The following is a 144179-nucleotide window of genomic DNA, read 5'->3' on the forward strand; positions in this document are numbered from 1 at the left end:
AACCTGAGCATGAAGTGAGAACCTATCTGAAAAGCACCCAAAGCAAAAAGGGCTGGAGGTGTTGTAGAGCACCTACCTAGCATGTGAGAGGCCCTGAGTTCAACTCCCAGTACTGCCCCCATATAAATATATATACATATATATGTATATATACCATGATGAAATCTACTTATCTTCAAAAGACTTGAACTTGTTAACCACAATATGAACTTAAAACTATCACTATCCATATCATGGAACCTAGGATACTATCAGGTGTTTCTGTAATAATATTAGTTTAAAACAAATTTTAACAATTATAAAATCTTCAATGGATTTTTTATTTTAGAATTCAGAAAGTATAAATATATCTCTTAGCAAACTATTCCTAATAATGAACTACTATGGGTTAGAGAGTTGTATGTTTTTAATACTCGTGTTCATATTAAATGGGTTTGTTACACATAGCATATTATAGCCTTCCAAAGGATTAGGTACACTTCTAAAATGTACACTTACTAAGAATTTTACTGGCAATAGAAAGAGTCATGGTGCAAGTGAAAAAGTAGAATATAAAGTGGTATATATGTTGCTATTTTGAAATTGTAAGGATACCTAGACAAAAAGATGACAGAAAATATGTCAAACATTTTAAACAACTGATTTAGGGTGGTGGAAGTAAATTTGAATTTGTTCTGTTTATTCTTTTCTCTTTCCTAACATGCATAGATTCTTTTATAATACTAAGACAGTGATTCGTTAATGTATCACAAAAGTGGCAAACTGGGTAGCAAAATGCAATGGAGATGATTTAATAGACCACACTAATTTTTACACACACTTGAAAAGTGTGTTGGAAAGAATGAGCACCCAGAAACAAGAGTTACAGTACACGGGGCAATAAGGAGCCCAAGTTCTTCAGGCTGTTGCTCTATTTACCAAAGTTTGTGACATGCATATGTATCATATATATATGTGATATGTCCAGAACTTTCTGAGGGCCTTTACCCTTATGAAGTCAAAATGAATCATATATTTAACACCCTGATTGTAATGATTTTTTTAAAATTTTAACATGAGAAAGAAAGAAGAAATAAGGTTGTAAATATGTTTCTTAGAGAATGGTTTCTTACTAGCATGTTTTAGCCTCTTTGGTGATTGCTATGTAACAAATATCCAAAGACTTCTGTAGTAGAGAGGCCATCTGTTCCATATAATCAATGCTCCTCTATGTGAGCACTAGGTAATTGCCTTTGGTTAACTACCTTGCATTTCTAATAGTCTGAAGGGGAGAGCTCCAGAGTCTGGGAATCAGACAGTTTAACCACTGTGCCTCATGCAGAGAGCAGACAGCATGTCTTCTACATGGGAGACAGTTTCCTTAAACTACCCATTAGGGGTACCACCACTGACCATCACACGCAGCCGTCCAAGCTCTCAAAACAGAGGCAGAGGCAGAGTAAACATACACAATGCAAGCACCTTGGTCTCTTAGCACTCAGTATGTCATTAGCCCACCATAGAACTGTTTTGATTGAAAGTTTTATTGGTTTTAGGTTTTAGGATCTAGTATTTCTTATTTCAAACAGTAACTTTCCCCCCAAATTAGTACATAAGACCACAGTGCATTTAACTAATTTTATGAAGCTTAGTTTCTTATGTTAAGTTTTAAGAGGAGAAAAGCCTCTCTGAAACAAATCATTGTTAGGACAGGTAAGTAGAGGCCTGCTGGGCAGCAATGCTGACGAGCAAGGCTGGTGTCATCACACATGCTCCAACTAGTCAAAAACCCAATTCTTTAAGAATAATAACTACTGCTATTTTGGGTAAAATCTGAGTTTTTCATTAGAGTAAAACCAGGCTTGACATTTCATAAAGCTTAAATGCAAATAAAAATGATTAATCATATTCATATATATGCGAATTCATACTCAAACCATAATATTAAAAAGGTGTATTATATTTGAGACAAACCAGAGAGTTTTTTTAATTGCCAGAAATTTCATAGAGTAAATTTGTTTATTCAGTAATGCAATTACAAAATAGGAATATTACATTCATAGACGTAAGAGCATAAAATATGGTTTTAAAACAGGGAAACAATGGCATCATTTTTAAGAGCTTCACAGAAATCTTTTAATTTACAGTACTGCTCTTTCAACACTAATAGGATTAATGTGTGGTTTTTCCATGATTAAAAAAAATCACAGTACCTGAGTAGTACATACCTTCAGTGCATATGATAGACATTATTATAAACATTACTTAAGATAATCAGTTACTTAAGCAATTATTTTAGCTCATCTAATACATTTTTCTAAATGCTTTAAGACATAAAAAGCAAATAATTACATATACTTAAGGACAAGATTTTCTGGTATTCAATTATCCAAATACATATTTACCCATTAAATTAGAACTAACTGCTTAATATGTAAAACAAGTTTAAAATCATGGCTCTTGATTAAATACAATCTCCAACCCTCTCATGAGACTTCTAGGTTTCAAAAGTGACTTGAAAAACCTAGCTTGGGGGTGAATCACTAATATACTCTGAAACACAGGACAAAACAAAGAGTTTGCCTCTTTGTTCAAAATTTAAGACATAAATGATATTAACAATATGCATGCATAAGGCCTAATAAAAATGGCATTTCAGGGAAATTATTGCTTAACCTAGAGGGAAAATGTTACTGCTGGATTCCTGCCTGGGGCATAAATCGTGGTCCTGCATTAATAAGTAGGTTTTTGGATTCCCTGGCTTTCAGTGGAATGTCGGAACCTTTTGTGATTCTCACATAGATAATTCAGACAAGCTCTAAAATTTGAGAGGACACTTAACAAAATAAAATTCCCTACTGGATGGTAAATATATTAATTCTACTATCATATAAATAGAACAAATCTGATTTATTTATTGGGCAAGCGCTACCTTTGGACCCATCCAACTTAAATTAAATTCAGCTCTGTGGCAAACAATTCATTTTCTCATTAGGCAATCAATGTTCCCTTCAATAAGGCAATTCCCACTTAGCCTTTGGCCATGGCAGTCATCTTTAACACAAAGTTCCAGCCCTGCCGATCAGGTAGAAGGTATGATTTCCTTAGACAGTGGTTTAAGGAAATCTGCAATACAGATGCATATTAAAGAGAACATAAGTCCTTAAGAAATCTCATGTAATTAATGGAGCCCTCCCCAACAGTGATCCTAGAAACAGACATTTAAATGGAAAAATGAATCTGAGAAGGTATAAAATTCTGCAATGTTTCTCAGATTCTTCATTCTTATTTCCTGAAAGGAAAGGACTCAGAGAAAAAAATAACATTACTGTTTTTTTAAGAAAAGTGGATTGAAAAGTGTTTACATTTTTTAAACTCTTTAAAAAATGTTGATTAATGCTGACCAATAAATAGTAAGACCAATGTATTCTTTTCCTTATGCAAATTAAGAAAGTCAATAAAAGTGCACAGTATATATTATCAGTAAACCAACGAGTGAAGCAGAATATAACACAAAAGAAAAGGACTATTACTTGATCTATGCAGGTTAGTAAAACATTTTTAGTAAGAAAATCTATCATTTTCATTAAAAGTTTTCCATTGTAGACATTCTTATTGAACAAACATATTTAAAATATTATCAGCAATGCCTTCATAATCTCGAGTGCCAGCCACTGCATTTTCTTCACTAGAAATCCTCCTTTCAGTCATCTTTTTTGTCCGAGGGACTCTCTTCATGGTTTTCTGGACTAACTTTATTACTTGCAATAGGAGTTGGCTGGACTTCATCTGGCAATGAAAATACATGGCATGTCTGCAGGTCTAGGTACGTTGTAAATACCTTAGCATATTCTGGATGCTTCAGGGCAAAACTTTTGAATTCCTCTAGGAAAAGAGAAAAATGTTGAGTAAATTGGTATGAATCTTCTTGTTTGCTATGATGCGGATTAACAAATGACCTTAAACATAAAATGACTGCAAAATTCTATTACTCAACTCAAACATTACTGGTGGGAATAGAAATTCTAAGACTTCTTTGGAAGATGGGTTTTCTATTAGCTAGTCAAGTTGAAGATAAGAAATTCCATGACTGATTAATACTATTCTGAGGTGCACAATTTTGAGAAATTTGTGCATATTGTGTTCTGGGAGACATGAATGAGACTGTTCATAGCAACATTATTCATAAAAGGTAAAAAAATGAAAAGAATTCAGATGTTTATCAATGGTAGAGATGGATAGATCAATGACAGCATCTTCATGGAACATAATGCACATTACACAGCAATGACAATCAACAGCCATGTGACAATGATATGCATGAATCTTAAAACCATAACATAGAATGAAAAAAACCCAGATACAAAAGAAAACAGACTCTAAGAGTCTATTTATATAAAGTTCAAAAACTTAGACAAAACTAAAATACAATATTTAAAGATACATAGTTTCGTGGTGAAGTGGTAAGGTAAAAATAAAGCCAAGATTCCTTAAAGAGTGAGGAACGGGCTATGGCTGAGAAGGGTACACAGGGGCTTTGGAGGTTCTAGAAGGGCTCCATTGCTTGGCTTGAATGGTAGCTACACAGGTGTTCACCATATAAAAACTTCAGCATGTCTAGATTTATGTCTTATTCCATTTTCTGTACTTTTGTTAATTTTGGCAATAATTTTTTAAAAATTCTGTTACCCAGGACTGTCTATTGCTGACTTTTAAAATTATTTTAGTCCTTAACTGTGGTAGAGAAAGCTGTAGTCTTAAAATGCTGAGCCCAAGCTTATAATCAATAATGGTTAGGATAGTATATGTAATAGAGGGGTGAACTTCAAAGTACACTGAATTCATCTGTGGCATTATCACAATGAAAATCCCTGTGCTATTAATGTATGCTAACAAACTAATACAAAATAAAGATAATCCATATGACCTCTGAGTAGTGGACTCTTAGATTTAGGATCTGAGACATGTATAGAATGCTTACTAAGTTCACTATCAGAATTTTAATTAATTTATTTTAAGGGCACTGGGGTTTGAACTTAGGGCCTACACCTTGAGCCACTTTACCAGCCCTTTTTCTCGAGATACAGTGTCACGAACTATTTGCCTGGGCTGGCTCTGAACCACAATCCTCCTGATAGCTCTCTCCTGAGTAGCTAGGATTTAGAGGCCTGGGCCACAGGCACCCAGAAAACTATCAGAATTTTAGCCTCAAGCCTCCAGTAAGCTGGAGTTTCTAATCTCCAATGCTGCACTCAATTCTGAAACTTCCCTTCTCTCCTGGGTGAGTGTCTTTCCACATGGAGAAGAGGACGCAGTGATTTCTAAAATAAACTAAGCATGCGAGGTCATTTCCTGAGACGAAGAACTTTAATCTCAAGACTTATATTTTGTTCAAAAGATAAAGATCCTCTGTTGTGATGTCAGTTACATTAAAATGAGTAACTCATTTTGAGGAAGGCTGTAAATAGATTTGAGGCATTCATTTGACAAATTGAAAACCAAGAATGAAAACAATTTAAAGAATGACATTCTTGACACACATCAACACCCACTTTTAAAATAAAATTACACTTAAATACTCAAACATTCCTTTAAACATTGAACTTGTGTAATATCAGGGAACAAGAGACACTCTGAGCAAAAGGTTGAATTTAAAAAACAAAAAAGCAAACTCTCCTAAAACTTGATTACATGGACAGGAAAAATTACGGCCACCTTAGTATTATCTTCATTGAAATAGTTACTACAATTAGTTTTTCAAAAACTGATACTTCAGAGTAATAGAGAATATTACTTATAAGAGGAAAATGGTCACAGCAGAATTAGCACACGTGAATTTATAGATTTATATATCAGTACATATACTTCCCTATTCTATCCTTTCTATATTTAATTAATTCAATAGATTAATAGCCCTAGGTACTTAATTACCTAGAAGAGACTATGGGACAGCCAAAATGAAAGTAATTAAAGACAGAGCAGAAGAAGTATGTGATCTGCTTTCCCCATCCCATAAAGTTAACAGGATGAAACTCTTTGAACACCATAAGGGAAAAGTAATTAAGTAATTAAGGAATGTCCCTCCAGCTTGAGGGGAAAGATGGAAGATAAGTCAGCTAGACTTCTGAGACAACATCAAAGCTAAGGCAGGAAGCAATCACCCACTGCAGGTGTTTCTCAGTGGTACACTGTGAAATACAGGGAAACTAATTCACCATCCTTCAGCCACCATCCAGCAGCTTGTCTTTCTGTGGGGACTGAGCCTTCAGGAGAAAGGACAGTAACTAAAGGATGGATCTGTGACTTTCCCACAGAAGGTCTCTCCTTCCCAAGGTTTGCTATTGGGATGGCATGAGACAATGACGGCCTCTTACACAAACTGCTATGGTGAACAGCAACAAATGGTTTAGTTATTCTTGTTGGTCCCTTGTTCCATCTTCTTCTACTGTAGCTACAACTCAGCTTAACTAACTTGCTCTATGTGCCTAGCCACACCGGCAGCAAGTATAGGAGGCACTAAGGTACAGAGTCAACAGTGCTGGCTCTAAGTCAAACTATCTTGGATTTTTTTTTTTTTTTTTTTTGAGGCAGGGTCTTGCTATGTAGCCCAGGCTGGGATTATAGACATATACCACCAAGCCTAGCGTCTATCTTAGATTTTGAATCCTGGCTTTGACATTCTTTAGCTGGATGATCTTAGGAAAGTTGCTTAAATTCTTTGTATTTAATCCAATAAGAATAATTACAATTATTGCTTTAAAAAAGGAATACAGATTAATAGGCTTGATGTAAAGATTAAATGAGTTTAAGTATGCAAAATATTTAGAAGAGTGCACACCATGTAAGTCCTCAGACTACCGTAACAATAATGCTGTGGACGCCATGACCAGCGTTACTTTTATTCATGTAATTATTTAAGGCAAACACTCCTGTGAGCCTCAGTTCATAGTACAGAGGCTCTCCTTACAAACCAGAAGGCCAAACTGCCCACTCACCATAGGAAATAGAGTCCCCTTGGGCAATTTCCTTGAAGAGAACAGAAACATCAAGGTCAGGCACTCCAAGAGAAGCCTGGAGAATGGTGGAAAACTCTTCTTCTGTTATGTAGCCATCCTCATCGACATCAAAGAGCTGGAGGAAAAATAATAAAACATAAGCGTTCCCTCAGAGCACCAGTGGAACTGAATCATCTTGGAAAATGAACTCTTTCATCATTCAAACGTTTATTGTGCCAGAGGCTAAGAGAGGTGTGTGTGTGCATGTCTGCGTGAGCGTGCAGAAAGATGGTTTCTGCTACTCTCACAACACTCACAGGCGTAGCAGTAGAGAGAGAATTAAAATAGGGCTACACCAATAGAAGTTCAAAGGAACATGGGAGCCCAGTGTGGAATCCTACACAAAGAAGTGCAAGAAGGATTTTCAGAGGAGTCAATATTCGAATTGGGTCTTGGAACATGAAGAGGTGTTTCCAGAACATATAGGGAGTGGCTTGGGACTCAAGTCATGGTGGATACATAAAACCTCACCTATTCCTGTGAGATGGTGATGGAGGGGACAAGAAATGTGAACTGAAGGAGGTATTTGAAGCAGAGTGTGGAGGACTGTTGGGGGCAGGAGACTGATAAGAAAAACCAATTAAATCTGGGATAGATATGGAGGACAGTTAGGAAGGGACAGAATTTATAAGCAGCAAAGATAGAACTTGCACAAGAGGTTGTAGTGATGGGAAGGAAGGAGCCAAAGATGGCCAGTGATGGTTAGTACATTAACCAAGAGAGGAAAAACAGTCAGAAGAACAAATGTCAAATGAGATCAAGAGTTGGACCTGGATAAGTTAAATTTAAATTAGAGGAGCCAGAAGTAAGCAAGAGATTCAGATATCAGCTTAGGGGACTGATGAGGCTTGAAGTGTGAATTCAGGTAAGGACTGACACCATGGGTGCATCCAAGCTTATCTGTGGAAAATGTCCAAAGAAGGTAAAACCTGAGCAGCCCCAGTTGAGATGAGTGTAGGGAAGAGGAGCTGATGGACAACTTAAGAACCAGTCAGACAGGAGAACAGGAAGAAGATGTGTTGTGGAGGCTAAGGGAGGGTTTTCATGTTTTACTTGAAACAGGGGAAGAGGGAAGGTACAGACATATAATGGAGGAGGTGTTCACAGTATAGTTCATCAAAACAGAGAATTCACAATGAAACACCCTTGTATTACTATTGCATGCTAATTCAAAAATAAAATTTAAAAAGTTGGGGAATACATGTTACAAAAGAAAGAAAAAAAACCTCCTGGTAATGCAAAAAATAAAATGAAATGAAAAACAGAGAAAAACAGGCATTGGGTAGGGTATGCTACTCAAGGAATGAATAATAAGCAACTATTGGATAGTGTTTTAACTGTTCTTGTGAGTGGGAGGGAAAAAACCCTAACTTAAAGTTGGGGTACAATGCCCCAGCTGAGAGCACAGCTTTAGTCTCTATTCCATTACTTAGCTCCAGCTGGGATCAGAGACCGCCAGTGAGAAGCGAGGGAGCATCTGCTTTCACACACCAGGCTTTGTGTATACCTTGGACTTCACAGCAACCGCCAGGAGTCAGCCACACCTCTCTCTTCACAGCTCCAACCTTTCTTCTAAGGCCTTCCACTCTGAAGATTGTAGTCCACAGTCCTGCCTCCTGGGGTTTTGGTGGCTTCACTTCTGCCTAAGTCCCCCCCCCACAGTACTTCCTCTACATATGCCCTTTGCCACAGCCTCCCTAGATCCTCCCTTCGTGAAACTCTTCAATTTCCCACTAACTCATCATTCCCAAGAGTTTCCTGGCTACCCAGTCCCTAGATTTCTGGTAAACCCCATGGTCTGGGCTCTGGTACAAAGCTTGACACCCCAGTTTCCTTTGGGGAAATGGTATCTCCCCACTGTGCAGAATACTGCAGAGTCCTAATAAAAACAGCCCGTCTTTCCCAACAAGTATATGGTCCAAACCAAATGGACCCTCCTGGAATGTGAATTATGAACTGAGTTGGAGTTTGCTCATGTTAGCTATAGAACTCAAGGGCAGGCATAGGGCAGGTCCTGTAGCCAGAACCTCTGGACCCACCTGGTTCTGAGTTCTCTCCTGAGCCCACTCCTTGGCCTTACAACTGATTCCACTTTGGTGGCAGTCTGTCTTTGGCTTGCAACTGAGAAAAGTCTGACTAATATTCTACCTCTAGAGGTCACTGTTAAGGTGAAATAAAAGATGGAAAGTTAACTATACGAAGTGCTATCCAAAGAGAAGGATGTGAAAGATCCTATGTAATATAAGAGGTTACTACTAAATGATACTAAATATATATAAAAATATTTCCAAAGTATAGAACATGCCTGAAAAGGAAGGTTAAAAAATACCAATGCAGGCTCACTGTGGTGGTGCACACCTGTAATCCCAGCACTTAGGAGCCAAAAGGCAGGAGAATTATGAGTTTGAGGACACCCTGAGCTACATAGTGAGACCCTGCCTCAAAAACCAAAATAAATAAACAAAAAATAATGAATGTAAAGCATGACCCTTCTCTTATTGAAGAAAGAGTTAACTACAGTTTAAATTCCTCCTTTCTAGCCCTGTCCCATTCTATCCATCCCCAGACCAAGGTCTAGGCTAGATAAAATTCTCACGACTTCTTTGAAAACGGTAATTACTGTGATTAAGAACCAAATTTTCTACCAAGTCTTTCATTGGTAAACCAAAAGTGACTATTTGCTTGACTAACCTTATAATTACACATACAATCCCAAAACAGAAACACAAATATCTGAACTGGAGGAAGTTAGTTATGTGTGTAATTTTAGGCTTTATGATGAGTAAGTCTGTAAAAGCTCAAGGTTTTAAACTTCTGAAAAATTTCTGGCCTTTGCCTTATGACCATCTGCTAAGCATCAAATACTTAGGTTCTTTATCGGCCTAGTTAGCTCAGTTTAAACCAGTGTGAAATAGAAAGGAAACACAGGGATTCTTATGTCACTGAGAGAAGACATGAAAATTCCTGAGGCCATCTCCGGTGGCCTCTAAGACATGGGAAGAAATCTTGGAGGAAGAGGCTTTATACTAGAGGGAAAGAAAGACTTGGTGAAGTCACAGTGGGATGTTTTCAGAGAAAGTCAGGAAGAGATAACTCCTTCCCTGTTTCCAGGGAAGGAGTTCTCATCTCCAGCTGCATGGAGCAAAGGGACCAGGTGGAGGCATGGGCCTCGCTGTACGCAGCTTGGAAAGAGAAGTAGGAAGGTCCAGATTCTGCTTTACTTAGAGAGATGACCCTCCCCCCGTCAGCTAAGAACTCAAAGGAAACATATTAAAGTAATAGATGTGGCACCTTCATTCCCAGAATTAAGCATGCCTTGGAATGTATTCCCTCTTCTTTTGCACCCGTAGGTAGTCAGTGGAGTCGGGGTCTCCACAATTCAAACTTTTAACAAGCTCTTTTCGGGACAGGGATATGGGTTTTACTCATCTGCTCCCAATTTAGGTCCCCGTATTGCTGCAAAAAATACATGGGATACTATGGAAGATGTGCAGGATAGAAACTTGGGTAAATTATATGTGTTGCCCTGACGCCCCCAAGACAAAATAAATTACATCAGCAAAATGCCACTTAAAATTCCTCTGACATAAGCCAGGTGCAGTATTACTTGTGCCTGTAATCCTAGCTACTCAGCAGGCAGAGATGGGGAGGATCGTTGTTTGAGACCAGACTAGGCAAAAAGTTCCCGAGACCCTCATCTCTATCAATAAAAAGTTGGGCATGGCGTCAAACCCCTGTCATTCCAGTTACACAGGAGGCATAAATAAGAGGATTGCGGTCCAGGCTAGTCCCAGAATGAAAACAAGACCATATTTGGAAAATATCTAAAGCACAAAGGGCTGGAGGTGTGGCTCATGTGGTAGAGCACCTGGCTAGCAAGCCTGAGACCCCAATCCAAGCCCGGTACCACTAAAAAATAATTTTAAAAAATATCTCAGACATACAATGAGAAGATAAAGACAGAACAGACCTTCCCAGATAGTGAGTTAGGCTGACTAGCCCCAAGTGTTTATTTCTAAATCTTACTTCAGGGCTTCAAAACAGGGAGGCTGAGAAGACATAACTTTAAGTGAATTTGTTAAATCACCTGCTCTTCCATCTTGATGCTGTTACCTAGGCTGTTTCCATTTTGGCTTAAATGGATGCTTGTGTTTTCTGTCTCTCAGTGGCAATTGACATAATCAGATTATCCTCCTTACACGTACATCACAGGAGACCTATAAACTCGTGTAACACATCTATTGACTTTTCAAATAATGCACTTACAGTCAACACTTGTTTACAGGGCTGACCAAGATGCTGTCAGATGGGTTGACAGTACCTTAAATGCCACCTGGATGATGTCCTCTGTGTTGGCAGGGTTGCACAGGACTGCCAGGCCAATCACATACTCCCGGAAGTCGATGCTGCCATCATGGTTCTGTGGAAGGACAGGAGAAATCAATTAGGAAGTCAATAGTTGGATTATGGCTAATCACACCTCAAGGTGGAATGCAGGCATCCACACTGCTCAGCAGCACGGTCACTGAGCCACCTGCAGAAAAGTTCTAACTGGCCTGAAGCAAGCAGGCAAGGGGCCCACTCAGCCCCAGTTCAAAAGGAAGAAAAGTCTCTTCTGTTTAGAAACAATGATAAACATGTTATCACCGAGGCCACTTATATAGCAGGTACTCCTCCAGCCCCTTTTTCTTTTAGGTTATTTTTAAAAATAGGGTCTTGTGTTTTTGCCCAGAGTCTGGGACCATAGAGAGTTGCTACCATGCCTGGCATATTCCTTGAGGTGGGGTTTCACTAACTTTTGCTGGGATAGCCTCAAACTGTGATCCTCTCACCTCTGAGATTACAGGTGTGAGCCACCATGCCTAAAATCCTCCACTTCTAAGCCAACAAAAATGAAACATGGTAAGAGTATACATGATAGGAGGTACTTCAAGATGGAGATAAAGGAAAGAATTGGTGTTCTAATCCAGACTGACTGAACATAGTTTCCCTACACATTCACTACTCACCTAAACAGGAATCCAGACAGGAGGAAGATGAAGAGGATGAGAGAGCTTGAGACAGTAGAGAAGACAGAAAGTGAGCGAGAAGTGAAGGAAGAGACAACTGAAAAGAGGGAGAGGAGAGAAAAGGAAAATTGAGATACAGAATCAGAGGGAAGAAAGGTGGAGAGAGGGAGGAAGAGGAGGAGAGGGAGACAGAAGGGCAACTGTAAAACAAGCCCTGTGATTAGACTCCAGGTTTTAAAGCAAATCTTCAAGTGATGAATTCCCAGATAAAGTATGAGCTAGTGACAACAAAGCTATTGCAACACAGCCTGACAGACGGACACATAATACTTGGCACCATCAAGAGTGTGGTCTTAAGATTAACTCAAAATGGATCAAGGATCTTGATATCAGACCCCAAACTCTTAAGTTGATACAAGAAAGAGTAGGAAATACTCTGGAGTTAGTAGGTATAGGTAAGAACTTTCTCAGTGGAACCCCAGCAGCACAGCAACTAAGAGATAGCATAGATAAATGGGACCTCATAAAACTAAAAAGCTTCTGTTCATCAAGAGAAATGGTCTCTAAACTGAAGAGAACACCCACAGAGTGGGAGAAAATATTTGCCAACTATACATCAGACAAAGGACTGATAACCAGAATATACAGGGAACTTAAAAAACTAAATTCTCCCAAAACTAATGAACCAATAAAGAAATGGGCACATGAACTAAACAGAAATTTTTCAAAAGAAGAAATTCAAATGGCCAGAAAACACATGAAAAAATGCTCACCATCTCTAGCAATAAAGGAAATGCAAATTAAAACCACGCTAAGATTCCACCTCACCCCTGTTAGAATAGCCATCATCAGCAACACCACCAACAACAGGTGTTGGCGAGGATGCGGGGAAAAAGGAACCCTCTTACACTGTTGGTGGGAATGTAGACTAGTACAACCACTCTGGAAAAAAATTTGGAGCCTACTTAAAAAGCTGGACATCGATCTACTATTTGATCCAGCAATACCACTCTTGGGGATATACCCAAAAGACTGTTACTCCAGAGGCACCTGCACATCCATGTTTATTGCGGCACTATTCACAATAGCCAAGTTATGGAAACAGCCAAGATGCCCCAGCACTGACGAATGGATTAAGAAAATGTGGTATCTATACACAATGGAATTTTATGCAGCCATGAAGAAGAACGAAATGTTATCATTCGCTGGTAAATGGATGGAATTGGAGAACATCATTCTGAGTGAGGTTAGCCTGGCTCAAAAAACCAAAAATTGTATGTTCTCCCTCATATGTGGACATTAGATCAAGGGCAAACACAACAAGGGGATTGGACTATGAGCACATGATAAAAGCGAGAGCACACAAGGGAGGGGTGAGGATAGGTAAGACACCTAAAAAACTAGCTAGCATTTGTTGCCCTTAACGCAGAGAAACTAAAGCAGATACCTTAAAGCAACTGAGGCCAATAGGAAAAGGGGACCAGGAACTAGAGAAAAGGTGAGATCAAAAAGAATTAACCTAGAAGGTAACACCCACGCACAGGAAATCAATGTGAGTCAATGCCCTGTATAGCTATCCTTATCTCAACCAGCAAAAACCCTTGTTCCTTCCTATTATTGCTTATACTCTCTCTACAACAAAATTAGAAATAAGGGCAAAATAGTTTCTGCTGGGTATTGAGGAGGGGAGAGGGAGGGGGCGGAGTGGGTGGTAAGGGAGGGGGTGGGGGCAGGGGGGAGAAATGAACCAAGCCTTGTATGCACATATGAATAATAAAAGAAAAATGAAAAAAAAAAAAGAGTGTGGTCTTCAACTGTGAACAAGGGGCTCCACTTCAGTCACCAAGGTTCCTTAGAGGTAAGGATTGTTTTCTTTGCATTGCAGTGTGTAACCTAGTTGCCTAGCACCTAGATGACTGCTAAAGTACATACTGCCCTTTTCTCATCTGCCCTTACTCACCTGTCTGGGCTCTTAGAAAAATACTTTAAACTTCACTTTAAAACACTATAACAAGGCTGGGCATGGTGGCTCATGTCTATAATCCTAGGTACAGAAGCAGAGATAGAGAATATTGTGGTTTGAGGCCTGCTTGGTCAAAAAATTAGTGAGATTTCATCTCAACCAACAAGCTGGGAGTAGTGTACAAACCTGTTATCCCAGCAATGTTGAGGCATAGTTAGGAGGATCACAGTCTGAGGCCAGCTTTGGCAAACACATGAGACCCTATCTGAAAAATAACTAAGGGAAAAAAGGACTAGGGGCATGGATCAAGAGGTGGAGCACCTGCCCAGCAAGTCTTGAGTTCAAACTCCAGTACTGTGCTCCGGTATTGTGCTCTACCTCTTGAGTCACTCCGTCAGCCCCGTGTGTACATTTTTAAGGGAAAAGCTTTCATCAGCTTCTCAAATAACCAAGACTCAAAAAAAATTGAGAATCACTTTCACCATATTACTTTATCTTCCTGCAGGGAGGAAACGGAGAGGAATAATAATTTAATTTCCTTTTCCCACCAAGAAGGTAGAAACAGAGGTTTTAAGATTTCCCTAAAGTAACAGGGTTTATTCTCAAGACAAAAACTCAGGTCATCTGATTCCGTATCTGTCTGGAAACCAGCCTGTAAGAGGGCATTTTTCTCTCCATCACTCACTTTACTGTGGTATCATTGACATTCAACAGGATGCATGCATGCCATGTGTGTCTGACTGACAAATGGACACACCAAAGGAGCCCACGATCAGTAGCTACCTTTCGTCTCTCCAGAAGTTTCAGAGAAGACAGGCCACCACACTTAATCATTATTTACTATAGACAACCTTACAGGTTGAGGATTTATTGAATCATAGCTGTATTGTTCAACACAATATAAATTTCTTCTGCAGTTGACTTGTTTTTTTTTTTTGGCAGTACCAGGGTTTGAATTCAGGGCCTTGTGCTTGCGGGGCAGGTAGCTCTTACAACTTGAATTGTGCCCCCAGTCCTTATTGTTTTAGTCAGTTTTCAGGTAGACTGTACCTTTCTGCATGATCTGCAGTCTTCTCACCTACAACTCCCATATAGCTAGGATTACAGGTGTGAACAACTACACCCAACTTGTTTCGAGATAGGATCTTGCTAACATTTTTGCCCAGGCTGGCCTCAAACCAATGATCTTCCTAGTTCTGCTTTCCAAGTAGCTGGGATTTGGAGGCATGAGCTACCATTTGGTTTTTTCCACTAAGCAGTTTTGCATTTGGCTTTTTCCACTAAGCAGTTCAGAAGTTTTGAGTAGAAGTTCTGAAAAAGTGGATCTAAAATTATGCATGAGCACTAAAGTTACAATCATAGATTGTCTGTATGATTGGAAACATTCCTTTGAATTTATGTTGTATCTTCCTTGTGAGACATGCAATTTTTACCTATACCACCAACCCTATGTGTAACAGGTCAAGCATCATAACTCAATTTGCAGGTGCAGAAATGGAGAATGGATCCTTATACTATCACCACTAGTCACAGACTAAGGTAACATTCTAGAGCCCTAATTTTCATGAAATATCAGTGGTTTGACTGACATAATTATGGTAAAGCAGACCCTTGATTCAATCACACAAGAATCTGTATTAAGTTTCATTCCAGTAAAGTAAAGGGGAAGACATAGCACAAAGTTATTCTGAGAGATTATCTCATTGGATTAATAAAGTAATACACTGCTAAACTTCCAAATTCAGAATAATCAAAGTTAGAAGGAATCTCAGAAACCATCAGTGTGATTCCTTTGTTTTCTCTGATGAAAAACTAAGATCTACGTTTCATTTCAGGTTCATCAAATTCACTGCTGCCATAACTGCAAATTTAGGTAGTCTGACTGCCAATCACTCAAATCAAAACAAAAAGCTTGATAAAGTCTACTCAAAAACAGATAAAAAATTGTATAGCAGCATATACTCCTTTAGTTTTTATATTTTGAATCATTTTCATGATAAAAACTTATCCTACAAATCTGTGGCTCTTCCCTTTGAGAAACGACTGACTTCCCAGGAAGAATTATGAATTTAATAAAAAACATCTGGACTTGAAATATTTCAGGGCCACATTTCAAAGGAAAGAGACAAGGTGTTTGAAGGACGTCCCTATCCCACTGTTAGCTGTCCCAACCTGGAACTTGGGAACAACCAAGAGCTAGAACCATGGAGTGTCGCTGAGTCACTGCCAAGAGAAAAGGGCCATGTCCCATTCCTGGGGGTCAGAAAGATCACAGAAGAATGGATGTATGGGTCACGGTGAGCCCTCAAACACCACCACACTGGCTTCCAGGGCCAGTGGCAAATTCCAGGCCATTTGTTCATATGCTGTCCACTTAAAATTTCAGGAGGTTTTTCTCAGGCATCAGTTCTCCAAGGATATCTTGAATACATTTTGCAATGTTAACCTCCCAAGAAAAGGGAATATATATATGTATTTTTTTTTTCCTTTTTCTTGTTTGGTGGCACTCAAGGTCTCAATGCTTGCTAGGCAGGCATTCTTACTGCTAAGCCACTCTGCCAGCCCTTTTTTGTGTTGGTTTTTTTTCAAGATAGGGTTTTTGGAACTATTTGCCTGGGCTGGCTTTGAACTATGATCCTCCTGATCTTTGCCTCCTGAGTAGCTAGGATTACAGGCATGGGCCACCGGCACCCATTGGGACTAAATTCTTTTATTAAAATTGATATATATCATCTCTATAAATAAGAGATAACAAATAATTTTTAAACTGTTTACATACAACAGAATTTACTTGTCAGCAACCAACCACAAAATCCTCTTCATCTCTGAAGACACTCTATAAATCCAAAGGAATGTTATTACTAAAATATAGTAAATTCTCCATTATCCAAAAGAGCCAGGGAAGAGGTGGTTTGTTTACTTGGGCATTCTGATTAAGAGTATATTTCTACACACATAAATAAGAATAGTAGCAATTTTCTTGGTATTAAATTGTTCTTAAAATACTTGGTATCAAGTAAGCTTAGTTATTTACTTATTGGCGCTGCTGGGGCTTGAACTCAGGGCCTTGCACTTGCTAGGCAAGCACTCTACCATTTGACTCAGACCCTCCCAGCAAGTAAACACTAGAAAAGGAGTTTTGAAAGTTCTTCAAGATCAACAGACATCAATTCTCAGTACCCTGCATGTGCCTCTACAAGTATTTTTAAGTATCCCAATTTGGAAAGTTATGTAATATTACTGATAAGGTTTTGTAATGTGGCTGCTATGTAAGCCAACTTTTAAAAACACATTTGCTGCTACTCAGAAATCTTTTAAAAGTGATCTTTAAGGTGGCATACAAATTTTGAATATTTTTGGAAGTTTGCTGCTCTTAGAAACAAAGGATACATTTTATTTTCCTGCTTTTACATGTTATAGAATTTAGTGGATTAGGTCAAGATAAAGTTATTTGTAAAAATCATATAGTTTGAAATATAAAAATGTGGATGGTATAGTTTCTCATAGTTTTCCCTTTAATTTACTGCATTGATTATATTATTTAGTGTTAGAAATTGAACAATAATGGGGTGAACGAATCAAAGAACTTCATCCAAAGCTATAGATTTTTACATAGAATTGGATAAATTTTTAAAGTTGTAAATTCATATTTCCACTAGCATTGAAAATGTGCTTTTAAAACATCAAAACTGATGATATTTTAAAACTAAGAAATTGAATCATGTGGTTAGGCTATAGCTTCTACATAAAGCCACAGATTTGTTTTCTTGGAGAAATCTAGAGTGTGGACTGAATTTCCTAGTCTCCATGGGTGACCAAGGTTATTTATACAAACTCAAAAGAGGACAGAGGAGAAACTTGGGTCACTGCAGTATGCTTTTTCATGTGTGTGCTGGAAGAGTCATAAAAGCAGGTCTTCCCTCACCTTGAGGACCAAGGGAAATACTACCTGTCACTCCTAGAGTGACAGGATTATCGTTAACTATTACAAAATACTTACAATGAAGTGTGGAAGCAAATGCAGCCACACACCATCTTTTCCACAACCATAATGTGGAAAGTTACATCACAAAGCTAACATTCTGAATCTTGAAAAGATATCCTGGCAGCTTTCTTGCTGTCCTGGCTGTTCTCCTACACACACCCAATGCCTGACTTATTCTGGGCTTATTCTAAAATATGGAGACTGATATTAATGTGTGTTTGCTGGCTGCAGCTGGTGCTTATGTAACCACACCTGGTCTAAGCAGCTTACCAGAGCAAGTTAAAATATAAGACTCTTGAGAAAAGTGGATGTGATCCTTGTGCGTGGCTCAGGTGAGAATTATATGTGTGTGGTGTTTCAGAAATGTTATAGGATGGTGCTGATGGGGAACAGAGGTCAAATGCCAACCTCCCCCAGTTTCACTAGGGATTTTTAATAGGCATTCGGGGGCTCATAACAGGCCAGTTCTATAGTTACAACTTTCTCCTAAATCAGTCAAAAGAGGAAAGAAGAATTAATCTTTGAACTCAGAAGGACCCTTCAAAATAGCCTGAGAAAGAGTCAGCAGAAGGGAGGGAGCCAGTTAAACAGGCATCAGGTGAACTGAGCACTTGTCAATGCGGCCTCTCTTAATGAGCCTCCTCACACAAGGACCCTGGGTTCTGCCTGCTCAGCCACCCCGACCAAGGGCTATACACAAGAAGGCATGACTACCCCATCATGGGTGGCAGACTCAGGACTCCTCTCCTCTGGCCTCAGTTCTGGCTGAGACTGAGTTTTGTGGAGAAGGCCACAATGAAAAGCAGTGAGGCTGTCACTTTGGCTGCTCCTTAGAATGACCCAGGCAACTTTAGGAATATTCCTCTCTGGGTCCCCCATTTCTAAAGAGGCTTATCCAACTCATTTGGAGTGGGACTAGGGTGCTAGCTGTCCTAAGGGATCCTCCCTGTGATGTTAAATTGCAGTCAGGGCTGAGAGCCACAGCAAGAAGAATCAGCAATATTTGTCACCTTATATTTCACTTAGCTGATTGCTATTCAAGTGCTTTTTAAAAATCTGTTTGCTTTTCCCTGGCCTGCAGTGTCCAAAGATAAGCCAAAGAATTTTCCTTGCTGTAAGCAAGGGCAAGACACAACACGAGCTGGCTAACGTCAGCTGGCACACCTGTGTGGTATGAAGTAAAGGTAGGAGTGACTGTTTTGATTCACTAAGAAGGTCAGAGAGCTTTCTGGACTATGGGTACACCTTTTAGTCCTCCATGCCTGTTGCCTCTTTATAAGCACACCAAAACAAAACAGAACCACTCTAGAACTAAACAAAAACAGAACTAAAGGATTCTAGAATTTTAGACGGTTGCTCTATTATTTAGAAAGAATGCTACCCTCACTTAAAATTGCTTAATTTTACATTTCTGAACCTGTTTCTATATAGTAAATAAGGCTTTCTAGAAAGCACTTTTCTTGTTTTTATGTAAAGACCAGATGTGAAATTATGGGAAAAACAGATTTTGAACTTCCTTCTCACCTTTGCAAAGGAAACAAAAATCTCCTGAGTGCTTTCTTGATTTATCCCAGGATTTAAAAAAATTGATTATTAACAACAGACAACAATAATAAACTTCCACCTCCTTGGAATTCATTCACCAAGAAATACCAACCTTGTGAAGCTGGCTCCATTTGAACCTCCCACATAGAAGTCTACGTAGATCTGGGGTTTCAAAACACTGACATACAAACCACGCAGAACAGTTTTTACAAAAGCTTTGTTTTAATTAAGCAGTGAAGCCTAGCACACAATCAGAAATACACAGGGCCATGGAATTGCTTCTGTGGGGTGGGGCAGGAGCTCCTGTGGCCATCAGGGCAGGGCACTCGGGAGGCTGACCTCCAGGGATGGTCTTGGTCTCCCAGTGCCACTTCAGGAATACATGGTCAGCTGCAGCCATTCTCGGATAGACACTTGAATCAGGCCATCTGCATCTCTATCCAGAGCCTTGAAGGCACGGAACATGGCATCCAGGTGGACCAGGCAGCTGATGAAGTTGTTGAAATCCACACTTCCGTCCTCGTCAGCATACCGGCGGATGATCATTTGGTAAAGTTGTTCATTTAGCTGGAAGCCTGCTGCCTGCAGAGCATCCCGCAGCTGGGAACTTCCCAGGGAGCCAGAATGGTCCCTGTTGTACTGCTTATAAATGCACTGCCACTTCTTGATGTTGTTCCACAGATACTTGAATTCTTCAAAGCCCAGTTTCCCGGTCGTGTCACTGTCCATGACAGATACGATGCTCCGGCAGGTGTCAAGACTGAAGCCATCTGTCTTCAGGTCTTTGTGCTTAGAGAGAACTTTGTTGAGAATATTCATCAGGTCAGTGGCACCCACCTCCATGTCTGGTCCAGCCAGCTGTGCAAATTGTTGTCTAAATCGCCTAACCTCCTCACTTTCTGAGGCCTCCACATTGGTGAAATGCTGGGGAGTGGGAGGTGGTTCTGGGGTGTACTGAGCTGCGGCAGCCTCGCTGATAAGATTAACAAGTCCTCCTACTATCCCTCCAATATTTCCTCCTGCTCTTCCTCCTCTTCTTTGACCTCCTCCTCCAAGAAGGCCTCCGAGGGCTTCTCCAAGGCCTCGATCTGCCCCTTCCAAGATAGCCTTGGCAAGGAACATGCTTTCACTTCTACAGGCAAGGGTGAAAGCTGCCGAAATCTTGCAGATGGTCTGAAGATTGCTGAGATGGAGTCCCAGTAACTCACGTGTGTGGAAGAACTGGCTTTGCTGAACCTGCTCCCACGGCACCACACCCACTGCGTGATGTTTCATCTCCAAGTGAATTTGTCTGAATTCCACTAGGTCCTAGCACCTGTCATCTTTGAGGGCCTCCATGAAACTAGTTTCCACTCCTCTAGACAAATACTCATAAAGTATAATATTAGGACACATTAGAATAATATCTCAAATAGAAAATACGGAACTACACATTTCTATGTGTCATTTCTTTCTTAGCACCTGAAAGACAGTGTGCTTTTTCTGAATGAAAGGAAAGTGACTCAAAGAAATCACGTTTCTTTTCTTTCTTTTTTTTTTTATTTTGGTGATACTTGGGTTTAAACTCAGTATCTTGAGTCACTCCATCATCCTTGTTTCTTTCTGATGGTTTTTTTTGAGATAGGTTCTCTTAAACTATTTGTCCAGGTTGGCTTCCATTTGAGATCCTCCTGATCTCTGCCTCCTGAGTAGCTAAGATTACAGGCGTGAGCCACAGGTGCCGGGCATGTTTCTTTTCTAAAGAATATTTATTGTTGAGGGTAGAACCGAAGAAGTCTTGGGCATTGAAGGATAGTCCCCTGCCTTTAGCAAAGATACTCAAAACCTGATGCTCCCCCCAAAAAAAACTCGGAAGGGGGATTTTTAAGACGTAAGGTCCCCAGACCTCTCCCTTACATGGTCTGATTCTAGAGATCAGCTGTGTGGTCAGTGATCAACATTTTTTTAATCTTTTTGGTAGTGAAACAAAAAATATACAAATTGATAATGCATAGCTCAAAGAATTTCATAAATAGTACAAGAAACAAGAAACTTCACTAGTACCCAGAAGTTTCTCTTCAGCTACTCCCTTCTCCTGAGGGCAACTGATGTAATGCCACACATTCATACAGGACGTACTTTTTTTTTTTACTTAAAAATTTAAAAAAGCATTTAAAACTTGTGATAAAATATATATAACACATTTTACTATCTTAATCATTTAAAGACTACAGTTCTGTAACATTAAATATACTTACGTTGCTGGGCAGCCATTACCACCATCCCTCTTCAGAACTTTTTTTTCATTTCCTCAAATTGAAATTGTGCCATTAAGCTATAACTCCCATTCTCTCCTCCTGAATTAGACTATTTTATGTACCTTATATAAGTGGAGTCACATGGTATTTGTCCTTTTGTGCCTGGTTAGTTCACTTAATACAATGTCTTCCATGTTTAGCCATGTTGCAGCACGTCTCATAACTTCTCTCCTTTCTAAGGGTGAGTAATATTCCAATCGTATTATTAGGCCATGTTCTGTTTTTCCTTTCATCCATCAGCGGACACTTGTGTTGTTTCCCCTTTTGGCTATGGTAGACAACGCTGCTGCAAACATGGACAGACGTTTGTTTAAATCCTTGATTTCAATTCTTTTGGAGTGTACATAGAGGTTGAATTGCTGGATCATATCATAATTCTATCTTACAACTGAGAGAAACTGCTGTACTGTTTTCCACACTGACTGCACCACTTTACATTCCCACAAGGCTCTTGATTATTCCACATCCTCACCAATGCCTGTTATTTTTCTCACAGATACAATGCTCTGGCAGGTTTTTGTGTTTGTTGTTTAATAGCCATCCTAATGGGTGTAAGTGGTATTTCAATGTGGTTTTGGCTTATATTTTTCCAACAGTTGGTAAGATGGAACATCTTTCATGTGCTTACTGGCCACTGGTAGATCTGCTTAGGAAAAATGTTTATTCAAATTCCTTGATCATTTTTTTAACAATTTTAAAAATCAGGCCGGGCACTGATGGTTCACACCTATTATCTTAGGAGCATCGTGGTTCAAAGCCAGCCCCCAGGCAAATGGTTCATGAGACCCTAACACGAAAAAACTTATGACTAAAAAAGGGCTGGCGAAGTGGTTCAAGTGTTAAGAGCACCTGCCAGACAAGTGAGAGGTTGAATTCAACCCCAGTGCTGCTTTCTTCTTTTGGCTGTTGAATTGTAGACATTCCTTGAATATTCTAATCCTTTATCATATACATGATTTCTCCCATAATATGGATTACATTTCCACTTTGTTGTTAGTGTCCTTTAATGCACAAAAGTTTTAAATTTTGATGTAGTCTGATTTATCTTATTTCTCTTTTGTTGCCTGTGCCTTTGGTATTGTATCTAAAAAAACTTGTTAAGAAATCCAGTATGATTCACAATAGTCAAGCTCTGGAATGCCCCACAACTGATGAATGGATCATGAAATTATGGTATACATATACAATGGAGTATTACTCAGCCACAAGGAACAATGACATGGGATCTGAAGGTAACTGGATGTAATTGGAAGACATAATATTAAGTTTAGTTAGCCAGGATCAGAAACACAAAAGATGCATGTTTTCTTTCATATGTAGACGATAGATCCAAAGATAGACATATACACAAAAACAAGCATGATCACATACAAACTCAGTGTACTTTATGGAACTCAGGGAAAGAAAGAAAGGGAAAAAGAATGACAGGGCATCAGTAATATTACATAACATAAGATGTGAAGGTAGAGGATATAAGGATGAATATTGAAAACTTTTGAAAAATGGAGAGTGGTAGGTAAAGGGGTAAGGGAGAATAATGGAAGTGGTTGAACTGACAAAGTAAAGCACATCCACAGTGGTTGTACATTGAGACACCCCTTTGAACATCAACTTAAATATTAATCGTGAAAACCAGGAGAGGAAAACAGGCACAGTGTGTGTGTGTTGAGGGGGGGCACTAGTGTAAGAGGAAGGATGAAGGAAGGAGATTAAGTGACAGTATATGGTTGATGGACTTCATAAACCTATATGAAACAGAACTAAAAAAAACTCTTGCAATTACTTTAAGTGGGGTAGGAAGGGGGCTGAGGGGGAGAGATGATAGGGGAAATGTAAATAATATTCAAGTCTAATTGGAATTGTCACTACAAATCCCCCATATAATGAATATATCCTAACAAAAATTATAATTAAAAAAAAGAAATCCAGTAGCATTTCTCATATGCGTTCATCTAACGGATTGTTAGTGTCCGCACAATGCTTAGTTAGGTCTGTGATCCAGTCTGAGTTAATGAGTTTGGAGTAAGGTAAGGACCCGGCTTCCTTCTTTTGCAGATGAATGTAATTTCCCAGTACCACGTTTTGCAGAGACTGTCCTTTCCTCACTGATTAGTTTTTGCATCCTTGTTTAAAAGCACATGACTATACACAGAAGCGTTTATTTCTGGGCTCTCTATTCCATTCCATTGGTTTATATATCTGTCCTTATGCCAGTACCACATTATTTTGGTTATCATAGATTTTTAATCAGTTTTGAAATAAGGAAATGTGAGACCTCCAACTTTGTTCTTTTCAAGATTGTCTGGCTTATTCAGGGTTTCTTAAGATTGATTTTTCTATTTCTGTAAAAAATACTGTTGGGATCTTGATAAGGACTGCATTGAATTTGTAGAACATTTTTGGTAGTATGTACATCTTAGTAATATTGTCTGCTAATCTTCTAATTCATATGCATATTTATTTTTATTGCCTAACTGTTCTGGCTAGGACTTCCAATACTCTGTTGAACCAAAATGGGGAACGCACACGTTAATCCTGTTCTTTATCTTAGAGGAAAGGCTTTCAGTCTCCTATCATCAACTATGATGTTAGCTGAGGGCTCTTCATATATGCTTATTATGTTGAGGCACATGCTTTTATTGAAATGATATTGAATTTTGTCAAATGATTTTTCTGCATCGTTTGAGATGATAGTATATTTTCCCTTCCTCTTGGTAATAGCACATTGATTTTCATATATCAAACTATCCTTGTACTCCAAGAATAAATCTTATTTTGATCATGGTGAATAATCTTTTTGATGTGTGCTATTGACTTCTGTTTGCCAGTATTTTGTTGAGGGCTTTTATATCAATATTCATATGGCATAATGGTCTGTAGATTTCTTTTCTTGTAGTATCTTTATCTGACTATAGTATTAGTATAGTATTAGTATAGTATTAGGGTAAAGTTGGCCACATAGAATGAGTTAGGAAGTGTTCCGTATTTTGAAGGAATTTGAGAAGGATTGGTGTTAAGTGTTTGAATGTTTGATAGAATTCACAAGTAAAGCCATCTGGTCCTGGGCTTGTCTTTGCTGCAAAGTTTTTGACTACAGATTCAATCTGTTTTGTAGAGATGATCTTTTCAAATTTTCTATTTCTTCAAGATTGAGTTGTGGCAGCTTTGTGTTTCTAGGAGTTTGTCCATTTCAACTAGGCTATCCAATTTGATAGCATAAAGTTGTTCATAGTACTCACTTATAATTCTGTTTCTAAAGTTGGTCATTATGCCTCCTCTTCCATTTCTGATTTTTTGTCTGGCTTCTATGTCTGGCTTTTTGCCTCAACATTACATTTGTGAGATTTGATTTTATACTTTAAATAAGCATCTTCAGAAGTTGGTCAAAGGCAGTCACCAACAGCACATGACAAATCATACCTTCGATACTAGGTAGAGTTAGAGTTCAAGTCCTCCAGGGGGGTCTTTGGAAGTTCTGTTAGTGAGCTCAGGGAAAGGTGGACAGGACTTCATGACTTAGTTATTATGTCACTTAGTGTTTGTGGGAGTCCCAATTTCAAATCTAAAAAATGCTGATATAGTATCTCTCCTGACTTCTTCAAAATGTTGCAATGTGATTTATTATGTATCAGGATGGACTTAGCTCTGAGCTGAAAATATAAAGGTAAATAGAATAGGATTGCTGTGTACAAGGATAAAGTATATACACAGTAAAATATCAGTAATTATAAGCTGATGTCTGTGTTCACACTTCTACTACTCACTTGTATATAATATGCTTTGGTATCTAGGTTTTATAAAACTCCTCTGAAAGACACAAAAGTATTCCAGATAAGAAACAACAAGTTAAGTTACTTATTTAAGATCATGCAGTTAATACATTGTATTGTATTATAAAACTAGTATGGCTGCCAAAATGGGAGCAATGCATTCTGCTGAAGCAAAGGAAAGGAGAACATTTACCTGCATAAGAGAGAATGTATAGGCCTTACTACAGGCTGAGTCAGACTGAGAGCTAAAGGAAATTAGATATTCAAAAGATAGTGAAAAGTATGATGTGATGAGAGTCTATTTATGGGAGTGATAGCAAATAAAAAGAGATTAATAAAACAGAATGGAATTGGAAAGGGCTTTGAACTGCCACAAAACAGTCTAACTTCTCAGGTTATAGCAGAACTACTGACAGCTCACATATAAAGTCAAAAGAAGATTAGATGAGAAATTAATTTGGAAACTGTTGAATTCTAGAATTGACTAATGAATGTTCTAGCTATTATTTGTGTGAGTACAGTAACTAGGGAACATTGCTCTCTTTAGGATATGGAAGAATGTCCTATCTCCTTTTGCCACATCTTATGGTTTGCATGAAACTCTCCAATGACTGGCTTTCTATCTCATGGGCACAATGAAATGGCTTCTGTGAATACCAAAGGATGAATGTCTTCCTAATCCACATAGAAGAAGTACTACCAAAGGGCTGCCTTCCTTTTAGAATGGCAAGGAGCCATCTAGCCTCAGACAGAGTTAAACCCGTTCACATAAACTTTTCTAAGAGGAAGTCACATGGGCTCAGTTTTTATAATATTGCAAATTAATTTGATAGCATTCACTACCATAGCCAAGGTGCCTCCTTATGGACATCTGAAATGGTCTTTTACTACAGCTTAAGTCAACTCCTCTCATTTATTTTCTGTAATGAAGGAGGACATTTGGCTAGCAGTTTCTCATAAGCCATCACAGAATAAAAGACTGTTATTGGATTAACAAGTCTTTTCTTCTCTGGTCTATTTAATCCCTGATGGTTACTTGTAAACTCATTGATAGTAAACTTAGCTGTTGTCTGGGTGGGAACTCTATTGTCTAGACCTGGAATAAAAAGGGTAAGAGAAGAGGCCGCACTTCCTAAATGTAAAATTTAACCCGAATGTAAAAAATAACCCGAAGAGTTATTGAACTTGAAAAGTAAATAATGACACATAAATATTACTAGCAATATTACTCATAGCAGTCCAAAGTGAAAGCAACCAACCTATGAATGGAAAACAAAGTGTGATATATCCATATGAAGAAATATCATTTCAGCCACAAAGAAGGAATTACTGATATATGCCACATGGATGAACTTCAAAACATTATCTAAGTGAAAGAAGCCAGACATAAGAAACCATATGTTATAATATTCCATTTATAGGAAATGTCCAGAAAAGAAAAGTTTATAGTGACAGAAAGTAAATTAGTATTTGTCCAGAGCTGGAAGATAGTAGGTGACAGAAACATGCAGTTAATGATCCAAAGAATCACACTGGGTTGATAGAAATAATCTAAAACCGATGGATAGTGAAGGTCGCACAGCTCGGTAAGTTCATCAGAAAAAAAAAAATCACTGAATTGCATACTTGAAATGAGTGAGTTATATGAAGGTAAAATATGCCTCAAAAAGTTATTTTTTTTTAACAAGTCATCAATGACAGTTCATAGTAAAAGAACATCAAGCTAAGAATTTTAGCCCTAGTCCTGCAATAAATCAGCCATGTGGCTATGGACAGTAGCCCCTTTCTGGGGCTAGCAGCCTTCTGCAAATGAAGAGGACTGGCATTTAATATGAAAGTCCTTTTAATTTTACATTCGGAGGTCTAGATTTTCATGTGCCATGAAACAGTGAGAGCAGTATCATTCTTTTACATTGAGTTCAGTTTCTTTCTGGTGCCTTAGCTTCTCTATGCTATATATTAATTTAATTACCTAGATCTTAAGTCTGACTCCATAAAATTTAAAGATATGCTTATTTACCTTTATCCCACTTGTACATATTGTCTAGTGTTCAAAAGTATTCCTGATTGCAGCCTATCAGGTATATTTCTCCTCCAAATGGAATTCCATGTGGGGGGTGAACCTGGTCAAGCCTAACACAGAAGGACTCACAACTCCTACTGTGGGCAAAGCCTTTCTGTCAAGCGGCTTTCACATAACTGAAACATGATTTGGACCAGACCTTCCTAATTTGTTGATAAGAATGTCATGTTGGATGAAATCGAAAGCCTTTCTAAAGTCCACAAAGATAAATATCTATTTTTTCCTTATCATTTTGGACTGTCACTGTCACGGGGGAAATTAAATTGGTCTGACACAATTTGTTCCTTACAAAGCTCAGTGCTTTACTTCCTCTTGCTCTTGGAGATGGCCAGTCATTGTTCACTTCCTCTAGTAAAAAAGTCAAGTTTGAATTGTTGCAGTCTCCTTTCTCTGTCCTCTATTTACCTGTAAGGTGTACATGCATTGAGAAACCAAAAGTCAAGCACAGAATTCCCATGTCTAAACAGATATTTCTAGTGTGATAACACTTAGACAGAGAAATGCTGTGGTGGACTACCTTGAAGAGCTAAATCAACCAGAGAACTGAAGAGAAAAAGGCTCAGCTACCAAGCTTTCAGGTCAACCGAACAGAAACGTTCATCTGTACCACCTAGAAAGTTCCAGCCTTTTGGCTGATGGAATGGCTCAAGTGGTAAGAGTGCTTGCCTAATAAGCATGAGGCCCTGAGTTCAAACACCTGTACCGCCAAAAAGAAAGAGAAAGTTCCAGCCTTTTTCTGCAAATAGTATCACACAAATTATAGAATGAATTTCACATAGCAAATCCTGGCTAACAGGGATTAGAATCAACATCAATTCTTTTCACATGGACTATGAAATACTGTGTTACTTATCACAATTGAACTTGAAACTTACAAGGACAAAAGATTTTACAGTTTATTACTAATCACTTCAGCCACCAAAGTGTCCTGTCCTAATTTTCAGTATGAGCAAAAATCTGCACAGATAGCACCCTATCTCCTCAACAGGAAAGGGCAGGCAGGGATGCTTGTTATTATTGGCACTCAAGACTTACACTTGAGCTAACACCAAGAACAGGGCAGACAGGAAGAACCTGGGGTAAAGAAACGCATTCATTTCACATGATGAAACAGTAATGAAAGATCTACAGAAACTGACAATAGCCAAAAAGGCTGGGGTGCCAAAGTGCTAAAGTACACACAAACCTTTCCTGTGTAATATTTAAACAAAGGACATAGTATTACCAGAAGAACTCAGTACTAGATAGCAAAAGTAGAAAAAATAACGCTTGTCAAGATTTTTTTAACAGAATGGAACTACCTAAATTTTACTATGCAATGGTCTATTATAGATAGTATTGGTACAAAGAAGAGACACAGAGTTTGTGCCACACTAGAACTGTGGAATTAGAATTTAATCTCCCTCATTCTTTTCCTCTCATCTGCAAAGACAGATGGCACCACTACTTAGAAATGTGGGAGGGTATTAGCAAGAGGTAGACAAACTAGTCAAAATTAAAGATTCACAGTGACCAGATGTGGAGTAGCCTACAAATTAGTGATTGCCCCTCTCAGCACTGACTGACATCTTCAATCCAGTCCTTAAACCTCCCAGCATGTTTTGCTTTCATCAGTTTAGGACACAGAGGGATCAGCAAGCAACAGCTAGTAGGCCAAATCCAGAATGGTGCCTGTTCTGTAAATAAAGTTTTAATGCAGTCAGCCATGTCCATTCATCTATAGATTGTCTATGGTTGCTTTAGACCTACAATGGTAGAGATGAATGTTTGCAACAGGGATCAAATGGTCTGCAGAGTTTAAAAAAAAAAATATATATATATATATTGAACCTGACCCTTCATGGAAAAACTTGGCTTACTCTGGAATCCATATTGTTGTGGTAACAATGTCAGATGGTCACATTAAGCTGGATGTATCATGAGATGCAGTGTGGAAGAGATAAAGATGTAGGAAGACCCACTAGTAATAAGAGAGAAAAGGCAACCAACATTGTATGTTGGAACACTAACCATAAAAACTAGGTGATTGCTGGAATACTTGAGGACTGTCTCTTAGCTACGTAGAATTCTGCTGTACAGACACCATATGAGTCTGCTCAACAACACATGCTTGAGGAGGATGAAATGGGGAGGGACATTGTTACAGACACTGCAAAGCATTGCTGTAACTGTAAAATGACTGCCTGGTAATTATTTCTGATTTAGCCAGTACTATTGCTTAATCTCATTAAATGCCTTTAAATTCCTTCAAATGTGCTAGCAAAAAATCCAGTACTTAATTTGAGTTATGAATATAAAAAATACTGAGAAGTCACTGTCTTAAGCCATTGTTTCAGCTTTTAACTCAAATGTATCTGGACATTGGACATTGAGCTAATCCCCAATTAACCTCTAATCTGGAGAATTCAGTACATATTCATGAAAAAGAAGCTAAGTTAAGCCCAAAGCCAAAACTGACTCTCTCATTTCTCTCTCAGAGATGGGAACCTTCCCAAAGGAAATCATTACAAACTAGTATACGATGACATACTTTAGGTCACGAATGCCATATTTTGGTTGAACTTTCAAATTGTCTGCCACCAAATATCTACAATCTAAAGAACACACTACAGGGAAATAACAGCATATTTTTAGGACAATTTGAGGCAAAAATGATTATGCAGCTTTTGGAGAACAGTCAAAAATGTAGCTAGGAAAAAAGAGTAAGGGAATGGTAGATAGATACTCAGGTCTTATCTTCATCCTCAAAATTCTAACAATGGTCTTGGACTTGGGGAAAGACTTGGAAGGGGAAAGGGAGTTCTACACTACAAGAATTTGTAGCTACTGAAAGAGTACAAGAACATCCTGTCCTTTCTCTTTCCCACCCTTCCTTCCACACCTCCACCCTCACTAACAACTGAATTTACCAAGATAGGAGGGAAACAAACTGTGGAGTCCTGGTGAGCTTCCTCCCATCAAGCACTCCCCAGCTAAATCACTTAACTAGACTGAGAAAACAGGCCTGACATGGAAGTGGGTATGTGCGTGAGGTGTGGCCAAAATGGCATAATGCAGCTTTTCAAAACGAAGAAAATGTTCACAGGCACAGACATGCAGGTGTGTTAACAAAAGAGAGGGAGGGAGGGAGGGGTGATAGGAGGGAGGGGAGAAGGGAAAGGGAAAGAGAGAGAGATAGACACAGAGAAACAGTGAGATATCAAATGCATTAGTCATTAATTTTCCAGACGATTTTTTTCGATCTTCCAATATGTCAAAGATCAAAAGAAATGCACTTTATAGATGAGCTTATGGTTTCTATCTAAAGCTAAGTCACATCCTTCAAAGAAGTGAGGAAAACCCCCAGTTACAAATGCTATGTGAGCCTGCTGGCTGGAGCAGTCAATCCATGGAGAAATGCGATTGACACAACAGGCCACAGCTCCCAGCCTCCCAGCTGCCTGGGGCTAACTGTCTCCTCCAGTTCCCAGTGAGTCAACCTGGCTACCATGGGCTATTTTAATCCTTGCTTTACGCTCCCTTCCCCACTCCCAAATCTTCCTTATTGAAAAGTGCCATAGAAACTTTGGGGCTGTTGGTAGTTATCATCAATCATCAAAAGACAGAACTGTGTCCTAACAATTCTATAATGGCTAGCTATGACAGTTTGGCACCTGACAGGCAGGGCAACTGCTCTAGATGCTATTCTTCATTTTGATTTTAAAATCCTGGTGAATATTATCTAAGTTGTGCTATAAATTTCCCTCTTTGTTCCTGTTTCATGTTTCTTTAAGTTCCCCATCTCCTGTCCTTATTTGTTTGTCCCACCCATGTTCTTTCTGTATTGGTTTTAGATACAGAGAAATTTTACTTAAAATTAGTTGGAAGGCTTCTTGAGCCATGGTGAAATTTGTTGTAGAAATCTCACAGAAAGGCTAATAATTATAAGAGTGAAAAGGTCCCTCTAATTTTCCAACTCGCACAGTTATATCCAATAATTTATTTCTCCCTCTCCTTAAATCTTTATTACACTTTATAGTAATACCATGACACTGACACATTATTATTTCATGTAGGAGGATAAATTATTTCTATGCTGTAAAGCCAGCCCACAAGAGAGGCCCAGGCACAGCACATAGAAGAAGGTTGCTTAACTATATCATGCTAAAGAATGGTTCATCAGAATCATTCTTTAGGAACAACAGTGTACTCCAGCAAAAAAGAATAAAAGCTCTGCCTTGCCTGTCATTAAGCTATAACCTCTTTGCAAAATATCTTTTCCTGGTTGTCACAGAGAACTGGACTTCCTGCCACCAGCCAAGAGGGAATAAGCCCAGTTTAGCCTATCTCTCCCAACACAACTGAACACACATCTTAGAACAAAATACAAAAAGCAACTACCTCTGGACAAAATTCTCTGTAGATCTGAAGATGGTAGGACATCCTTAAATTGTTAAAAGAATAGACAAATCTGAATTTATATGCAACAAAAATATTCCTCAGGAATAAATGTTAAATATTTTACTATTATATCTTTAGATAAAGTAATCTTTAGATAAGGAAAAACACAGAGATCACACTCAGAAGTATTTTCTCTAAATTAAATTAAAGATTACATTTACACAAAAAACTATACATGAATGCTTATGTTACAACTATATTCACATTGGACACAAATCAAATGCTTCTTAACTGAGGAATAGATAAATTAATGATGGTACATCCATACACTGGAATCCTACTCAGTAATAAAAGGGAAAAAATTATTGATACAAACACCACAAGTGAATCTCAAAATCCATTATGCTATGTGAAAGAAACCAGAATCAAGACTATAATACTACATGATTCCATCTATAAGGCATCTGGAAAATGCAAAACTACAGGGATGGAGAACAGATGAGTGACTGCCAGGGACTAGCGCTGGGGGAAGGGCTTGGCTACAAAAGGGTAGCTAGCGATAGAGATCTATTTTCTTCACAATTGCTGTCTTGAATGTCATGATAGCTGCACACCCCCATGCATTTGCTAGAACTCACAGAACTATAGCCAAAAGGGTGCATTTTCCTAGTAATTCCATACACTGAAAAATAAATTTAAAAAGGAACTTGAAATCTTGATACATTTTTCTTAAGGAAACATTTTGATAATTCACTTATTTAATTATATATACTTACGTATTCACAAGCAGCAAAGAGTTTAAAAAGTACAACATTTGAAAATAAAATCTCTTTAGTCTTCACACATTTGTGGGAAGGCCAGAAACCTTCAGAATAGAATGCTACCACTCATGTCATCAAGCCACACACACTTTAAAATTCTTGCCAATTATGTAAACATTTCCAATTCCATGTTACAGATGTGGCTATGTGGTCACAACATGTATTAGTTCCTAGTTAAAATAAATGGACACTATCATTAATGTAGCAACACATAGGCAATTATTATTAACATCATACTAGGGTGAAAAGTATTTCAAATGTCTGCTACACTGATTTATGCTCTGTAGGCACTGACAGAGTGAAATGTTAAAGATTAAATTTTAACATACCCTGTCAAAGAGTGCAAAGAGCTGTCTCAAGACATCTGAAACAGGTAACTTTAAGTACTCTGCAAATTCTTCGATTCCAATTCTTCCTCCTTTTGAAGAACTTGCAATTGATGCATATTCATCCAAATGCTTACGAATACCATCCCAATCTAATCTAAACAGAGAATTATAAATATACGTTATTAGCTCTTTCCAATTCACACGGATGTTTGATGAACATTGTTATATTTAACTTGTCTCAGAGGAATTTATTTTATATATCTGAAAAGGAGATGAAAATGAGGACTTAAAGTACATATTGAACGTGTGTGCAAGCATTTAATTTTAAAAGCACATTAATATAACTGATGAATACCCCAACTATCTGACAGAAAGAAAGTGACCAAGAAGAAGAGCAATGTGACAGAATAATGAATGACTCATGAGAAAAAAATGAGAAAGCAAATTTAACCTAAACATTATTTAGTAAGTCAATATTCCTTATCAACTTGTTACAAAAGAAACTATAAATCTTGCTTTCAAAGAGCTTTTCAGCTGATAATTCATATTTCACAACATGTTGTAATAGAGATATTAGACCATACACACTTCCTCTAATATTAGTTATAAAAAATCAAGATGATAGAATGCTGGAAGGTTTACTGCAGCTTACATCATCTCCTGTCTTTGCCTTACAGTATTAAACCAGTGATCTAACTCCCTTCTATAGCCAATTTCAGTGACTAGCTACACTTTTCAAATCTGTGGAATACTGTAGATAGAATACTAAAACAAAAGCAAAACATTTTTGTCATCAAGAAGATACAAATAATATTTCTATACCATCTATCAAAATAATATATTTTAGCATTGAATGTTAATCCAGTAACCCATTCTTCCTAGGGAGAAAGGTCTGTTAAATCAACAAATTCTGCAAATTCCTCAAAGGGATGAGAACAGAAAACCCAGGAGGCGGGGGAGCGAGTGTGAGTGTTACAGTTTTTATACATATAAGGTAGCTGAAAGGGAATGTTGGAAATGGCTTAAACTAGATCATAAAAACACAAAGGGGAGTTTTTGTCTTTGGGAAAAAAAATTAAAAAGGTACCGGAAAAAAAGTAGACATAGGGCAAGTATTTAAAGCTCAGTGATGGTCAGAATGGCTACCCTACAAATTTTTTACACGTGAAGTTCTGACCATCAGTATCATGTAATTATGCTAACCCTCTTGTAAAAAGGTGGCAGGCCTGGCCAACGACTCTGAGCCATTTTCGAGTAAGAAGGGCATCTGTGCGGATCATGTCGACCACCCCTTGTGACCAACGCATGCACTGATCTCTGAGTTAACTGCTCTCAAAAAATGAAACTAGATGAATAAAATGGAAGATAAATTCACATCCTGGCTGTCCTAAAAAACACCCTACAGTCCTAGAGCTAAGCACTAATACAGCAAGAGAACATAAGAGATTCTTTTGACACCTTTATGAAAGTGTAGTAACTTGAAAATACACTTACTTCAATTTCCGGCTAATTTTAGTAAATTCCACCAACCCAGCTTCCATAGGCAATGTTAGCTGGCCTGCTGAAATCATCAGTCTGCAATCCTCATAGGTGTGGTCTGTTACTGGGATTCCTAGAGCTCTGCAAAGAGTTAAGAAGAAAAAAATTCAATTCTTGACAAAAAGTAATGATTTTTCATCAGGCCTGAACTGGTCAACAAATAACAGAACAGAAACCTACCTCGCTACTTCTTCCCAGACTTACTATGATCCAAGTGAAATTCCTTCTGTGCTTTAACTAGAACAACAGTAACAATTTAACTTGAGTTTCATAGAAAGTAACCAGAAGCAGGTCCATGACTTAGGGGAGTCAGTCACCAGCCGAGGGCCTGACGGTGCAGGAACCTAAGCGTCACTCTTACCAGCACATAGGAAGAGTTTCCTCACAGGGTGTTGGAAGGGCAAATAAGAATGGCCTGGGGAAGTACCATTTAAACAGGTAAACGTCATTTGCACGCACTGTGAGCGAACCTTCCACCCAAACCACTGCCATCTGCGTTTTTAAAAAAATGTTTAAAATCTTTTATGACTAGAGTCTTCTTCTTGCTATACAGTAATTCTCTAAAACTACTGAACCAAATTGATACTAAGCCAACATTTCTTCCAACTTAATACCCTCTACCTTCAAAGTTCAGCATTACTCCTACTATCTACTTCTCTACTGCTCAGAAATTGAATTCTGGTGAACTAGATTTGGAAAAAATATATTTTAATAGGAAATGAAAAAAAAACCATGCTAAGTACCAAAAAGAAAGCTATGTAACACATGAAATGATTTCCTAAAGATTCTTCTTCACAAAATGTTATTAACAAGTATTCCGAGGAAATCATAAATTTATGTCCTCAACTATACTTGACTTTGTTGAATTATTGCTATGGACCCTGGATTTTTTCTGCATAAAACATCTGAGCTGTTTTGGATTGATATTTTAGTGTAAGCATATTTAAGATGGACAACAAACCTTGAAGATATTTCAGGAATTATAATAATAAATGGGACAGCATAACAGTTACAAGTTTGGGTTTTGCAGCAGGAAGTGTGTGATGTGAGTAACAGTGAGGTCACTACCAAGTATGGTTTGGGGCCCCTGAGTTACTTTCTGACCAACTTCTTGTTTTGTTTGGTTTTCGTGGCACTGGGGTTTGAACTCAGGTCCTCCCCCTTGGCAGACAGGCACTCTACCACTTAAGCCACTGTGCCAGCCCTCTGCGTCCTTTCTTACCTCACAGAGTGGCTGTGAGGATGGCGTCAGCACAAGAACAGGGCCTGACATTACTTGGTTAGCATTTATTAGTAGCACCACCATTACCTTACTTCTCCTTTGCTCTTTAGCATTTTCGAATGCCTTGCTTATATACTTTCTACTTGAGTCCCTCAGTAATCAAAACTACAAGAAAGGCAAGGCAGTAACTTTAATTCCCATCTCACATGTGAGGAGAAGGAGCTGTGGAGGGAACTTGTTCAAGTCTGTGCAGCTAACTAAGGTTTTTCTTACTCTTTATGCAAGACCATTATTACCCCTTCCCCAGTTCTGAGAGGGGCTGCCTAAACAAATCCCTTCTCTATTATTAACCACATTTTGGGAAGTCAAAACATCAAATATAAATTCTCTTAGTTCCTAATATGAATTTCATAACTTTTGGACATAAGGTGACACAGACCTACAAAATCTGCTTTAACATTATGAAAGAAACAATATAAAGCCCATTTTGTAGCTAGTCTAGAAACCAGGTAAATAAGCACACCTAAAGAACACTTAGTAGTAAAGTTTTGGTTGATAAACATTTATTCTACTTTTTGAAAATAAATTTATTCTGCTGTGAATTAAGATATATATGTGTATGTACATATGTATGTCAGAATTACATATGTAATTTACAACTATATTATATAATTATACTATATATAATTACATATTATATATAATTCATTGTAATGACTATAATTATGTAATATATAATTATATAATATTAATGTATAGCATATAATTATTATGTATAATTATATTATCCATGATCTCACATGTATTATATAATTACAATTATACAATATATATCATTTCATATATATATGCACATATATATGAAAACTAGCTATATGACCAAATTAAAGTATGAAGAGAAATTCAGAGTTCCTGCTGAAATTTTGCTGAGAAGAGAAAGCACTCAGGCCCATTAGCTCCAAAGCTGCTCTCAGGGATGACAGGGAGGTGGTGCCTGGAGAGTGGGTACACATCTGGACAGCCCTGAGACTGCCTGGGCGGTGGCACAGTATAACACATTCTTTCACTGCAAGACAGGGGTGATTTATCTGGCTAGAATATTGGCCAGTTAAAACTCCCTTAAGTGCAGGAAATATATGCCTTATGTCTTGTAGTTTTTAAATACTAAATCTACAGCCATTCCTTCAGAGAGGGAACTTTCCCCTTTTCTGTACATCTTTTCCCCCTGCACACTTTTTCCTTCTTGGTGCCAGAATCATTAATGCCTATGAAGCATCATTGTTGGGCAGCTATGTGGAGGCTGAAGAGAGCATGACAAGGCTTTGTGTGACAGTGACAGGTGCCACCTGTGGAAGGCACCAACTGGTCTCCTCTGGTTATCATACCCTACACCATCTTTCTGGTCAAAATGCATTTATTATGTTAGTTTGGAGTTGCAGCTGGGAAAATATTTATGGATTATTTTATTCATTGTGTCCTGGGCACATTATTTTACTTAACAAAACAGGCTGGGGAATGAGGCACTCAGGAAAAGAAAAAAAATGTAGACTTAAAGTTATGTTAAGTGATATTTACCAAGAATTTTCAAGTTACTTATTGGTTATAATCTCATACAGACACTTACTCTGCCATTAAGTTCCGGACTCTACTGGCGAAAAGGACAGGGTCATGTTTTTCTTCATCATTTGGCACTTGCACAGGCATGAACTGAAAGACAAACAGAACCATCAACAGCAATCCCTAGTCCTCAGACATTAAATCTAAATAAATTAATCTGTGAATGGTCTATCACTACATCCAGTCCTTTGCCTTTCTAGAGCATGGGTTACATGACGGAATGAAGAGAAAGAACCCTGGGTGTGAGCTCGGAGGTTGGAACCCAAGTCCTGGGTCTGCCTGTTAACTTTGTGGAACTGTCGTGTCTCCTCACCTCTATCGGGAGGGCACTGGTCACCCATGTCCTGCTGCTGTGGTGTTGAGATGGGCTGACATCTGGGATTCTGGAAGTTGTAAAGCTGTGGCATCAACATTGTCTTCTCACAGCTGAATTTCCCCACTTCTACCCCCATGTGGAAAGTGTGCCTTCCTTTCTTTGTCTTTTATCTTCCCTATCCACTCCAATGCCAACCATATTTTGGCAATTTGAACTTTATGTTTTGTACTTCTGCTTTAAAAAAGCCTTCAGTACTAGCTTTCAAGCTTTTTGCTTTGTTACTTTTAGTTTCATTTTAGTCTCCACCTGCTATTCTGTGATGCCACATTTGTACTGTTCTTGCTTGTTTTGTTTTGGTTTCACCAGGCTGGCCTTGATCCCCCGGCTTCCATCTCCCAAGTACTAGGATTACTGGAGAGCCCCACCATACCTGCTCTATTCTTTTTATTCATGGTTTTCTAAGATTGACAAAGTTTTGGTGCCATATTCAAGTTTTTGCATATTTTGAGCACTTGCTATATTCTAGGCAGGATTAATAGGACCCCCTGCTCTAAAGATCCACATTTTAATAGGATAAACCAATACATCAATAACTCACTAAGTATCATTACCTCTACTATTTCAATTATAGGTAGGACTTAAAGGCTTAATTCACTTACCCAATATCGTACAAGTCACATGACACAGATTTAGCCCAAGGTTATTGTCCCCACTAAGCCATTCCTTCTGGAGTGGGAGAGTGAGAAGTACAAGATGACTTATTTTTGCCAGGGGAAAGCAAATGAAGCCAAAGCAGGAGGTGATGCCTGTGATACCTGAGGAAATGGCACCCACAGAGGAATGAATTTTGTAGAGGGTGCTTTACAGAAGAGCCAGTATTGACTGTGGCTTTTTAAGGACAAGTGTGATTTTGCCGATAGTTACTGTTTATTGAATTATAACCATGTAGCATGTGCCAAGTACCCTGCTAGGTGTTTTATATGCATCATTTCATTTAATTAATTATCTCTCTACTTTTTATTATAAAGAATTATGGTTCACGGGTCCAGGCATGGTGGTACCGGTACATGCTCATAACCCCAGCTAACTCAGGAGGTGGAAATCATGAGGAAAGCAGTTCTATTGCAAAAAGTTAGCAATACTCCCATCTCAACAAACAAGCCAGCAATAGGGGTGTATGTCTATAATTACAGCTATGAAGGAGGTGTAGGTAAGAGGACTGAGGTCCAAAGCTGGCAAAATATGAGACCTCATCTGAAAAATAACCAAAACAAAAAGGGGCTGGGGGTGTGGCTCAACCCTGTAATGGTCCCATGAGAGACCCTGAGAGCTAGAATTGGAGCAAGGATGCAGGGCACAGCTGGGATGAAAGAGGCATCTTTAAGGTAAAATGTTTCAAACTTGTCATGTGTCATTCCACTTTTCCCAATTATTTCATTAACTTCTCCAAGGAGCAGTAGCACACTGCAGAAAGAGCACTCGACCTGGGCTCACTGTGTGACTCCAGGAAAGTCATCGTGCCTTCATGAGTCTCCTGTTTAGCAGGTCCTTCTCCTGACAACTGAAAACCCCACTAGAAGACCCTCTCACCCTCCCAGTTGGAATTCCATGGCAACTCTATTAGCATCTTTATTCTTAATGCTGGAAAAATAAGGTAGGCCACCAGAGGTCCCCACATCACTTCAGTATCCAGAACACACTGTAAATATGTCTTCCTAAAAGTTCCCTGCATCCTGCGATAGTAAAATTCCTTGTTTGCATAGCACGAAACTCAAGGAAAGAAGCAGTATGTTGAAATCAATGTCCATAAAATCTCTAACAAACATTTTAAGAAAGTAAGGCTTTAAATTGCCAAATAATTCATTAAAAAAAAGCCAATGACTATTTAAAATACATTTGATTTATAGGTCATAAAAGCACATACTGAAAACTCTGAAAATTAAATTGCTGCTACACTGCTAACCAAACAGAATACAATGAACCACAGGTTTAGTTTCAATTAGTGCAGGTGATATTTCCCATAAAATGACTTTCAATAACTCATATTGGTGAATAAGATGCCTCTTATTTTTGAGGAAATAAATTCCACTGAGCATATAAAATAATTAAAAGCCCACATTTGACTCCCTTGGGCCTCCTGAGGAGCAACTTAGTGTGAATTTGAACAATCCCCTCTCCTAGGATAGGACATGGCCTCTACAATACGTTTCCTTTCTGTACAGTCACCCAAGGCTCACAGAATGAACACAGCCTTTATCTGGAAAGGAAAACCAATCAAAGAGAGGGAACATGACCATCATTATCTATGGTGGTCTCAACACACATTTAAATGCCCCTGGGACTTCAGGACCATTTTTCTTTCCATCTTTACAGTCTCTCCTTGTCCTTCACACTCACACAGATGGCCCGTATGCCATCTTGATTTCCCAGTCCCTTCAACTGGCCACAGACACTGTTCTCAATGCCACCTCAGCATGGAAACCAATGTGTGATGTTAACCTCTTCCTCTGACAAATTCTCCAGTCACTTTTTCCTCGTTGTGCAGGAGGGTTTACATCTCCTCTAATCTGCTCTAGCATAGGCTATGACAATTCAACAGCCATGCCACGTAGAAACCGACTCATTCCTCTTTATCCGCTCCCTCTGACAACATCTGCCTGCCCATCTACACTTGAGCAGACTATATGGCTTTTCTGTCAACTAGAATCTCTCACTTCTGCCACACCCACGGCATGGCGGGATGCTAAAGGCAGTTACACCTGCTCCATGCTTTCAAGTTGCAATTCTTCATTTACCTCTTTCCACCTGGCCCAAAGGTACATCACTTTCAACTTCAGAAAACAGCTTGTGGGAACTACTGTTCCCTTCCCACTGCTCCTGAGGCTGGTCCCACAGCTGCATCCCTTCCCCATCTCAAATGCTCTCCACACCCTCATCATACCCTGCAACCCTGTCCCAGGCAAGGACATTTTCCCCAACTAGCATCTCATTTGTGCTTTTGTTCAGTTCCCCACCTCTTCTTGGTCTTACCCTGACACAAGATAGTCAAAACTCCTCAATCTGCCACTTAACCAGAGCTAGTCCTCTCCATCAACACTCAGCACCACTGAAACTAGGCTGCTCACTGTTTCTTTGCACTCAATAATGAGGAGGAGGAGGAAGACTGATGAGTGAGGATGTTCTCGTTTATCTTTTCTTTTTTCTCATAATAGAAATTTTAAATCAGTCTTAACAAATGTCCAGTTCTAGTTGTTCCTATGGTTCTTCATTTCAACCTTCATAGAGAGAAAATGCAAAAGAAGGAAGAGATTTATGGACATTTGCTGCTTCCTTCCCAGAAGAAGAGAAGCATCCAGGTGAAGCAGGAAGTCAAAGCTAATGTTTAAATTAGGCATTACTTTTCTCATTTGCCAAAGAGAACTCAGGCTTAGAAGGGCTTAAGTAATTTCCTTAAAGAAATACTCTTTTAATAATAATCCATTTCTCTACTAGTACTTAAAATTCCAAAAGAAATTAGCTTTGTTAGAGCAAGTATGAATATGGTGTGTGTGTGTGTGTGTGTGTGTGTGTGTGTAGTCATGAGAGGCAGGATTTCTAAATGACCTGTTTTGAATTCAAAACTACAATTTTAATGTGTTTTGATATTTAAATAAATTATGTAAGTGCATAGCTATGTGCCACGTAACAATGTTTTGATCAATGATGGATCACATGTTCAATGGTGGTTCCAGAAAACTATCTGAGAATTTCCTGTTGCCTACAAAGTGTTCATATTTCAAACTAAGAATTATATTACAAGAGTCAAAAAATTACTGCAATCTAAGGTTCATTTATCACTAAAGAAATAAGTGTATTTTTTATAAATTGAATGTGACATAAGTGCAGAGTGTTCATGAATGTCACAGGAGCACATGGTCCTGTGTGAAGCTTCATGTCCCTGCCACTCACTCACTGGTCACACAGGGCAGCTGCAACTGGCACACAGGATTCATGGCATCTTCATGTACAGGTAACCATTTGTCATCTTTTATACTTAAATTTTACTGTATCTTTTCTATGCTTGCATAATTTCCACACACAAATATTTACCATTGTGTTATAAATGCCTGTAGTACTCAGTTACAGTAACATGCTGTACAGCCTAGCGGGTAGCAAGCTAGACCATCTTGGTTTGTGTAAGTACACTCTATGGTGTTTGCTAATGACAGAATTGCCTAACGAGGCCTTCTCTGAACACATCCCCATTAAGCAAGGCATGGCTATACTTGAGCCTTCCCTAAGTAACTGACTTTTTGAAGACTCGTTACTCGTTACCATTACAATTCTTTCCTAAATCAGATGTTCTTTCTAAGTTAGAAAAAAATCCATTTATATTACTGAAGGCAAACTGACCACCATAAACTATCTTAGGTTTAATGCTAACCACTATAAAAATCACTGTAAGTTTATGAAGGAGCTTCCTAAAGAAATATATACCTATCTGCCTATAGATGAATCATTTTTCTGTATCTACAATGTGCTAGATGGCGTCTAAAGTCAACATGCATTGAATACACACTGATACACAGCTTATGAAGAAGGATAGTGACCCAGTAGTCAGTGTGAAGGTCTATTTCCTTTCAAACACGAGTCTCTGCCCACATGGTGTTGTCTGTCTGATTTACCAATTGTTCTGTCATGAAATACATATTCTGTGATATTTCTTACTAGCTGTCTTATACCCTAAATTATATCCTTATATCCTATACCCTAAATTATATGCTTATAAGGACACACTCATGAAGAGCTGACTGATAAATGTGATGACAAGAAGACACTTTAGAAACATCCATTGTACCACATCATGACTTAAAGAATAATTTTCAGTAGAACCACTCTGTAGGCAAACATGTCTCCACCACTGTTCAAGGATACCAGGAACCAATTCCATAGGGCATGAAAGATGGAACTTACATTTTGAAAAATCTGAGTCACCAAGGTTTTGGTGATTAAAGAGTTTGGTAATCATTCCTGATGGAGAATTGTAAAACTAAAAGCTATAGCAGTTGGATACTGAGATGTCCTGTGACCCCATAACTAAGAGTACCTAAAAGGGCACTTGAACAATCCACTCAAAGCTCACTTCAAACACAGTAGGGTTTATACCATATTCTTGGATAAAACATCTTGAATTAGGCTTACCCAGTATTCAAGAAGTTCTAAGAACATGTTTACAATAACCACAAGGATGCCCATCAATTTTAAAGTAAAAGAAGAAAAGAGGGGTGTCTCAGAGACAAGACCCAGAATTTTGGATTCTGAACCAGGGTATGGATATACATGTTTTAGTTACATTCAAATAGTGGAGAATTAAAATATTCAAATTCATAAAGCAGTTAGAACTGGACATGGTGGCAGACACCTGCAATCTCAGCTACTTGGGAGGCCAGGGGAGGAGGATTGCAAGTTTGAGGTCAGTGTGAGTAACTTAGTGAGACACTATCTTAAAATATAGTAAAAAGGGCTGCGGGTGTAGATCAGTGGTAGAGTAATTATCTATCATGTGTGAGGCCTGGGTTCAATCCCCAGTGCTGCAAAAATTAAAATAAATAAAATAAAATGGGAGTTGCATGGATGAAAGACAGCATCATAAATCTAAAATAAGAATACTAAATTTAAAGTCCATACATTCCACTGTCTAACTCTGCACCACAATTCTAATAAACCAAATCCCCACTGATTTTTTAAACAGACTGAGAACCATTCTGTTTGTGAAGTTGTAGAACAAAGAATACATTCTTTTCCTTGCCAGAAAGTATTATTCAAAGAGGTCTCAGAACCAGCTGGAAAAATGCAAATACTCTAAGTTCGAAAATAAAAAAAGAAAGCAAGCAAGCCATGACACAGGAAGGAAAGGTGGTGATAGCAGTAATGCACAGAGTGAGGTACTTACACACCACACCTCTGTTGTAATGGAGTTTGACCACAGAAACATGGGCTAAGCAAAAAGGTACAGAGCTGTATGCACGCCACATCTGTGGCTTGATCTAGTTTTAGCTGAAAAGGAGTCAATCTAGAGGAAAGGATAGTGTGTGTGTGTGTGATAGCGTCCAAATTTTCAGAGGAGAGACAATATGGCTGTTTTAAGTATGGGTTTTGTTGGGGGTTTTTTGTTTGGTTTTGTTTTTTTAGAAGAGGAAGACAGGGCTAGACTATCTGCGTAGCCATTAAAGAAGGAAAAACAGCGCTCAGGGTACTTAGGAATAACGCGATACAGGACTTCCTAATATTTAATCTACAGAAAAATCTTCCAGGAGCCATACAGAGACAACAGAGTTTAATTCATAATCCTAGCTACACAGGAGGATCACAATTTGGGGCCACCATGGACAAAGGTTAGTGAGACCCTATCTCAAAAACAAGCTGGGTATGATAGTTCTCAGCTACTTGAGAGGCAGAGGTAGAAAGATCTTGGTCTGAGACTGCCCATACAAAAGCATGAGACCCTATCTGAAAAACAAACTTAAAGCAAAAGGGACAGGGGTGCTAGGAACCAGTGCCTCACACCTGTAATCTTAGTTACTTGGAAGGCTGAGATTGGGAGGACTGAGGTTCGAGACCAGCTTAGGCAAATAGTTCATGAGATCCTATCTTCAAAATAACCAAAGCAAAATGGACGCTCAAGTGAAGAGTGCATGTTTGCAAAGTACAAAAAACAAAAAAACAAAACAAAAAAACCCCTCAAGAGTTCAAACTTCAGTTCTGCCAAAAAAAACCCCAAAAGGCTAGGGCTGTGGCTCAAGTGGCAGAGCACTTGCCTAGCAAGCACAAGGCCCCAAGTTCAATCCCCAGTACCACCAGGAAAAATAGGAAATCTGATTCATCGGATTGACTTTGTTCACCCTGGCACTTCCTGAACTTGTAGAATGCAGATTAGTTTGTTTTTTTGTGTATGCCTATAAGTATATCCCAAGAGCTAGTGTTGTGCTGTGTCTTATGGTCATGCTGATAGATGCCATGCTGGTTTTAAAAGTGGGCGTAGAATAAAACCAACAGATATGTTCAAGGCAGGCTGGCAACATGCCAATCTCAAGAAAATGTTCACTGAATTGAAACCCATTTTAAAATCTAACTTACTCTCCTGTATCACTCAATACTGTTGACAACCTCTAAATAGCTGAACAGCTAAGCTACCTGAGAAAGCAAAAGAGTATTCATGTGACTTTAACTACAGAGCCCTGCCATTTAGAGACCAGGCCCCATCCTGAACTCTGCATTACACATGACATTTTGAGATTGTCATTACATAATCTATAGATGCAACTAGAACATCCAGGCAAAAGTCTTGGGACCCAGTATTCTAACCTTAATTCTACAGTCACTACCTGCGGCTATCACTTGGTATCAGGAACCAACTTCAGAGTCTTAAAAAATCTGACCCAAATTTTCAAAATGTTCTAATTACTCCCTCCCTCCCACCTGCCACTGTGACTCAAACAGAAAGACTCCATTCTGTGAACAACGATATGAACTACCCCCAGGCACAACTTTCTCAGCTCCCCCTGTGCACAGTGAGTCCCTAAGTGAGTGCTTTGACCTCTGTGTCTCTCCCCAGAGCCCTCGTGGTCACCTCTCAGCTGTCACAGAAGCTAGTCTTGAAGGAACTGTGGGGCTCCGCGGGCTACCTCCAGCTCCTTTAGTTAGGGTATGAACATGTATCATTCAGCTTAGCAGAGGTCAGCATCATGGATGGGAACACAGGATACAAATCCGGCCAGCTGGGGTGGCTACATGTTGGAAGTTCCCAGAAGCTACAGGCATTTGCTAATGTGATTCCAAGGACTTAATTTGACAGCATGGATTTAGACAATGTATAAAAGATCGGGACTCATATTAAAGATAGTGGACCCTCTACACTAGAAATTCAGGGCTGGCAGAGCGGCTCAAGTGGTACAGCACTTGCCTACCTCAGTTCTATCAAAATAAATAAATAAAATATAAACTAGAAATTCAAAATTAAAGGAAAACCCAAATCTCAAGTCCCAAGGCTACATGGGAATGACTTACCTCAACTTCTACCTTTGTGAAGGGCTGGCAGAAAGTAAGTGCACAGAGCTGGAGGCTGAAAGGAAAAAAGAGAGGCTGTTCTTACCTGGTAATACCAGCATTGCTACCATTACTCCACAAGCCTCTCTTTGCACATAGGCATCCCTACACCACACTTCACATATATTTTGCATTTATAAATGAGACACCACAACTGTAACACTTCAGTGACTTAGACAACTATTCCTGCTATTCCAAAATTAATGAAGACCAAGCATGGTGGCTTATGTCTGCAATCCTAGCTACTTGGGAGGCAGAGATCAGGAGGATCGAGATTCAGGGCAAAAAGTTAGCCATCTCAACCAATGGCTAGTATGAATCTGTCATCCCACCTGTGAGGGTAAGAACAAGTAGCAGGATCACGTTCCAGGCCAGCGTGGCATAAAGCACGATCCTACCTCAAAAATAACCAAAGCAGAAAGGGCTGAGGGCATGGCTGAATTGACAGAGTAAGCACAAGTCCCTGAGTTCAAACCCCACTACTGCAAAATAAATAGATAAGTGAAATCACTGAACGCAACACCAAAGTGCATCGCACTTGTGAGTCATAGCCACAACTCAATGAACGAAACCCTGTATTTGTAGTTTCCTTGACAACACACACTCACTTACAAGCCTATGTCCCTAGAGAAACTGACCCGAAGGCTGTTTTAAGGTACATAAATGTGTTGATAGGAAAAATCCTGAGTAGAACACCATAAGAATTTTTTTAAAAATCAGTGGGCCTCTCCTTAAAAGTAGAAACTTTATCAAAAGTGTCTCATATTAATATTTTTGTTGTAGGGAAATGTTCTGAAAAGTTCAAATGCTAATGTACAGCTTTTTAGAAGGTAGTTAGTTGACCCTCTAAGATAGGTTTTGAAATAGATGTTCCTACTTGCAGCTTTCAGCATGTATGCAGACTGTCAGGATAGGATTTCTGTAGGATTGTCAGTTTAGCCTCATTAGACAGTTGACCCAGAAATCAGGCAGAGTGGATTAGACCATATGTTTAAGAACAAACCTGGCAATCTTTTAAAATTCTTTTTTGCTATTAAGAAATTAAAATGTGGTTTTCTGTAAAAATTACCTGAAAGGATTTGCTAAAGGAAGTTAGGAGTTTAAATAAAGAATTTAGTTAAAAGAAGGTATTTAGGAAGTAGAGTTAGCACTTCTACAATTAATTATAACTTGTTACTGTGATCATTCTGAAGCCTTCCATATAAAAGGGAAAAAATATTTTCCTATCTACAAACTCCAAACCATATAAATCCACATTACCTACTACAAAGTAAAATTTTTAATTATTTAAATGGAGCTTTAGAATTCTAGTATTTGAATGAATACACATTCTGTTAAATAATATGAAAAGTAAAATCATCCAAAAGATCTCATAAAACTTGTTCACCCTACAGGCAAACCAAACACCTCCTACACAGATTAGAAAACAGTTTTCCCACAGCTTCCCCTTCTCTAAACTTATTCCCTGAGTCTCTTCTTCCTTAGGATATCTGCTTTGGAGTAACATCTCTTTCCTAAATCTGTACCTAAAGTAGCACTTGGAGCAAGGACAACTGGGAAACCATTGATTTTGCATAGACATAGTGCTGACGATAGCCTTATCAGAAGACAAAGTTAGAAGTGAGATTGGCCACAGGTAAGTGTGAGGTGGGCACATGGACCAAACAAAACCGTGCCTTTCAAAGACTTTGTGTTTGTTTATAAGTCCTAGGAAATCTCTGAATCTTGAAATGGTTCTTTTTTTCCTTTCATTATTAAATTCACTCTCCAATTTTCTTTTCCTGTTTATCACACTTTCCAGGCTAGAAGGCTAGATTAGCAAATTACTCTATTTTCTACCCCTGATCCTCCTTCCAGAAAGCTTTCTTTTATTTGAGCTTCACAGCCACCAGGACTGTTGCATAACCAAAAACAAAGCTATACTGATCACACAATAAACCTGTCACCATCTCTACAGGGAACTTGGTCTGTAAGGGCCGGAAGGATGACACATATCAGGAAATACAAATATGTACCCGCCCAAGTTTTAGGTACTTCTCTTTCTAAAATCTTTCATACTACTTGTTTCTCCCACTACTTTCTTGTATAAAAGCTGAAAACCAGCAATTCAAAAGCAGTAGTGGCATGAAACGTATTCTAGTCTGATAAACAACTTGACTTTTAAAGAGTTAAAGATAACGTATTATCTATATACCTTTGCAATTTGTTCTTTATTTCTGGTGTTCTTTGGTTAACTTCAACTACCAAGAACTAAAGCACAATAGAAACGAATGTTCTATACATGTACATGTCTATTCCCCAGGCCCATAAGTATCTACTTTGATTTAAATTTATTATTTCAAAGCAATTTATACACACACCCAAAAAAGGAGAACTGTGAAATCCTTGTTTTTCTTGAGTTGGTGAGATCATGTGCAATTATGCAAAGAACCCCATGGTGTGCTTGAAGCAAATGATGATTTCCTTTCAAGTGTTTCCAGGTAGTTGTCACCTATCCATCAGCAATGGGATTTGAACTCTGTGCTTAAGAGTATGAACACTGGACAAGCCCCTGTGGAAAGTCCTCAAAGCCAGGGGCTTCATTTGGTTCTCATAGGCTCAAGCTTTTCTAGGGGGAACTAAACAAAAGATCCTGAAATACATAGTCTACGTGTTCTGTTTCCTTTAAAGGCCATTGCACTTTAGCTTGTTCGAAAGTGAAACTGTATTCCTCTTCTCCTAAGGGCTTATAGAAACTGCTGATCTCTAGACTTTTGAAATCCAAGAACAGAACTGAAATCTTGGTTAGCTATTTTCTCAACACATGTCAGACATATCTCAACTATTTCAGGCCATAAAACTAAATGTGTCTGAACTGTTTAAACCAGTGTCATAAAGTACATCAGCTAATGCTAAATCTGCCATGGAAATGAACGTGCAAAATTCAAGTTAGGTATGATGCAGGCTAGGTCTCTGGAATGCTTCTTACACACTGGTACACAAAAATCATTTCAACATGATAGCTAACTAGAACTGCCCAAGTGGGAGTCACCTGGGGTTAGTATGCAATACAGTGACACTCTATAGAGATTCAGTCACAAGATTTAAGGCTCTGATTGGAACCTCCACTGTTACAAAATAAGAAGAAACAAATAGCCTTTCTTTTTGTTCACTACAATAAAATTAGCATAAACTAAAATAGACATAAATGACTTACAATGTATATCCTTGCCATGTCCAGGTCACAGTGTCCTTCAATAAGAAAAGTATTTAAACTATTAGAGGGAAAATATTAAATACAACAATAACCTTATTTTAATGATAGAATTCTGTGCATTTTTTCTGAAATTAGAAGGAATACATTGAAAAAGTGAAATAAGCACATTATTATCAAAGTATTGTGAACTGATCTATGACTTCCTGGATTATATAACTACACAGCAAAGATTCATCTTTCTACATCACTATCTTTCTGTGGAACAAGTTGTTCTGAGGTTTTAAAGAACTCTTGTATATGCTCAGATGCTTTTCTTCCAGTATGAACAAATCTGGAAAATTAATGTGCTTACAAAAAATAACTAAACAGAATTCAGGACTGGGGATGGAGATGCATGGCTGTAATCTCACTATTTGGGAGGTGGAGACAAGAGGATTGTGGTTTGAGGCCATCCTGGGTAAAGTTAGTGGGAGACTAACCCTATCTGGGAAACAAACTAAAAGGGGTGTGGGAGTTGATTCAAGTGTTAAATCACCTCATCAGTGACATCAAAAAAAATTTTTTAAAGAAAAATAAACAATTCACCAGTTCTCAAAAAAAAGGTTATTTGAGAGAAGATTAAGGTAGTAAATAATGAAAGAATTTGAATACTTAAATTCAAACCTATAGGCAGAAGTATGAGAAAAAGTTTAATAGATATTAATTCATTTCTAACTAGATATCAAAGGTTGAGAAATCAGCCACTGAATAGAAAGTTGAACTGATCAGGAACACTTAATTATTTTAAAATAACATAAATATTTAATAATTTTATCCTGCCTTTTATATAAATTCTCTTGTAAAGAAAGTCTACCCAGAATCAAACTATCTCCCCAAAAAATCTTTCTTTGGGGGAAATGGTGGTTATATCCAATGTCCAGAGGTCAAGAGTGCCCAGCTTAAGCAGAAGAGGACTATTTCGTGTGCTGACTCTGGACTTGATCTAGGATGCTAAGTTCTTTCAGGTATTTTCTTACTTAGTTTAGCTTCTGGCCAAGGGTCACACAGTAAGTACTAAGCCAGTAATTAAAGTTCAAGCCTCTCTCAAGTTGATCCTGCTATTTCAATCCTTCTCTAGCTCTGAATCAGAAAATGTGTCCTTCCAGGCTTAATGAAAATCGTTGAGTACTACCATGCAGTATAATCAGACCCAAATAAAAAAAAGATAGTAAAGGCTAGTCCTGAGGCTTAATAACAAACAGTATCTAAAATTGGTATCACAAATATGTGCTTATCTTGAAACATTTTAAAAACTAGACAACAAGCAGAACGAATCTGCCCAACTACCACCTTTTACCTAGTCATACCCTTATTCAAACATTAGAAGGAGTCCTAATGAATGTGTGCTATTTGGAATATTTAAATTCCCCCCATAGTGAAATCCTGTGCTCACCAGTGTGTTGGGGTATCTGAGGAGGATAGGCTGCACTGGTACTCCTGGAATGAAAGCTCCTAGACCATTTCAGAACAAGAATAATTAAGAAAAATTAATTATAAATAGTATAGTATGAATATAATTATAGTTTAAGAATACATAACAGAGACTATTTGCGTGAGGTATTTAGCAAAATGAGAAACTTACTAAATTAAGATTTAAGCAAAATATTAAATACTGTGCCTAAGCCACTTAAACATTTTTATCTACTTGTTTTCATTTCCAAATATCTATTGTTCAATAAGATTTTTTAACCTAAGGGCAAAATCAATACAAAGAGAAAGTCAGCCTATTGAGATGAAACCAAATGCTTGAAGCAAAACTACCACACTTGCTAGAGTGAGTGGTAACTTCAGCCTTGAGCACTCTAGCAGCCAATCCACAACCATCTTGAGGTACTATAAGTTATGATGAATGCTGCATTCAGAATTTCTTTCCTAACCTTAAAAGGGGAGAGAAACTTTGGAAGGTATTTGAAGACATTATAAATGATAATGAAATAGGGTTTCTACTTCATGACACAGACTCCCCAGCCCCTGTGAGGTTTCCTTGGAGGAAAAGAAAAATGTTGGTGGTTTCTGCTCAAACACACACACACACACACACACACACACACACACACACAGAGAGAGAGAGAGAGAGAGAGAGAGAGAGAGAGAGAGAGAGAGAATACTACAAAGTACAAAGGAGATATTACACCAAAAAAAGAAAGCAAAGGAATTAAGTTTTGTGGAATCACAACATTAAAAACTTTTATCAGAATAGAAATGTTCAGAGCAAACTAGTTATTTTGTGTGTTGCTAGCTAATCATTTGAGAAATCTTCCATATTACTTTGTTACAATACTTAATTTAATTTGTCTCACCTGGTTTAAAAGTAATCAAACAGGAACGATTAGTACAAGTACCTTCTGGGAAAACTAGTATCTTGGGAGAAAAGGAATAGATTTAATATTTCAGTCTAATTAATTGATTACCTCTTTATTCACTTTCTTATGACTTCAACAAACAGCTATAAGGCTTAAAAAACAAAAATGAAATAAAAGGATAACACTTGATTGTAATGAAAGTTAGGATTAGATTATTCAATTTTTCTTCAGAAGTACAGTTTGACCATTAAGATAATTAGAAAATAGAGTTAAGCTTTGAATAGACAATATACTTCATTTACAAAATATGTTACATTTGTTTCTTAATGATATTTTAACTAATGATATGAATAAATTTAAAAGAAGACATAGAGTAGTATAAGTCATGATCAAGGTATACATTAGGTACACTGTATTGAATTCCTCCTGCTGCTATACATCAATTTTTGCATTAATTGATACTTACTCCTATAACTTATGGTTCAGAGATGTCTTGAGGACAAAGAAGGAAGTGTGACAATGTGCTTTAAGCTCACCTCAACTGACACATGGATACAACTTAATATCTTGGGATTTCTGATTGATTGATTGGTTGGAGGAAGTGTTTTAGTTTTTAATGCACTGCTTCATGTTTTCTACCTGAAGCATATGCAGTATGGTTAGTTTCTCCACTAACTAAATAAGATGGGTAACAGCTTGGTTTTCTGACGCTTTTAAAATTTAGTCACGAATAAGTTACTAAGCACATAAAATAAAAACAAAGGTCCTGCACTCACAGCAGTCAGCAATGTATTTTACAATTATAGGGGAAACATTATTGGGTGAAATTGTTATAATTACAGGTTATTTGTAAAATACAAATTATGAATAGGTGTTAATTCCATCTGCCAATTTAAAATATGGGTTTCTGATGACAACCAATACAATAGCAAATGTGTTTTATTTAGCAGAAATCCTATAGCTACTTAATAACATGGAATAAGTAGAGTGAATCATAAAATCTCAGAGATGAAAGTGGCATTAAAAGTGATGTACAAACTCTCATGTTTGAATTCTTTCTCCAATATCCCCACCAACTAGTTGCTCAATTAATGTCTGAAAATTCTAGGAAAGGATTCTAAATCAGACCTATAAATCTCTGAACAGACAGAAAGTTATTCTACAAGATAAGTAAAATGATGTGAAATCTACCTGTTATGTCTCACTTACTAATCCTAGATACATTTCTTGAATCCCAAAAGTCAAACCCTTATTCCAAATGCCTCCTCTTTGTAACCATTTTTTAAGTCATTCCTCTCATATCTTGATTTCTAAAACCTCCTGGTCCTTTTATCCCTCTTGGTACTTTAACATCTACAGTGGTCAGATCACTGTAGAACCCTTCGTTTGCTGGACAGCACTTGTCTTCATGGGTGACGAGGGAGAGACACTTGTTAGAATTATGCCTGGCTTATCATGCAATAAATATTTCCCTCCTTTTCCCTGAACAGGCTCTCCAGGCAAGTGGATGGTGAGATGGTAAAGTTGGATTTTGACATGTCTCTGAACTGAAAAGCTTTAATAAATATACTTTGCAAAAGATTAAAGACCTTAATCACTTTTTCAGCAAACTCATCGTATAGTTGAGGACAGTTGAACTTTAGAGTCTCATATTATATGATATATTCATATTATTTAATGGTAATTAAAAACAGAGGTATAGAATCACTTTTTATAGTACAAAGTAAAACTTGGTTCAAAGAGTCTGATGAATAAAAACAAACGACACCTTTCAATCCATGGACTATCTTGTGGGGAAGAGGATTTCTTAATACTCACTAGTTCATTAATCCACTGTGCTAAAGACACTTAGTATAGGTATCTGCAGATGTTGCTCTTTGTGAATCTGCATGAGTAAGTCTACAGAAGTATAATAACTGTCATATATACAAACGACCATCTGCTGTGTTTTACCTGGGGCCATTCCCCTCCTGAGGTTGCTCGCCTTATGATTTCATTTATTGTGTTTTTTCGGGAATCTGGATCTACACGAGACACCAGCACTGGTTGCACAGCCCGTAACAGTCCTTTAAAACAAAAAGTCAAAACCAAGTCACTTTTTGGCTACCATGGCAATAATACAAGGTAAATTAAAATGATAGCAAGTCAAAGAGAGTAAGTTAAAACACATTCCAAATCAAAGTTTACTAGAATTTAGATTTTAACTTCAGAAGGATATTACCCCATATATGGATATTTACCCCTAAAATCATTACATTGATTTAACAGAAATAAACAGCAAGAATATGAAAAGAAGCATTTACAAGTTTCTCCCAAAGGTCTTCTTCCTTGATTGACATTAACCCTTTGGAATATACTACAAGATTATCTTGCTTGATTTTAGGAATACCTTGAAAATTGATTATATGAATTCATATTACACATTAGTAGGGAACAATTATTACTCAATTTAGTAAACATTTTTAGTGCAACAGCCTTCTAAATAGATAGCTTTGTAGTACATGCAAAATAAACCTCAATTTACCAAAAATCTGTCGCTACACAATTTTTCAGGAAAAAGTCCCATTACACCAAGCAGTGTAGTTACACCTTGAAGAAAGAGAAGTGTCTTAGTTGAATGACAAAGCTGCAAGAACTGCTATTATTTCTCCAGAGCAGCCATGCAACATCCAGCAACTTTCACACTCACACTCTCATCACCTGATGTTTGTGATAGCCTTGGGACGACGGGAGCAGTTACTTGGAGACTGACTCCTTAGGGAGGCACCGAAGCATCTGGTAGGAAAAACATTTCCTTTGCTTCAGTATTTTTATGGCAGGAAGCATTGACTGTTTCACATCGTAATTTTCAAAGACTTACACACAGGTCCCTCATGGAGATTTGGGGGCAAAAGTGAAGAAAACAGAGTAAGGAGAGAAGACTCAGGACATCTATCAGACTAATATCCTGAAAAGAAACTCTTCAAATAGCATGTAACCTGTGTTTTCACAGACTCTTTGGTTAAATTCTCTCAAAAAAAGAAAGAACAGGAAAAATCAATTGTGTTGAACATATGCAAACTAGCCACACATAAGGACAGAAAGGGATGATGGTATGGTGACAAGTTTTAAGTACAATGATGAGGCCACAGATAAGGGGAAGTGTCTAATTTTTTTCATAAATTCATTTTTTCCATATAGTAGCTCATTACAATACAAGGAAATGTGTTTAAAATGTTTTAAGAATGTTTATCAAAACACCATACACGATTCTTTTAATTTAAAACATGCACACAAGCGTATTTTAAATGCTGCAAGTACTTACTGCCAATCAGAGGCGCCTGGGCGTTCTCATTTCGGGACACCAGAGAAGGTAACCCAGCTATCACACAGGCAATTCCATCAAAGAATGTTGAATGAGGAGCAACAACAAAAATTGGCGCTTCCAAAGGACTTGCGACCTTTCCTTTCATGGTAACTAGAAATCCCATCGAAAAGAACATGGCTTGACCCAGAAACTTCAAAGCTGGTTGAGTAATTTTCCTTTAAAAATAAATATACAAAAGACATAATTAGCTTTGCTAATCGAAGCTAGCAGCAGGGCTTTGCGCTACAATGCAGCAAGAAAAACAAAACATGTCAATTTCCTTTTAAAATATAAACTAAGGAGAATGATAGCTAACACATGGAGTTCTTTCTGCTAGACACTAGGTACTATTTTAACTGCTTTACACACATTATTGGCTGAATCCTCAGCCTAATCTTAAGAAGTAGGTATGATTTATTATATCCTCATTTTGCAGATGAGAACACTGAGGCACAGAGAGGTAATTTGCCCACGGATGTGTGGATAATAAATGGTTCCATTACTATGTGACACTAGAGTGATGAAAGTGAATTCTCAACACACATCCTACACTGAGACCAGCCAAGTCAGCATGGTCATCAGTCATGCTGAAATCTACATCTGTGTAATGAACACGCTGCTCTCTCCCCCAACACGTTTAGAAGGCTGTGCTGAATTATCTTAGGATTAATTTTTAGAAGTCTTATGTATATTGCTACAGTTCTCAGGCATTATCAAAACTCCTCAGCAGTAAACTTGTCATCTCACTTCCATGGAACAGAGCTGTACTTAAGCAATTCCAGAAATGTAGTTGTTTACTTTTTTAAAAAGATTTTAACAGATTCAGTACTGGGAGGGGTGACTCAAGTGGTAGAGCACCTGCCCTGAGTTCAAACCCCAGTCCGGTAAAAAAAAAAAAAAAAAAAGAAAGAAAAGCATAGATTCTATCAGTAAAGATTAATTAATTAATCGAGCTGTACCAGGAACTGTGCAGGAAATGTTATTAAAAAAAAAAAGTAAGCCAGACACTGGTGGCTCATGCCTGTAATTCTCACTACTTGGGAGGTTGAGATTGGGAGGGTCAGAGTTCAAGGCTAGCCCAGGTAGATGGTTCAAGAAACCCTCATCTCCAAAGTGAGAAGCAAAATGAACTGGAGGCATGGCTTAAGTACTAGAGCACCTGCTTTGCAAGCACAAAGTCCTGATTTCAAACCCCAGTCCCACCAAAAAAAAAAAAAAAAAAAAAAAGTAAGGAAAATCCAGCAGTCTCTGACTTTATAAGCTCAAAACCCAAATGATAGGGAAACAGAAAACATAATCCTAGCTATTTAGACTCCTCAACTGGATATCTCAGTATGTGAATAAACACACAGTTATTCAGGAAAAGGAAAATAAAATGTGTGCAGCCATTTGCCAGTGTCTGTGGGGAATTGGTTCCAGAAACTCTGGCAGGTAAATCTCGGATACTCAAGTCTTCATATATCATGAGGCAGCATTTGCACATAACCTATGTGTATTTTCTTACAGGCTTGCAATCATCTAGATTACACACGCTACCTAAAACACTGTAAATGCTATGTAAATAGGTGTTATATGTATTTTTTAGGGAATAAGAACAAAGAAATGTCTGTCCATGTTCAATTCAGATGTAATTTTTCTGAATATCTTTGATCTACAGTAGGTTGAATCTGTGTATCCTGCGCTGTGGAGAGCTGGCTCTATATCACCCACTAGGTACCTCAGAAGAGCTTAAAAAATGGGCTCCCCCAGGTTCACAAAGACAAATGTCACATGTTTTCTCTCAAATGCAGAATCTAGATTTAAAAATTAAAAAAAAAAAGACATGAAAGTAGAGGGGGATTGTTTAGGAAGAGGAAGGGAACCATCAAGAAGGTGAGGGAAGACAAGAGAGGGGAAGGGGGGTGGATAAATCAAAGTACATTACAAACATATATGAAAATGTCATAATGAAACCCATTGTTTTGTACAATTTATATATGCTAATAAAAATTTTTAAATCCAGTTTTAAAATGGGCTTCCTATCTCATTCTCTCAACATTCTTGTAATAATATGTGTTATTAGCAGCTGGCCTCCGAGGAACTTTCACAAGAAGGAGAAGTGAGACGTAGTAGACCAAAGCACTTTCTCAGAGGGCTCAGGGAAGTGACTGTGCCCTTTAGTTTAGAGTTGAGATCTCTCTTCTTATAGAAATACAGAATGCACTCTTTCACACAGTTCTACACCTCTTATTTTTGATCAGCAGTGATGCAGCTTCTCATAAGTACATTTCAAAGTACCCCATATTCAGAGCCATAAGCATTTCTATTTAAATGTTTTAAAAATTGCCTAAAAGTCTGCTGCCACATAATGGCTTCAACACTACCTGCTTGAAAGAAGACAGAGGTACTGGTTTAATTGACAAAAGCAAAACTTTCTTTCCTCAACCAAAAACAATAAAAATACAAAAAAGAAAACTGTCTTTTCTAACATTTATTATATTCATTTTCTGAATTCTTAGGCTATTCCTCCCATCATCCTAAGCCACTAATAACGGAATATTTTATACAAATATTTTGTACAAAGAAATGCAAGCCCATGAAAAACATCCCTTGAAGTGTTGTTTTATACCACACAACCTTGAGTTACAAAGCAGAAGTATGGTTTGCAAGGACTGCTTTCTCTGGGGCATTGCCAGCATTGGGTTCATTTCCACTTCAAACCAGCCTCATGTTTGATATGGACATTTGTTCCCTAGAACATGAACTGAGCAGCAAACTGCATTTTTCCTTAAAAGTTTCTAGAACAGTGTTTCTCAAAAAATTTGGAGGACATATCCATATTTGAGATTTAGATGAAAGCAGCACAACTTGCATACAGAAAAAAATAACAGCATGATTTCAGTGGAATCTGTGTGGAATCCACAGAGGACACACTAAACCTTACTACCAAGACAGACAGACAGCAACAATTTGATTCTGCCCAACAGGAATGACTTCTATCAGTAGTTCTGTTCACTCTTGACCATTCTGATTGATACCACTATGACTGGATAGTGGTTGAGAAGCCTTAGTGCTAACATTTGAGAGCACTAGGCTATAATGATTAAAAATTACATTGTAGGTCAAGTGGGAGAGCACTTGCCTAGAGCAAGTATGAGGCCCTGAGTTCAATACCCAGTACCACCAAAAAAAAAAAAAATCACTAAAGCAATTAACAAAAATAATATAATTGATCCACTTCATTATAACACTGCAGAAAACAAAAGGTTACTTTTGGGGCACAAAAGCCAATGTGAAAGCCAAGGAAAAGCAAAAGAAACCAAAGTATTTGGTAACTGCAAATCTTTCAGAACCAGGGTGTATCATTTTGCTGCAATGAACTCAGAAATCCTTTAACATTAGGAAATTATAACTAAAACAGAAGATTATCAGAATGTACTCATGCAGTAATTTCTACATAAATTAAGACCTGTTTCATCTGACCAAAAAAAATTAAAATTGAGTAGGGAGCAGCTAAAGCTACTGCTCACTGATGAAATCATGGTAAAATACTTTCAAAATCTTGATTTACCTAATATTTGGACACAATCATTTCTTACCTCCTCCAGTCGCTTATTGGGTGGGTCAGCTTTTCAGGGCAGCATGCAGTGGAAAGGGCAGCAAATGGCCATGCCAGTAATAAAATCAGTGCAACCAATAACACACGAATTGGGAGCAGGATAATTCCAAGAAGGAAAATCTGGAAGTCAAAGTTAATAAAATGGGTAAATGGATGTCATTTTAATATGTCACTATCAAGCAGAAACATGTAACTTTCTCTTGGGAAGTTATATGCTATTCATGCATCACAAGGATGAGTTGGGATACCTTGTACCAGAAAAGGGTTTAAACACAAAGAAAAAAATAAGGCATGACCTCTGACCTCACAAAGCCTACTACATGCAAAAGAAACAGTAAAGAAAACCACAGGACTACCTGATCTGTACATCAATGAGAGGAACAGAAGATGCTGGGGGAACAAGAAAAAGGCTTGCCTGGCTTTTTAGCCAGGAAAAGCTTCCTGGAGGAGTTGTGGCCAGAATGGTCTTGCAAAATAAGCAGGTGCCGTCAGGGAAAGAGGGGCAATTGCTTTATGAGAGATAGAGGTAGAAACAAGAGCGTGAACGAAGATATTTGAGTGTGCGAAAGTAAGTGCCTGCTTTATCTACCTTCCAGCCCTCTGTAACTAATGAGATGGAAGAGGAAACAAAAAACAAATCAGAATGAAAAGCACATAAGTAAGAACAACAAATAATTTATGAGTGCTTACTATGTACCAGGCTCTGTAAGCATGCGGCATGCAGTGGTTCACTTGGTTATTACAATCTTAAATTATTTTACAAAAATAAAGAGTGGCACAGACAGATAAACTAAGTTCCTTAATATGATCACATAGTTAGTAAGGGTCAGAACCAAAACCTGAACCCAGTTTGATTATACAGTCTTAGGTCTTAATCTTTATTCAATACTGCCTTTAAGTGAAATAAGCAGCCCTATGTCTAGTAAGTTTTCTTTTTTCTATAAACCAATTATACTATTCAAAGAGTGCCATCCTTCCTCTGCCTCTACTGAACATCAAAATAACTAAAAAAATGCCAAAATGTTCTAGTTATCTTATCTCAGCCACTATCTTAATTACTGTTGTTTTAAAAAACAAAAACAAAAACAAAAAACCTTGAAATCTGGTAGTGCATATCTTCTTTTTCTTCTTTAACATTTTTGAAGATTATTTTAGATCCTTTGTATTTCCATATAAATTTTAGACTTAATTTGTCAGTTTCAACACACACACATAAGCCTATTGAGATTTTATTGCAATTTCTATGAAACTTTAGTCAATTTAGAAAGAATTACAATACTAATAATATTGATCCTTCCAAATATGGTAAGCCTTTATTTCTAGAAGCAATATTTTGTTATTTCCAGTGAGGTGGGTTTACACACTTTTGATTAAAATATATTCCTAAGTATTGATATCATTTTATTGCTACTGTGCATAGAATTATTTCATTTCACTTTGCAATTATTTGCTACTAGGATATACTTAAAATTGATCTTGTTTTGATCTTGTAACCTGTGACCTAGGCAAGTTCACTTCCTAGTTCTAGTAGTTAATTGTTTTGTAAATTCCTTAGGAAGTTCTTCATATACAATCATATACAGTCACCTATGAATGAAAACAGGTATACTTTTTTCTTTCTAATCTAAAGCCTTTAATTTCTTTTTCTTATCAAAGTGCATTGTCTGGCTCTCCCAATACAATGTTAAGTAGATGTGGTGAACAAGAATTTTGCCTTGCTCCCAACATTTGGGAAAGCAGTTTCAATATTTTACCGTTAAGTTAACTCAAGTATGTCATAGTTGCCCTGTATCAGATTGAGAGTTCTCTTTCATGCTTGTTTTACTGAAAAACCTTTTTTTTTATCATTAGTGAGTGTTAAATTTTGTTAAGTGAGTTAACTAAATTACTGAGATGATCATATACTTTTTACCATTGGTTTTGCTAAAGTGGTGAATTACATTGAAATTGAAATCTGTGTATGTTAAATCAACCTTGTATTTCTGGCATAAACCAAACTTGGATGAGATACATTATCCTTTCCATATGTTACTGTATTGACCTGGTGGTTTTTGATAAGGGTTTTTACATCAACGATCATGAGGGACATTGGTCAATAACTTTCTTGAAATGTCTTTTTCAGATTTTAATGTCAAGGTAATGTTAGTCACATAAAACTAGTTGGAAATTTAACCATTTTTCTTTACTTTTTGAAAGACATTGTGTGTGTTTATCGTATTACTAAAAGTTTGACAATTTACAAGTGAAATAATCTTGGCAAGAAGTTTTTTTTTTAATATGTGTATCTGAAAGATGTGTGATGTGTGTGTGTTTGTGTAAGGGTGTGACGTGTATTAAAATTTTAAATTCTATTATAATAGTCTGTTCATATTTTCTAGCTCTTGTACTGATTTTGATACATTTGATGCATTCCCATATGTTAATAATACTCTCTTATTAGCCATTTATGTAATATGTGCTCTTTTGTTCCTGAAACTAGTAATTTGTACTTTCTTGTTGTATTGGTCTTTGTAGGAATTTATTAATTTTGCTAATCTATTTCTACTCTATTAATTTATCAACCAAATGTTTGACTTTATTGATTTTTCTGTGATTTGTTTTCTATTTGGTTGATTATTGCTCTTAGACTTGTTTCCTTTTTTTACACTTACTTTGTGTTTAATTTGTTACTCTTCTAGCTTTTGAAGGTAAAAGCTCAAATTGTTAGTTTAAAATCTTTTCTTTTAAAGTATTTAAAAGTATTAATTTACCTCTAAGCATTGCTTTAATTGTATCCCACAATTTTGATATGGTGCAGTTTCATTTTACATTTACTTCAAAACATTTTTTAAATTTCACTTTGGAGTTCCTGTGTGACCCATGGACTTTTCTGGGCTTTTTTGTGTATGGTGGGAGGGTGAGGCAGTTCTGGAGATTGAACTCAAGGCCTTGAACATGGTAGGGAAAAACTCTACCACTTGAGACACAACTCCAGCCCTTTTGTTTTTATTTTAAGATAGGGACTCTAACTTTTGCCCAGGCTGGTCTTGAACTCACAATCCTCTTGCCTCTACCTCCCAAGTAGCTGGAATTATAGGCATGTACCACCATGCCCAGCTTACCTAGGAACTATTTTGAAGTATATAGTTTGATTTCTAAATATGTGGGATTTTTTTTCAGTTATCTTTCTGTTATTGATTCCTAATATAATGTATTGAAGTCAGAAACATACTCTGTAGAATTTCAATGTTTCAAAATTCATTGAGATTTCTTTACAGCCTAGCATTTGATTTATTTTGGTAAGCATACTATGTGTACTTGAAAAGAAAGTATTCAGCAGTTGCTGGGGAAAGTGTTCTACAAATGCCAGTTCAAGCAAGGTGGCTACCCGTGTTGTTCAAATTTTCTATCCACTTTAATATTAATCTTTGGTCAAATTGTCCTGTCTTACTATGAAAGGAGTGTTATTATCCTCAATTATCCTTATTTAATGCTCTCAATTTTGCTTCATATTTTCAAAGTTGTGACACCAGGTACATAAACATTAAGTGTTGTTAAGTTTTTCTATTCCACTGGTCCTTTTATTTTATGAAATGTCCCTTTTTATACCTGATATTACAATGTCTTGAATTTCACTTTATCTGCTATGAATAGTCATATCAGCATTTTACACTTAACTATTTTCCTGATGTATCTTCTTCCTTCTTATCTGAGTATTTGTATTGAAAGTGCTGGGTCTTAATTCTTTTGTCCATCTGATAATCCTGCCTTTAAATTAAGAGTGGTTAGTTTTTATATACTTAATGAAATTATTGATGTATTTGGGTATAGGCTTTCAGTTATACTATTTCTTTTCTTCAAGACATCAGTTTTATAATTCTCTGTTTCTCCTTCTCTGCTTTCTTTGGGGTTAATGTTTTTTCTTTTTCTTTCTTTTTTTTTTTTTGGTGGTACTTGGGGTTGAACTTAGGGCTTCATGCTTACTACACAAGTGCTCTTACTTGAGCCACACTTGCCAGCCATTTTTGTGTTGGGTATTTCTGAGATAGGGGCTTGTGAACTATTTGCCCGGACTGGTCTCAAACAGCAATCCTCCTGATCTCTGCCTCCCAAGTAGCTAGGTTACAGGCATGAGCTACCCATGCCTAGCTGGGTTCATGTTTTCTTTCCTTCTTTTTTTTTTTTTTTTGAGACAAGGTCTTGCTATATAGCCTAAACTATCCTTGAATTTGCTATGTAGCCTAGGCTGGCCTCAAACTCACAATCTTCCTGCCACACCCTTCCAAGTACTGGGGTAGGCATCACCATGCCTGGCGTGTTTTCTTTAGTGTTTCATTTAAATTCCTGTAATGGCTCTTTATCTATATCTTCTTGTAATTTCAGTCAGCAGTTGCTCTAGGGTTACAAAATGTGTATTTGACATATGATGACCTGCTAAGAACTAATGCTGTATCACTTCACACACAGTATAAGAAAAACAGCACAATCCCCCCTCCCTTCTTTCAGTACTGACATCATGCTTTACATCTACATATATGTAAACTCAAGAAAATGTACTATTTTTGTACTAAATGGTTATATTTTAATCCTTTGCTTACACTAAGATGAAGGAAAAGGATTTTTTTCATGTTTCCCGTCTCCAGTGTTCTTCATTCCTTCCTGTGTACTCAAGCCTCAATCTAATGTCATTTTCCTATAACTTGAAAGTTTTTCTATCTTTATCATTTCTTATTTGTATTTGTCTGACAAAAAATTCTCTCCATTTTTTTCTTACATGAAAATATCTTCATTTTCTTTTAATTTCTGAAGAATATTAACACTGGATATAGAATTCTGAATGGATAGTTAGCTTGGATTGTCTTCATAAACCTGCAAATATTGTTCCCATTCTGCATGTTATCCTTTCAATTTCTTGATAGCATATTTGAAACACAAAGCTCTTAATTTTGATATAGTACCGTTTATCTGTTTTCATTTTGGTTGCTTATAGTTTTGTTGCATATGTAGGAAACCACTGCCTATTCCAAGGTCAGGAAGATTTATACCATTCTTCTCTCCAAGAATTTTTTAATTTTATAAAATATAAATTATGTAATTTATAATTATGCAATTTATAATTTTAACCCTTATATTTAGAACTTTCACTAACTGTGGTACTTTTTACATATTGTGCCAGGGGAAGACCCAATGTCAATGTCTTGCATATGTCAATCCATTCATCCCTAACCATCTGTTGAAATGACAAGCCTTTCCCCACTGAGTTGCCTGGTGCCCTTGTGGAAAATCAGTGGCCATAATGGATGGGTTTACTGGACCCAGTTCTAGTCCACTGGTCTATATACTTAGTGACTTTCATGAACTAATTCTGTGAAGTTTGTATTTTTTGTCATGTGTGGCTACTAAGGCATCTGATCAGTTAGCTTAGTAGTCAGTTAATGAAGAGATTTCCTTAAATGCTTGGAACCAATAAGTTTCCCAGTGCTTGCAAAGAGTTTTTATGCACATGTGCAGCATACCTTCAATATTCAGCCAGTGGAGTTCACAATTCTGTCTTAGCCCTAGATTCTTAAATCTTATCAGAGCATGCATACAGCCCTATGCATGCCAGTGGCCTTCTGGATCTCCAGGGATATGTGAATGCTTTTCAAAGTCCCTATGGATATCTCCTCCCCTGATTCTTTCTTTAAGATTTTGGGTTGGCTTGCTGCTTTTCTCTTACTTACTGTCTTAGGAGCTGAGATGTTAAGCTACAGTCAGATGCTTCTGACTGTTTTTAAAAACACCCTTGAGAAAAGGCTGCCTGTACTGCTTGAGCTCCAGTGCAGGTCCAATAAAGACAGCCTTTCAAGTGCAATCCTCCAGGCAGCCACTAGAGAGGTCAAATAATGGCATTTCTCTTTGAAAGCATCCCAACCCCATTCTTCCTCTTCTAGTAGCTGCCTTGTTGCTGGTTTTCACTATAACCACAAACTGTTGGTTTTTAAGGTCACCTCAGAGCTGAAGAGGAAGAAGGAGAAAAAGTTAAGTCAACTTGTCAAAAAAAACTTACCATTCTTACCAAGAGTGGACACTTTTTCTTGAACAGGTACTCCCTGACTGAATCTTTGGTTAATTTTCACAGCTGTAGCAACATTGATTCTATTATTTTTATAATTTTTGCCATGGTCTTCATTGCTTTTGGGAGATAATTTTCAGAAGCCCTTACTCCACTATTTTTGTTGATGCTCATCTCAGCTGTCTTCTATTCTGTTTTTTAGACTGAATAATTTCTGGAGATCTATCTTCAAGTTCACCAATCCTTTCCTCTACCATCTGTTGGGAGTTATTAAGCCCACAAGCGAATTTTTCATTCTAGATACACTTTCAGTGTTAGAATGCCATGCAATTCTCCTTCATAGTCTCTATTTCTCTGAAGATCTTCCTACAACCATTTACTTATTATGACCCTTTCAGTCCTTCAGCATGTTTTCAAGTGCTACTTCAAAGCATCCATCTAGAAAGTTCGACATAGGGTCATTTAGGGTCTATTTTTATAGACCTGCTTCTATAAGTCATTAGGTCTACATTTTCTCTGAATTTCTGGTATTGTTTCCATATTGCCCATTGTGAATGACAGATTGCAGATATGTGGATTCTGTTTCTCTGAAGAGCATTGAGTGTTTTGTTTTGTTTTGTTCCCTAAGCGGGTAGGTAAATTTGTGGCTGATTACCTCCACTTTTTGGAGGCTTGGCTTTATATTTTGCTAGGGAAAAGTTTTGGCAATCTGCCTTTCTCTTAGACTGAAGCACTAGTCCTAAGACATAGCTTTTCTCCTAAGGCACTGCCTTTGAGGGGTTTTAATGTACACCTGAGGTATTTACCAGGCAGTTCTTACTGGTGTGACTGTAACTGTGTTTTCCCTGTGGTGCACAACGTCCCCTCAGCTTCTCCTCCTTCTAGTTGCAGGTTTCCTTAGGACCTTGGAGGCTCTTTTGTAAATACACAACTCAGAGATCAGCCAGGACTTGAGAGAAAGTTGTATGCCAATCTGGGGGTCCCTTATCTTTAGCTTCCTACTTTCTGGGATTGCCTCCCTCAATTTTCAGCCACTCTGATGGCTCTGATCTCTGCACTCTGACACAGCACACTATAAGGCAGAGACTGTCTAGCAATCTTCAACCATGGTGTCAAGAGGGGACTCTCAGCCAAAAAGAAGGGTGGAGAGACATAGCACAATACATTATTGTATTGATAATACAAGGAACAAATCCCCCTCCAGTTTCTGTCCTTTTTTTCTTCTTCTTCTTCTCCATGGTGCCTTTATACAGGTTTTTAATGTTTTGACCAGGGTTTTCCATTGCTATCTCTGGGAAGCTTTGTCTGATTTAAAGTAATCAATCATTTCCAAACCCAAATCACCCTATTACAATCATTTGAGAGCTGGCTTATAAATATAGTAAAAGTTGCTACCACTCTACATCCTATCAAATAAACATGCTAAGGTAAGACAGGCAGGAACTTTAGAACTATTACATAGATGGTATCTTGGATCAGGAGATTTTCTTGAAGTTTTGTGTAGATGGTAATGCACTCTTTGTCTGTAGTGGTGGTGTGATGGTGAATCGAGGAACACTACTGTGGAGAAGACAAGATAACTAAAGTTCCCATGTCACTCGCAGATCATTGGTTGAGACTCTTCTAAAAGGTCTCATTGCAAGGAAGACCACAAAATAATCTTGCCTGCCAGAAAGATCCATAGTACAGACCCTGAGGAAAGTTGGAATGAGGTTAATTCACATAAGTTTCACTTATATCCACACTCAGCAACCAGTGGGGATTTTAATTGACCAAGTTGTCAAATACTGATTTTTTTCTGCGCCATTTTCAAGGTTTGCACCAAATAATGGTACTTACCATGAAATCAATTTTAAGGTAGCTCTTTGACAAATTAAAAGGACTCTCCATCATATTTCCATTGGGTAATATGTCATCTCTGTTAAGAAGTCTTCTTTCAGGGTTAGTCCCTGGCTCTCCTTCACATTGCTTACTAAGACATGTAATTATATATTTTTGTACTTGTTTTTTAACTACTCAGTAAAATTTAAGTTTAGATAGAAAGGGGTCTATTTCTCTGTTCACTGATGTATTTCCAGAGACTAGTATATTAGTATGCTATAATATATACTACATTAGTATGCTTTTTTTTGGAGGTACTGGGGTTTGCAGGGCCTCACTCTTGCTAGGCAGGCACTCTACTGCTTGAGCCATGACTTCAGCCCTTCTTTGTGTTGGGTATTTTCTAGATATGGTCTCACAAACTATTTGCCTGGGCTGGCAAACTGCAATCTTCCCGATCTCCGCCTCCTGAGTAGTTGGAATTACAGGTGTGAGTGACTGCTCCCTGCTTCAACAATATTTTTTATATGACTAAATGACCCCACAATTACAATCACTAGTTTCAAAACAATGCTCCAAAAAAAAATAGGCTACATTTTTTTCCTGTGCCACAGAGTAGTAGATACTTAAATACTCAAAAACAAAAACAAAAAACTGGCAAAGTTAAACAGCCCTATAGTGAGGTGCAAAAGTGACAGCTATCCTTAAGCAAGGCATTGATCATCATTTAAGATTAAATTTAGTCTGAATTAGTTAATATCTAAGTCATATTTAAGTGAGAGTACATCTATATTTTAAACTGGATGATACAGGATACTGTTTTTCAGCAGTGACTATTCAAATTACCCCTTCACTCAGACCATTCAAGTCAATGAAATATCTTGGGTATTTCTGGTTAATATGTATTAAAGTGTCAGCATTCCTCCTTCTCTGCATCTTCTCTTCTCACACCCCCTCAAATCATCTGATCCCCCAGATATCCTCAGTTCTCAGATCTGCATCTCTGCCCCTTTCGGACTCATGGCCCTTCAAAAGCCTTCTCCTCACAGATTCCAAGCTCTCTGCTTCCCATTCAATCCAAGCAACAAATTTTAACAACAGTAAACAATTTGCGTACAAGTAGCACAACTATCAATATTAATATCAGCACATGATACAAGGTTCTCACACTCTTACACATCATCTTGCTTAATTTTAACCCTCATTAGAGGCGTTATCATTTCAACTTAATAGATGAGGAAATTTAATAGATAAGTAGTTCACAAAGGTTAAGTGTCTCAGCCAAAATCACACAACTGATAAATGGCCAGGTTTTTTAAGGGTGGACTCATTAGTTGATAGATCATTTCTTTCCATTGTATGCAGCTCTCATAGAGTTCTTTGAAAGAACTTTCTAAGCAATAACAGGTCAGGTGATTTTTTTAAAAATACAGTCATTTACTGTAGGTGCAATACAAATATTTATAAATATTCCACTTGGATTGTCCCTCCAAAATATGAAGCCATAAATAACCAATGGACATACTTTCATTTCAATATAACTCATTTGACTAAATTTAATCTTGAATGACAGTTAATGTATTTAGAAGTGTTTCCGATGTTGCAAGATACAGAGAACATCTATACATTTAAAGACACAAAGATCAACGTTTTAAACGTTTAGTTTTGTGAAGATGAGGTATTTCCTCACCTCTTCCTCTTCCTCTGCCAGATCTTCTTCAACCAGACATCTACCATCATGCTATCTACCATCCCATGCTTCTTAGCTCAGCCTAATATGCCCTCACTGTAGAGAACAAGAGTCAGCACTGCATTAAAAAGCCTGCAACAATGACCAATACTTCAACCCTAAAGAATGAAAACTTTGAGGACTGGAAGACATCAGAATCATTTTTCCCCCTGCAGAACCCACAGGACAAATGCAGTTTGCATGCCCTATCTTGTTCTCCTATCACTAACTTCACCAAAGAGGAAGCCTGAAGAGTAAGTGTGACTGTTCATGGTAAAACCAGCTCTTTACAAGATAAAGAAAACTTCCTTTGTGAGAACATAGCCTTTTTTTTTAACAGTGGAAAGCGATCTGGGCCACCTGTCATCCTTGAATCTAGGAAACGAATTGCATGAAGGCTAATCAAGATCAAAATCTGTTGCGCATCTTAAGCTGACTCTCAGTCCTCTCTTCTCTTGAATGCTGATTTCCCAGCCTGGATGCCCCTGCCCAGGAGATCATTCCAGCCTTACCTGTTCAAAACGCACACCTGGCTCTCTGCCTCCTCCCATCCCAGGCTGGCTCCTCTCCCTCCCTGAGGCCAAGAAACACCCCAAACCCACTCTCCTACCTCGGCCATACTCCCACAAACTCAAGTCAAAGTTCCCGTGGGCTCTGTCCTCCTCGCAGACCCGGCTTCCCTGCGTCTTCTCTTCTCGCACCCCTCAGATCACCTGCTGCCCCAAGTGCCCTCCATCCTCAGACCCGCATCTCGGCCCCTGGCAGACTCACGGCTCCTCACCTGCACCCGCTTGGCCGTACCGATCCGCGTCTGCTGCACGAAGGGGTTGGGCACAGGCGGCGGGAAGAAGGACGCCTGGCGCGGTACCATGGGTGGCCGCAGCCCCGCGTCCCCGACGCCCGCCCCTGGCACTGTAGCCGCCACCGCCGCCGCCTCGGCGCACCTGTTCATGGCCCAGCCGCGCGTGGGACCCGAGCGAAGCGAGCAACGCGGAGCGCACAGCCCAGCGCGGCAGGGCAGCCACAGCCCAGCCCAGCTGAGTCCCAACCCGGGCGTTCTGAGCGCGCGCCAGTTACCCAACAGCCCACCGCAGTGGCCCCGCCCCTAGGCTCTGGGCACGCCCACAGCTGTAGCCACACCTTCTGTCCGTGGCCCCTCCCCTTGACTCCCATAGCTCCGCCCCCATGCTGTCCTTTGGAGCAAAGACCCCTGAAGGTTGCCTCGGTATTCCTCACGCTCCAATGATACACCGTAGGCAGGGATCCCTGCTATAAGGTCAGTGAATAGACTTTCACTCTATTTTACTGGTTCTGTGACACTTGCCAAATTACTTCTGTCCATGAGCCTCAAGTTCAAAGTTCTTCCTTTGAAATGGGGATAAAGGAAGATAACCAGAATTTGGATCCAGCAGTACCAGGAGTACTTCCCCTGGGCTGTTCCATTAAGCGAATGAATATATCTAGGGTTGGGTTTTGTCTGTCTGTGTTTGATTTCTGGTGTGCATTTTGTTTCTGTGTAACCTGTTCACAGGTAACAGCTGAAAGAGAGCTAACATAGAAATTGGTAAAAGGAATGGAATATGTCCCACTGAAAGCATACGACTGACAGCAGGAAAATGGTTTACAGGAAAACTGAGGTGCTATTTTATTAGAAAAGGCGAAACCAACAGTTGGCTTCCACTGCAGATGAGGGACCTGAGCCAGAAAAGGGAAGTGATTTGGACAGAAGTTCCATTTTACCCTGAGGAAGTACACAGGCCTGTCTGGACTTATAAGGAAGAGGGGGTGAGACGGGGTGCCCCAGGACCTGAGGACTGAGAGTTAAAGCAAGTAGGAATGGTAAACTCATTGCTACTGACCCACTCTGTTCACAGCAGGTGGGAGGCCACAAGGAGATTCAGTCTGGGCCCTGGGATAGATGTTCCTCCAAACTTCTCCACTATAGCTTAGCAGAATCTTTGAACCCTACCAGACAGATATGCTGCCTTGAGTTAGGCATAACTCACTTGGCCTCTCAGAACTTGTTGCCTCATCTAGGAGAGGTAGATTATTGCTACCATAGGACTGTGGTAAGGATTAAATCATAATGCCTAATGCATGTGTAATGTCACAGACCAGCACTTTAAGAATAGCAATGGTGAGGAGCAGCTAAGTTTTCCTCAATGTAACAAAGAACCTCCAATAGCTACATCATAGTTATGATATAAGCTTCCCTACCTGGCCTAGGGAATCTTTAAGTAGGACTGCAACATACCTTCAAGGACTGTGTGCCCTTGGGTACCTAGCCAGACACCTGTAGAAAGGCTATCAGTACAGGGTCCTAAGAACCAAAACCAGTGTGGGCAGGTCTTGGGAGGAGAAAAGATGGCTCAGGCAATCCCAGAGAGTCAGGTCCTCCCCTCACCCCTTTCCCACTAGTCCTACCAGGAAAAAATCCCAGGCCTTAAATTTGCTTGGCAAATTTCTGTATAGGAAGGAGGAGAGGTAGGGAGTCTGGCAGGAAGAAGCTTACCATTGACAAGGGCTGTGTTTAGAAAGCAAGCACATTATTCCTCCCAGGAGTGTTTACTCAGGGAGGCTTGGGTGGAGGGTCACACTGCTGATTGGGAAGCAGGCTGAAGGCTAAAGTTCCTCTTGTATGGCATCCTTTGACTTTGACTCCAGTTCTGTTACAAAACAGCTCTAGGACCCTGGGCAAACCACTTCTCTCTGGGTCTAGTTTCCTTATCACTAGGATTCAACCAATTCACGTAAGGGGGTTATAAAGGTTAAGTAAGCAATGCACAGAAAGCATCTGGCATACAGTAAACACCATTAGAAAGGGGTCAGAGTTGTGTAATTGTTAGCAGTACCAACATTAGAACTCCTGTCACTGCCCATGAAATGAAACGGAGGACCCAGCCAGGTGCCACACCTTTCATCCAAACTACACCAGAGACTAAAGTGGATACAGGCCAGCCCTGGCACAAAGTTAGAGAGACTCCCATCTTAACAGAAAAAGCTGGCGAGTGCCTGTTATCCCAGTTACTGTGAGAGCATAAAATAGGAGGGTCATGGTCCAGGCTAGTCCCAGGGAAAATAGGCCTATTTCTAAAATAACCAGTGCAAAAGGGCCAGAAGTATGGCTCAAGCAGTAGAGTGCCCCTAGCAAGTGTGAAGCCGAGTTCAAACCCCAGTACTGCCGAAACATTTTTAAAAACCCAAGACTCCAAGAAAGCAAATCTTGACCAGACCCCAAAAAAGAAAGCTTGCCGTAGCCAGGCTTTTCCTCACACGGATTGGAGGGACCTGCAGCTCTGTAGCTGTTTATTTTGGCAGCTCTGACCTTTCCAGCAGACATGTATACCCTGCAGAGAGCAGAGATTTGCTCTTTTTAAGCTTCCTCTTCTAGATGGGGCTCTGGTCCCTGCAAAAACAGATGCAAACACTGCCACTCAATTGGTGTCTTTATTTATACTGTTGCCATTTCCCATGGGGAACTGTTGACAGGAGAGGTGGAAAGGGCTGAGCGAGAGGCCACAGTATAGTTTTCCTCCATCCAGTGGAGGAAACGAACGGGTTGGACATTCTAAGTACAGCGAACCAGGGCACTATCGCTATGCAGGCTGAAATGCATTGTGCAGTGACTTCAGACAACCTGAGTCCTTCTGTCAGAAAATGCAATATAGTGGAAAGATAAAAGAAAAAAATCCCAAAGTGCACGCAGAGCAAATTGCTAATGAAGGGAGGGTTCTAAGGCAGCCAGCAGTGAGAAGCCAGGTGTCTCTGAATACCACCTAGCTATGTCTCTATCCCACTGCCCCCTGCTAGGCTGTTGGGCCACCAGTGCCCTGTTGAGACGATCTCTGTTGGCTCTGAGGGTGCTGTGAGCCACAGAAGGTTGTGGAGGGAGAAGAGTGTGGCAGCACCAGGGCAGCCCAAAGCAGGGCTGCACTGAGAATATCAAAGCAGCTCTTTGTGGGGAGGAAAGGAAAGGGACACCTGGGAGGGGTACAATCAGCACCTTTCTTTGGACACAGGGAAGAGCCACTCTGGAATCTTAAATTACCAGGTGAGGATGAGAATGCTGATTAACAGAGCTGAGGGTAGGGCTGCCAGGCCTTTCTTCGTCCTTCCCGGGCGCTCAAGGCCTGGCTGTCAGATGGGATGGAGAGGAAGGGCCATGGAAGCCGGGCCAGCTCAGCAGCCCAACCAGTCCGATTTGATGCTTCCAAACTTCACACTCTTCAGGCTTTGGTTCTCCAGTTTCAGGTAATAAGCACCCTTGAAGAAGTAGCTGTGACCTGGGGCAGAGAAGAAAGAGAGGCTATGACCACCCTATCCTGACATTCTGGCACGAGGAAGGTTCCTGGGAACAAGACATGTGTCTGCCTAACACATGGAGGGAGCTTTGAAACCAGAGAAGACCTCTTTGGGGCTAGACAAAGGGAAATGGCTATGAAGTCAGATCTCCTCTGTTTGCTCATCGCTAAGACAGAGATAAAGACACCAACCTCTTAAGGCTTGTGATAAGATTAACTTAGGTAAACACACTATTCCTGATAACAGTGACAGCTCTCCACTCAGCACAGGCACCAAGCCAAACACTTTCCAGACCCTGTGGTGGAAACAAGGAGGCTTCTCGTCCTATCAGGTCTAGAAGAAGTCTAGAAGACTTTTATTTGGCTCACATGATTTTTTGTTTTATTTGGTCTTGAATTCCAAAGAAGTTGCCAACATGGAAACATCTGGAAACATCAAATAAATATAAAGATTTCTGACTTCTTTTTAAAACAACTGGAATGTGTAAAAACATTAGGCCTGGATTGATTCTTCAGGTCAGCAATCACCAGAGGCTAGGAAGCAACTCCTCCATTAGGGAGCCATGTGCTCTGTCTTACCACAGGTGCCTCCATTCCCTACTGTCTCCCTGTCTGGTCTCCTAGAGGCTTTGGACTCTGAATTTCTCCTAACATTTACTTCATTAAAAACCCTGGCATGAAGTAGGTGTTTGGTTGATGATAATCCTATCACCTGATTATATACTACTTATCCTTTTTTTTTATCTTTTATTATCTGGCATATGTAAGACCTTTAGCCACTGGAGTTCAGAGCTTACGTGTTTAACAGATGGTAAGGGCTCAAAAAATGTTTATGGAATTGAATTAACATCTCTAAGAAATGAAATTGACCTCACTTCCAGTGCCCTCCAGAGCTCCCAGAAGTCTCCCCAAGAACATGGATTTTAAACTCCAAATTCTATCCCCTTTGCTGATACTGGTGGTGTTTTAGTCTACAATGGAGCACACAGCTGAGTGGAAGATCTTTGCCACGTGAGCGACAAAGCGTGACAAAGTTTGCCTTGTCTCAAATGGAGCCATCCTTCTGCTAATGGGAAGAGGTCATAGGCCTCCAGCAAAACCCAGAAGGGCTTGAATCAAACCCCGGACTGAATCCAGGGAACCAGGCTATGTTCCTCACCCCCTGCAGGCCTCCTGCCCCTCCTCTGCCCTGGCTCCAGGCCCTGTAGCTGTGAGGGGCCTCTCTAGGTCTTACTGCCTGGAGCCTGGCCGGGGGTGGGCGGGGAGCAGGGGCCAGGAGGGCTGGATGCCTTGCCAGTGCTGGGCTGAAGGGGCCAGTTTGTTTTCCCAGGGCAATGCTTGCCCTGCACAATGAGGGAGTGTGTGCTGGCTGGGGGTGGGGACTCCTAGAAAGTGGAAGGGGCCTGGGTAGCTCACCACTGCCCTGCAGGTCCATGACAGCATCCAGGTTATCGGGGATGGCATTCCAGGCCTCTTCAATGAGCTTGGGAAAGCCGGGATCCATTTTCTTCTTTACCTCATTGTATCTGAAAGAGACATGGCATATCAGCTGGACCTCTCTGAAGGCCATCTCTCCCCCATCCTGGTGGGGAGGGCCCAGATGATGGCCCTGGGTATGCCTGGGAAACTAGACCTAGCCCTTCAGGGAGGCAGTAGGCAGTAGTGGAAGGGTCTAGAGTGAGACCGGAGTCTGAATCCAAACACCACTGGGCAGTTTCATAAAAACAATCCTGTGACCCCTGCCCACGTGAAAAGTGTCCATCTCCACGTCTGGTACTTAGTCTACATTTGGGAAATGTTTGCTCCTCACAAACTTTTTTTTTTTAACAGTACTGGGGTTTGAACTGTGGGCTTCCAACTTGCTAGGTAGGTGCTTGAACCATGCCTCCAGCCATTTTTGCTGGAGGATATAGGGTCTTGCTTTTTGCCCTTGTGGGCCTGGACCATGATCCTATTTTATGCTTCCTACCATTGCTGGGATTCATCACCACTCCCAGCTTTTTTCCATGGAGATTGAGCTCTTGCAAACTTTTTTGCCCAGGCTGGTCTAGAACCATGATTTTCTTCAACCTCAGCCTCCTGCATAGCTTGGGATGGCAGGTATGAGCCACTCCGTCTAGCTATTGGTTGAGATGGGGGGTGGGTCACATGAACTTTTTGCTCAGGCTGACCTTGACTCACAACCCTCCTAACCTTAGCTTCCCAAGTCCCTAGGATTACTCACAGGAGCCATCGGCACCTGGCCTTCCAAACTTGGATCCTTGCTGCTATCTGAGAGACACTGGGCCAGGAGCCCAGGGACAAGGACCTGCCCCACAGTTTTTGACTGCATAGTTTGAACGAACTGTGGCTTTTTCATCTGTCAGGTGGACGTTACAAGCCGTGTCTGAGAGATGACAATGGCTGGGAGAGGGAAGTTACATGGCAATGTGGCAGGTATGAGCACCCGGCCTGTGAGTCACAGGGAGGACCACGCTACTCAGTCCTGGCTGCAGCTGTCAGGACATGTAGGTAGCCTGGGCACTGCTTTTAATTCAAGCAATTAGGCATTGTTGGCATTAGTTGGCTTGTTCTCCCTGACTAGTAACACCTCTGCCATTTTTAATGTTTTGGAGAACTTTTTATCTTTTAACTTAATTTTGCTGTACTGGGGATTGAACTCAGGGCTTCACCCCTGATAGGCAAGTGCTCTACCCCTTGATTCATGCCCCCAGCCCTTTGCTTTCTTTTTTTTTTTAGTTTGTTTTGCAGATAGGGTCTTCCGCTAACTTTTGTCCGGGCCTGCCTTGGGCTGAGATGTTCCTACTTCTACCTCCCCTATAGTGAGGATTACAGGCGTGTGCCATCATGCCAAGGGAGAACTTTTTAAGTGCTGCTGTTATTTCAATTCCTTTGCTTCTCCAATGTCTCTCAGCTTATTCCTTATGTTATAAATATTTAATGAGCTCCCATTATGTGCCTATGGATATCTCAATAAACAAGATCAAACTCATCCTTGTGCAGTGAATTTTCTAGACAGATCTGTTTGAATCCTGGTAAAAGCCAAGCTTCCTTTGTGCTGCCTCCTTGTTGGCTCTCTTCCCCAAAGTCAGTCCTACCACCATCACCATGGACTCCCAACAACAGCTCCCTTCTACAGGGATCTCCCCCAGCAGATTAGCACCCCATGAACTGCCAGGAAAGCCCTCCTAACCCCAGTTCATTAGACCACTTCTTGTAAAAAAAAAAAAAAAAATCTGCTTCTTCATGGCAGGGGTTACCCAAACCAAGTCCCCTGGCTTTAAATCCCAGCCCCCTCATCTGTCACCTCCAGAGACCCCTCAAAGGACATCACTAGGGTTACGATGGCTCACACATATGTTGCACTCATTTCTTTTCTCAGGCTACCCCCAGCAGATAGGGCAGGGAAGAATCAAGCTCACTATAGAGATGAGAAAACTAAGGCTCAGAGAAGTGAACTAATTTCCAAGTTCTTGTCATCCAGGAAGAACCGTGTTTGGGCATGAGAAGACTGCTCTGAAGAAGACTGAATTTCTTCCCTCCCCGGCTGTCCCCACCATCTTAACCAGTTTGCCCACAGGCTAGCACACTGTTTTGAAAGGTGTCACGGAAATTTCTCATCTGCAGCTATTTGGAGGTGCAGGAGAGCAGGTGTAAAGAACATGGACATCTGTGTCCTAGATTTTCTACGTGTGTCTCTGACAACCTTGGTATCCTTAATCTGGAAAATGGAGCTGATGGTATCTACCTTAAAAGAGAAATCCAGGCAGTGTAAGCAGCCTCAGCCCGGGGCTGACACAGGCTTGTCAGGACAGCCACCATTAAATGATTCAGATGTGTTTGAGTCTCTTTCCCCCACTCCAGGGTGAGGAGTGACTGCTTCTCGACCACTGTCTTCCCAGCAAGTAGCTCAGTGCCAGTCCAAAGGAGAGTTTAAAGATACATTAGTGGCTCTGTTCTTGCATGTGTACATACACAGGATGTGTGGAAGTAACTGTAAAAGTCCTTCCATGGTTCTCTGCCTTTCACTGTCCACCATCCTCAGATTTGGAGACTCAGAGCACCTATGAGACTGAGATGCCATTAGCTGTATGTGAACATGCCTGGGAAAGTTCTGGAGCACATGGGTAGAAGGTCCACTCAGTGGTTTCCTGGCTGACTGTTTTCCTTCTTGAGGCTGGAGAGATCAATCAGCTTAGCTCGCTAAGTACCTTAGCAGTGTGTCCAGAATTCCACCCTGACACAGGCAGGCCTAGGACACAAGCAGCTTCTGAATCAGGTCGGCAGGGTCAGGGTGGTGAGAGGAGGGAAGGGGAGGAGACAGAACCTCGGAGGAGGCAGGATTGTTGGGGACAACAGAGGAAGGCCTCGGGGAGTGCCCTTTAATTGGTTCCTCGGTAGGGCCCTAATGGAGTGGCAGATGCAGAAGGAACATGGGGATGCTAGGAGGGGGAGATGGAAATACACCCCCTTTCCCGCTGACCAAATGACCCAGAGGGTACAGTGGAGGGGCACTCGGGGGGAGGAGAATAGAAGTGTGCCAACACACTTGTATCTAAACAACTTGTCCAAGTTATTTAGTTCTTTGGGCCTCAGCTTCCTAGTTTGGGAAGTGTGAGAATTGAGACGCTTCTCACCAACTGCTCCCAGATGTTGGACTCCCTGGCTCCTTAGCCTGACCTTGGCCTCTGGACCTTTCTTTTTAGATGTCTGGGGAGAGCTATCTGTTTCCCAACCTCCCCATCCCTCAATGGCAGTCTGTACCCAAAGCCACTGGGCCCACTGCTGCCATGGGACCTGGTTTAGATGCTGACTTCTGTGGGCGGTGGCTGTGCCCATCTGTCTTCAAATCTTTCCCTCTGCCAGCCTGGCCTCCACCACTTCCTTCTCTGGAACTCCCTACACCACATACAGTATAGCAAAGTCCAGCCTGCTCCCTGGGAGCCAGAATGCCACAGTTCAGAGCCCAACCTATCACTGCTTGGCTGTGTGACTTTAAGCTAGTCACTTAACCTTTCTGCAACCAAACATCCACACCTACAAAACAGGAAGAAGAAGAAGAAGAATCTGATGCACCGCACAGAACCTTTAGAATAGTGTCGGGCACACAGTGTCCTCAGTAGCAGCCATACTATCTGTATCTTTATCATCCCCCCTCTTCAGTGAGTCACCCTAGAAAGTGTGGTGCAATCAGAAGACAACTGAGGAGGAAAGGACAGTCTGGCCAAATGTGTACCAGTAACTGGCACAAGGAAGGCTCATCTTGTAGTAAGTTCCCAGAGGGGCTCAGCCTGGCAGAGAGAGATCAGAGAGGAGGTATTCACAGCCCACCAACCTCTGAACTTGACCAAAGTGGCATCAAGCCATAATGTGCCTTGTTCTATGCAGCTAGTTGGGTTGCTGTCCTGCCCAGTCTCCCTTACCTCCAGAATCTGAATCCAGCGAAGATGTATGTCTTCTTGTTCTTGCTCCAGTTAAAGGCAGCATCCACTCGCTGAACATCTGGGGGCAGCCCAAGGCTGGTCAGTGGCTTAGGGTACCCTCGCTCCAGGGTACTGGCAGAATAGACCCAGTACTCATTCCCTGGGTGGAAGAGGAGCAGAAAGTATGTTGGCAGCCGTGCCTTGTCCCTTCCGTCACCTGTCTGGCACAGGAGCTTACTGCAGCCATTGTCAACAGGGCCCAGCTTCTTGTTGGCACCTGGGTTCAGTGCCCAAAGTCAGGCCTCACATACTGAGTTGTGTAAGCTGATTATAAAAAGTGCCAGGTCCAAGAGGTGAGTGGGGGTGTAAGATGCAGCTCTCGCAAGTGTCATGCCTGCTGTAAAGGGGTACCTCTTCCTAATTTGTACAAAGCTGCTCTGAGAGTCAGCAGCTGCCCTGGCCAGGACCTATGGTCACCATGAGATAGAGGAGAAGGAAGCCAGGTGGGTGGGACAGTAAGTCCCACATCTTGGCTGAGCCTTAGCAACACTAAGAAGCCTTCTTGAGCCCTTTAGCCCCCACTGCAGCCCACACTGCATGCCCTCTTCACAGCCTAGGGGTCGGGCTCCCTGAGTATTCTGTGGGTAGAGGAGGGCAGAGGCTGAATGCCAAGAGCCCAATAAAGGGCAGCACATAGTAGGTACTCAAATAAATGTTGAATGAGCAGGGTTTCCCAAACTCCAGCCACACGCACCCTGTATGAGTGGTGGTTTTTTCCACTTCTAGAGACTCCTAATAATATTTCAAGCTTTGTATTTTGCTTTGTGTGAATTCATTTCAAAATCTTTAAAAATAAATTTCTTTGAAAAATTTACCTCGGTTGTCTAAATACACATAGTGAACAGTCCATTTCTAATGCAGTTTGAAATGTCATCCTATCACAATTAGCTACCTGTGTTAAAGTAAGTTTATGTTAAAAATTAAAATGAAAACCAACGAAGTTATTAAAAATTCTAACTAAAGCAATGGCCAAAGGCTCCAGCATTGGAAAGATGTTAGGGACATTAGCATTAAAATGAGATTTTTTTTCCCTTCTAGAAAAGGAATCAGAGGGTTGAAAAAGAACTCAAAGAAAAGGAAATGATCCCTCTGTGGGCTGAGCTATTCAATGCTGAGTTTCTGGACCAATCTCCCACATGAAGCCCACGATTTAGGAAATGATGTTCAAAGACTGGATCCCTCGAGAAGACAGAGCACCCCCAGGTGGCCGAGACTGTGGTTTGACGGAGGCGTGGGCCTGACCAGGCAGAACGACACCCAGTGGAGCTAAGGGTAAGCAGGACCTGCCCACACACCTGCAAAGAACACAGTCTTCTCCTCTTGTGGGGCTTCGTACACAGCATCGATCTTTTCTGGGAGCTCAGGCCAGAATGTGGCCACCAGCAGAGGTCCTGTAAGCTTGTCACCTGGTGTTACTGTCCGCCAAAAGAACCTGGGGACAGGAAGGGGACACAGGAAATCACACCTTCAGACGTCCTGCAGCTCTAACCACGTATGCCTCCTTAAACCCACTCAGAAACATCCAGCAATGAGTCTATGATCGGAGGGGGAGGTGAGAACAAGAGAAGCTTGAAGAAGACTAGAGAATAGGCAGAGTTGTCTCTGCAAGACACCAGAAGTGACCCCTGTGCTCCCCACCTCCAACTCCTCCAGCAAGCCTTCCCTGACTACGTCTATCTACACTGTATTCATCTTCCTCTAAACCTAGCAAAAGCTTCAATACTGAGTGTCTGGAGCAACAGTTTGCCATCTTCTCTCTCTTGTTTGACTAGATGCCAGTTGAGACAGGAGCTGATGACACTCTGAAGCACTTCCTGGACTGGAATGGAATGAATCCATGCAGTTTGGCAAGAGTAACAGCAACCACTTATTGAGGGTCCACTAAGCACCAATCACTATATGTCTTACAAAATTCAATCCTCACATAGTATAATATGCACTCATGATGATCCACCCAGCATTTATTGTCTATGTCCCTTTCCTTTCATCCTTCCTCTGAGGACTCCACATTTATGACCCACCTTCACCACCGCCACCACCAGCCCCTGCCACCCACCCCCATCCTCATTCTAGGAATAGAGAGATGCTGATTAGTCTAAGCCACTGATTCACAAAGTGTGGTCCCCACACCAGCAGCACTGGTATTACCTGGGCACTTGTTAGAAATACAAATCCACCTGAGACCTATAGAGCAGACTCTGGGCTTGTGGTTGAGAATCTGTCTAAACAAGCCTTCAGAAGGCTTAGAATCTGTCTAATGTGTGCCAAAATTTACTGGCTTAGCAGTCCTTGGCCTGTGTCTTACACTGACATGACAAGATTGAGCAGATAGACTGGTATCTCACACCTGGGGACCTCCCTCCCTCTCCCTCTCTCCTTCCCTTTTCTTCTCTCTTCCTCTCCTCCTTCCTTCATTCTCTTAACTTTCTTGCTCTCCCCTCTCTCTCTTTTTCTCCTGCTGGATGTGAGAAATCTGTAATCCCAATTGCCACTGGCGGTCATCTTGTGGCCACGAGGTGACCCAGTCTTAGCATAGTCAATGCAAAGGATGACAGTGGACATAGACATAAAGCCACTGACTGTCCTCTGGCCCTGGAAACAGCCTTATGCTTGGACTGTACCATGAAGGAGCAATTTCTCTCCACTGTTTAAGCTGGCTTAAGTTTTGGGCAAGGGTAGGGGGTGTCTATTACTTGCAGCAAAATATCCGAGTACAGGAAGGTGTCACCATCCTTATTTGAGCTTCATCCAAATGAAGCTCAGAGAGTTTATGGTATTACCAGGATTCAACTCCAGATCTGACTCTAAAATCCAAATTAATCTTCCTACAGTACTGTCTTTCTCATTCTCCCAGTACCTATCACCAATATTTGAACAGGGTCAGTGTTTATTTACTGATTAACTCACTGAGTCCATTAAATACTCCTCAAAGTCGTTTTGAAACAAAGTGTGATGTGGCAGACCAGAAATGGCTCTGGCCCAGGCCTTGGCTGAGCACCTTCCTGTCCACACTTCTGACATCTGCACGTGTGATATGGGCTTCCTTGGTGGGAAATGTCCCGGCTGAGGACACTGCTAGAGGTAGGCCTCCTCTTATTTCTTCAGCATCACTGTGAGGGGGCAGCAGAGCAGCACCAACTTCTGCTCTAAACATGCTGGTTTAGACACCTGAGGCCTAAGGGGACCTGACTTTGTCACTGCCTTTTGAGTGTCATTGTGCTCTGCCTTTCCTGCCATCTCCCCACTGGCCAGCAGAGCGCCTGAGGGACAGAGCACATACACCCAGCAGCTGGCCCTGTGCCTGGAGCAGAGGAGGCCCTTCCCAAATTCAGGGAACATCCTTTAGCTACCCTGGGCACCCTGTTCTTCTCTGTGTAAACCTGGAATTTTCCCATCTTCACGGCTGCTTTGTTTCCAACCCACCTCCCCTGTCACCATCATTAGAATCTTGCATCACCCCTTAAAGGCCCTGTTGAAAGGCTGCCTCCTCTGGGAAGGCTGGGACATGTGCACAGAAGCGTTTTGCTAATGCCTGTGCAGTCACATTTCTTTCATTTCATGTGTATATTATCGCCAGTTCTCTATGCCTGTCTCCCCAGACGTTAATGTGCATCAGAATCATGGGGGAATTTGCTAAGATACAAATTCCTGGGGTTGCCTCCAGGGATTCCAGTCAAAGGGCTTGGGACAGGGAATGTAACTCACACTTTTCCCACTCACATTCTAGTTCTGGTATAGGAAACCCATGCACCTGTCTTCGAGAACATTGATATAGACATGGCAGACCTTCTGTCCCCAGCATGCTATATTCCTTGCCCCAGCTACAAAAGCCTGGCAAAGTGGTTGGCATAATAGATGCCAAATAATGGCTTGTCAATAATAATAGTTAATAGGATTGCATACACTTACTCTGTGTCAGGCATTGCTGTAAGCACTAAGCTCCTCTAATCCTTACAACTGCTCTATTTGATGGGTTGGAATTGCCCCATTTTAGAGATGAAGAAACTGAGGTACAAAAAAGATACTTGGTTGACTTCCTGATGACCATGCACCATACACAGCAGGTTCAGTATTCTAACACCAGAGTGCATTTTCTCAACTCTTTGACGAATGAATGTGTAGATATGTCAACGGACGGAAGGACAATGGATTGTGGACAGACATTTAATGGAAAATGGATGGACGGATGACGAGTGAACAGGTGCATAGATGATGGACAGAAGAATGTAGGTATAGATGGATGGATGGATGGATGGACGTATTAAATAATGCTGGCCATTACCCAGGGGTCTAGGGCACAAAGGTGACTCTCAGCTCTTCCTTAGTCAAATGAGTGGGGCCTTTATCTCTAGCATGAAGGACACTGATCCCCTCTACACTTGGTCACTTGCTACCCACACCTGGAGCAAAATTTGGCCATTTGGGGTTCCAGGAGACAAGAAATAGTAGATTGGTTTATTTTTCCCCAGTTCTGTCCTCCATCCTACTTTAGACTCATACATCCTTTTGTGCTGACATGTGACACTGCAGTCCATCCTTTAGAGTCAGTGTTGGGCTTGGCCACATGGTTTTCTTCAGCCAATGGAATGTTCTCAGACATGATATGAGTGGAAGTGTTAAATCTGCTTGTGTGGCTTGCTTTGGCCTCTTAAGCCCTGCCATTTGCCATGGATATCCACTAACCCTGGGAGAATGAATGACCTGCACAGCATGTCTGTTGTCCCACTGCAGCCAGAAACCTAGACATATAAGAGACCCGAAAAGTATGACAGAGCCAAAAAAAATGTGGGTATTGTCAGTCACTGAGATCTCTGCCTCCTATAGCCCAGCAGAGTCCTCAGCAAAGGGTAGGAGCAACAGGGAAGGGACAGAGAACAAAGAAGGACAAGATGGGACTGCACTCACCGGTCCTTGAAGAGGAAGATCTCCCCACGGATCTGAGTGATGCCATCAAAGACAATGTCATGTTTGCAAAGCTCTGGAGTGACAGGTCCCAGTGTGGGGGTGGGGCCGGTGCCAGCATCAGTATCAACATCAGGGGAGGGCCCTGGAGGTAGGGACACCTGCCTTAGACTCTCCCTAGCTCCAAGGTTCTCCTACAAGACAGGGCCCCAGGACAGCCCACCCAACCTGCTAAGGTCAAAAGGAAGTCTTCTGTGTGAGTGTAAGCCCAGAACAGAAAGAGGACTCTGGAAGGGGAGTGAAGAGAAACCAGAATCTTGTAGTGTTTGTTGCTGTGTAACATTCTTCACTGACATCCCCTGAATCAGTCCTCTGTATATCCCCAGTACACTGAGGCCCAGAAAGATCAAAGGACTTGGGCAAGGATTCAACCCAAAGTCCAGGTTCTTCTGCCCACAAGAGACAGGGCAGACAGGGGGTCACTTGTGTGGCTAGTCCCAGGGGTGTGGTATTCCTTCTAGGGTTAATTCCTTCTTCTCCTCATGATAAACAGTCACATTTGAGAAAACTGTGTCCAGGGAGGTGAAGATTTGCTCAGTTCTTATAGGGGATAAGTGGCAGAGGCAGAACTCAAACCTGGGACCTCTCATTTAGAATCATGGCTTCTTTCCCAGGTTGGGCCTCCCCAAGTATCCTCCCTCAAACCCACTTTCACTATTTTGCCTAGTCTTGGAACCATCAGGATCATTACATAATTACTTTCTCTTCTTTCTCTTTTAAGAAATGGACTGACTTTTTACACTCCAGCCTCACTGTAAGTACAATCAAGAAGCAGAGACTACATTACAGGCTCTATTACATATTAAAATAGAAGCATGCTCTGTTCAGGTGTAGTGGCTCACAACTGTAATCCTAGCTACTTAGGAGATGAAGATCAGGAGGATGGGGATTCAAGTTTGAGACCATCCCAACCAATAAAAAGCTGGGCATGGTGGCACCTGCCCATCATTCTAGCTACTGGAAAGCATAAATAGAGGATTGAAGGCCAGGTCAGCCCAGGCATAAACACAAACCCTATAAGAAAAATAACTAAAGCAAGAAGGGCTTCGGGGAAAGAGAGTGGTTGCTTAAGTAGCAGAGCACCTGCCTAGTAACGGTGAGGCCTTGAGTTCAAACCTCCAGTACCACAAAAAAATTAAAATAAAATAATGTTATGAAAACTAGAAACTTTCATTCCACTACCATCAAGGTCATTCCACGCCACAGAAAATCCTGCTCTGTCACCTCACTGTCTTGCATCTTAATCCCCACCTGGTTGCTTAAACCTGGGGGATGTTGAGCCAGAAAGGTTGCTTTTTTCAGGCCTAAGTTATCTAGCCTAGAAAATGGACCACCCTAGAAATGGGGCGCTAACCACTAGTGATGTTTAGAAAGGACAGGGCTGTCCAACCTGGGACCACATCATCATTCCTGTCTCCTGCCCTTGTCTCTAGGAGCCCTGGCTAGAAGGGACTTGGCTGGTGCCCAATCTGTGGGCTTCCCTCCCAGCTGCACCACACCCCCAGACCTTCCCAGACTCCTCCGAGCTTCGGTTTACCATAGAGCTCTTGAATGCCCTTGACGTCATCCTGGGACAGCCGGAAGTTCTTGGTGTAGGTATAAATGGGCGCCATCAGGGCCCCAGGATCTTGCGAGTGCTCCAGCCCCATGGCGTGGCCGAACTCATGGGCTGCCACAAGGAACAGGCTGTAGCCTGAGGGTCACAGCAGTTGAAAGACAAGAAAGAAAGAAGACTAGAGTCAGGACCTTGTCCCAGTGAGGGAGACTTTGGAACATCCCCAGGATTAGGCCAAAAACCCTAGAACTGGCACATAACTGCTTTTCCCTTGTCCTGAGAATCCTGGGGTTAATGGAAGTAAGTCTATTGCTTTTAAGAGGGTGGGTCAAAGTCCTCTTGCTCCTTCTTGGCATAGGCTGTACGTATAAGGGAGAAGGACAAGAAGCATCCAAAAAAAAAAAAATTCTCTACTTAAAGTCCCATTTGCTATAAAAAATCATGTCTATAAATAGGTATAAATCCTGCTTTTCAGGGTCACCAAAGAGGTAGGGGAGTGGGAATAGGCTGGTCCCATGGCTCCACCATTACCCTAGGGAAAGCAGTAAAAACCATTCCCACTTGGTCCAGGCTCAGCCACAGAAAGTACGAAAATCCTATATCACACCCTACTGTGGGATGAATTACATCTCCCATCCAAAAAACAGCAAAAGGTATGTCAAGTCCTAACCCTGGGTACCTGTGAATGTGACCTTATTTGGAAATAGGATCTTTGCAGATATAATTAAGATATTACACTGGAGTAGACTGGGTCTTAATCCAATATGGCTCACATCTTTCTAAACAGACACAGAGACAGGCATAGACACAAGGGAGAAGGCCACAGGGGCTGAGAAAGGAGTGACCCAGCCTTCAGAAGAAACTGGGCCCTAACTAACTGGTATCTCCGAAAGAAGGGAGATATGAGTTTATGGCGCTTTGTCCTGGAAGCTAGAGGACTCTAGTATTCATCAGATGAGTCACAAACCATTCATGAGGATGGAGAGAGAGAATCCCACCTTTGAGCAGAAGCATGGCACAGAGTATGTAAAGCCCGAATACATCCTACCACGGCATTTGGCCAGTCTCTGGCCTTCACCAAGTTCCATCTCATTGTGAGTACAAAGAATAAAAATAGCATAAAAGAGAAGTTGACTCAATTCTGGCAGGCACTGGACCAGCTCCCTCACCTGGCCACTGAGAGCCATCATGGATCTTTGAGCCCAAAGTCTCCAGTTGGGCAGGTCTCAGGTGCTATGTCTGCCAAGGTGGGTGGGTGTCTGGGGTGCAGTGTCTGTGCTGGCAGTTAGCAAGGTCTCTGGCCCAGTGTGTGGAGGAGGTGTCCATTATCCTTGCACAAAGGCTAGGGCCTCATACCTTGGTCAGGGCAGAAGCCCCACTTCCGGTCATCATCAAAGCTGGTCGTGGTTGCACACCACTTCTTGCCATCACTGCGGCCGGAAGTTGTGCAGCTGTCGTACTTTTTGCCCAGGAAGGTGAAGGAGAAGACACAGGGGGCACCTTCCGAATTCCCACCCACAGTGGACATAGCTGTGGGGGAAGGGATGTAGGTCAAGGGGCAGCAAAGGGTTCAAGGCAACCAGGAAACAATAACATGATGCTGACTTTAACAACCCACATTCATTCCGTACTTGCTCTGTCCCACGCACTGAATCAAATGCTTTCTACACATCTCACCACCACCCTCAGTAACCTGCATGTGCAGTAGAGACGGCATGCTACCCCCAAGTTGTGAATGGGGAAACTGAGGCTTGGAGAAATCAGAGAAGATACTGTTAGTAAGTACAAGAGTAGAAACTCACTCTGGCAGCCTAAGCCACTGTTAAAACTCCAGTGATGGGGGCAAAAGGGCAGACACAAAAGAGGTTGGGTGAGGTTGATGGTCCCCACACACCATCCTGAGGAAGGGAGGCTAAGGGTGGTTAAGCGGGTGTCTGTCAGACAGCAGGGTGCTGGACTTTGTGGACAGGGAAGGCAATGACACCCACCTGTCTCAGGACAGAAGCCGTACTTCTTGTCACGGTCATAGTCCTCGGTGGTGCCACACCAGCGGTAGCCATCTGTGCGGCCCTCGGTGGTGCAGCTGTTGTAGGAGGTGCCCTGGAACCGGAATGGGAACTTGCAGGGCTGTCCGTCTGCATTGCCACCCATGGTGAACAGAGCTAGGATTGGGGACAGAGGGAAGATGCCATTGAGAGAGAGCCGGTTGGCCACCTACCTGCCATCACCAGTCAAGCTGTTGCACTGTTAAAGTATTAAAATAATCTCTACTAGTTGGTAAAGAGCCACTTGTCTAAGCTTCCAGAGAGGACTCCTGCCTCCCAGCCCACCTAAGCCCTCCCCTAGGACCTAGTGAACTCTACCATGACATAGTTAATGTCTGACACAGAACCCTGCCCCAGCCCCACATGGCGCTCCACTGTCTGGCCAATACACACACAAATGAGATTGCTGAATATATACGTCATCCATGGTAAGCACATGCACAGGAGTCTCTCCATTTCACAGATGAGGAAACTGAGGCACAGAGAAAGCTGGCCTGGAACTGCTAATGGTCACATAAATGAAGCAAAAAGGGTTGTAAGTGGAAACTACAAATCAGACTCATATCAACCTCTCCCTGGAACTCTGTCATACACCACATACACGCACGCATGCATGGGTGCACACAAGCACACATGCACACACATGCAGATACAAGTACAGTGTACATGCACAAAGAAAGCTTCACTCCTTTCAACCCCACTCCCTTTCCTAGACAGCCTGGGTCCCTGCAGGAGGAAGAGGGGAGGAGGAGTAGGGAAGGGCAGGTGGTATCTCTGGGAACCTTCTAATACACATTCTAGGCTCCCCCTAGGACGTCGTTAGGGCAGGGCCATGACTGGAGAGAGAGTTGGGGAAGGGGCCTGGTCTCAGGATCCAGCCTGTCGGTCTTGGAATCTCCTGCTCCCCGTCCCCTCCTCCACCCCAAAGCTACAAAATGATGTGTCTCTGGAATTGCCAACTAGCAAAACCACAAGTGCGTAACAAGGACCATCTGTGCACAACTGAGCCAGAGGTGACCTCACCAGCCCCCATTAACTCTACCATGGCCAGAATGGAGCCCAGACCATGGGCTCAGAGCCCCAAACCTCACTGCTCAGCTCTCCCCCAAACAAGAGATGGTGCCCTGGAATGCCAGGAACAGTGGGACTACAAAAGAGGTAAAACTGAGTCCAGACTTGTAAGAGTGGGGAAAGGTAAAGTGTTAACTTCAACTGAGGCCAGACTCCCCCTACGGCCTCCCATCAGCTGCCACCCGGGAAGCCTGTCCTCTGGGATCCCCATCCTGGATGCACCGAGGATGGGGAAGAGCAGACACTGACTCAGCAGTCAGGAGGAGCTGGATAAGGAGAAACAGACGGCTGCCCAGCCCCAGTCATGTGGTGCTTGCGTGATGGTGTGCGTACTTGCACCTGGCCAAAGACCAAATTAATGGCCAATGCAGGGGACAACCTTTCCAAACTTACGACATCAGCGATTTCTCTATCACACACTGTTTCTCCATCAAACACTATTCCGATCATGGGGGCTGACTCACAGAAGGGTTAATGGTACCTGATTCCTTACTGGGAAATGCAAGATGCAGGAAATATTTTTATTAAAAACTTCTGACTTAGCCGGGCACTGGTGGCTCACGCCTGCAATCCTAGATACTCAGGAGGCAGGGATCAGGAGGATTGCTGTTTGAAGCCAGCCTGAGCAAATAGTTCACAAGACCCTATCTCAAAAATACCCTTCACAAAAAAAGGGCTGGTGGAGTGGTTCAAGGTGTAGGCCCTGAGATTAAGCCCTAATACCAAAAAAAAAAAAAAAAACCTTCTGACTTATTGATGGCTAATGGCTTGACTTCTTACTCAATACAAAGGTTAGCTTCAGTAATTAAAATACAAACAGGGCGTGGATGTAGCTCAGTGGTACAGCATTTGCCTAGCATGCATGAGGCTCTGGGTTCATCCCCAGCACCAAGAAGAAAGTATAAATAGGAAGACAATTAACAAACTCTGTTTTTCCCCTTGTCACCAAGGTTGGTGACCTGTGTTCAGTTATAATGAGGACAGAGATTCACAAACATACAATTATAACCAAAGAGAGGAAAGGTCTTCAGTTTACAGAGATTGAAGAGTCTTTAGGGGATGGGGAAGACGTTAATACTTAAAAAAACTTTTATATTTTCTCTCATTTTCCTCAAATTTTCTGGGCTTTTGATTTCTAGATAATCATGACATATGACAACTTGATTGAGAAGGAAGCCCTTGTACTATTTTGCTAAAGATTTATGATGATGAGTTGTTGGGGATTTTTTAAAAAGGCTTGAGTGTATATGTCAGTATCCTGATCACTTTTAAATAACTCTCCTCCTAGATGGCAGAACTCTCTGAAAAAAATTGTTTCAAGCACTGACAAACACACATGCAAATACCAAGAGGTATCTGTCACAACACAGGGATAGATTCAATCTAGACAGTCCACTGAGGAACAGAAGACGAGCCATGAAAGGCAGATGGCATAGCTGACATGCCCACACTCACTAGCATCGTTGGCATCAGGACCAGCACAGAAGGAATGACTCTAGGGTTGGAATCTCCAGCCAGGCCTGTACCATCTTGAGTTGAATCCTGCTTCACTGTCCCACTGCTAGGCTTTCCAGCCATTCCCAAGCTTCTCCTGCCCTTGAACCCTCAGTTTTGGTTGGAGTATAGGAAGTGATCCTACAGAGAGCCACTAGGCATATCAACAGTTCTCAGTTCATTCTCATGTATGCTAAAAAAAATGCTTAGCACATTCAACCCATGATTTCACAAATATTACTGCTAATGGTTAGACTTAAAAAGTTAAAGTGATTTAAATAAACAAGAAATAAGTAAATATGATCAAGCACCACCCAGCAGTGTATAGGTCAACAACAGACCATGGCCATCTTGGTTCGAATAAGGACACTGTGTTCACACAGGGATGATCCACATTTTTCAGGACGTCACTAAGCAATTCATGGCAGTCACAGTAGAATAGTGATGGCTCCAATCAGGATAGTAGACTGGGCACTGGGAGGCGTGCTAGCCTGAGAAGTACAGACAGTGTGGACACAGCAGGAGCCCATGGAGGCTGGAGGAAAAGGTGGAAAGTTGGAGGGAGGGTGATGCTCACCTTCGTGGGGACAGAAGCCGTACTTGCCATCCTTGTCGAAGTTGTAAGTGGTAGAGCACCAGAGGAAGCCATCGCTGCGGCCTGAGTCGGTGCAGCTGTTGTACTCCTGGCCATTGAACAGGAAGGGGAACTTGCAGTATTCACCATCAGCATTCCCGTACTTCACACGGACCACTGCAGGTGGCACAGAAGGTGGCTCCTATATTTCCAGGCCTTTTTCTTCAGAGACCAGGATACAGGCTCACCCAGGGGAGTGACTCTCCTTCCCCTCCCATCACCCTGGTCCCATTAGAGCAGATGGAAGGGCTTAATTCTGCTGGGAAGGGAAGCCATGGTCCTTGCTGCTGGGGACAGGGAGGAGTGAGGAGGATTGGAGAGTCCTGGGACATGCAGAGGGTCACTTTCTTACCTTGTCCTTCTCCTAGAGTCCATAGCTCATCATCATCAAAGTGGGAGTCTCCCCCAATGCCAGTACCCGGGGCGAAGGCATGAGCCAGGAGCCCATCTTTGCCATCGAACGGGTACCCATCTCCATGCTCTGAAACCACACTGCGTCTCAGCTTCCAGCTGCCCAGCTGGTGCCTGAAACCCATCCACACCCCAAGCCCACCTAGCTTCTGTCACCTTCCCCTGTCTCACTGGGGTGGTCTGGGGCAGGGAACTCAGAGGCAGGGGAGATTTTCTGACTGATTGTTACCATCCTGTGGTCTGTACTACTTCTTCAAGTCCACATGCCCATTTATCTGCACCACCTATCTTTACTGTCTACACTGTTACCAATGACATTGTATCTACTCACATCCCCATAAGGCCACACCAACATCCTCCCCACATACTCTTCTTATCTTCAGTGTCTATACCACCTACCTTCAAGTCAACACCGCCCTTCTAACCTTTCTCTGCCTCATGCCACATTATCATTAAGAGCCCCAATGCTCGCCCTCAGGCCTACTGTGCTGTGAAGTCCACCCCACCTACCTATATGTCTACACTGCGTGCTGAGCCTGTGCCCTTTACCTTCATCCCTATATGACTCAGGGTCTACACCAACTACCTTCATGTCTATGCTCTTGCCTGTGTTAACACCACCAACTCACATGGCAGCCTTGACCCTGGGTTCCATGCCACTTACTCTCATGTCTACACTGCTCCACGTGTCCGATCTGCTCTCACGCCTACAGCTCCTCAAGTGTCTATCAGATTATCTGGCAGCACTTTCTGCAACAAGGCTAATATCCTCTGTTCGATAGCCTCAAGTGGCTCCTGAGCACTTGAAATGCAGCTAGTGTGACTGAGAAAGTGAACTCTAATTAATTTTTTTGTATTAAAGTTAAATAACTGTACGCATTAGTGGCCCCAATTTGAGCAGGACAGTAGTCTACTTACTTCATGTTAGCACTTCCTCCAGGTTACACTAACTGTGTCCTCACATCTCTGTGGCTCTCCAGTGTCTATGCTATGTCCAGCTGCCCATGTCCAAACCAAGTCCAGCACTGACACCGGAGTGTCTAAGCATGCCTCTCTCTAATGTCCCTACACTGCTCTCTTTCCCCTCCCCCCAACCAACCCCTCTTCTGCCTACCCCAGCGACCAAAGTTGATCATGATGTCAGCATCTCCGTCATGGATGCGAGAAAATCGCAGCGGGGTCACATCGCTCCACACTTGGAAGGCCCGAGCGAAGGCATCATCCACTGTCTCTGGGTCCAGGTCAGGTGTGTAGCCAACGATCCTGGAAGGGACAGAAAGGCATGTGAACATGCATGCAGTGTGCAAGTGCTCAAATGTGTGTGCATGAAGTGCACGTGCATAATCGCATGGGGTGTACATGCAGATGCGCACGTGTGAGTATGTGCGTGAGTATGCATGCTTGCATAGGTGCATATGTGTGCGTGTTGAGCAGAGTTCACTGAGAGAAGAGTCCTCCCAGAATGCCTTGAGTTCCCGTGGGATCCTGGACCAGCCAACATTTTTAGGCCTGCCTTAGTCTCATTTCTCACTTCTGTCTTGGGCAATGGGGCCACAGGGAAATACATAGTGCACTGTGGAACATGAGGCAGAGATCTTAGCCTTGGAATCTAGCATCAGCCCTACAAATCAGAGTTCTTAGCCTAATTATAACTATTACAACTCTCTAACATAAAAACCCAATTAGCAGCCAATCATCAAGCTCTCTCTGCCTGCCCCAAAGACCCATCTAATAATACCCAGGACTAACAGTTGTTCTACTTGGGCTATGAGCCATACATGGTGGGAGCCCTTTATTTATATGCAGCCTAGCTTAGCTGCCCAACCACCTCTATAGGAAGCCACTGAAAAGCAAGACGCCCAATATCCCATAGTAGTGACTGTGACACTCAGGTCTAGCTCTGTCTGTCTCCATTTACCAAAACCTTTGTCTGCAACCCCCCTCCAAATCCCTGAGTGAGGAGACTCAGGTGACTCCATGCCCCTCTCTCACCAGCCCTGTTCCCTCAGCCCTGCTTTGGCACCTGTATGTGATCTGGTTCTTGTCCCACTTGGGTTTGCGAGGGAAGAAGTTGTAGTTGGCCACATCTGGGTTGCCACAGCGAGGCTTCCGCATGGTCTTGATAGTATTCTTGTCAAGTTCACCCGTCGGGGGCAGCCCGAAGAACTTCTGCATCTTCTTGAGAGTATCCTTCAGCACAAACAGGTTGCAACTCTCCTTGGGACAGCCGTAGTAGGTGTTCAGGTATTGCTGGAAGAAATGAGCAACCCAGAAGCAAGAAATCACGTTATGATGGCGAGGCACTGATCAAAATAAGGCTGCAGCAACCAGGCGGAGTCTTGGGTTCCCAAGCCAGCTGTGTCACCCATCAAATGAGTGACACAGTTGTAGAGTGCATAGCATAGAGGACATATGCAACCATATGTGGCCTGGAACTGAGATCAGTATAATTTACTATACACAAATCAGTGTACATGTAAGAATTATCTACATCACATGGAGGAAGAAACTGAGGCACAGAGAGGCTGAGGTTGAGAAATTTGCCTAAGATCTCATCACTCACAAATGGCAGACCCAGATTTGGTGCCAAGCAATCTGTGTCCACAGCTCATGCTAGAACAATAGCACTCTCCCTTCACCTCTGTCACATTCAGCAACCCAACATCTGGTGACTTAGGCATGGCTCATTTGCCTAAGGATTCAAGGATAATGTGCACACGCGCACTGGCAACAGACCTGGGTTCAAATCCTGAGTCTGTTGTTTCTAAAAGGAAAATGGTCCTGTTCCAGGAGCTCTGCTCAAAATGAGCTCTGTCCAAACCAAATAGGTTCCTGTAGAATTTCAGGAACCGACCAACTAAGTTTCCTTACTCAACAAATATTTTTTGGTATCTTCCATGTGCCAAGCCTTGTACTACTTCTGAGGATAAAAAGGTAAACAAGACAGGCATTTCTAGTCTCACAGTTTCCAATCCCAGTGCAGGGGGGGCCTGATGGACACAACAAACACAAAATTAAAGAAGCGGCAAGAGCTGTTGGAATAGTCTTGGCATCAGGAGATCTTATGACAGTGGTGTAACCTCAAGAAAGGGGGAAAGAGGCTCCGACAAGAATAACAACACAGTAATAATGGCTGGGGCTTACTGAGTGCTTCTCAAGCGACTGGCCCCCTTCTAAGTGTCTGAGGAGACCTGTCCTTTAATTCTAACACAGGTATCATTTACTACTCACGATTTGCACGTGAAGAAACTGAGTCTGGAGATGTTAAATCAGTTACATGGTTATCAGGCCACTGCTGGATGCCTTCACTCCTTTATTTGAAGTCCAGTGGTCTAAATGCAGAGCCCCTCCTATTCTTAAGCCCTCACTGCATTGCCTATGGGCAGCATGGACTTCCTGAGGCTATAGAAGGTGAAGGGACCAGATGCTCCAAAGCCCCATACTGATGACAACCAAAAGACACATCGTTATGCCAGTCATCTCCAGACTCTTGCAAAAAGTAGCCCCTTAAAAATCTGAGGAGCTCTCCCAACTCATCTACTAGGAAGGGACAGAGGCTGTAAAATGGCAGGGGTGGGGGGTAGAGAGGACTGGTGGTACATGCTGAAGAGGCTCCCAGGATGGAGGAAGGGGTCATGGAATTCCTGTTCTGGACAGGTTGGTTAGAAGGCTGCAAAGGGGATTTCTAGAGTGACTGAAGCAATAGGGGCAGATGTCCTATGATGTAACAAAACATCTTGAGTGGTCCAAGCAAGAGGTGCCTACAGGGTGATGGGTAACTCAGCTGCTCCCAACTCTGCTTGCTTATGCAACGCTGCGCTCCGGTGGTCCCAGAGAGCCAGGCGCGCGCGCCCTCACGAAACAACATCTGAGCCACAGCTCGGGAGCCCAGCCAGGAGGGAGGGCTCGCTGGCCGCTGTCCGACCCCAACTCGGCTCAGTCCGCCCCCGCCCCACGCGCCAGAGCCCTTCTGCGCCTGCCCCTCCCTCCGCCCGCCTGCCTGCCTGGCTAGTTCTCTCCTGTCCTCTGACCCCTTAGGACAAGTTCGAGGAAACTTTCTTAAGACTCAACCCTATACCTCCTGGCCAGCTTGTGCATTAAGCAATGGCAGGAAAGATGCGCCTTCGGCTTCCCTCCTCCTGCCCCAATTATTTGCCAAACCGTCCCCTCCAGCTGCTTACCTAAGGCCCCTCTCCAGATGTGTGCCAAAGGTTCTCAGAAGTTTGCCAAGTCCTGCTTTGGCCATCCTCACAGGCGCAAAAGCTTATTCAAATTGAGTGTCAAAGTACGCCCTTCCCAAAGTTCCCACTTTCAAGCGCCCCCTTAAACTGCTTGCCAAAGGCCTACCCAGGCTCTGCTGCCAGCTCTCCAGATGTCCAAAAGACGTTTATAAAGCCCACCTCCTTACCAAATCCCCTAGATCCAAGACAAAGTGCCCGTTGTTTACAAAAAGCGCCCTTTGCAGACGTTTGCCAAAGTACCCCCGCCCGCTAGTTCCTAGTCCCCTTGATGTGTGCTTAAGTTTTGCCAAGTTGTTTATCCAAGGCCTTCTCCACTTACCGACGCTCCCCCCACTGCTTACAAAAGAAATCCCCTCCATCTTCTTGTCAAAGACCCCCCCCCACGCTGTGTGCCCACTATGGGGACAGGGGGAAAGTGGCCCCCATACTCTGCTTCCAAAGTCTGTCTAAACTTGGTTGGTAGAGACCAGCGCAGCAACTCACCACCGCCCACTCTTTGTCCGTTTTGGGGGTGACATCGCCGGGAAACTTGATGATGGGCGCCGGCGCGGCGGCGGCGCGGCCCAACAGGCAACCCAGGACGCAGAGAGCCCGCAGCGGGCCGGCGAGCGCTCCCCAGGTCACTCGCGCCTCCATCGTTGCGCTCCCGGGCCCGGCGCGTCGCCCGGGGGTCGCTGGCTCCGCGCGAATGGCCGCCTCGCCGCCTTGCTGGCGCCTGCCCCGCAGCTCGGCGCCGCGTTCCGAGGGTCCGCTGGCTGGGTTGCCTGGATTTGGCGCGGCTCAGCAGCTCATGGTCAGCTCAGCGTCCCAGCCCGCGCTGCCACCGCCGCCGCCGCCTGTTCCCGCAGGTCCTGGCAACCCCTCTTTGTATATTTAAAGCCCCAGATGCACAGCCTCCAGCCACCCCCGGAGGAAGTCTGCATGCAGCGGAAACAAGGGAGGGCGGCCGCCAGATGTGGCCGGCTGGGCTGGGAGGGCGCTGGCAGTGTGGGGCGGGGTGGGGGGAGGGGGCGCACGCGGGCCCGCCCCTCTCCTCCCCACCCCCACCCACCCTCCAGCTCTTTTTCCTTGGTTTTCTTTGTCCACCTCTTTCCCCCGCCTCAGGAAACCCCAGGCCTGGGCGTTCACCACCAGCGTGACCTCTCCACCCCACTTCTCTGTTCCCCCCCTACTCTGCGCACAGCTGGGGACCCCCTGTTGGTAAACATCTGGCGGGATCTCTCCAAGCCCTGAATGTCAGGAGGTTGGAAGGCAGCAGTACTTGGAGGGACGCCTGGGGTCAGGAGTCCCTGCACTCCCAGGGGGTAGGGGACTGGGATGGGAAGGGGTGATAGGAACATGATGGTCTGAAGCTTTGGAGACAGAGAGGGTTGGGAAGCGCAGACAGGGAAAGGGAAAGAGATGCAACAAAGAATCCCAGCTTTCTTCCTTCCACCCTTCTCAAAATAAGTAAGCATTTGCAAGATTTGCAAAACTACAGTTACAGCGTTGAATGCAGGACATACCACGAGAAACAGGGCACTTAGGGTCCTGGTCCTAGAGGGACTGTCCCCTCCCTCTCTCAGTAAAGATCAGTAAGTAAGTGATAACTGTGCAGGGGACTCCAGCAGGTTTGGGAGACCTGATCTCAGCCCCTAACTTGATAAAGACACTCAGGGAAGGCTTCTTAGAAGAAGTGATCTCTGGGCTGAAACCTGAGGAGCTGGGAGGTTGGGGGGAGATGTTTCCAGCAAGATGCACTGGGGAAAGAAGTTCCCTCGATTCGAAAAGATGCAAGGGTCAGCAGCAACCAGCCTGGGAAAGGAGGAGATGGCCTGGGGTCAGCAGGGACGATTTTTTTTTGTTTTTTGAGGTACAGGGACTTGAACTCAGGGCCTACACTTTGAGCCCCTCCACCAGCCCTTTTTTTGTGAAGTATTTTTTGAGATAAGGTCTAACAGAACTATTTTCCCAGGCTGGCTTCAAACCAGATCCTCCTGATCTCTATGTCCTGAGTAGCTAGGATTACAGGCATGAGCCACAAGTGCCTGGCAACAGAGACCAATTTGAAGAGTAAGGCCATGGGCTGGGAGGGTCAGCAGCCTTCTGCTCTGGAAGGGTCCTGAAGGCCATGGTGAAGAGCACGCTCTCCATCGAGGGCTGGAAAGACTCTGCAGCTTGGGTCTCACTGGGCTTAGGACAAGTATGGACTTGCCTGGCAGGCTGGCCAGAATGAGTCTGGAAGAAGCCTCTTGAGAGAGATCTGGCCCGCAGGAGGGAGCTGGGCCATCCCAGAGAGCAGTTTTGTCTGTCCAGGAGGGTGAAGGAATCTGAAGTCAGCTGGGGAGGGGGACTGCCTCCTAGCCCAGCCCCATTTGGCTCATGGCCACGTCTTGTGGACAGCCAGAGAGCCAAGTTGGAGAGCAGAGAGCAGAGAATGAAAATGGAAAAAGTTGTCTCACTAAAGCAGGCATTGCAAGCTCGTGGTCTGCGGGCTGAATCCAGCCTGAATAGCATTTTGAAATTCAGGAAACTTTATGTAAAAATCAGACTTTCTGGTTTTCTTCAAAAAAAGAAAAAAATCTCTCAAATCTGGCCACACTGGATACCAATGATGGTTCTGAGATGGATACCACATGGGGTTGTCCCCTTCTGACGAGCTGTGGACTTTGCTTTGACACAGTCCTTACTGTTCTGTAGTGCCTTGCATGTGACTCACTTTTGCTCATTTTCACTTGCCCGGGTTGAGTTTTAACCTTTTTCCAAAAAGTCTTTGTAAGACATAAAGCCTTAAACTACACAGCTTGGTGGCTTCTCTGGCAGATGAGTAGTTTGGGCATTCTAAGGGTATTGGTATCCTGTGAAGGTGTGTGGTGCTCATTTAGAGATGGAAACAGACCTGGTGCAGTGGCTCATGCCTATAATCCCAACTATTCAATAGGTAGAGATAGGGAGGATTGAAGTTCAAGATTAGCCCAGACAAAAACATGAGATCCTATCCAAAAAACAAGTGGGCTGGGATGTAGCTCGGTGGTACAGCGCTTGCCTAGCGTGCACGAGGCTCTAGGTTCGATCCCAGCACCAAAAAAAAAAAAAAAGACCTCTCCCCAAAAAACAACTAAAGCAGAAAAGGGCTGGGGGCTTGGCTTAAGTGATAGAATGCCTGTCTAGTAAGTGCAAGACCCTGAGTTCAAACCCCAGTACCACCCCCCACCCCTGCAAAAAAAGAAAGATGCAACAGCTACTAACAACACTCCCTGAGAGGGGCTTCTGTGTTCCGCAGAGCAGTAGCAGTGACCAGAAGTGACAAAGACTCAACAGACAAGGCGAGCAAGGACAGGATCTGGTGGTCATGAGCTTATGAGATCCACTCTAGACCCCGGTGCACTGCTTTGAAGCTCTCTTCCCCTGCCTGGTAACCCTGGCAGCCCAGAGTTGATATGTCCAAGCCACAAAATCAAAGCAACCTGATCCAGCCCAAGCAACACTGACCTCATAAACCTCTGAGACTGGGGGATGTGTTTGTTATCACAGCATCTTTTAACCAATCCAAATATATATATACACATATGTAGTGGCTAGACCTATGCTCAAGTCCTAACTCCAACCATGTGTCCTCAACAGGAAATGAGTTGTCACATATAATCAAGTTAGGATGGGATCGTTTTCGATGAGAGTCGATCCTTCCCTAATAACGGACGTTGTTGTGCGAAGATGAAAATTTGTACAAAGACACCTAGGGAGAAGTGCATGTGACCACAGGGACAGACATTGGAGCAATGCTACTGCCAGACAACCCACCCATAGCCGGAGGAGGCCAGAAAGCAGAGCTGGACTCTGCAGACGTGGAGTTTGAACTTCTCCTCTCCAGACCTGAGAGGAGGAATTTCAGTTGTTTGAAGCTACCTGGTTTGCAATACTTCATTGTTGCAACCCTAGGAAGAGTTTCCAGGTTACAGTTGAAAGGCATCAGGAAATGGCACGAATTCTGTTCATTCATTCAAAAAAAATTTTTTTTTTTGGCAGGGGCGGGTGGTACTGGGGCTTGAACTCAGGGCCTCACACTTACGAGGGCCTACCACTTGAGCCTCATCTTCAGCCCTTCATTTGGAAGTTCTTCATTGAAGGCTATTCTGGGTGCCAGGGCTCAACAATGCTACCAGAGAGTTCATATTGCTAAAGAGACAGAAGTCATTACCAGGTCCTTGTTTTGAGGCATCAGGACAGATTCAGCCGCTTGGCACCTCAGTAGTCCAATCAGAGAAAGATGAGGGGTATCGAAGCAGGAGGGAATTTCTTATGCACTGTAATCACACTGGGAAGTCACGAGGAGACCAGCATCCTAAGCCCTGTCTTTGGGGTACGGACAAGAGCTTCAGGATTACACAGTGAGGAAAGGACAAAAGTGGGAGGGCAAGAAGCAGGGCATAGACAGTCTTGGTCAACCATGATCTAGTGGATGATTATCTCAGGATGGTGGCTCTGTGTGGTCCTGCTGGCTCCAGGAGAACATTGTTGCTTGAGGGGACAATTTGTGTCTTATCATGAGATGATTGCTTCTGTTGGAGGAGGCACTCACAATTCTGGTTACAGGATGTAAGCCTGCAGGACTCACTCTTCCTAGAGATAAGTTGGGAAGGACTCAGAGAGAACAGGAGAGAGAGAGACAAAATGGAGTTTTGAGATTCTCCCTCAAAATGGCAATAAAAGACCTAAGGACAAAAAGACAGGGCTTGGGGGAGGTGGTGCCCATGTGCTGTCTGTCTTCCCAAGGCCCTGACCTGCTTTCAGAATCTGCCCTTTGGTTTTTCTTTTGGGGAACCATCTTACCCTTACCACAACTCCAGGTCTATGGAGTTCAGTGGATGGGACTCATCTCCTAGCTCCACAGTGGCTGTGTGACCCAGATCTGGATGTAAAGCAGATGCAAAGCCCTGGTGAGATGATGGTTCTGAGATGGGCTGTGGATCTACCAGGCCTAAGGAGGTGAAATCTGGGACTTTTGTTGGAGCTATGTGGGGTGCACCTTCCCTTTCAGTTGGGAAAGAATGAGGCTGAAGCCACACCAAAGAGAGAGAGAGAGAGGGAGAGAGAGAGAGAGAGAGAGAGAGAGAGAGAGAGAGAGAGAGAGAGAGAGAGAGAGAGAGAGAGATAAGGAAGAAAGAGAAACTCTGAATTCATCTGGTCCACAGCACGCAGCAGCCTGAACTTGTAGTGAGCAAACCAGCAAATCCCCTCAAATCCCCTCATCCAACTTGGGCTTTCATTTTACTTTGCTTAAGCTTGTTTGGGTTGAGTTTCTGTCATTTGCTAACCAAGAATCTTGACTGACCCACTGAGAAACTTTGAGAAGCCAGGGCCAGTGAGACCCCCTGCCTGAGACCCTGTTTTCCCTCGTTTTGTTGCTGCTTCTTGGCCCCAGGTTCACTTGAGAGTCACAGAGGGCCCCCAGGAATGCCAGGACACACAGCCCTCAAGATATGGCAGCAAGGCTTGCCCCGGGGCCAAGAAGTCCCAAGGAGATGGTTTCTATCCTAGATCCCTGACCCCAGGAGCAAACCCAGGCACTGGGTTCCACTCTGACCCTCTCACAATAGACCTCAGCCCCTTGTCATGGCTGGAGGACCTTCTAAAATGGCACAGCCCCTCCTTATTCGACAGCTCAGGAGAGAGTGGGATCACTTGAAGGGTGCTACTGACAAGGAACTCATTCCAAAGCGTATGGGTGGCACACAAGGGAAGCCAAGGGATGACATGCTGATTCAGGAACTTGGGCCAGATGTTACCATCCATTCCAGGACCCAATGGGCTGTGACTGCAACACAAAAAGAGGGAGAATTGTGCAGAGCAGGGGCCTTGAATGGAGCAGCCAAACAAGGCCACTTCTGTCTCCTCCCTCCCTCTGATCTCTTGCTGGACTCCCTGTTGACTGAACCCAGCTCCTGCGCACAGGAGCTGCCTGATCATGCAGTCAGACGGCAGGAGGTGAAACCATCTAGGGGGCAGACAGATGCGCTCACAGACCCTCATCTCCTTTCCCTTTACTCTCCTGCCCCACCAGTTCATTAAATCTAGGCCATACTGAAAGAGGGCAGTCTTGTGATAGCTGTGAAAGTGACCACTGGGATCTTCTTTAAGAAAGAATTGGGGGGAGGTGGAATGGCTCAAGTGGTAGAGTGCCTGCATAGCAAGCATGAGGCACTGAGTTCAAATTCCAATACCACAAAAACCAAAACAAAGTATTGGTTGTGTAGCGGCAGAGCGCTGCTGACCTGTAGCTGCAGGGTCTTGGGGCTGGCCTGGCTTTGAATCCATGCTATTCTCTTTCTGCTCAGACCCCAGTCCATCACGGCAGAGTGACACGCCTGCTCACTGTCCCCCAAAAGGATTTGCTCTTGTGTCATTTCCTTCTGGTCGTGACAATAATCTTGAAATAATCTTGTTAGTTTACTTTCTTACTTCTTTAGTGGCATTGATGCTAGAATGTCACCTGTGTCCCCAGAATCTAGAACACAGAGTTTTGTCCATAGAAGATGCCCCATAAATATTTGTGGTTGCGTAAGTGAATAATTCTCCTCCAAATGTGTACAAATAGAGGGGAAGACCCAGGGTGTTCCCCAGGTGGAAGGAAAGGCCACAAGGAGCCCTCTGGGAACACTAGCCTGGACCATCCAGGAGTGATTTCAAAACTCTGGGGTTCTCTTGTCTTGTGAAGACACAGACTCCACCCTAGATCTTCCCTTTCTGCCACATGGAGGTCAAATGAGGACAGGGAGTCTGAGAACAGAATTATTCCCAATAGGAGAAATTTAGGCTAGACTCTAGGTGGGACTGAACAATAGTGAAGAAAAAGGAATGAGGCCTTAAAGGCTGTGTAAGATAGGCCAGGTCATGCTTCCCCGGGGTTGTAGGGGACAGAGGACAGGCAGGATCCCACTTGCCCTACAGTGGACCAGTTGGGTGAAACTTAATACCACTTAGAGAGCCTGCTGGGCTAGAGGACATGTGGGTAGTTCACATCTTTCCTGGCCTCTCCACTTGGACCTCTGAGCCCTAAGGTTGTGCCCCCCCACCTTGTCCACCAAGTTCTCAGCCCACAGCTCTGCTCTGCTCAGACACAGCCAAACTCTGCCAGGGTGGTCAGGACAGAACACGGTGCTGGAGCTCAGGTTCTGTCTGCCCAGCCCTTGCTGCTTGCCTGGTTCCCCTGGGAAACCACACTTCCTTCCCAGCATGCAGCTCCAGCACACAGGGGCAGCACACAGTATGGGCACAGTTTCTATGTGGGAGTGCAGAGGTAAGGTCTCCTCACAGTCAAGGGGGGAGCAGAAGACAGGGCTGTGGAGACGCTGCTGCCTGAGATGCTGGAACCAGCTATACCTGAAGCCAACATTCAATCCAGTGAGTCCTTTTTATGCTTAGTCCAATTTGAGTACTACCTTCATTATTTGTACTTAGAAGTGACCTGAATAAGACAGGATATCTTTTATCCCCCAGGCCACTGCTGAGCTTCCCTGGGAAGTTCAGAGCCCCTAGGGGAGAGATCTCTGTAGATAAGAGCAGTGCACTTCTGGTCATGGTGTGAGTCTGTCTGCAGGTCACCAAGCCAGGCAGAGAGCCCACTGTTAAGAGTTAGCTTGGATTTAGGCAGCTAGGACAGGTGCCAAGGAGTAACAGTGGCTCAGACAGCACACACAGTCCTAGGAACAGATCAACACAGGTAGGGGCAGGACGGAATCACCTTGAAACAATGAAATAAAGGCTTCCTGCTTTAGAGAGGGGCAGTCGCCTCCATCTATCACAGACCTCCACGCCCTAGGGAGGGCAGTTGGTTCCACCTATCAGAAAACTTTCCAAGCCTCACTCTCCCTCAAAAGCTGCATAAATGCCCTGAGCTCCTGGTCAGTTGTGGCTTGGATTGCTTTCTTTCAGCTTCTCTGACATGGTAGTTCCTCTGCCTTCCTTCCCTCCTAGCTGGTCACTCTTTGCGAACCTTCTGAGTAACTCCTGCAACACCACCATTTGGTGTCCTGGGGATCCTCCCTGGGCACCACGGGGTGGTGCATTCCTGTTACTATTGGAGTAAGGGAAAAGTGGGAGGAAACCCAGCTACCTGTCCTTGGATGTGCTCAGCCAGGTGGGACTTCCACCCAGGGAGGCTGCAGAGCAGAGAGGACCCTGCTGGCCAAGTCCCCATAGACAGCTGCAGCTGTCATCCTGCAATGCCAGGATCCCTAACAGAGCAGCTGTCCCTGGCTGGCCAAGGCAGGACATGGCTCCAGTTGCATAGTGCATCTCCGGGGCTCTACTTCTTGTTTTCCCAGCCTGTCCTGTTTCCTCTTCTCACCTTCTTTAGGTGGTGTCCCCAAAATCTCACCCTCACCTTCCTGTCTTCTGACTTGGTCTGGTCTGCATTCCCCATGAGCACTGCTCCTCCTTGAGGATAAGGCCCTGTCACCTGTGTAGACTGGAGTCGTGGGGATGCCTTCCTAAGGTAGGAGCACACGGTGACTCATGCATTTGTCATGCTTTTCCAGACTTACCTTCCTGTGGACTGGGAGGCCACACATGGTCTAGCAGGGACAGGTCCGGCCAGGGGTGTAGCCAGAGGTGGGTCCTTGGGCAGATGAGGCGCTACTCACCAAAGACTAACCAGCATGTCAGTCCTGATCGGTCCTGTGGATGGTCAATTTTACCTCCCTGTTTGATAACTTCAATACTGGAGGGTAGACCAAGCAAGACCTGAGTGGAAGGCACAGTCCCAGGTCTGTTGTGGCTGTGTGATTTCCACAGAATTTCTTTGAACAGGTGGCAGGATTCAAATCCCTGCTTTATAGTTGGAGAAACTGAAGCTCGGGGTGGGTGACCTGCTCAAGGAAATAGACTTAGCCATAGCAAAATGCTATTCCTTGGGGCTGTTCTGACTCCAGAGCCCTTGTACCTAGCAACTCCTCCCAGAGCCACCCTGGTGAGCTGGGGAAACTGAGGCCCAGAGAAGGATTTGCTTGGGCCAGACAGTAAGGAAAGGAAACCAGCAATCCTGGGGACTCCCTTTGAGCCAGGAGCTGTGGCAGGCACCTTCACACAGGCCATCGCAACCAGTCCTCCTCATGAACCCTAGTGCAACTAGGTTCTGCATATGATAGGAGAGGTGAGCCCAGAGGAGTTCAGTAGCTTGCCAAGGACTCACAGCAAGTCGGAACAATGCTGGAATCTAAGTCTGCTGGTTCTTTTCTCTGCAGCTACTGCTACCTCCTCAGTTACTGGGTCTCTCTCTCTGTCCACACTGCTGCCTTCTGCGCCTTCCAGCATCCCTGCAGTCCAGTGTCCCTCTGCCCCTAAGAGCCCTCCGCTCATTGGCTTCCTCTTGTCCAGTGATCAATTCAGGGCTCTACCCTGCTTTCCAAGCCAGCTCAAACTCACCCCAGGAAGCCATCTTTGGTTCAGAGCCCTCGATCTGCAGCTGTGTTCAGGTACGGACAGGGGCTTCAACCTCTTGGGATCTCACTTCCTTTATTTGTTCAATAATCATAGCAATCATGTCTCAGGGTTGTAGTGAGAGTCTGCTAGTGTTTTTAAAATATTTAACACCATGCCTGGCATACATGCAGTAGGCATTCAATAATTGATCAGTGCCTTTAGGATAGTGTGTTCCCCGCAGTTTTCATCAATCAGCCGAGTGTGTGTGTGTGTGTGTGTCTGTTTTCATGAGATTAAAAATAGCTGGGTGCAATCCTAGCTGTTTGGGAGGTTTGTGGTTCTAGGTCAGCCAGGGCAGGGAGTTCAGGAGACCCCCTTCTCAATCAATAGCTGGGAGTGGCCCACGCTGTTGTGTTCCGGAGGCTGAGATCAGGAGCTTCTGTGCTCCAGGCCAGCCCAGACCAAAAAAAAAAAGTTTGCAAGACCCCATCTCAGTGGAAAAAAGCTAGGCATGGTGGTACATGCCTATCATCCCAGCTACTATGGGAAGCTTAAAATAGAGGGATCTGGTCCAGGCCAGCACGGGCAAAAAGTGAGACCCTATCAAAAATAACCAGAGCAAAAAGGGCTGGAGACCTGGATCAAGCCTTGAGTTCAAAAAACACAAAAGATCAAAAGTCTCTGAACACCTACTGGATGCAAGGCATCTCATTGGGAACAAGTGCCAAGCCCACTGCTGTACAGCGCTTTCGTGGGGACTGGGTGTGATGCTCATCACCTCCCCTGGCCGCAGAGCGCCTGTCTGGAAAGGACAGCAGGGCAGGGCAGTTCATCCCTCAAGCACTGCATCTCTACGGCAGCCTGCGCCATCTGGTGGCCACTATTGGAGAAGCAGCCTCAGGGCGCGGAGCCGGCTCTGTCAGATCATCTCTGGCCTTGTGGCTCCCTCTAGTGCTTGTTCTGCAAATCACACTCCACCAGTTCAGCCTCGGAATCACTTGAACAGATTCTTCAGAAATCCCAAGATTCCACCTTAGAGCCACAGACTTAGAATTTTGCGGGGTCCATCCATATAACTTACATTTTAATCACAATTCCCATGTGATCTTAACTCTGGGAAAGTCTAAGTCTGAGAAGCATGACCTTAAATAGATGTCTGCAGATGTGTTTGTCCTGCCGAGGTACAGTGATGATGCACAGGAGTAAAATCGACACCCACTCCACATATTAAAGTTCACTGAACACCTGTGAGCACGATCGACTGTCAGAAGAGGGGCCAGGGCAAGCTCGAGTTCTCACTTCTGATTTAAAGAGAGGAGGACCTACTGGCTTTGGGTCATACCGTCTATTACTGTCCATCCTGATTTAAGTGTTGACCTGTCAATCAAAGACAAGTGACGGTAATAATAGCTAGTGTTTGTCACAGCATTGTCAGGCACCATTTAAAGCAATTTCCATGTGTTGGTTCATTTGGTCCTCCACACATACCCTGAGGAGATATTATCTCTTTCCCCACAAGGACGCAAAGGCACAGAGAGGTTAAGACACTCACCCGAGGTTACACGATGAACGAGGAAATCTACCCACACTCAGCCCTGTGCCATCCAGAGCCCCAGAGCAGGCAAGGTTCGGCTCCTGCACCTTGGAGCACATCACAGTCTTGTCTCTGAGCGTTCTTGGCCAACACCTCTCTTCTCTCAGGCTCTCTTTTTTCCTATTTCATTCTCCTGCAAATGTTCAGGAAGCCCTGTGCTGTGCACTGGAAATGAAGTGTAGTCATTGTTCTCATGGTACTTACCTTTCAGGAGGAAGAGGCAGATGGTAAATAAAGCAAGCAGATAAGGAGAGAGGCTGGTTGGAAGACCTGTGAAAGATGGGGTCGAGATTCTCTGATGAAGGAAACTTGAGAATGGGTGGTCGAGGAGGGCTTCTTAGAGGAGGTGATGTTAGATCTGAGTCCTAAAGGAGGAAAAGGACATATGCAGAATCAAGGAGGAAGTTCCAGGTAGAGGGAATGGCAAGTGCAAAGGCCCTGAGGTAGGAGTAACCTTGCTGTATTATTTGAGGACTAGAGAGAAGGCCACTGGCTGGAGCAGAGTGGGTGAAGGTCACAGTGGGCATTTCTGAGTCATTAAGCATGTGCCCCTGCCTTCTCTTCCTTCCTAATATGGCTGCAAGTCAGACTGGGCACCTGTCTGTCCTCTTCAGAAGCCAAGTAGGTCTTTCAAGTCTTCTTAGGCTGTCTTCTGTCTGCTACCCTGCGAGAGTAGGATTATAATCCAAACACAGCCAATGGGAGTGCCCACGGTCTTGAGTGACATACATATGGTGGAGCCCAAAGCCCAGGTTCCCCTGGACCTGGTGCTCCCACCTGGGTGTCTGCCCCAGTTGTCTGGCTTTGCCTTCACCCCTGACATTACTCCAGTAAGCCCCCTTTTGCTTAGGTAGCCAGAGTTTATTTCTCTCTCCTGCACTCCTCACTCTAACGCCGCTGCGGGAAGACTGGAGGGGGTGCACTTGGTACAGTCCGGGGGTCAGATCAGCTGGTTGTCCAGGCCAAAGGGCTGGGCTGTGTTCTGAGGACAGTGAGGTCCCTGGGCATCTCTTTCTCCCTGTAGAGGTGACTTCCTGCCCCATCCAAAATGTCCCCCTTCCCCACCCAAGTCCTGGTCACCCTACTCTACCAGCAGCTGGCAGTCGCCCTTAATCGGCATGGTTCAAAGCAGGGGAAATGGCTTGGAGCTTGGCTTGGGATTATTCTTCGATTTCCCCACCGCCCCCTGCCATGAGGTCTCTACATGGCTCTGATAAACTGCTCTGAGCCTTTGTCCCCACCACAGTTCACCGTGTGAGGGAAGGAGACAGAGCCAGTCAGAGCACCTGTGAATGCTGGGCCTGGGGAGGAGGCTGGGAGGGGCCTATGGAGCTAAGCTTAGCCGGGCTCCAATTCTAGGAACTGATCCCTGAGTCCAGCAGCCAGCTGGTGACCCCAGTCCCTTGGTGGGCAGCAAGGCTTGGTTGGTGTTTCTCTAAGAACTCCATCAATCCCTTTTCCTGTAAGCACTTAGCAGATCCTTGCCACTCATTGTAGCCATGGCCTGCCTCCTTGCGGTGCTACCTGTGCCTCAGCCACCCTAACCCCATTCCTTCATATAGAGATGTGGACACAGCAGCGCTTTGCTCACTGCCCCCCCAGCCACAGCCAGACCCCCCCACCTTGAACTCCTGCTGCTCACCGGTCTCCCACCTGGACCTCTCTGCATCCCACTGGTCCCCATGAGCAGCAGTAAGGGGTTGTCAGGGGTCATGACCTTCACCACCAGGTGGAACTTTTGATGCAGACACCATTCACTGGGTGGAAAGGGAGAAGGGCTGGGGGAGGTCTGGGAGCTCTGGGGTTTCCAAGGCGCCCCTGGAGAAAATGCCCAGCCTCCTTCAGGAAGAGGCTTCAGACATTGTCACCCCAGGGAGTGGCCCAGGGAGTCCGGCCACTTTTCTGAGCCTCTAACGTTCCCTGTGATCAGACTCCCAGGGGATCCCACCCCTAGCCCCATCCTCAGCTTCTGTACTGATGGGGCGGGGCATGACGAGATGCAGAGGTACTGCTCCCGCACCTACTTGCAAGAATTTACTTCCCCTGGCCTCCTGCAGCATGGGCCACAGACTCCCACAGCCTCAGGTGAGGGCCTGCCCTGTTCACATAGGAGCCCGCCATCTGCTTAGGATGACTGACTGATGCTGGGACCCACAGAATAAGACTGGCTTCAAGGGATTCAGCAGGTGTGTGTTCTCCTCAGCAAGAGGAGGCCCTGAAGGCCAAGGGCAAGGGGCAGAGATTGGAAAAGCCTGGCCTTGTTCAAGTGCAAATATGTAGTGTGGTTAGCTTTGAACGAAGGGCCCTGGTTGGGGCTGAGTGGGGCTGATATCCAGCTCAGACAAGCCCTACCTCTGCACAATACCAGTCCATCCTTGTCTGCAGAGGGTGTATTTGCCTTGGGGGGGGGTGTTCTAATTCACAGCTGGTCCCACTGGATGAGCAGCAAGTTCTTGGTGACAGCATGGAATCTCGCTATAGGGGTGAGTTGGAGAGGTTTCTTATCCACTGAGCAACCCTGCTCCCAGCCATAAATGTGGGCATTGGAATACTTAGGCAATGGGGAGCCATAGAAGGTATTGGAGCAGGTGGGGAGTGTGACACATTTCTCCTTGAGGTACTTAACCCTAGAACAGCTGCAAGGAGCTTAGGTGGAGATGGCAAAGTCTAGACAGAGATGCCAAGTGCCTCTGCCAGGGCAGGAGGGTGGGGCTGGCTCCCGGGGGTGAGGACGTGGCCCAGATCTTTGGAGGATCAGTCACTGGTTGTCACTGCTTGGGACACATGACAAGAAGAGGTGTCTGAGATTCTAGAGATCCTGATACAGCTAATATTTACTGAGCACTGACTGTGGGACAGGCATTTTATGGGTTTTTATTCATCCATTAAATAGACATTTACTGAGCCAAGTAAAATGATTATCTCTGTTTTACAGATGAAGAAACTGAGGCACATGCATGTGAATAGCTTGCACAATGTTGATCAAATGGCCAGTCACCATACTGTTGTGCAGAGCTGGGGTTTGGACCAGGCCACTTGGCTCTACAAGGATCTGGCTCTAGAAGGATCTGGAAGTCTTTGCATTGCCACTTCATAGCTCCCAGCATTGCTGTGGCTGCATGGAGCCAGACCATCCCTGGGCTGTGTCCCTCCCAGGGCAGGGAAGGGTGTGGACCCTGTGTCTTGGTGTAAGTGCTCGGCTGTCTGGCTCTGGGTGAAAACAGGATGCACCTAGACAATCCTTTGCCCTTTTGGTCTCGATTATGGGAAACCAGGTTTTGAAGGCATCGGCAAACACCCCACACATCCTTAGGGTGACTCCCACTGGAGATGCTATAGCAGGAGTGCCAGCATGACAAATTCCTGCCTGAGATCATCCAACAAGGCCAGTGGGAGTGTGGGGAAGCTGCCACGGTAGGAGAAAGGGGATGAGGTCCTCTTAGCTTGGGGCAGCTGGAAATAAGAGGCAGAGCCTCCCCACTGCTGCCCTGCCTGCCTTAGACTAGCTAAGGAGAAGGGAATGGGGGGCAAGACTGCTGGGGCCCGGGGTCCAGCCGGAGTTGGAAAATCACTGGGTCCAGGATACTCTTGGCTCCTTTTCCCTCTGCTCCTCTGGGTAGCTTTCCATGGTTCTTGCCCATCTGTGTAGTTCATTGGTCCCTTTCCCCTGGTCCACATGGCTGCCCACAGGGCTCCCAGACCCCCTCCCCACCGCCCCCCGGCCAATCCCTGATATTGTCCTTCCAGGTCCCTGTGATGTCTGAGGTAGGAACTTGTGGATCCATCTCCATATGTCTGTATGGGAGAGAGAAAGGGGAGAGCCATAAAGAGGAAAGGAGAGGAAGCAGAAGTGGAGTGACCTTTCACCTGTAGTAGCCATAAACAGCAACGCTCAGGAAAGCCTGTGGTGGCTTGTTTTATTCTGAGAATCTACCCAGAAGCCAGCTGGGAGGGTTATTTTGTATTTTTGTTTTGGCAGAGTTCAGCAGCACTGGCCCCTTTGACCACTGAAAACAGGACCCCACTCTAACAGAGGGGGCTTTCTTTTTCCTTCAAGTTTCTTCATCTTCCCACATGTATTAGTCACCTTCCTGTTGCTGTGACAAAATACCTCAGACAACTTAAGGAAGGAAAGGTTAATTTTAGCTCACGGTTTCAGAGGTTTCTGCCCAAGAATACTTGGTCCCGTGGCTGTGGGCCTGTGGTGAGGCAGAACATTGTGTCAGGAAGTAAATGGCACAGGAAAGCTGCTCACCTTATAGTGAGTGGAGAGAGAGAGAGAGAGAGAGAGAGACAGACAAAGGGGCCAGGGACAAACTGCCCTTCCAGGACATGCCCCCAGTGACCTACTCACTCTGTCAGATCCCACCTCCTAAAGTCTCTGCTACCTCCCAATTGTCCATTAAGCTATGAATCCATGAGTGGATGGATCCACTGATGAGGTCATGGTCCTCAGGACCCAGGCACCTCCCAAAGGCCCCACCTCTGAACACTGCTGCATTGGAGATCAAGTCTTCAACTCAAGAACTTGTGGGAGACATTTCAGACCCAAACCTTAACACAAAAGGAGATTGGAAATGAGCCCACCCCTGTGAGAACTGAGTGATTTTTGATGCTTGTTGAACCAGGCATTCTGCTCACTGCACCTCTGACCCTTCATGTATTTTGTGGGAGTTCAGCACTGAGTTGGGTTTTCAGCCATGATTACTCATGGTATCTGTTAGCTTGCTGCATAACAGAGTGCTCCAAGATAACTACTGTTATTTTTCATTAGCTGACATCTTGGCTAGGTAGGTCTGCTGGGCTGGGCTGGGCTTTCTTTTGTTTGCAGAACTGGTGGGTCAGGCTAGCCAGGCTGGGACCACATGGCTCTGCTCCACATGCAGCCCATCCTGGGCTTATTTTTGTGGTGGAAACTGGAGAGATAGTGTCTGGTTATTTCAACCTTGCCAAGTGTGTATCACTCATATTTGTTGCCCAACTGGCTCCTGTAAATAAGTGAATTAACAACCTCTTCTCCCAATATCATCGACTCATACTCATTAACCATCTATGGCTCCATACTGCTTACAGGAGAAATATAAGCTCCTTAGGCCACACTGAAGGCTCTTTACCACTGATCTTCTAGGCTTACTTCCTGCGTCTGCCTCTGCCCCTCTTTATACCCCAAACCCTCACCACATGTCTGTGAGCAGAAGACCCTTTCTTTGTGCTCCTTAAAGTCTATCTACTTGGCAGGCTGTTCTTTCTTCCAGGAACACTCTTCACTCAGGGCTCAGGTCAATGACATGACATGTCTACAAAACCTTACTCCATCCTTTTGGGCCTCCCCTGCTGCCACCCTCCATGTCCTGGTCCCGCACACTTTACAACCCCTTCTCTTGCCCTGTCTGCAAGAGTGCTGTAAACACAGCCCACTCACCCACTTACTGGCACTGTCCTTACAATGGACACGCCCACTCAACACCACTCTCCAGTCCCCTCTGGGTAAGGAGCAGGAAGGCTGTGGTGGGAACATAGGCTTTAAGGGCAGATGGACATACATTTGAGTCCTACTTCCACTTCTCATGAACTCAGTTACCCAGGTAAGCTGCTTGGTGATCTCTCTGAGCCTCAGTTTCCCCTGCTATGAAACAAGATTACCTTATATCTACTTTAAGGTGTTGTTCTGAGGGGCTTAGCTTAGGTCATGTGTAGAGTGTACTTAGTACATGCCTGCAACATTGCAGCTGCTCAATAAATACAGCAATGACAGACCCAGCCCAGATCCAGTCTTCTGCAGCCTCTGCACCTCCCAGCTACCATTAGGAGAGTCTCTGTACTTCCCTGACAACTGTTTTTCTGTTTTTCTGCTCTTACTCCCTTTCTAATTGCTTTGTACGGATGGAAATGACAGTCACAAAACAAGCCCAGAGTATTTACCATTCAGAGACCAGAAGACAAAGATTACTTGCCTGTCTCTATCTCACAAACAAATGAATGGAGTGCCACAGCTTCGGGTGCAAAATACGAGTCTTGTCAGAAGGATTATACGTACTAAATCTGCTAGAATATGCTGTGATTGCATGTGTATCGAGCAAAGCTGCAATATTCAGACGTTTACAACTAATAAATTGGGTCTTTTAATTCCACTGAAATAAGCCTTTGAAATATAATCTCTCATTTCAGACTTATAAAACATGACTTTTCATAATTACAATTCTCTAGCATACATTACTACTTATAATTAAATTCACTTTTAAGAAATCTGAAGCTTTTTGGGTGGATTATCTGTTCAGACGATGTCATGATGGTAAAATTAATGTATAATCTGTTGAATGCATTTGGTTAGTTTTTGGATGAAAAACACACACTCTGCTATTGATCAAAAGCTGAAAAGTCAGATAAGATGAACAAAATGTGCACGATTTCTCAGCAACAGGCTTGAACAAAGACAGAGCGAAGCCAGGCATGTCTCTCGTATCTCCACCTCCCTTAAAAGCCAGCTGACCCCATGAAAGAAGAAAGCTTTGTTACTTGAAAAGATACAAATGTTAAATTATGGCCAAATTATCTGCCAGAGATGACTCGAGGTGATAAATTTTGCAGAGCAGTTGACCAAAGGCCCACAGCTGGACAATCAGAAGACAGACCCCAGTGCCTGAAACTCGAAGAAGGGAAAACAGACCAAGAAGATGGGAACCTTGAACTCAGAGTCAGGCAGATACAGCAGGCACTTGTGGTCTGACAGTGCTGTCCTGAGCTTTGGATAAAGAGCCTAGGAGTTGCACTGAGGATTTCCAAACTCCAGTCACACAAGAGTTAATGTTTTATTATCCAGCCCAAGGTCAAGGCTGTACACACCCCATGACTGGGCATGTTCCCAACTTGGGCCTTGACAGAATGAATGCTTCCTCAAAAATGGGAGTTGGGGAGTTGTGGAGAAGTTTCCTCACCAGCAGAAATGTCCTTCTAAGTCTATTTATGTATGGACTCCGGGTGTGTGCATGTGCTTCTGTGTATCTGTCTGTGCATGCATGTGTGTGTGTGCATGTCTGGTGTCTGATGTGACACGTGTATCTGTGTCTGCTGCCTGCCTACATATATGCAGTATGTGGGGATCTATGCATGAGGATGTCTGCACATGCATGTGAGCACGTGTGTCTAGTATCTGAGTGTATGTGTGCGTGTACATGTGCCTATGGGGACAGTGAAAGGGAGAAGAGAGCAACACGCCTCAGGCTATATTTCCTTCTCATCTCTGGTCCTCAATTTCCCATCAGTAAAATGATTTTTTTTTCCAGTGGGCTGGTCAACCCACAAAGGTTACAACTACTGTGTGTTGTCTCTGTGCTGGGCACTGGGGCCACAGAAATGAGATGTTAAGGTCCTGGCCTCATACTTCACATGGCATCAGTGACATTAGGTTGGGGAAGAACAGGGCTGGTGTCTTCCCTGGGTCCTCACATCAACAGCAAGGAGATTCCACCACCTGTAGAGCCTGACTTCCATATGTGACAAAAGTACTTTCCCCACCTCCCTGGCATAAGGTCAAAGTTGGCAATGCCAGAGGCTATAGGAGAAAGCCCCTCAGAGTAACAATAGCTTATCCAACTACAGAAGACAATGGATACCCCTTTCCTATGTTCTGCTTGGACTGAAGATACAAAAATCTGAAGATTTCAGCAATCACAGAGGCATTTGGTTCAGGAAGAGCCAGCCCAGGTGGAAGTCGCAGATTCAAGCAGATGAGCCTGTTGAGAGCAGCTCTCAATGTTAGCACTAATATTAGCATTGACTTTGGGCTTGAAATGGAGTCAAGAACAAGGGCAGAAGGCTGGGTGTGGTGGCTCATGCGTGTAATGCCAGCTACTCAGGAGGCAGGGATTGGGAGGATCTTGGTTTGAGGTCAGACCAGGCAAAAAGTTAGTGAGACCCCCATCTCAACAAATAAGCCATGTAGTGGTGCACAGGAGGCCAATGGTACATGAGAGGAATAGATAGAGTATTGAGGTCCATGCTGGCCCAGGGCAAAAATAAACACATCCTGTCTGAAAAATAAGTAAACCACAAAGGATTGGGGTATGGTTCAATTGGAAAAATGCCTGCCTAGCAAGCACAAGGCACTGAGGTCAAACCCCTGTACCACAAAAAAACAAAACCAGAGTAGAAACAAATTACAGTCTCATAAAGACTCTTCAGCTTGCGGTATGGAGGAAAGGAAGGTCAATGCTCAAGGTCACATACATGTCAGAGGCCAGGACAGGTCTTAATACCTTGGCTTTTGATCCTTGTCTCCTGCTTACAAAGCATGCACATAATATTATTTTTAAACTATCTGATGTCTCCCTCTTTAAAGTCAAGAAGAGGACCAAATGGGTCTGGATGTGAGACTGAACTTGGTGTTAGACCCATTCCTATCTCTATCACATTACTTTACATTTGGAGGCATCAATGAATAGTCTATAGATGGATGAGTGCACAGATATATATATGGATAGATGAATGGGTAGATGGGTAAATAGAAAAATGGCTAAAGGGATGGTTGGATGGATGGATGGATGGGTGGATGGATGGTTGGATGGATGGATGGTGGATATTGAAATTGAGGGAAAGGGCCAGCCTAAAGCCTAGCACCCCTCCAAGGACTGAGGCCAGTGTTCATCCACACACCTATTTTACTTCTGTCATAGAGTTGACCCATAGAGGGTCTTAAGTATTTAATAAGAAACCAGTATAGAACCAGGAGGTCTCCTACCTTAAAATGCAGATTTCTGGCTTTTCTTGAAAAAGACAGAAGACACAGCTTTCATTCCCCATGTGAACAATTTTGAAGCAGCTGCCCCTTTTGAAGGGAGGATGACTTACAACTTGCCACATTTCCACCACACTTACTCTCTGCCTGCCACACGTTCTCTCTTCTGCATGTGCATTCTCCACTTCAGAGTTAAAGAAAACTCTCACTACTCTTGTTACTCTCAACTCACCGTGCTCAGTCAGCCCAAGGCTGGTGTTTTCTCTTCTCACTCCCCTACCTTCCCACCTACCTGTTGGCAGTTCTGCGCCCCAGGCAATACTACCCTGAGCCTCAGCCCAAGATGCATTGAGGCCTGAGCAGGCCTCTGTAGCCCACCTCCCTCCAGGTTCCTGGGGGGTGGTACAAGGCCTAGACAAGGGCCCCCCCGGGCAGAAGGGAAGGGTGGCTTGGGTGGCTCAGGTGTCTGTGCTGAGGGACCAGCAGGCAGGGTGGAAGGAAGAAACAGCCAGCCTTCTGGAAGTAAAAAGGGAATGATTTCTGAAAATGTCCCTTATGTACTTTTGTATTTCATTGACATTTTAATTAAGACTGGAGCACTCTTTGGGGAGCTGCGCTCTGAAGTCAAAATCACTTTAATATGCTGCCCTCGCATAAAGCTGGAGATGAATGAAAGCCTGGGGTTCTCATATGTTCCTGGTACTTAGTGATTCTTTTTCACAATGCATTATAATGTTAAGGTGGTTTATGAGTTTTGATTGGCTAAGTGCAGACATCAAATTATAATTTTGCTCAGTGGATTTTGCTGTAAGAAGATTAAAGAGCACCCAGGCCTTCTCCTGTGAGAAGAAGGTCCCAGGATCACCTCAAGCTTAAGGCAGGCCCCAGGAGTTAAAAATGGCTGCTACAAAGTGGTGAAGCCAGCTCTGGTGAAGGGCAGGTGAGTGATCATTTCTATGGGGTCATAGCCTCCATGTTAGCATCATGTCTTTGCAGCTGTCCTGGCTGGGGATGAGTGTGTGCATGAAGAATCAACTCCTACATGAAAATTTCCTCAACTCACACATTATAAGGTTTTGCTTACAGATATGTATCCTGGTTTGGAATTCAAAATTTTCCTCTTGGTGTCTGAATCCTGAAGCATTTCCACCCTACCTTTTACTCACAGCAATGGTTTGATGTACTTCTCCAGTTGGTGTGTGTTCACAGCCCTCATTATTTATCAAAATGGTTCTATCTGTATGATCTGAATTTTATCCAAAATGACTCCCACAAGCACTGCAAGTAATAGTGTCTGTTTGAAATTATTATATTGTCTTGAAACTAGGAAATAAATGAAGAGTGCTGAAATAGCAGCTGCTACCAAGATCTGGGGCTTTCGAGTAAGTAGGGAAGAGAAGGTTCATTTAATAAACATCTTTGGAAAAGTGGGTATTCATCTGGAAAAAAAATAGAAAATTGGATCCCTACCTCCAAACATATGCCAAAATCAATTCCAGATGAATCAGTGTTTCTATATGTACAAAAATATAAAAGAATTAGAGGTTTGGCAGAGTGGTTCAAGAAGTAAGAGCACTTGCCTAGCAAACATGAGGCCCTGAGTTCAAAGCCCAGTACAGCCAAAAAAAATTTTTTTAAAAAGGAGAAACAAATTAAAAACTATGAAGGAATTTTAAAAATTTCTCAAAATAGGTAAGAGTTTTCAAAATATGACTGAAATATCAGAAGTCATAAAATGAGGTATTAATCAATTTACCCACATAATCTTTATAAGACTGCACAACAAAAAATCAACACTAAAGGTAAACTAAACATGGAAAAATATTTGCAGCTCATGTGCTACAATGATGAATTTGCTGAGTATATAGAGTTCCTATAAATCAATAAGAAAAATCAAACAACTGAAAAGAAAACATATGCTGAGAATATGATCAGGTAACTGATTGAAAATCAAATATTATTTTTCATTGATCTGATTGGCAACTATCACAAGGTCTGATAGTAGATTGCATTTAGGAGGTGCTGGAGAAATAAAAGCAATTTCACTAGTACATTCTTTACTTTTGTTGTCATCTCTAAGGAACAATTTCTCTAAAAACTGGGTGGCTGGGTGAAGCAAGTTAGAGACTTCTCATAAGTTTAACAATTTTTACCATATGCACATATTGTCTAGTAAAATTATAAATATGCACATGACGATGTAGATGAGGACATTGATATATAACTGTGATATAATACAATGCAATTATATTACAAATACAGATGTAGAGCTACACACATAGTACAGCTAGCTTGAGTCTTGAACTTAATTTTCCATTAATGGCTCTAGCCCAAGAACAAACATTTTTGGAATCAATTATGCTTTAATTAACAAGGACTATTCTCCTTTCTCTTTTCTCCTCCTGCTGAGCCCCTCACAACTCCAGGCCTAATACAATTCACAACGCATGAGTTCCCACCTAACACATGGTGAGAACTCAGTTAACACTGCTGAACAATGAATTCACAGGACTCCACCTGAAGGGAAACCAATGGGAAGAACCACTTTCTTCCCACCTTTTTCAAGGATAAGGACCTGAAAAAGAGGGAAATCAGGTAGAATCAAGTAACAGCAAGTGGGGCCAGATGGTGACAGGAGGAAGTGATGAGAGGTAGCAACACATTTTTGGACAAGTTATCTAAATTCTCTCTTGTTTCCTGGTCAGTAACTGGAGATAGTAGTAATGATGGCCAAGACTAGTTGAACTGAGTAATGCTATGAGTAAAGGGGACAGAAACGTCTTGGTCACAACTGAGAAAAATCAAGGTGGGAGACAGGAAAGAGAATCAAGGGTGGTGTCCTTGGGGTCAGTGATGAAGGAAGTACAGACAGTGAAAATATTAGAGACCTGTATTAGCTCTTTTCTGTTGTTATAACAAATACCTAAGGCTGGGTTCTCATAAAGAAAAAAAGTTTACTGAGCTCACAGTCCTGGAACCTGAAAGTCCTCTGGACCCCCGACTACATCACATCACCACAGATGGCATCATGGCAGGTAGCATGTGTGAGAGAGAGGGATTACATAGTGACACAGGAAGCCAGAGAGATTCAGGGACCAGGCTCACTCTTTCATAGCAGTCCTCTCTTGAAGAAACTCACTCCTAGAGGCCAGCATTAATCCCTACCAAGGGATTAATGTCACCCTTGATGACTAACCACCTTCCTTTAGGTCCCATCACCTCCTAACATCTCCATAGTGGGAATTGAGCTTCTGACACACGATCCTTGGTGGGGAAGGGGGAACCACATCCAACCCATAGCAGATGGTGGGGAACAAATTTTATTTTGTACTTGGCTTAAAGGGTTGTGGCCCAGGGTACTTTTCATGCTGTTATGCAAAGTGAAATGGGGGCATGGTAACAGTACTAAAACCATAACAACAGCAATGATAACAGCAGTTCCTGAGTGTTAACACTGTGCTGGTCTCCATAAAGGCCTGTCCAGAGATGCTGGGATGTAAAAGAGAAGATAAGTAGTGGCTTCTGCAGAAGAGTAAGCTACGGGTGTGCTCATGCACATCTAGGTCTGGTCTGAAACTTTACTCATCACCTCCCTCTTCAGCAAAGCCTACACGGTGAGGAGACAGCAAAGATGGGGAGACCTTAGAGCAGTACTCTCTACCCACCTCACATGGGATCATCAGGGGTTCCCACACTGTGAGAGATATAGGTCGTGGCTTTCACTTTGCCAGTTCTCACTTCCTCTCTTAGTTTTGCGGTCTGCACTGATGAAATAAGGGGATTCAGCTGTATTACCATGGCTTTGCCCCCATTTAGTCTACACTGCTCTCAATTCCTGGTAGATTGGGCCAAGAGGAACCCATCTTCAGTCTCAGGTGGGCAAGTAAACTTGACCCTATGATTGGCTCCAGGGTGAGCAGGTGACCCCACTGGAGCGTAGAGATGTCCAATTGCCTTTTGTTGTTTGAACTCAGGCATTGCGCACTTTTTGCTGAGGGCTGCCTCAACTGCCATCTTCCTATCTATTCTGGGATTACAGGTGTGAACCACCTTTCCCAGCATCCAAAGAACAGAGGATGCTTCTTAGAGGACTCCATTCTAGAAGCAGGGGGTGACTGGAGCTTCTGGCAGCCTTTTTTGCTACCCCAAGGATAGCATCTATCTGACGTTAGTAACAACACAGCCCAGCCAGAAATGAAGCAGCGAGTTGGAGGGAAACAATCCTGGGGATGTTGTCAGAACACCTAGATCCAGGTGATCTATCCAGACGCCTCTGTGTTTTCTGTATGAACTTGATTGCTATTGCTGGTGTTTATTGGAGCTGATTTGACTTGGGTTTCTGTCGCTTAGAACTGAGTTTTGAGTTCTTATGCAATGACCACATGACTTATACACGGACTATCATGGCTTTCTAGCGTGAGAAACTCAGAATTTCATGGTTCCTATGCCCCCCCCTCAATACACACACTTAGAGTGAGTAGAACTACAGCAGGAAACTGAGTCACAATGCCTCAGCTTAGCCTGTTCCCAAAAAACATGACCATGGCAGACGTCGAATTCCCTGCCTCTGCCAGCAAGGTGGGGGCTGCCCAGGCTCTCCCAGGGGAGAAGGCAGCAATGAGTTCAATGACCAACCCACAACTCTTTTTTAGTGTGACTGTTAGGATGTAGAAATACTAATGTGCTTGGATGTTTAGGGTTATCTCAGACCTGCCTGGCAGTGTCAGGTAATAAACAGTAAAGTCCTGTTGAATCTTTCTTAAGCCTGAGAACTTCTGAATACTGAACTGCATTAGACTCCAAGGGTTTCAGATAATAATTTGCAAACTTAACAGCATTCTCCACTCAAATCCCAAATGCCTTCCCATAAAATTCTACATTTCTAGTTTCCTTGAAGAGGTGGAAGGGGTGGGCAGTGCCACCCAGAGCTGTTGGCATCCCTGGGATGATCATTGTCTGTCACTGAACTGTCCCCACCCCTAGGATGGGACTTGGTTCCTGCATCCTGACTGGTTGGTACTACTGTGCACTCATGACCCCACATCAACAAGAAGAGAAGGAACCTCACAGTCCTCTTTACACAGGGGTGGCAGATGGCAGGCTGAGAGTGTCCTAAAATGCTGTCATTCCAAGCATCTCTGTCTCCCTCTGACTCTTTGTTCACCAGCCTAAGCTGTGAAATCATTTCTCTTGACATTTCAGGTTGAGGATGGTTTCTGATACTGCAATCCGTGGATGCTGAATTCCCTTCTATAAAATGCTGGAGTATTTGCATGTAACCTACACACGTCCTGCCATATGCCTTACGTCACCTCTGCATTACTTTTAATGCCCAATGCAATGTAACTGCTGTGTAAATAGTTGTTATGCTGTGTTGTTTAGGGAATAGCGACAAGAGAAAAAGCCTGAGTGTGACCAGTACGGATGCATTTTTTTTCTAATATTTTCAATCCATGGCTGGTTGACTCTTTGGATATAGAACCTATGGTTACAGAGGGCAGAGGGTGGACTGTAGTTACAGTAGCTTCCAGGCTATGTGCACCAGTGCCTGCCCTTCCCACATAGCCTGGGCGAGGTCATTCTGTTCCCTTTTCAGATGAAGAATCAGAAGGCCCCACATGCCCTGGTTCTTACTCAAGGCCACAGTCTCAGAAGATCTGAGGCCAGACAAAACCCCTGTGAACTTCTGACCTTCACCTCTGGGTCAATGCACAGTGACTGGGCCGTGGAACCCCTGAACTACCCAGTTTTGAGAGGAAGGAGGTGGAGAGGAATAGAGGGAAATAGGCTGAGGAGTGGAGAAATCCAAAATTGGAGAAATGGAGGATGTCACAGCGAGGCTTTGGGATCATTTGGTCCAACTCTCTTGTTTGCTGCATGGAGAAAGTGGGGAAGGAGGCAAGTTCGAGGAGTCATGGAGTAGAGAAATGGTCACAACAGTGGTTTAGGGGACCAGATTTTGAAAGCTAGTGTGTCAACTTTCACAATGCCCACTCCATTTACATGCTGAGCCAGAGGGGAGTGGGGAGTTTTAGCCCCACACCTTGGGGGGGTGGCTTTTGTTCTCTCTCCCTGTCCCCAGAACAACTTCCTCTTGGTGCACTTTACATTCTACTTCTCCCTTTGGGACTTTGACAAGTAAAAACCCAGTCTTGCTAGCTTGCAGCCACTGGCTTGGGCTGGGTGGAAGGTTAAATTGCAGCCAGAGAGGTACCTAGTGGGACAGAATCCTAGATTTAAAAAAAAATGGGGGGGGGTTGATTTCAGGCAGGAAGGAAAAATAAAATAAAGAGGCAAGACTTGACGTGTCCTGCAAAACCGAGCCCTTGGCTCCAGCACACATGTCAGGCAGCTTGACTTCTTCATAGAGTGCTGAGTTTTGTGTGAGCAGATGCATTTAGTTTTCCTATGAGGAATCAATGATTAAATTATCAGAAACCAAGCTAAAAACCAGGCTGCCTGCATATTCTTCCACAGGTCCCCTGGGTCACCCCGGCACCTCCTGCTTAAGAGGTGCAGGCTTTATCTCTGAAGCTTTAGTTTAAATGTCCAACACATCTTATTAATGAAAGTAATAAGCTGTTGTTTATTATATGTCATAATGGGGAATATGACTATTTAATATAAATCTGACATTTAAATTCCACTTAGTTCTGAGATGTGGACGATATCGAGGCATAAATCTTCACCCTGGAGGGAAAACTCCCCGGGTCTGCATTTTAAGGCATTGAAGTTTTCAAAGTAATCAGGTTCCCTTTTCTTCCTTTCTTTCTTTTTTTTTTTTTTCTAGGGGAACCAAATTGTGAAGACATCTGTTCTGTTATTAATTTCACATAAATCTTAAGCTCCTCAAGGCCAGAAATGAGGCCTCACTCACGTCGAATTAATGAAACATGATTGTAAGTCCCTCGCATGGAAATGCTGTCGCTGCTCTGAGCTGCTTAGAAGCACCAAGTAATCTCAGAAACTGCCAGGGGACAGCCGCTTGGAATGTGCCCTCCCCTCCCCCCGCCACCCAAAAACAATATCTGAAAATATCACAACACTAACTATATCCTGGAAGATTAATAGCAGATGAAAATTTCTGGGAAATGAATCAGACTTTCTCAGTAAAGGATACAAACATCTCAGGCAAAGGCAGATTGCACAATCCAAAAGCTCTTTGGATACAGTTTAATAACTGCTGCAGGCAGCCTGTGATACAGCCATGGGGGGTGGCGGCGCAGGGATTTCTTGCAAAAATCTCTTTGTGGGACATGTTGGAGAGTGTGCTGCATGTGACGTGTGACATAAATTTAAAACTGCAAACCTTGACTGGCCGAAGCACGGTGCTCGTGTTGGGTTTGTGGGAGAAGGTGTGTGTGCATGCATACATGTACAAATTTATGTGCAGATGTGTATGAACGTATGGATATCCACGTATGAGTGTGTCTGTGGGTGAGGAGAAAATTCGTGTGTTGCCAGTTTGTGTTTCTGTGTATGAGTGTGTTTGTGTGACAGTGTGTTTGAACATGGGTGAGTTTGTGTGTGAAAATGTGTGATTTTGTGGATGTGAGTGTGTATGAAGGTGTGTGTGTGTTTACACAGGCACACAAAGAAGATCTCTCAGGACAGACATGAATAACTCAGTTGGAAATGGATCTTAAACAGTAGCTCAGTACCATCCTATGTCCCTCAGAGCCATTCTTGAAAAGAATTTGCTCTTGAGGTTTTGGGTGCAGGGGGCATGAGTTTTCTGTCAGATAACTGAGAATGCCAGCAGGAAGACTGTCTGGAGGGAGGCCTGGGAGGGGGAGCCTGAGATTTCTCAGTCAAACTTCCAAGTGTTATTTTTGGTCTTCCGCTGAGCTGGGACCCCAAAAAGAATCTGCATATGATATTTACATCTCAAATCTTCAGAGCCTCATTAGCTTTGATAGTTATTTATTTATTTATTTGCAAAAAGGAATTTAAATCAAAGAGAGGCGCAAAAGCAAAACCTTTGAATGTAGTGCAAAATTAATTCAATCAGGCAGTCATGGGCAGGATAGAATACAATAGATGTCAGAGAAAAGACAATGAAACTAATTAGACTCTGATGGGAAAAATTCTTCCTCATTTGGTGATCATGCTCTGGTGACTAATAAGTCACAACTATTGGTATTTGGAGAACATAATTGTAACCCCTGTTGTTTTAGAAGCTTCCTTCTTCATTTCCTTAGATTGTGACCTTCCAAAGTAAGCCAATCAGATTATTAGATGTTGTATTTTATTCTGTTTGGGAGAACAGTTTAGTCTCTACCAGCAACTGGCTAGTTTTCATCAACCATCCCCAAATTAATGCACAGAATTAGCAGACAAAGACGCATCCAAATGCAAGAGATACTGAACTCCAACAGTTTGCAGGCACCCAAATGGTAGAACTAATCTGCGTATATGAAGAGATGCCATCCCAGCTACATTTTTGCCTATGGATATTTTGAGGCTTTGTTTCATGATCCATGCTTTGTAGATCTATGAAAAGCATTTCCATCCATCCCGGTGAAAAACACTTGACCATCAATATAAGAAAGACTTTCAGCTTTGCCTAGCATATGATAGCATCAAGGAGTCTGGCTCTCTTGCTGGAAGCTCTTTTGAATGAAATGATCAGTTAGTATTTATGCTTTTTGTCCTTTTATATTATGCAATAGCACAAATGTACAACTTGTCCAGTGAGAATTTAATGCATACCCATACTGTTGCAAATTTTTCAAGTTGGCCACATGTGTCTTTGGCAAGTCCCAGGTCTCCTTTTAGGTTCTTTTAGATTCTCCTTTTTACCACCACCCTAGCCTAGTGCTGAAGGCTCTTGGGATGACCCTGGGTCATAGCTGGCTTAAAGAGAGTAGGCTTTGAGAAATACCTTGATAAGCCTTCCTCCAGTCTTTAAAGATGGCTAAAACGCTAATGGTGGAATTTCAGGCTCTGTGGCAGTTGGATGAAAGACATTTTTGAGCAAAAGATCTTTCCAATGGTCTTCAAAGCTCCAACACATAGAGGTAGCCTTGTTTAGATAAGTCAGTAAAATATGCCAGATTTCAGTTACCCTATGTAATGTAGAAGGAAATAAACTAGAACGAGAATGAACTTTAAGATTTCTTAAAGCCTGGATAATTAGTGCTTGCAACCTATATACAGAAAGAGAGATGGTAGGAGGAGTGGGCTTTGCTGTGTACAAAGGAAATCAAAGCTATCCCTTATAAGTAGCATATGGATTCATTCATTCATTCAGTGTGTGTGTCTGTGTGTGTGTGTGTGTGTGTGAAAGAAAGAGAGAAGAAAGAAGAGGAGGACAGGGGAGGGAAGGAGAGGGAAGAGGAGAAATCTGAGTCATGTCCAGTGTCAGAGTTCTTCCCCATCATTTCACTCAGGCCTTTCAGCAATCTTTTGAGGTGGGCTTTTCCAATAGGAGTAACAGAACTTTTATTTAAATATCAATAATCCACAGATACTAACCAATCAGAAAAGATGCCAAAAGAACACGGAACGGGGTCCTGGATACCCTTGGCTAGGCTAGGTATTCATCACTGGAGGAAGAAAAGTGGAGGGTTAGGGAAGGTAGGAGAGGATATAAGGAGTCTGGTTAGAATGAAGCTCGGGAAACTATTTGTCAGTGACCCCAGAAATGCTTTCATTTGAAATGAGTATTATAGGTTGTACCATTTGATTTAGCTGACATCAGCTCTGGTTTTCAGCCACTCTATTCTGCAGAGGACAAACATGAGGCTCTGGGAAGCCAATCCACCAGAAAGTGACAGGTCTGACTTGCGAGCCACTTTAATTCTTGTTCGTTTATTTGTTTTTGGTGGTACTGGAGTTTGAGTTCAGGCCATCCCACTTTCTAGGCAGGAGCTCTACTACTTGAGCCATGCCTCTAGCCCTTTTTGCTCTATTTATTTTTGAGACAGGGTCTTTCAGGACAGTCTGGACCACAATCATCCTACTTATGCTTCCCATCATAGTTGGGATGACAGGCATGTGCCACCATGCCTAGCTATTGGATGGGAGTCTCACAAACTTTTTGTCTGGGCTGGTTTCAACCACAAATCTCCTGATTTCAGCCTTCTGAGTAGCTAGGATTATAGGAGTGATCCTAGATTGAATCTAAAATCATAGGATGCCAGCTTCTGCACCCAGCTTCTACTTGAATTCTTTGAGACTCCAAAGTTCATGTTCCAGAATCCATTTGAATTGGGGGAGAAGTGCCAGATTTAGCAGGTAAAAATACAAGACATTCATTCACATTTGAACTTCAGATAAACAACACATAATGCATTCATGAATTTTTAACATATTGCATGGGACATGCTCATGTTAAAAAAAACACCGTTAATGGAAGAGTGATAAAGGAGAATGTTGCAGAAGGTGAATTTCAAGTATGATATATTTGATATATATAAGAACTTTTATAAATGCCACAATATACCACCCAGCACAATTAAAAAAAAATAGTTTCTCCCCACTTCTGCTCTCAAAGAACAAAATCCTTTTTTATTTGAAATGCTAACATAACTGGGTATCTTCTATTTTACCCTGTGCAGTGGGGAGTGGTGGGGATGTCACAGAAATACTAAGACATTTGAAAACCAAGACTTTTCAGGCTGGGCATAGGTGGCTACACCTGTATTCCTAGCTACTCAGGAGTGGAGATCAGAAGGATCATAGTTCAGAGCCAGACCGGGCAAATAGTTTGAGAGACCCTGTCTCAAAAATACTCAACACACACACAAAAAGGAGCTGGCGGAGTGACTCAAGAGATAGAGTGCCTGCCTATCAAGCATAAGGCCCTGAATTCAAACTCCAGTACCACCAAAAGAAAAGACTTTTCAAACTGTAGAAATACTTTGTTTTCTACAAACCCTCCCCCAAAGCCAATGATCTCAGCCACAGTTTGAATACTTCTAACCTCACCCTCCGTAGCTTCTTGAATCTAAAATCATAGAATGCCAGGATGGAGGTCATCTAAGCCAACCCCTGCTTCAGTGTCCCCCTCTTCCTGTCCTCTCTTCATATGAGAAAGCCGCCGAACCAGGACACTGACATTGTGGCTGGGTTTTGAAGCTGGGGGATATAGCCCATAAGGCATGCCCTCTCTCTGAAGCACATGGAAACGATTCCCTTCCTGAAAGCCTTCATGGTTAGCCTGCGCAAGTCTCCTGGCTTTTCAGCTTCAGTTATAATTTCTATAGTGCCCCTAGCTCAGCCCAGATGGTCTTTATTAGAACACATTGCTTTTGAAAAGCAAACTGCATCTTAATTAAAGGCCATCCAAACCCTGTTTGTAAATGAGAAAAATTAAGCAACTACTATGAACGGAACAATGTGTTACTTCTGTTGGTTAGAATCCCGCTGTCTGCACACGTCATGGGTCTCCTGGGTTTCATGCTGTCCCCGTGTTTGCATCTGAGTGCTTTATTGCACAACAAATGTAAATGAGCCAGGAGGCCAAGAAGAATAGCTGAAGTAGCTTTCAGAGCAAAAGGGGTCTCTCTTCTACTGTAATTGCTTCCTCTCACAGGCTGTTGCCCAAACATAATGCCTGGGCTGGGGGCTCAGTGAAGGTTGGTTAATGTCCCAAAATAGCCCAGTATCCTTGCTAATGGGTCAGTTTCTAGGGTCAGGTGGAAGCTGGGAGAATCTGGCCTTTGCCTCACCTGTGCACCAAGAATGAAATAAGCAGGTGGAGAACAGGTTATTTCAAAGATTGTTACAGAATAAAGTTTTCACATGCATAAAATAAAAAGTAGAATTTTCTTTCTCTGGAGTGGAGGTTCTTAACCTGGCTCCATGGAGCAGAAACGTTTACCCCCAAAGATTCCATCAAAGAATTCAGTTAGATGGGAAAAGTTCTATGTTTTACTTCTGCTGACTTCTAACTGAAAGATAGCAATTCCTTTGATTCTGAATATAAGTAACACATCACAATCACTATATTTGACTTTGCCCTCCACAGAAATCATAGACATTTTTGATTCATATCATAGCTGATATGGGATATCGTGAAACTGATTCATTACTATCTGGAAATTATGATGCATATTAAGCCTACCTCTGTATCTTATTAGCATATATGGTACTATATCCATTTTTAAAATTATTTAGATAACTGTTCTTTTATATCATTTGTTTTGTAAACCTACTTTTTACTTTATGCATGTGAAAACATTATTCTGTAACAATCTTTGAAGGTGTTATGCTAAGTGGAATAAGTCAAACAGAAAAGAGCAAATATTGCACGATTCTACTATGTGAGGTCCATGAAGCAGCCGAGTACATAGACAGCAAGTAGAATTGTGGTCCCAGGAGAGGGGGAGGAAGGAATGGTGAGTTATTATTTAATGGGGACAGAGCTTCAGGATGGGAAGGTGAAAAGAGCTCTAGAGATAGATGTGATGGTTGCACAATAACGGGAATTTTCTTACTGCCACTGAACTGTACACTTAAAAATGGCTAAAGTGGAAAAATTTATCACATTAAAAAAAATCCACAGGAACAATGCAGATGTTTTTATCTCACATTTTAAAACCACATTATTCTGTGAAAGTGTTCATAGGCTTTATGAGAGGGGTCTGTGGCATAAACCAGGCTAAGACCCCCGATTCTAGGAGAGTTGCCACTCTGATGCATTGTACACCTGTCCAGGTCTTTTCTGCCTGGAGGAATCTGCCTCTCTCTTCAGGGACCAGCTCAAATGCACTGTGGCCCATTCTGTCTCCAGGTCTAGACTGGGATATAGTCTTGACACCCCTCTTGGCATCCTACTAGTATTTCAGTTGACCTTGCTGCTTGCTGAGAGCCCAAGGTCTCACTCTCTATTTAGTTAAAGGGCTACTTGGCAAGTGTCTTAAGAAGTGTTTAAGTCATATTCATGATGCTATAGGAAACTTGCTACATGAGTCACTATGACTTAATGCTCTGCCCATGGACCTGGTTCACTTTCTCACATGTCGTGAGACATTTCAGGATCCTGCTGATCCTTTGGAATCATAGGAAGTCAGTGCATCAGGAACAGCATTTGTCAGACTAGGAACTGAGACCCAGAAAGGTCAAGAGAACTTGTCTGACCCCAGAGAACTTTTGTCTGGAACATCTTCCCACAGTGACATCCCTAGGAGAAGCCCAGGGCTGCGTTCCACAAAGACCACTTCTCTTTGAGGAATCTGGCTTTGAACCTAATATAGAAAAATGGGGAACTAGCCAAATAAAAGCTGTCAGGTTCTCAGAATTGAAAGGCTCAGTCTAGCTGTGTCCCCTGTTTTGAACGACAGAGGTCATGTAGCAGAGCTGAAGTCACATCCTCCTGTCCCCTGGTGTCTTGGGAAACAGTCTGTTATCTCAACACATCTTTGCAGCAACCTTAAGCAACTGATACTACTACGATTCTTGCTGTCTCATTTGGTGGGTGGAGAGAAGTTGCCCCATTAATCCAAAGTGGCACAGCTACCAAGGGCACCCCTGCTTTCATTGACTCCAGAACAGGAGCTCCTGTCCCAACCACAGTGGTATCCCGTTCTGTAGCTCAAATCTGCCCAGGGAAAAAATAAACGTTTTATAGCATTGTGTGACCCCTATGAGCTTGCAAGGCCAGATGTCCAGACAAGCACAGACTTCCCTGGATGGAGTACCAAGGTAAGATGGATTGGGGACCTGCAGCCTCCTTACGTCACACAGTGCCTTCAGGCAATGCTCGACCAATCTTGACTCTGAATAAAGATGACATTGACAGAGTAAAGAAGGAGTGGGTAGGAGAAGAAGAACTGAAGCAAGTGATGGAGAGGAGCCTCAGTGACCTCATTTGGAAGATGGGCTCAATAAAGCCTACTTCATGACATGGTTGCTGAGAGGATTTGAACACACTTCCCCCCATGCATACACATAAACACACATGCATGTCTGTATGCCTTTTAAAGTAAAAATAGGGAATGTGTAGCCAAGGTCTGTGCCAACATGAAAATGGGCAAATGGGACAAATAAGGCGCAGGCAGTTAATGTCCCCTGACCATCAAGACAACCTCACCAGAAGCTCAAGAGTTATCATTTGACATTTACCAGGATGTCCTGGCGCACTTTAAACAGCCTGTAATTCCATCGTCAGAGCCTTTTGTCTTTGAGCAGAGCATTATCCTCTCTCCTTGCTTCTCCAGAAATGGGCCAGAGCTGATTCAGGGCAGACATACGCATTCCAGGAGCTGTCTTTCTGCAGCTATCTTGAGAAGTGGAAGGGAGGCTGGGAAAGGCTGAGACTTAGCACCCGGAGCTGCCTCTCCTCACATGGCGCTTCGCACATGCCTGACAGGGTAAAAGGAGGCGTGCCAAAGCCCACAGATAAAAGAAGGCAAAGCCCATCACTCCTGTGACGCATGACTGTGCGTCAGCTTCCTCCGCGCTGGCCTCTTCTCTCCTGTGGGCGGAAAGGCAAGGCTGATGGAGGCCCGATTGCAGTCCAGCCCGGATGCTTCTCATCGCCTGAAACCGCTTTGGGCTCCCTTGAGCTCAGCACATCTGGCAACCTGGTGAGCTTTTGCTTAAGGAACAGGGAAAACACAAACACAGACACGCGCATGGGCGCATGGGTGCATGTGAGTGATAAATGCACGTGAGATGGAGCTGGAAACAGAATTTGTTCTGTGGCTCTGAACAATGCGCCCTCCCCCTGGGCCTCAGTTTCCTTGACTGTCAAATTGTGGAGGGGTGTCAAGGCTAGCTGATGGCTAAGAACTCTTCTGGTTCTTACAACAAACTCTTCCAATAAAAATACAGATGCAAAGGAAATGCATTGAGAAATACTTGAGAATATTATTGCAAAGAAAACCCAGTTTCTACAGGGCCAAATGATAATATAGTAAGAGAAATTGGACTAGGTAGCATGTGGTCAATTATGAACCAAGAGATGGAGATATGGAAATTTCAGAACCATAGTTATTTGCTCCAAATCAATGAGCTTAATCTGAATGTATAGATCAAATTTCAAACACTCGTGGCCTTGTTTCTTTTGTACCATATGGTGTTTTTTAAAACTAAGCAAACATTTATAGCAGAAGATTTCTGGTGAAATTCCCAATATAACATGTCTCTAGAAAAATCTGTGCATATGACAACAAACTGGTATTCTGCTCATCCTAGTCTCTACTAGGTGACATTATTCTTTTTTCTCACTTGCTCAGCACAGATGTTTGAATTTGAGACTGCTTTATGCAGAAAATGTCTGGATATCCAAGGTAACAAGGGAAGTGGCCCTGCTAGAAGTGTCACTGTCCTGCCAGGAGACTGACATGAACCATTGACAGTCACCCTACCTGGACTCATTGGCTTTGCCAAGGCCCAATGCCTTGCTTCTCAGCCCTTGTGGAAGCGGCTGCCCAGCCACTTTGGAGCCAAGCATCAGCCAGCCAGGGCTGGGGCTCATATGCTCTGCAGAAACGTCCCAACCTCCCATTTGATCTGGGTTTCCTGTCGAACCTCCCCAGCACCTACTGCCAACTTGTGGCTTTTCATTTTCTGCTGCCCCGGGCCTTTTTCCGACGTGTGAAATTGCTTTCTCTTTCTTTCTGAAGTGAGTCTCCGTGCTCAGAGAAAGCCTCCATGCTGGCTTGAGACTTTCCAGAAAGGCTTTTCCCTCTGGAACTTTCAAGACCTCGCCTACCTAGCACCACTTCACTCTCTTCATCTTGCTGTGCCCCAGCAAGCAAGGGACATAGCCAGAGGAGGCTTCTAGAAACTGGAACATCCGAGCCTGGCCGTGGTTCTTCAGCTAAAAATGACAGGAAAGCCATGTAAGGAAGAGAGAAGCCTGTGGCAGCTGCAGAGGTAGGGAGGTGGTAGGCATCTTGGGGAGGATTTGGTGGGCAGGAAGACAGAATGCCTGTGAATGTATGTTTTGGGATTGTTAATAAGGATGGTGAGGAAGGACAGACTGGGCACAGAGAGCAAAGGGCTGTGAATGCCCAGCTCTACTTTGTCCCCAGGTCAGTGGGAGGATTGGAGGCTTAAAGCTGAGAATGACACAGTTAGATCTGGGTTTTGCCAACAGCAATGGACTGATTGAGAAGACAAATGAGAAAGGAGGAGCAGAGCGAAGACAACCACAAAAGTCCACACAGGAGACAAAAGGTTGAAATGAGTGGTGGCGAAGTGGTTGAGGTGGTGGCAAGGAGAGGCTGATTGTGTAGTGAGAGAAAGAGGTGCAGTTAAAGCTGGTGCCCAAATGTCTCTAGTAAGAGAGAGGAGGGGGAGCTCAGGTGAAAGACCAATGAGTCTGAGTTTACACTTAGATAAGTCATTAATATACAAAGCAGAGGAACATCGTTGAACTTTGTGTCTCTGTATACTCTACAAACAATTTATAGGTGCATAGGCATGCTTTCAAGCATGATTGGTGTCAATTGGTGTACAGAGCATCAAGTACAGGTGTATTTGGCATCATGGAAGAATCATTGTCTTTCTGCCCTTGTTGTCTGGGAGAATCCCATTGAGTCTTTGAGACCTGGCTGGAATATCACCCCCTCCAGGCAGAACTACCAACTTCTCCCCTGTTCCCCCATGTTTCTATCTGTGAGCAGCCCTTATCCTGTGGACTGGAGTTCTAGGATCTGTCTTTCTTTCCCTCAGTGACAGTCACATTGACTTAATCTTTAAGTCCCCTATCTAGCACAGTGTTTAATATATAGAAGTTGTCACTAGAGTAGAAGAATGAATACATAATATTTATAGACTCTTACAGCTTTAGACTCAAGGCACAGGGAACTCCAAGTGTTTGTTTTGGATAATGCAAACACTTTAAGTCCGTCCCTAGAACTTCTCTCCAGCATGGAATTTTCAGGAGCCTCACATCCAGTGTTTACAAAGCATGCATTTTCCCTGTGCAGTTAGTAATAAATTTGAGCTCACATGGAAAGTGAAAGATTTCACAACTGGATCTAAATTTCTTGCTTCTTGTGATACACCAGAAGATCTGGAGGCATTGGACTGGCTTCTGTTCCCAATTTGCCACACTCCCACCATTCCCCAAGACTCTTCCATCAAAACACCAGTATTGTACTTGTGTAATTATTTACTTCCTACACAGAGGAATATTATTATGGCTTTAACAAACATGGAATCGCAATGAGGCTGGAGCAGCTTTGGGGTTTGGAGAAAAATGAAAGAAAACTTTTCTTTTGATAGAAATAACGACTATTCCTATGTGCCATTTTATTTTGCTTTGCTTTCATTTTTGGAGTGGTAGGGATTGAATGCAAGGCTTCAGACATGCTTAGCATGTGCTATACTCCCAGTGCTGTCTTTAAGGTACAAATGACCCCCTACTGCACTCATTTGCATACATCCCCTTCATCATGACTCTGTGCCCAGACACAAGCATCAGGACCCCCCCCAAGAGAGGCAAGAGGACACAGTGGCTGGGAACATGGCCTTTCTCTGTGACCTTGGGAAAGCTTCTTGACCTCTCCCTGCATCTGTTTCCTCATCTATAAAATGGGATATGGATGACACTAATACCTGTCCTGGGGATGGTGGTGATGGAGATTGAATGAAGCAAGAAAGGGAGAGAGCTAATGACAGCAGCTAACACTTAGCATGTCTGCAGAAAACAGGAGCTATTTTTGTCACTGTGGTGATGGGTAACATATTGACTTACTCTCTTGCTAATTCATTTTGAAAACATTTATTGACCAAGAAGGTTGCTGCCTTTGACAAGTGACGAGCCATACATTTTAAAGGTTTCTTGGTCCATGTCAGGGATTCTTAACCCTAGAGGTACTTTGGAAACATCTGGGTTCCTCTGGGACCCACCCAAGACCAATCACCCCAGAAACTCTATCACCATAATGACATCAACTGTGCCAGGTTAAGGCCAGGGTGGGGCACTGTCCTCAAACTAGGGTCATGTCCTACACACATGAATGGGTGCCTTAAATTATGTACCTAGGCACCTCATTTGTTTTACCTGATCCCTGTCCTTCCTTAAACCACAAGAACAGAGACTTCATGATGGCAGGGATTTTTCCCCCTGTGGTTTTACTGCATTAGTCCCCCTATTTACAGGGAATACTTCCCAAGATCCCCAACTGGTCACTTGAAACCACAGTTGGTACTGAATTCCATTCTGTACCTGTAACAACAGCTAGTGTGTAATATGCCCTGAATAAGTATTTATGGAAAGATTGAGAATGTGGGTGCATCCTCCTAGGGTTCAGTCGGCAGTTCTCTCTCTTCTGGTGATGGCTGGTTCTGTTTGGCACAGAGCAGAGGGGTGAGCCCTAGACTTCAGATGGCCAATGTTTCCAGCAGAGACCTTGAAGGTCAGTTGGGATGTTTTTTCCCAAACCAAAGACATCCATGTCTCACCATCACAATGGTTGCTGTTATCTGCATCCCACTTGAACTGTTGTTTATCTGATAGTTTCTTTGTATTAGTTCACGTTTACTTATATACATTTGTCTGACAAAGAAACCTTGTCAGAATCAGTTCTGCAGAGGAAAATCTACTCTCACTTGCTATAATAGAAAGGCAACTATAAAAATAAATACAAAGGAAAGCAGTGAATTTGTGCGATTTAGTCAATTGCTCTTGCCTGCTGAAGGATGTGAGCCTGTGCCCTCCCTTTTAACCATTATGAAGAGAGATTTGGAAATACTGGAGAGGAGTGAAAGACATATTAACCTTGTGTTGACTATTTCTCTTAGAGGGAAATGGAGGCTATAAAAAGAGTCCAAAAATAATTCTTCCCTCCACCCCTGAGTTAGTATGTCATGTCCTTATGTACCAGACAGATCCATCCATATGGTACTAACCATCAGTGGTACTCACCCAACTGTGGGATTCTTCAGCTATTCCAGCCTCCTTATAGGTTTGAAGCCCAAAGAGGAGAAGGATCTACCCAAGGTCTCATCATTTATCTATTCAGGCATTCTTGTGACTTCATGCCTGGTAATATGAACCAAACAGGCCAAACCTCAGCCATCCTGAAGCTATCATCCCAAGGTCAGAAGATGGTCTGTACCCTATATCCCCCACCTCTTAGTGTCCTTTGTCTGCCCCTTTCCATCTGGCAGAAGATGTTTTCATAGTCCCCCCTTCCCACACACCTTGCCCACATGGATGACTTGGACCCTTAGTGTGACATTAGCATCTTTTCGTTTTAAGAAAGAAGCTACATTTTCATCCCATCCTGGGCTCCACTTCCCTGCAGCATGCATTTCAAGAACACTGCTGATTTCAGCGTCTGGCTTCCAGATCCAGATGTCAAAACAACTACCTTTCATCTCAGGTTTGTAACACAGAAAACCTTCAATATTGGGAACAGATAGCCTGGAAGGTGGGTTCATATCTCTCAGCAAGATTGCTGTAACTTAACTCTCCCCACCCGATCAAGGCTTTCCCTCTGCCTCATAGGTATTTTAATACAAATGTTCCTTTCATTTGACTGATTGAAGGTCTCCAACCTGCAATAAATGAAACATCTGATCCCCTTGAATCCAAATCACTTTTTCTTTGATTTTCTTTTACTTCTATTTCTTCATCCTTTGTTCTATAGCTAGAGTCAAATTTCCCTTTAGAAATTGAAAGAATGTGTGTGGGTTTTTCCTTCCCTTAAAAAAAAAATACAAGCTCTAGTGCAACTGCTACTGGCTCATGGGCTAGAATATTAAGGTGGAGTTCAATGGCAGGCTGTCTCCTGCAATGTGTTTTGCATGTCATTATTCCTCTCAGTGTGGGCAATGACTGTACAAATTAGTCTCTGTGTAACTGGTCACCAAAGCTGGCCTCCCGAGTTAAACCCTGGACTTGAGAGAAAATAAGATGAAAGATCTTTTCCCTTGTTGAAAGAACTAAGTTACCCATGCACAAAGGCCTCCACGTTGGTGTCTGGCTATGAAGTTGAGCACTAAGTATTGAGTGTTCAGTTTCAGGTAACAGTCAGAAGGAAGCTGTCAGTCTCTGGAATGACCAGCTTGTGTGCATCACTCACTTCAAAAGGCAAGCAGGGTCTACAAGAAGCTGGTGAAGCCCTCTGTGTGTTCATTCTCTGCTTGTGCCCTAAGTCCACTCTTAGCTGGAATGTTGGCCCACTCTATGGTCTTAACCTTACATCAAGGGTGGCTTGCATCACAGGGAATAGTGTTGACCTCTCCTCCTTCTTGAACTGGTAGAAAGGTTTGCCCCTTTTGGGTGGTTGGGTCAATGTCATGAGGTGTGTTAGTCGGTTTTCCATCTCTGTGACAGAGTGCCTGAGAAAATAATTTAAAAGGAGGAAGGATTTATTTTGGTTCATGGTGTCAGAGGTTTCAGCCCATAGCTGTCTGGCTCCTTCCTTTAGGCCTGCAGTGAGGCAAAAACAGCATGGTGGAAGAGAAGGGAGGAAGAAAGCTCTTCACCTAATGATAGCCAGGAAGCAGAGAAAGATAAGCAGGAAGGGGCCAGGGACAAGATATACCCTTCAAAGTCATATCCCAGAGACCTACTTCTTCCCTCTAGGCTCCATCTCCTAATAACTCATTCATCTATGAACTCATTCATAGATTAATCCGCTGATGAGGTTAGTGCCATCATGGTCTAATCACCTCTCCATAGCACCACCAGCGGGGACCAGGCCTTCAACACATGAGGTTGTGAGGACACTTTGCATCCAAACTATAATAGAAGAGCATCACAGGAACCATACTCTGCTACAGTCTGAATGTTTGTGTCCTCCCACATTCATCTTTGAAACTTAATCTCCAATGTGGTAGTATCAAGAGGAGGGGCCAGCAAGAGGTGAATAGTCACCAAGGCCCCTATAAAAGAGACCTTAGTTAGCTTGTTTTCCTTTTCCATCATGTTGAGGTTTCAGTAAGAGGCACCCATCTATGAGAGGCCCTCACCAGACACCAAATCTGCCTGAGCCTTGATCTTGGACTTTCAAGCCTTGAGAACTGCAAGAAATTAACTTTTGTGGTTTTATAAGTTGCCTAGTCTATGATATTTTGATCTAGAAGCTTGAACAAAGGCACACTTCTTAACCTTTGACTTGCCACTGCCCACTGCCATCCAGTCTTCCTGAGTCTGTGCACGGTCCTTAGCCTCAAGAAACTTTTTTTTTTTGAGGTACTTGAGTTTGAACTCAGAGCCTACACCTTGAGCCACTCTGCCAGCCCTTTTTTGTGTTAGGTATTTTTTTGAGATAGGGTCTCGTGGACTATTTGTCTGGGGCTGGCTTTGAACAGAGATCCTCCTGATCTCTGCCTCCTGAATAGCTAGGACTACAGGCATGAGCCACCAGCACCTGGCCTCAAGAAATTCTTCACTGATAATCTCTTGACCCTTGCCTCTCATTTCCTTACCCATGGTTGGTAGTCACCGTCTCAGATGGCCCATAAGTAACCCTGCCTCCTGGTAGCCACATTCTGCATAGTCCTTCCCCACATTGTACCAGCGTTGACTTTGTGACCGAAAAGAAAATGGTAGAAGTGATAAGAGTGTTTCTTTTGAGAATGAGATATAAAAGGCTCAGGTTCCATCTTGGATGACTGTGTGTGCTTTGGTTCTTTCTCTCTTTCTCTTTCCCTTACTCCCTCCCTTGAATCTCTGTCTCTCTCTCTCTCTTTTTTTTCTTCAGTACTGGGGCTTGAACTCAGGGCCTTCACCTTGAGCCACTCTGCCAGCCCTTTCTGTGATGGGTAGTTTTGAGATAAGGTCTCTCGAACTATTTCCCCAGGCTGGCTTCGAACCATGATCTGCCTTCTGAGTAGCTAGGATTACAGGTATGAGCCACTGGCACCTGGCTTCTTCCCTTGAATCTCTTGTTTGGTGGAAAGCAAGCTATGTTGTGAGCAGCTTGATGGAGAGATTCACATGACAAGGAACTAAAAAACCTCGAGTAAACAGAGGCCCCTAGCCAACAACCATTGAGTAAGCTTGGATGTGGAATCTCTAGCTCCAACTGAGCTTTTAGATGACTTCAACCCCAAATAAAAGTTTGACTGTAGCCTTGTTCTAGATACAGCACCACCCAGCTAAGTTGCTTCTAGATCCTGACCCTCAGAAACTGCATGAGTTAATGTGTTTGTTGTTGTAAGCTGTTAAATTTGAGAGTACGTTGTTGTGTAGTGATAGTTAAGACTTCATGGGAACTCATCCCAGTCTCTCTGAGGAGACTCTGGTTAGCTTTCTCAAGCTGCGTGGCAGTAAGTGCTTGTTGTTGATATGTATTTTCCATTTTTTCTTCATAAGAAAGATCCTTAGCTTTCAAATAGGTACTTGGTTACCTGTAAGAAACATAACTGCCCAGCTTCCCTTGCAGTTAGCTGTGACCATGTGACTATATTCTAGTCAGTGGGCATATGTGGAAGTGGGGTGTGCAACTCATGCTAAGTGCCTACACCAGGAGATGAACCTTCCTTTCCATCTTCCTCCGTTTTGTAGACTGGAATTGGTCATCCACAAAAGCTGGTGCTCTAGCATCCATCTTGAACCACGCAGTGATGAAGAGTAACAAGGTAGAGCATGGGTCCCTGACACTGAGGAGCACCAGTTTGAGTGTAACCCCATGCCCCAAACCTAGGCCTCTCTTTGCCCTACAGGCTGCTCTAGTTTGACTGGGTCCCTGAAGTTCATGTGCTGGAACCTTAATCTGCACATTCATATGTTGATGGAATTTGGAGCTGGACCCTTTCTGGTCACGAGGGTGGGAACCATGATGGCATAATGCTTTTATAAATAACAGGGAGAGAAGCTCCATTTGGCACACCTGCTTTGTCTCTCCATGTGATGTGATGTCCAGTGCTGTGTTGTGATGCCATGCTCTTGGACTTCCCAAACTCCAGGAAGAACTTCTCTTCTTTATAAATTATTCAATCTCAGGCATTTTGTGATAGCAGTAGAGAATCGACCAAGATAAAGCCTGAGCCTCCCCTTAGAAGCCTCCTGCTTTTCATAGCCTTTCCCAACCCAGCAGGGATTCCCACAGAGACGTACATCTCTTTGTCCCAAGTGCTGCTGGGGGAGGGAGCTTAATGTGCTCAGAAAGACCCAGTTCAAATCTTGGATCTGCCTCTCAGAAGCTGTGTGGCCGTGGGCAATCTATTTAGCTCTTTTTGCCTCAGTTTTTTATCTATAAAATGGAAATGATAGCAGTGATCACCAGTGGGATCAGGCTAAGGCAACAAGAAACGTAAGCAGAAACACCTAATGGAGCCTTAGGGCACCTCTCTTTCTGCCCCAGGTCCCAGTTGTCAGTGCCCTCGCCAGTTGTTTTCATGTGAATTAAATGAGCCAATACAGGTAGACTGTTTGAACTTTGGCCATGCCAAGCTTGTAGAAAGTCCTGGGCCAGTGTTAGAATCTAGAATTCTGCCATGGACTGAATGTTTGTGCTCTTCCCTGGAGGCAGGTGTTCAGGTACTTAGGTCATGAAGGTGGCACCCCTGTGATGAGTTTAGCATCCTGTGAGAAGAAGCTCCAGAGGGATGATTGTTTCTCTGCCATGTGAGGTGGCAATAAGAAAGCGGCCATCTGCAAACCAGGAAGAGAGTCCTCACCCAAAGCTGTATCCACTGCTGCTAAATCTTGGTCTTCCCAGACTCTGGAACTGTGAGAAATAAATTTCTGTTGTTTAAACCACTAGTTTACAGTGTTTCTTTTACTGCCATCCAAACTAACTAAGACTCCCACAAGGGCCCAAGTAGCTGCTAGGAAGCTTGCTTCTCTCTGACAAGTGCTGGTGCTCCTACTGAGGTGTTCTCTCTTCATATGAACCCAGACACCCCCATTAGAGCAGCATCCTCTCTGAATGGTGGTTCTCAGGTCCATCATCCCTGCTCCATTCTTCCCAGGTGATCACTCTGTACCCACACATCCAGATCTCTGGGGTTCCCAGGTTGGGAACTGGGGTCTTTCCCATGATAATTCCATCATGCTGCATGGTAGCTGGTGAAAGTGGGGTGACTCAGGGGAGGGAGGGGACACTGACTAGCTGCAGGAGCAGCAGCAAATTAAATGTACCAACCTGCAATTCAGCAATCTGTGCTGAGGACCCGCTCTGTGCCAAAGCCCGACAAGGGGTAGCCCTTGGTGGCTCACACCTTGGTGAGAGGTCAAACACGAGAGTGGTTTCTTCTTTTTTTTGGAGGTGGTACTGGGGTTTGAACTTAGGGCTTCATGCTCACTAGGCAGATGCTCTGCCACTTGAGCCACATGGCTGTTTTAAGATGGATATCAAAGGGTTTTATCCTGAAAGAGTTTGGATCTTAAAATCAGGCAGTATTGGGCTGGAAGGCTGGCTTCACTCACAGTATTCTTGAGCAAGTCAATTAACTCTCCTCCATCTGTAAAATAATGACAATTCGAGTTGTTGGGATTTTAAGATTTAAATATAATGCTATAAAGGATTCAACTAAGAGAAGGACCTAATGGATCTGTGTAATTTTCTTCTCTGGAAAGAAAAAGCTACTGCTATTTTTTCCATTTCTTGTCTCTATTTCATCCTAAATATATTTTGGTGGTGAGTGAAGGCAAGAAGGTGTTGTGAAGACACAAGGCTCTGATCCTCAGTCAGTACTTTTGAATGTCCCAGAGCTGCTGCTTCTACAGAATGAGCCATGTGTGATTTAGATAAAAGTCTCAAGGAGCCTCACATTAGCTCCCATATCACTGCAATAAGAAGTTGGAGAGGCTGGGTTCAGTGGCTCACACCTGTAATCCCAGCTACTTAGGGAGGTAGAGATCGGGAAGATTGTGGTTTGAAGGCAACCAAGGCAAAAGAAATTAGTGAGACCCCTATCTCAACAAATAAGCCTGGCATGGTGACATGCACCTGTCATCCCAGGTGAAGGGACAGGCTGGAGGATCATGGTCTAAGCTGGCCCAGGCAAAAATGTGAGACCCCCTGTGAAAAAATAACTAAAGCCAAAAGGGAAGTAGATGTGGCTCAAGGGGTAGAGTGCCTGCCTAGCAAGCATGAGGGCATGAGTTCAAATCCAGTATACCACAAAGAAGTTGGTGGGGAGAGAGAGAAAGAGAGAGAAGGGAGGGCAGAGGTGATTAACCAACTGGTTCTTCCCTGGGGACTTAAATGCCACCATCACTTTTCGTGTGCCCGTTCCTGGATGTTACACACTGTTGGCACATGTCACAAACATGCAAGTTGAACAGGTCTCAAGGTATTTTCAGACCTGGTGCTTCTGCTGGTGAAAGCAATTGACTGCTGGCTGCATCCTGGCTCCAGCATTCAAAATTCCCAGCTTAGATATTGGGGGTGCTCCGTGTTCCCATCTGAATGGGACCTCCCTTAGCCAGGGAGGGCCTGGCTTGGCCTCAGAGTCCCCTGTTCATACACCCCTTAGGAGCTCAGCCCGGGGCTGTGTTGGGGTCTTTCTGAGCTCTTGAACATGTCCTGTCGTCAGTTTTAAAGGGTCTCTTTGTCCCCAACATTCTCAAACAACAGTCTGCTCTCTTCCTCCTTCGTTTTCATCTCTGGATTCGTTTTCAGTGTGATTGGAAACCTGCAGCTGTGGGCTTGCACCAGAGGCGAGGCGAGCCCTTCTCATGTCCTCTTGCCTGTGACTCACAGAAAGGGGGACAGCAAAAGGCCCTTCCCAGCTCCCTAGGTGCTTAGACCCTCCCATGTATAATGTGGAGAGGAAACTGGAGCCTGATGCTTCCCTTGCTCAGATCACATCGATTCAGCTTCTGCTAGGCTTAATTTGGAGTTGGAGTTGTGTCCTCGCAGGCCCAGCAGAGGTGGTCAGGAGGGGGAGCTGCAAGCTGAGCTGGTAAAGACCGGAAGGACCTGGAAATGAGGGGGAGTCTGCCGTGACCTCTGATCAGGAGGTCGGAGAGTGGTATGTGCCATTAACCCCAGGTGTACCGGCCTCCCTGGGGCTCAGCAACTTCCTTTTATGAGTCCATAAACTGATCTTCCCTCCCTCCTGTGTACACAAAGAATGCCCGGGGAATCAGAATTGGTTAGATTTATCCTAGAAAACATTTTAGGTGTTATGTGATCTCTGTTACATATTTTTTTCTAATCATTTAAAAATGCAAAAACCATTCTTAGCTTGTGGGCTGCACACAAACCTGTAGTGGGCAAGAGTTGACCTGTGAATCAGTTTGTCTCTCTTTGCCCTAGAGACAGACGCTTGGGTTCAAATTTCAGCTCAGCCTCTTACTAGCTGTTTGGTATTGGGCAAGTCATTTAACCTCTCTAATCAGTTTCTTCATTTACCAAATGGGGTTATAACTAACTGCCCTTCTCATAGTGATCCTATAAAGATTAACATGTGTATACAGCACTCAGCAGAATGTCTTGCATATAGTTAGCACTTAATAGTGGTTATTCTTGTTACTCATTTGTAGCTGGGAAACTTTATCAGGGTAGAGATTTGTTTTTCTTGCCACAAGATCCAGGAAGGAGAGGTCTCTGAGCACAGGGTCCAGGATATCTCTGGTTTCAAGATTCATTCATTCACTCACTCAGCCACAAACATTTACCACTCTACCACATGCCAGCACTATGTAAGAACCAGGGTTGGAAGCTGGGTGCTGGTGGCTCACGCCTGTAATCCAAGCTACTCAGGAGGCAAAGATCAGGAGGATTGTGGTTTGAAGTCATCTTGGGCAAACAGTTTGTGAGACCCTATCTCCAAATATTACCCAAAAAAAGGCTGGTGGAGTGGCTCAAGTGGTAGAATACCTGCCTAGCAAGCAAAGCATGAGGCCCTGAGTCAAACACCAGTACCAGAAAATAAATAAATAAATAAATAAAAACTAGGGATGGAATAGAGTGTAAAACTGACCACATTGCTTCTGCAAGGAGCTCTCAGTCTAACAGGAGGAGGGAATGATTCACACAGAATATGTCAGAAGGCAGTAAAGACTATCAGGAAAAATAAATCAGGGTAGGGAGTTAGTAAGTGCTGCAAAGGGGTACTTATTTTTTTGTAGGAAGATCTCAGAAGGCCTCTCTGGGAAGATGTTATATGAGCAGAGAACTGAAGGATGGGAGGGATTCAGTTATCTGGATATTTGGAGGAACAGAATTCCAGGTACAGGCAGCAGCTGGTACAAAGGCCCATATTTTGGCCTACTGCAGAGCTCTAAGAAGCCAGAACACCAGGAACAACAGTGAAACCAGAGCTAAGTGCTGGAGAGAGAAGGTGGCCCAGGTCAGAGGAGCAGTTTGCTGGGAAGGGGTATGGCCGGATCAGCCTTGCAGGGCATTGTAATGTCACCCCTGTCACAGGATGCTGGGATGATGGTCAGCTTCTTTGCTTATTCTATTGTGCCCATGTGTTCTCTCACTCAGTTCACACTCAGACGGCAGCCTCTATACAGGCACCCTTCTTTGTTATAGACACATATCTGCTTTTTTACTCTCAAGGAACTCAAAATCAAGTTGGAGTAGAGTCATGATGCAAACACACATATAAAAATAAGGCTATTCCATAGACTCTGATAGACGGGATGATGGGAAAACAGGCCTTTATCAGCAGTCTGGAAAGTGGCCCTGAGGCAGGGACAGTGGAGCATAGGTGTGAGCATTGGACAAGTGACAGCTCGCCCCTTCAAGCAGTTCAATGAAGGTCCATGTGACAAAGTGGAGAGGGAGTAGGGAGTCTAGCAGGAATGTTGAAGCTGGATTGTGGCCCACAAATGACTGGATGTCCCTGAGCCTTCTGGTCTGGGTAGAGAGACCTTCCTTTTCCTGAGCAAGGAAACCTCGAGGTAGGTAAAGCAGGATGTGACATAATCTCATTTACAGTCAGCAGAGATTGCTCTTGCTGTCTCTGTGGAGGGGACACAATGGTTACTCCAGGACCTGGGATGTGGCCCAGTGGTGGAGCATGCATTGAGTGTGTGGAGGCCCTGGGTTCAATTCCCAGCACCAAAAATTCCTAGTTTGTTAAGTCAGAAAGTTAAAGCATTAGAATTACTTGGGTAAGAGTGGACCTGGCAAGGCAGAGATAGGAGTAAGGACTCTAGAAACATTTTGTAAGTAGGATGGGGAGACTATGGGGGGATATTAGAAGCATTGAAATGCCTCTGAGGTTGAGGTTTGCGTACTCAGACAATAAGACAATAGGATATTGGCTAAAGGGTCAGAGCCTTAACCATGCCCCTTGCTGTAGTATTGGGACAGTGCTCCATGAAGGTTAGGACACAACTAGACTCTCCCAGCACCCAACCCAGGACCTGGCTCCCTGCGGGAACAGCTTAGTGCCAAGTGGGGTCCTTCCAAGCCAGCCCTCCTTCTCTAAGTAAGGAGAATGAAGAAAATACAAGGAGCTTGCCAGAACAGTGTGAGATCAAAAGCCAGTTGGAAACTACTAGAATAAAGCTGGAAAATCTGTGGGGTTTCTACAGCAAAGTGCATGGATGTGCTCCATTATTTTACCTGTTGGCTTCTCAAGGAGACTCAGGTAAGCCTCTTCCTTTCTCTGCCTCCCCTCCCCTCAAGCCCCCCTCTTCCAATATCTTCTCCTCCACTCCCTTTTAGCGTCTACTTCCAGAGGTCACTTTGAAAAGGATCCTCTGACTGCTTCCTACCTCAGGTCCCATCTGGTGAGCACCTCGCCTCCCCACCCATGGCACCACAGACCTCTCCTGTCAGTTAGCATCTGTTATCCTTCCATGCCATGTGTCACTTGCTCAGGTCGCCTCCCCCAATCTCCTGTCTGCATTACTCACTCTCAGAGTATCCTGTGGGGGACTTTTCATAGTGACCATTACTCGCTTATCACTTCCCCTGACTCAGTGGCTTACAGTCCTCATGCATAGTGCTGCCTTGGTACAGTGAACCACAGTCGGGAACAGGCTAGGGTTCCGCAGCCTTAGGCTTGCGATGGGTCACCAACAAACTCAAATCACCCCAAGATGTTTTAGAAAAAAGAGATTTTGCTTTACTTCTTCTAAGCATATCTGTACTGTATGAGACAAAATAAACATTCAGTAAAAGGAACACACCTCCAGCAATGGAGAAAATATTTTATAGGTGTCAAATGCCTGAGGCTTTCATCCAGCTCCTCTACCAGTTACGTTCCCTGCAGCCACTCCACCATTCCTACTCCAGTGACTGTGAGAAGGAATGTGGCTGGAGGTAGGAGATTCACATGTCAGATGGGAAAAACAAGTGGGAAGCTACTTCCTGGCCCAGCAGGGCACAGCTAGGTGAAGCAGGCAATGTGCCACAGGATTCTGACTGCTGCTTTCAGAGGTACATGTGGCATTGCTCCTCCAGGACAGCCATGGCCTACCTGGAATATTCACATGGGGTAAACCTGAGAGCAAAGTCAAACAGCCACTCCACAGAGGCACAAGCGGTGGAGGAGTCTCCTCCCCCATTGTCATTACACAAGGACTGCAAGGGGTGACTTTAATGGAGAGGAGGTGCTTCCAACAGAAGAAACGGAGTCATCTTTACTTAGTCAAGCTTAAAACACTCATTTCTGAACCTACCGCCACCACCTGCCCCCAGTTGTAAAAGGCTTATGTACATGGTGAGATCATTTCTTTGTACCTCTAAGTAGTAGTGTGATTAGAAGGTGATCCCTCCCCTACACTGTCATCTATCATTAGATAGATCCTCAGGGCTGGACTACCTACCTATCACCCAAGAACATTTGCCTGTTGGCCCTGACCCAACTACCAAATAATATCAGGCATGCCTTCCTCCTCTTCCCCGTATTGCCCCTTCCTCCTCATCCTCTTCCTCCTTTTTATATTAAGATACCTATCATTGAATGATTAGAATAATACAATAGCAAACATGAAATGGGGATGGCAGGGCTGCATGGGGCAGCTCTCCAACGTCCAGTTAGCTTCCCCGTCCCTAGATATTTTTATCTGAAATAACTGTTGTACAGAAATATCAATGACCACTGGTGGAGTGGCTCAACTGGTGGAGTGCTTGCTTAGCAAGCATGAGGCCCTGAGTTCCAACCCCAATACAACACAAAAAAAGAAAAAATAACAATGACAAAGTGTGTGTGTTTGTGTGTGTGTGTGTTGGAGTTGCAGCTGGCTACAGATATCCATGTTACTTGGTCTCCACAATGGGTTATCTCACCATCACCTGTCCACACACAAATGCTGGAGTCTCTGGACTTTTCAATCTGTCTCCACCAAAGGTCCTATATTTTTGGGGGGCGGGTATGTGGGATAGCACTGGGGTTGGAACTTAAGGCTGAACACTTGCTAG

At 42.9% G+C, this 144179-nt stretch overlaps 3 protein-coding genes and 1 long non-coding RNA gene across 4 annotated transcripts; 1 reads left to right on the plus strand and 3 right to left on the minus strand.

Annotated features, from left to right (window-relative positions):
• Positions 1 to 1979: 1979 nt before the first annotated feature.
• Lpcat2 (lysophosphatidylcholine acyltransferase 2) lies at positions 1980 to 69123 on the minus strand. Its single transcript, XM_020170193.2, has 14 exons — positions 68843 to 69123; positions 58458 to 58597; positions 54838 to 55055; positions 53487 to 53599; positions 51531 to 51591; positions 50624 to 50682; positions 49192 to 49226; positions 45957 to 46011; positions 37602 to 37684; positions 34711 to 34836; positions 33217 to 33370; positions 11356 to 11454; positions 6975 to 7110; positions 1980 to 3864 (listed from the first exon to the last, which is right to left on the minus strand). Exons 1-14 carry the CDS (start codon positions 69011 to 69013, stop codon positions 3683 to 3685), a joined length of 1632 nt encoding a protein of 543 aa, XP_020025782.2. The 5' UTR covers positions 69014 to 69123; the 3' UTR covers positions 1980 to 3682.
• On the minus strand, positions 19739 to 20954 carry Capns2 (calpain small subunit 2). Its single transcript, XM_020170194.2, has one exon. The coding sequence runs from the start codon at positions 20809 to 20811 to the stop codon at positions 19909 to 19911; it is 903 nt and encodes a 300-aa protein (XP_020025783.2). The 5' UTR covers positions 20812 to 20954; the 3' UTR covers positions 19739 to 19908.
• Positions 69124 to 71489: 2366 nt separating the features above from the next.
• On the minus strand, positions 71490 to 95209 carry Mmp2 (matrix metallopeptidase 2). The gene is made up of 13 exons (XM_020170192.2): positions 94742 to 95209; positions 92041 to 92267; positions 91132 to 91280; positions 89959 to 90087; positions 89550 to 89723; positions 86351 to 86524; positions 85719 to 85892; positions 84345 to 84500; positions 82751 to 82892; positions 79141 to 79277; positions 77786 to 77945; positions 73779 to 73888; positions 71490 to 72344 (listed from the first exon to the last, which is right to left on the minus strand). The coding sequence occupies exons 1-13, from the start codon at positions 94892 to 94894 to the stop codon at positions 72241 to 72243; spliced, it is 1989 nt and encodes a 662-aa protein (XP_020025781.1). The 5' UTR covers positions 94895 to 95209; the 3' UTR covers positions 71490 to 72240.
• A 33034-nt stretch (positions 95210 to 128243) lies between these two features.
• Positions 128244 to 137597, plus strand: LOC141417191 (uncharacterized). The gene is made up of 5 exons (XR_012441780.1): positions 128244 to 128519; positions 129561 to 129813; positions 133151 to 133274; positions 136409 to 136482; positions 137372 to 137597. It is a non-coding gene; the product is annotated as an uncharacterized lncRNA (long non-coding RNA).
• The last annotated feature ends 6582 nt before the right edge of the window (positions 137598 to 144179 follow it).

This window comes from Castor canadensis, chromosome 15 (assembly GCF_047511655.1).
Source record: "Castor canadensis chromosome 15, mCasCan1.hap1v2, whole genome shotgun sequence".
NCBI lineage: Eukaryota > Metazoa > Chordata > Mammalia > Rodentia > Castoridae > Castor > Castor canadensis.

Bases quoted from the DNA above. Each gene is read 5' to 3' on its own strand.
- Mmp2 (XM_020170192.2), bottom strand. From the start codon at position 94,894: ATGGAGGCGCGAGTGACCTGGGGAGCGCTCGCCGGCCCGCTGCGGGCT. The intron at 91,281-92,040 runs GTGCCAAAGCAG...TGTCCCTTCCAG, and splicing joins AAGAACCAGATCACATACAG to GATCGTTGGCTACACACCTG. The intron at 72,345-73,778 runs GTGAGCTACCCA...TCTCTGCCCCAG, and splicing joins CATGGACCTGCAGGGCAGTG to GTCACAGCTACTTCTTCAAG.
- Capns2 (XM_020170194.2), bottom strand. From the start codon at position 20,811: ATGAAACATCACGCAGTGGGTGTGGTGCCGTGGGAGCAGGTTCAGCAA.
- Lpcat2 (XM_020170193.2), bottom strand. From the start codon at position 69,013: ATGAACAGGTGCGCCGAGGCGGCGGCGGTGGCGGCTACAGTGCCAGGG. The intron at 55,056-58,457 runs GTAAGAAATGAT...TTATTTTTAAAG, and splicing joins CCAATAAGCGACTGGAGGAG to GAAAATTACTCAACCAGCTT. The intron at 3,865-6,974 runs GTGAGTGGGCAG...CTCTTTTCCTAG, and splicing joins AGGGGACTCTATTTCCTATG to AGGAATTCAAAAGTTTTGCC.